The sequence below is a fragment of the Gossypium hirsutum genome, chromosome A12 (assembly GCF_007990345.1).
Source record: "Gossypium hirsutum isolate 1008001.06 chromosome A12, Gossypium_hirsutum_v2.1, whole genome shotgun sequence".
In the NCBI taxonomy this organism is placed as follows: Eukaryota; Viridiplantae; Streptophyta; class Magnoliopsida; order Malvales; family Malvaceae; genus Gossypium; species Gossypium hirsutum.
The window spans coordinates 5,802,406-5,946,584 of NC_053435.1; the positions used below are offsets into that span (position 1 = coordinate 5,802,406).

Sequence of the window (144,179 nt, forward strand, 5' to 3'; positions counted from 1 at the left end):
ATGAGAATTGAATGTTTAAATGTGTTGTAAGTCCGGTAATGCTCTATAACCCTATTTCGGTGTTGAATATGGGTAACGAGTGTTACATTTATTGGTATCAGAGCTATGGTTTAGTCGATTCTAAGACTAACGTAGCGTATGTAAGAGTCTAGCTATACATGCCATAGATAAACTGTGATAGTGTGATGACTCCTAAAAATTTAAATTGTGTTTTCATATAGTAAATGGATCTCAATCGAGCTATAGCTAATAAGGTTGAAAGTAATGTGCCAGCTCCCGTGAAAGGGACAATGCCTTCTGAATCTAGACCCGTATTGGGTAGCCAAAGTGGAGAGGCTAAGGAAGCCTTCTTCCAAATGATGAACGTGTGGTTCACATAATATATCCGAACGAACCCAGCTGCTTAACAACCTCCACCCCCTCCTGATCCCCAACCTATTCCTGTAGCTCCTCAAGAAGTCGAGCTTTAAGATTGGATAAGCCTCCAGTTGATAAGATCCGTAAACACGGAGGTGAAAAATTTAGAGCTAATGTTGATGATGATCCTGATAGAGCATAGTTTTGGCTTGAAAATACGATTCGAGTGTTTGATGAGCTATCTTACACACCAGCTGAATGTTTAAAATGTGTTATATCACTTCTGAGGGACACTGTATACCAGTGGTGGAATACTCTAGTATCTTTGTACCTAGAGAACAGGTTACCTGGGAATTCTTTCAGACTGAGTTTAGAAAGAAATATATAAGCCAACGGTTTCTATATCAAAAGCACAAAGAGTTTCTAGAATTGAAACAAGGTCGTATGACTATAACCAAGTACGAGATAGAATTTTTACGATTGAGTAAATATGCTCAGGAGTATGTTTCTACCGAAGAGATTATGTGCAAGCAGTTTGTTGACAGGTTGAATGAAGATATTAAACTTCTGGTCAGGATTTTAGATATGAAAGAATTTGTTGTGTTAGTTGATCTGGCTTGTAAAAGTCAAAGATTTTAGCCGAGAAAAGAGGAAAGCTGATTCAGAGACTACATATTCAAGAAAAAGACCGATGAATAAACCTTATCATTCTTCATCAAAGAAATCCCGAGATTCGTATCGTCAACCAAATGCATCAGTGGGATATTAGAATAGAGATCATGGAAATCAATATGTGAGTTCTAAAGCTCAAGCAACTTTCGTCTCGAGCGTTGGCAGTATAAGAAACAACAAACCCGAGTGTCAACAATGTGGGAGACGTCATTTTGGAGAGTGTTGGAATAAGAGTGTTAAAGCTTGTTTCAAATGTGGCTCGCCAGATCACTTTATTCGAGATTGCTTAGAGTTATCTGAGAAAGATAAATTTCAAAATGTAAGACCGAGTAATACGAATGCGAGAGGAGACCACCGAGAAATATGCGGAATGTGTCCAATGGTAGAGGTGTAACTAGGGATTTAGTTGTGAGATCTGAAGCTAGAGCACCAACCAGAGCTTACGCTATTCGCGCTCGCGAAGAAGCATCGTCACCAGATGTTATCACCGGTACATTTTCTCTTTATGACACTAATGTGATTGCTTTAATTGTTCCTGGATCGACACATTTATATGTTTGTTAAAATTTAGTGTCTAGTCAGAAATTGCCTATTGAGTTTACAAAATTTGTAATTAAAGTATCGAACCCCTTAGGCAAGTATGTTATAGTTGACAAAGTATGCAAGAACTGTCCTTTAATGAATCGAGGTTATTGTTTTCTGGTTGACTTGATGCTTTGCCATTTGATGAGATCGATGTGATTCTAGTATTGATTGGTTGACTCTACATGATGCCGCTGTGAACTATAGATGAAAGATTATAGAATTGAAATGTCAGAATAATGAAATTCTTCGAATTGAATCTAATGAATCGGGTGGATTACCAGTTGTGATATCGACTATGTTAGCTCAGAGATATGTGAAAAAAGGTTGTGAAGCTTATCTCGCTTACGTTTTAGATACCAAAGTGTCTGAAAAGAAGATTGAATTGGTTCCTGTAGTCTATGAATATTCGGATGTATTTCTAGAGGAATTGTCTGGGTTGCCACCGGTTAGAGAGGTTGAGTTTGCTATTGAGTTGGTACCAAGAACATCTCTTATATCTATAGCTCCATACAAAATGGCTCCGACAGAATTGAAAGAGTTGAAAACTCAGTTGCAAGAGTTAACAGATAGAGGTTTTGCTCGACTGAGTTTTTCGCCTTGGGGTGCGTCTGTGTTGTTTGTAAAGAAGAAAGACAGGTAAATGAGAATGTGTATTAACTATTGTCAGCTCAACAAGGTCACGATAAAGAATAAGTATCCATTACCGAGAATAGATGATTTTTTTGATCAATTGAAGGATGCAACAGTATTTTCAAAGATTGATTTGAGATCTGGCTATTATCAATAACGAGTTAAAAACTCAGATGTGCCGAAAACAACATTTAGAATGAGGTACAAACATTATGAATTCCTTGTTATGCCTTTTAGATTGGCTAATACTCCTGCCATTTTTACGGATTTGATGAATCAAATATTTAAACCGTATTTAGATAGATTTGTTGTTGTGTTCATTGACGACATTCTGATATATTCCCGATATGAGTCTGAGCATGCTGAGCACTTGAGGATTGTGTTGTAAACATTGAGAGATAAGTAACTGTATGCTAAATTCAGTAAGTGTGAGTTTTGGTCCGGGAAGTCAGATTTTGGGGACATATTGTTTCGGCGGATGGCATTCGAGTTGATCCAAGCAAGATTTCTGCAGTTATTGACTGGAAACCTCCTAGAAATGTATCCGAGGTTAGAAGCTTTCTGGGATTGGCTAGTTACTATCGACGTTTTGTAAAAGGGTTTTCAATTATTGCTACACTGATGACCAGACTGCTACAGAAAGATGTGAAGTTTGAGTGGTCTGAGAAATGCCAACAAATTTTCAAGCAATTGAAAGCATTGCTAACCGAAGCACCAGTTTTAGTTCAACCTGAGTCGGGTAAAGAATTTGTGGTTTATAGCAACGCATCATTGAACGGTTTATGTTGCGTGTTGATGCAAGAGGGAAAAGTGATATCTTATACTTCCAGACAGTTGAAGCCACATGAAAAGAACTATCCGATGCACGATTTAGAATTGGCCGCTATAGTTTTTGCATTGAAAATTTGGCGACATGATTTGTACGGTGAAAAATGTCACATATTTATTGAACACAAGAGTTTGAAGTACATAATGACTCAGAAAAATTTAAATTTGCAACAACAGAGATGGCTCGAGTTATTGAAAGATTACGAGTCAGTGATTGATTATCACCCGGGGAAAGCGAATGTAATCGCGGATGCTTTGAGTAGAAAATCATTGTTTATCTTGAGAGCAATGAATACACAGTTGACATATCTGATGATGGTTCAATATTAGTTGAATTAAAGGCTAAACCGATTTCTCTTCAACAAATCTATGAAGCTCAAAAGTGTAATGCTGAGTTACAAGCTAAAAGAGTGCAATGCGAGTCGAATAGTGATTCAGAGTACCAAATTGGATCCGATGATTGTTTGATGTTCCGAGGTCAAATCTGTGTACCGAAAAATCTAGAGTTGATTCAGAAAATTTTGCAAGAGGTACATAGTAGTAGTTTGTCTGTTCACCTAGGGAGTACCAAAATGTACAATGATTTGAAGAATTTGTATTGGTGGTTGGGTATGAAACGAGACATTTTTGAGTTTGTATCGAAGTGTTTGATTTGTTAGCAAGTGCAAGCCGAGCATCAAGTACCTTTAGGTTTGCTTCAACCTGTGATGATACCGAAGTGGAAATGGGATAAAGTGACTATGGATTTCGTATCGGGATTACCCCTGTCTTCGAAGAAGAAAGATGCAATTTGGGTTATCATTGATCAACTGACGAAATCTGCATATTTCATTCCTGTACGTACTATCTATTCACTGAAGACTAACTGAGTTGCACATTGCTAAAATTATTAGATTGCACAGGGTACCAGTTTCAATTATTTCGGATAGAGATTCAAGGTTTATGTCGCGATTTTGGAAGAAATTACAAGAAGCTTTGGGTACAAATTTGAATTTTAGTACCGGTTTTCATCCGTAAACTGACGGACAGTCTGAACGAGTAATTCAGGTTCTTAAAGATATGCTCTGATATTGTGTTTTAGAGTTCAAAGGCAACTAGGAGAAATAATTGCCGCTGGTTGAATATGCAAATAATAACAGCTTTTAATCGAGCATAAAGATGGCACCGTGTTAAATCATAATTTATACATATTTTTATCCCATGCTTAGCCCATTTATGAATGGTTTCTCCTCAGATTTGGTGAATTCGATGCTCCTAATCCTTTAATTTCATGTTTTATACTTAGGAAAGCATAGGAGAGTAAAAAGAGCAAGAAACGGGCCGAAAATGGAGAAAATTGACCCACGTGGGAAATCAACACGACTTGGACTTCCTCACACGGGCGTGTCACACGGTCGTGTCCATTTGGCAGGATTGAAGCACGTCTTACACGGGTAGACTACACACCCATGCCTATTCAATAGCCTTGACCACGGGCTAAAACAATCGCACACGGGCGTGTCCCTACCGAGCCCACGTATAGTCCTATTCGAAAAAGGCCAATTTTTAGGGCTCTTAGGCATCCAAAAGCCTATAAAAACACCTGAGGAGGCACTTAAGAGAGGGACGCAAAGTAAGAAGAAAAGAATTTCTCAAGGAAAGCCGATTGATACATCTCAGAAGCGGGATTCATCATCAAGACTGAAGATCTCCCTTCAAGTTCCTTCAGGATTTTTGGATTTTCTAATGTTTTGTTATCTTTATGCTTTTGAGATGTTTTCTTTCATAAGTATGAACTAAACCCCCTAAGTACCTAAGGGGAATGAAACCTAAGACAGATCTTGTTATTATTACCTGAATTGTATGATAAATATTTGATTTGTTCTTAATTCTTGTTTTAATATTCTAGGATATTGATTAAAGTTAACGCTCTTATTTAGAGGAGGAATAGACCCTGTCTAAGAGTAAATTTGTCATAATTAAGCGGAGTTGATTGCACGCCTAGAGATAGGGTGATAAGATTTTGTCGGATTAGGGTGAAACCTAATAAAGGAATCCATAGATCGAGTTAATGCAATTCTAGGGTGATAATTAGAAAGAGATTTCAATTATTCAACCTAGGGCTAGAGGTTATTAGTCTCAAGAGAGATAATAATATAACTTAGGGATTTTTACAAATCAAGTCAAATGAATAAATCGTCTAATTCAGAGTCAAATAACAAGTGAAGTCTAGGTGGATTTTTCTTTAGGTATTGTCTTAATCAATCGAATTTTCCCAAAAGTATTTTCCCAAATTTTCTTTCTGTGCATTCTTAGTTTAATAATTAGTTTAGATAACCAGACCTCTTAATTTTTAGGCTAGATAATAAAAACGAAGTAAATACTAGTACTCGTAGTTCCTTTGGATTCGACAATCCAGTCTTGCTGAACTATACTACTGTTCGATAGGTACACTTGCCTTAATCGTGATAATAAGTTAGTCTCAAGAACAATTCTTTCATAAATCTTTAAAACCTGTCACGAATATCACGCATCAAGTTTTTGGCACCGTTGCCGGGGAACTAGGATATTAGGAACACTCAATTTTTATTACTTTAGCCATTTTACTTTTATTGCAATTTAAATTTTTATTTTCTTTTCTAATTCTTCATTTAATTTCTTCTGACAGGTTTTTCTAGTTTATGACCAGAAGAAACCCATCAGGATCGTTACTGTTTGATAGTGAGCTCGATCGCACAGTTTGAAGAAACCAAAGAGAAATAAGGTGAAGCTTACGATACATAGAGGAGGAGCAAGAGGACGATACTTCAACCACAACCGAGGAGATGGCTGAAAACCACGAAAATTTTCTACCTCCTGCGATTGCTGTTAATCAGAATCCTACTCAGCGCACTATGTATGATTATGCTAAACCTTCTTTAACAGGAACTAAATCGAGCATAGTTAGACCTACTGTAGCTGCAAATACTTTTGAACTGAAACCTAACACAATTCAAATGATACAACAATTTTTTCAGTTTGATGATTTGCAGGACGAGGATCCCAACGCTCACTTGGCAAATTTCTTAGAGTTTTGCGACACTTTTAAAACCAATGACATTTCTGATGACGCAATTCGCCTTCGGTTGTTTCCCTTTTCATTGAGGAACAAGGCTAAATAGTGGTTGAACTAGTTGCCACGAGGATCAATCACTACTTGGGAACAAATGACCGAAAAGTTTTTATTAAAATATTTTCTGCCGGCTAAAATGGCTAAATTACGTAATGATATCTCTTCTTTTGTGCAGATCGATTTAAAAACACTCTACGATGCATGGGAAAGAGACAAGGACCTCTTGAGAAGATGCCCTCACCATGGGTTACCACTCTGGCTACAAGTTCAAACCTTTCATAATGGCCTAAATCCTTCGACTCTACAAATGGTTGACGCAGCTGCTGGTTGAACCATCAATAATAAGACACCTGAAGATGCCTATGAATTTATAGAGGAGATGCCACTGAATAACCATCAGTGGCAAGTCATAAGGACAAAGCCAACGAAAACAGCCATCGTTTATAACGTCGATTCGGTCACCATGCTCTCTAATCAGGTAAAACTCTTGAATAAGAAAATTGATGGTTTTCTTAGTTCTTCACAGGTTCACCTAGTAATGCAGTGTGAAGCAAGTAAAGGTGGATCAAGCAGTTCAGAATAGCCACCTTATGGCCACAACATGGAGAACGAGCAGTTAAATTACATGGGTAACAATCCTCGATCTCAAAACAATCCTTATAGCAATACTTACAATGCAGATTGGAGGAACCACCCAAATTTTTCAGGGGGAGGCCAAGAAATCAAAAACCACCACCCCTTCCAGGCTTTCAGCAACCACCGTACCAGCAGGAGAAAAAGTCAAACCTTGAGGAGATGCTAACCAAATTCATCTTGGTGTCAAAAACTCATTTTCAGAATACCGAGACGGCACTTAAAAATCAACAAGCATCAATCCAGGGGCTCGAAACTTAGATTGGACAGCTCGCCAAGTTGATTTTCGAACCACCACAAGGTAGCCTACAAAGCAACACTGAATCTAACCCAATGGAGCAACTCAATGCAATTGTCATTCAAGATGAAGAAAGGTTAGTTGCAAAACCAAGGCTAGAAACGGTGGTAAGCAAAAGTAAGAATGAGGTAGGCCAAAATGACCCAAAGCTGGTGAGTACAGAATATAAACCTCGTGTGCCATACCCCAATGCGACAAGGAAAGACTGATCAGAAGAAAAATTTGGTAAATTCCTTAAACTTTTAAAGAAACTATATATTAACTTGCCATTTATTGAAGCCCTTTCGCAGATGCCAAACGCAGTCAAGTTTTTAAAGGAGCTTTTAACAAATAAACGAAAGTTGGATGAGGCGTCGCATGTGCAGTTGAATGCAGTTTGCTCAGCCATATTACAGAATAAGCTACCCAACAAATTGAAGGATCCAGGGAGTTTTACGATTCATTGTTTAATTGGTAGTTTACATGTTCATAATGCTTTGGCTGACTTAAGGGTAAGCATTAATGTTATGCCTTATAAAAAGTTTAAATAGCTAAGTCTTGGGAAACCCAAACAAACTAGGATGAGCATTCAATTGGCTGATAAAACCATTAGATTTCCTAGGAGTATCATTGAAGATTTTCTTTGTAACGTCCCCTTACCCGAGACCGTCACCGGAGTCGAGCACGAGGCATTACTAAACTTATTTGAGCACTTAAACAAATTCAGACAATTTATATCATACTTTCTAGACAAGCTGTCCAACTGCATCACGGTCGCTAAAAAAATCATATCTCGAGTTAAAAAACTCAAAATCCAAATCCGTAAATTTTTCCCGAATCTAGACTCATATATCTACTTACTAATTTTTTTTTAGAATTTTTGGTTAGGCCAATTAGTACAGTTTATTAGTTAAAGTCTCCCCTGCATTAGGGTTTGGCTACTCTGACCCCTGTGCACTAAGAATCCAATTTCTCCCTGTACAGAATTCAAATAACCATGCTGTTTATTTCTATTAAAAATAGACTCAATAATAAATCCATAAATATACAGTATGACTTCTAATTATTTTTTTTATAATTTTTAATTATTTTTACAATTCAGAATAGGGAGCTCAAAATCACTCTAACCTTATCTCATAAAAATTCAAATATCTTCTGATATGAAAGTCTTTTGCTTACACCGTTTCTTCTATGTGAAACTAGATTCAATAAGCTTTAATTTAATATATTATTCAACCTCTAATTATATTTTCCTAATTTATGGTGAATTTTCAAAGTCAAACTACTGCTACTAACCAAAAACTGTTTTAGTACAAAATATTGTTAACTAGTTTATAACATCTTTACTTCAATTCATTTAAACTCTATACATGCCATATAAATCTTTAAACATAAAACAAAAACTACCGGAATTGATCTGGATAGTGTGCTTTGTTGTGTTGATCCGATCTACCAACTTCTCTTCAATTCAATCTACATAAAAATATCAAACACACACAAGTAAGCTTATTGAAGCTTAGTAAGTTCATAGGTTTAAAAGTAATGCTTATCAAACATAATATTTCCAAACAATATCAAAACATTTACTAAAGTTTCCTGCCATTCACAACCACTGTTATAATACTTCACATAGTTGAGCTCAACATTAACAACTACTCAATATCTTTCATTTAGTTCACTTCTCTTGTATTTCTTATTATCATATTAGGAAACGGCTTACGAAATTGAGTACGTCATTGTTCAGTTCCACGATTCATAAACTTAGTATGGTTTTCCTCATTGAAATACCATACCTACATTTTACAACTCGGTATGGGAAATGCCATACCTACATTTTTTAACTCAGTATGAATTTGATAATACCATACCTACATTTCACAACTCAGTGTGGATGATAACATACCTACATTTCACACTTTTCCATGGAACAACCATGGTCTTATCATCAATTCATCACATGTCACGATACGAACGTACTCAATTCCTGCGTTTTTCCTAATTTGCATTTTCCACATTTATTCTTTCATTAACAAAATTTTCACAATCCCACAACAAATTCATATATAATAACACATTATATCATTCAATCATTCACAAATAAACATCAAGATTCAACCATATGAACTTACTCGGCTAATTTGTAGAAGATATTGAAATTTAGGGACTATTCCACAACTTTTTCTTTTCCTCGTTCTCCTTTGGATTCTTGATCTATAATATAAAATATTTCCACTCATTAGCATTTATTTGATTTCTATTTCTCTTCACAATTTATGCTCTTCAACTTTCAAAATTTTACTTTTACCCCAAAATTTTCAGTTTTTACAATTTAGACCCTGCTCAATTCACCCATCAATTGAACCAATTTTTCTCAATTAACACTTTATTTTATCATTATAAACTATTTCAAAACCTTTGACATTTTGAATTTCAACACTAACCTTCAATTCACAACTTTTTCACAATTAGGTCCTAAATACCATTTTCTATCAAAATCACTTAATAAAACCACCTTAGTATGAAATTAGAACTTAAATTTCATAATAATTCATCATAAACTTCCCTTACCCATCTAGGGTAACTTCCAATTTCACCCATAAAATCAAAAACTAAGGAATTCTATAAGTGGACCTAATTGTAAAAGTCATAAAAACATAAAAATTATCAAGAAAAAGCAAGAATTAAACACACATGATGTAAAAATATGAAAAAAAAGCTTTCTCCAGACCTTCTAATGCATTTTGGCTAAGCAAATATGAAGAGATCTCTAGATTTTCCAATTTTATCCTTATTTTATATGTTAAAATTGTAAAATTTCCAATTTTGCCCTTATTTTTCTACTGATTTTCTTGCCCTTGCCATCCATCCTATTTACTTTTAGGCTTAATTTCCCTTTAAATCCTATTTATTTTAACACTTGAGCTATTTAATCCTTCTAGTAAATTTTGCATTTGTTACAATTTAGTCCTTTTTATTTAATTGGCTACCCAAACGTTAAAATTTCTCAACCAAACTTTAATACTAGCTAAGTGACACTTCATAAATATTTATAAAAATATTTATAGCTCAATTTTCAAATTTGAGGTCTCGATACCTCATTTTTGACCCGTTTGACCTAATAAATTCTTTTAATTCACCAAATTCACCAATTCACAAATTTTTCTAAATTCTTACTTGAATCATAAATATTTAATTACTATCTTGTTAAATCTTACTTGTCGGATTTAGTGATCTCAAATCACCATTTCTGACACCACTGAAAATTAGGCCGTTACATTCTTGTTAAGATCGATAAATTTATATAGCCAGTAGACTTTGTTGTTCTAGACATGGAAGAGGATAGTAACGCACCTTTAATTTTAGGACGACCCTTTTTAGCGACTGCTAGAACCATTATTGATGTTGGTACAGGTGAACTCACACTTCGTGTGGGAGACGAAACAATCAGCCTTCAAGCTCGTAATTTGAGTAACACATCAAAAATTGAAGGTGGTTGTATAAATCATTCTACTAGTATTGATGCAGGAAATAGTTATGAAGAACGCATATGAGTCGTGTTCAAACAACAACAAAGGACCTATCTATGAAGAACGACAGCTACAAATTGAGGAGCTGGATGAATGGCGGACACAGAAATCGAGAACACCCAATAAACCGAAACTGAGCCAGGACAAACTCAATACATCACCAAATCAACTTAAGGTTGGAGACAAAGTGCTACTAGATGCAGTAGATCCTCGCATTGCCACTCCTGAACCTAATGAAGAAATTCCTCTTACGGTACTCAGTATTTTCCCATATGGTACAGTCAAGGTAATTTATCCCAAATTCGGCACATTTAAGGTAAACAATACCCATCTTAAACCTTATGTTGATAAAGTTGATAGTAGGGATGAGGAGTATAAACTCCTCGCACCACCTTGACCATGCAGAAGAAAGGTAAGTCAAGCTTAGACTATAAATAAGCGCTTCTCGGGAGGCGACCCGAACACTAACAGTGTTAATTTCTTTAAATTTTAGTTTTTAACATCTAACATACTAACCGAATCATGGAACGCAGGCTTGCTAAAGACCACACGGAAGTGTCATAGGCTGTACACATACCACGGGATGAAACACGACCGTGCACTGCGGCCGTGTGAAAACAGGGCAAAAAATTTTTCCCCAACACGGGATACGATAAGTTGCCACGGTCATGTGACATGGCCATGGGTGAAACTGCCAAAATACCACGAGCGTACGACACGCCCGTGTTTTAAAACCGTGGGCAAACCTGTCAATTTAGCACTGGCGTTCGACACGCCCGTGCCCAACCTCGTGGTCGAAACTGTCACAATAACACGAGCGTGTGCCTACATACACGGGCGTGAGAGAAGCGATCGAAGATTGACACGACCGTGCAACATGGCCGTGTACACCAATGGGCCCAATTTCGAAAACCACGAAACGCACGGGCTGAAACAAAGGCACACGGGCGTGCCCCACGGCCATGTGCCCCAATTTCTCTATAAACACCTATTATCTATTTTAGCTTTATCTTTATATTTTGAAATTACTTTTTATTTCCTGTTAATACTATTTTATCTTGACTTTTTACAATTTTTATTTTTGGCTATTTCATTACGAGTAAATATGCTTCATTATATTTCCTAAAAGAGTTCCTGATTTTATTACAGTTATAAAAGAGCTCCAAAGCTCATCATCAAATAGGAACTAAAAACTCCAACGGCTCAGGACTTATGGACTAATGAACCTCTACCACCACCGAAGTATCCTCCTCCACTCTCATCATTGCCTTGGCCGATTATTCTCTATAACTCCAATTCAAGGAGTCCATTCATCGTTCAAGAAGTTTCACTTCTCTCCCTATCTTATGATTATAAATCTATCTTTGTCAATATATCTTTCTTTGTACATTGAGGGAAATGTATATCTTAAGTGTGGGGGGTCTTTGATATCATCATGAGAAATCCCTGAATTTTGTCTTATTCTCACGTGAATAACTCATATCACTATTAGAATGAATTTTAATTTATTTATGATTTTTATTGATATGTCTTGAATTAAAAGATAGGCATTTATGCATTGATTGTTTAAACTTTAAGACATTAGGGAATCAAGCATGATAAGTTGAATTTTGAAGAATTAAAAACTTTTAGGTTGTTTCCCTAAGTTTAGGTATTATCTTGAGTTGAAATTCACAAGTTTGAACATCAAAAACATAATTTTTGTGAGATCTTGAGCCTTTAGAGCATATTTTATTCCTTTCATGCTCACTTTCATTATGAGTGAGTTAGTTTTGAGTTGTTATTCTAGAACTTGCTTGATTATGCATGTCAAGACCACACTATTTGATTTGATATGTCAAAATGATAAAGGCACTTAGGTTTAACCCACTCACTCTATAAAAGCCTACCTCCATAATTAACCCTTAGTGAACTTCTTTTGAGCCTAACAAGCCATTAATTGATTTACCCTCAATATTAACCCATAACCCATTATTGTTGAAATTCCCTAATTTGATCCCTATTTTTGTTTAGATTTGATTTGAACAAATTGCTTAGTTATGTTTTGTGCTTCTAAATATTTGACTTGTTCTTAAAAAAAACAATACTTATATACATATTAGTAGTAATTCGTCATTTTTGAGCTTGAGTGTTAATTCCATATTCTAAGAAGAAGCTCACTTGTATTCAACTGATGACTAGTTATTTTTCTAGCTAGGTAATTTTTCAATTCAATCTCGATTCTAACATCTTCTTTCAGCTTATAACCATACCCCTTAACCAAAGCCACATTACAACCCATTAAAAAGACCTTTTTGATTGATGTATCAACTTAATATATAGTGGTGGAGATTTGATTTTCAAGCAAGCCTATGGTAATAACTTTTCATATTGACTAATGAGTGCTTTTATTGATATCCTTAAACACCTTGAGTGATTTGAGTGAATCTTTAGTGAGGATGTTAAACTCTGTGATATTTTGATCAAAGGTAATCACTTAGATGGGGGGAGACACCTATGTTTTCGTGATAAAATGCTCAACTTGGAATGTTTGAAACTTTGATGTACTTTTAGTTGAATTTTCAATGTATTAGTACTTATGGAATATTTTGAGATATTATTGATAGGGATTATAAATTGAGAAGAATTTATTTTGATTATGAGTTGAGGATTTTTGCTTGAGGACAAGCAAATGCTTAAGTGTGGGGGTATTTAATAAATCGTAATTTATACATATTTTTATGCCATGCTTAGCCCATTTATGAATGGTTTCTCCTTAGATTTGGTGAATTCCATGCTCCTAATCCTTTAATTTCATATTTTATACCTAAAAGAGTAAAAAGAGTGAGAAACGGGTCGAAAACAAAGAAAATGGACCCACGTGGGAAATCAACACGGCCTGGACTTCCTCACACGGGCGTGTCACACGGTCGTTTCCATTTGGCAGGATTGAAGCACGTCTTACACGGGTAGACTACACGCCCATGCCTATTCAACAGCCTTGACCACGGGGTGAAATAATCGCACACGGGCGTGTCTCTGCCAAGCCCACGTATAGTCTTATTCGAAAAAGGCCAATTTTTAGGGCTCTTAGGCATCCAAAAGCCTATAAAAACACCTGATGAGGCACTTAAGAGGGGGACGCAGAGTAGGAAGAAAATAATTACTCAAGGAAAGCCGATTGATCCATCTCAGAAGCCAGATTCATCATCAAGACTGAAGATCTCCCTTCAAGTTCCTTCAGGAGTTTTGGGTTTTCTTATGTTTTGTTATCTTTATGCTTTTGAGATGTTTTCTTTCATAAGTATGAACTAAACCCCCTAAATACCTAAGGTGAATGAAACTTAAGACGGATCTTGTTATTATTATCTGAATTGTATGATAAATATTTGATTTGTTCTTAATTATGTGTTCTTAATTCTTGTTTCAATATTCCTGGATATTGATTCAAGTTAACGCTCTTATTCAGAGGAGGAGTAGACCCTATCTAAGAGTAAATTTGTTATAATTAAGCGGAGTTGATTGCACGCCTAGAGATATGGTGATAAGATTTTGCGTGATTAAGGTGAAACCTAATAAGGGAATCCATAGATCAAGTTAATGCAATTCTAGGGTGTTAATTAGAAAGAGATTTCAATTATTCAACCTAGGGTTAGACGTTATTAGTCTCGAAAGAGATAATAATATAACTTAGGGATTTGTATAGATCAAGTCAAATGAATAAATCGTCTGATTCAGAGTCAAATAACAAGTGAAGTCTAGGTGGATTTTTCCTTAGGTATTGTCTTAATCAATTGAATTTTCCCAAAAGTATTTTCCCAAATTTTCTTTCTATGCATTCTTAGTTTAGTAATTAGTTTAGATAACCAAACCTCTTAATTTTTAGGCTAGATAATAAAAAGGAAGTAAATACTAGTACTTGTAGTTCCTTTCTGTTTGACAATCCAGTTTTGCTGAACTATACTACTGTTCGATAGGTACACTTGCCTTAATCGTGATAATAAGTTAGTCTCAAGAACAATTCTTTCATAAATCTTTAAAACCTGACACGAATATCACGCATCACACCGTATAAAGCTCTGTATGGTCGCAAATGCTGAACTCCAATGCATTGGACTGAGCATTGTGAGAAACAGATTTACGAGGTTGATTTGTTTAGAGAAACCGAAAAGAAAGTGAAAGTAATTCACGACTGTTTGAAAGTAGCTTCAGATCATCAAAAATCGTACGCGGATTTGAAACAAAAAGATATTAAATTTCAAATCAGTGATAAAGTGTTTCTGAAAGTATCTCTGTGGAAGAAAATCATTAGATTTGGTTGCAAAAGTAAATTGAGTCTGTGGTTTATCGAGCCGTATACGATTATTGAATGAATAGAGCTAGTGGCTTATCAACTAGCGTTACCTATTTAGGTAGAAAAGATCTACAATGTGTTTCCTGTGTCGATGTTGTGTCGATATAGATCAGATCCATCACATGTAATTTCTCCGTCCGAGATTGAAATTCAACATGATATGACGTACAAAGAAGAATTCTAGCACGTGAGGTTAAACAGTTGAGAAATTAAAGCATAGCTCTTGTGAAAGTACTTTGGCAACGACACATTGTCGAAGAGGCTACGTGGGAGCCTGAAGAAGCTATGAGAGAATAGTACCCTAACCTATTCACCGGTAATATTTTCGAAGATGAAAATCCCTAACAGGGGAAAGTTGTAACTGCCCGTTTTTGGTCAAATCTGTAATGCCCCAAATTTCTGTAGTTTCGGCTTTTGTAAGTGTTGGGCCTGGAAGTGTCTGAATTAGTGTTTCGAGTTATTTTTGGTTTTTTTTTAATTATTGAAGAAATTCTGACTTGAGGTCAGTGGGCTTATAATGAATTATGGGTAAAAACTTAACAGAATGGGCCTGCTGGTCTAGTGGTTAAGTGGCAAGGGAATACACTTAGAGTCAGGGGTTCGATTCCCTGCAGTGGCGATGGGATTATTTTTGCTTCAAGTTGCAACTAAGAGTTGGGTTTTATTAAAATTCTGAGTTATGGGCTTTAGGGAAGAATTAGGGTTTCTTTATTTTCTTCTTGTTGACAAAATAGCTTCTCTGCCATTTTTTCCTCTTCCAAACCCTTGCTGCCAAAATTCTTTTCTTTTCTTTCTTTTTCCTTCTTCTCTATTTTTCTTCTCTTTTGATTTTTTGTTCTCTTCTGTTTAGCTATGACATTTGCTAGTGGTTCTGACGTTTCGGTAAGTAATGTTTAAACTAAGTTACGAGATTTCGATTGGAGATTATTTAAAAGGATTTTGGTTGTTGTTTAGGAATTAATCAAGGTTTGGTAGATCAGTAATCGAATTTTTAGCAATGAGGAAACACTATTTTTCATCGAAGGTAAGTAGATCTCGCGTTTCGAGATTTGTCTATTCTTATTTAAGTCGATTTAAGTAACTGATTTGGGCTCAGTATTGTCAATCTTAGGCCTGAGAGTGCTCGTGGTTGGATTAGCAGCAAAAACGAATCAGGTGTGTACTCCGATCGCGTAGAAAATGAGTTTCGGCAAAAGCCAAAAAGTGGTCTGTTGACGCCACATGGGCGTGTGGTCTGCCCGTGTGGTAGCCTGCATCGTGAGACACGGACATGTCACTGATGAGTTAGGCCGTGCGTGCGCTACACGGGCGGGACAGACACAAGCGTGTGACGCTGGCGAGGCCATGTACGAGGCATGGGCATGATCAATTGGGCCGTGTAGGCCGCACGGGCGTGTGGGTCACACGGGTGAACCACACAGACATGTGAGACTTTGGGCCAGGCCGTCTGATCTACACGGACAAAGCCAAGTTAGGCCGTGTGGGCCACATAGGCATGTAGGCCCACACGAGCAAAGCACACGGGTGTGTGAGCCCAATTTGTTTAAAATGTTTTGTAAGGTTGCACGGGTCGCCTAAGTCGACTGTGACCTAACTGTAGGGGTGGTAAGCGTTACTTAAACCCCATACTCTGATTAATTACTGAATTGTATGCAAAAGCATGTTATTACAAGCATGTGTATCTGTCTGATTCCGTATATTTGTTCTGCTATGATTTTGATAAGAGCTGATATCTGCATATAAGCATGTCATGATATGTATGTTGCATTGCATTGGGTTGGGATTGTTGTGAATAGAAGGAAGTCTGAGAGACGACTAGCCTGTTATCTGGAAGCTACGCTGCATATATCTATTATGTACTATTTTACGGTACCTTTTGGTGTGTACGGTTGGATGGGTTGATTTTATCTCCATACTTGGTGTGTAGGGTTGGGTGGGTCGACTCTATCCCCACATGGTGTGTTGGGTTGGTCGGAGATGGTGTGCAGGGTTGGTAGGTATGTTTTCTGATATCTGATTTGTTATGCATGCGATACCTGTATGGCTAAGGCTGAACTATCTGTATTTTGTTATCTATTTGTGTGCATGTTGTTCGTGGGGATGTACACACTGAGTTTGCGAAAACTCACCCCTTTATTTATTTTTCTGTCAGGTAATCCTCAGCAGTAGATGGATCGGTGTGATGGAGGGCTCGATGGTGACCAGTGTTGGACATTTATAGATTTTTGAGTAACATTCTATTTTATCTGCTTTATTCTAACTATTTATTTTTGGGATTAAAATGTCTTTGAACTTGAACTATTTTTAAGTTTATTTTGGGATTTTAAACTATTAAGCTATTGATTAATGATGTTTTAGCTTCCGCGATAATGAAATGAGTTCACCTAATAAACGAATTGGAGATTTCACGACTTATGTTACGATAATGAACTGAACGATTCTTAACTTGATAATATTTTCTAAAAATACTCTCATGTGACACCGTCAGATTTGGCTATAACGTCTAGGCCAGATTTGGGGTGTTACATTTAGTAGTATCAGAACCAGGTTTACAAAAACCCAGCTGTGGGTTTGGGAAGTAAAAAGAATGGGATTTAGAAAGTAAGTGGTAAAGTAATTTGAAATTTTTTGGTAAATAAGTGGTTCACCGAGTCTCCGACACCGATCTTGCAAGTTCCTTGAAACTCTAATATGTACTATTTGAAAGCATGCTTATACTGAAATTTATCTTTATCTTTTTGAAATACTATGTATGTATTGTGAGACCTCTATAGGTAGTACTTTACTGAAATGATAAACCGTAATTTATACATATTTTTACCTCATGTTTAACGCATTTTATGGATGATTTATCATTAGAATTGGTAAATTAGATGCTCCTAATGCTTTAATTTCATGTTTTATACTTAGGAGAGCATAGGAGAGAGAAAGGAACGAGAAACGAGCCAAAAACGTAGAAAATGGGCCAAAGTACAAAATCAACATGGCCTGGACCTCCTCACATGGGCAGACCACACGACCGTGTCAATTTTGCAGGCTCGAGCACGGCCTGAAGTAATCACACACGGGCGTGTCCCTGCCGAGCCCAAGTTAAGTCCAATTCGGAAAAAGCTAATTTTGAGGGCTCTTAGGCATTCTAAAGCCTATAAATACACCCTATAGGAGGAAGAAAATGGGACACACAAGGAGGGAGTAAGAAATTACTCCGAGGAAGCCGATTAATCCATCTCAGAAGCCTGATTTATCATCAAGACTAAAGATCTCTCCTCAATTTCCCCTTCAAGAGTTTTGGGTTTTCTTTATGTTTTGTATTCTTTATTATTCTGAGATGTTTTATTATTTAGTTATGAACTAAAAGCCCTAAATACCTAAGGGGAATGAAACCTAAGACGAATCTTGTTATTATTTTCTGAATTGTATGATAAATATTTAACTTGTTCTTAATTATGTGTTCTTAATTCTTGTTTTGATATCCCAGGATACTGATTCAAGATAAGCTCCTATTCAGAGGAGGAATAGACTATGTCTAAGAGTACATTTGTCATAATTAAGAAGAGTTGTTTGCGCACCTAGACATAGGGTGACAAGATTTTGCCGGATTAGGGTGAAACCTAATAAGGGGATCCATAGATCGAGTTAATGCAACCTTAGGGTGTTAATTAGAGAAAGGTCTCAATTATTCAATCTAGGGATTAGACGTTACTAGTCTTGAATAGGGATAATAACATAACTTAGGGATCTCTACGGAACAAGTTAAATGAATAAATCGTCCGATTCAGAGCCAGAATAACAAGTACAGTCTAGGTGGATTTCTTCTTAGGTATTGTCTTAATTCAATTGATTTTCCCAAAAGCAATTCCCCAATTCTATTCTCTGTGAGTTCTTAGTTTAGATAATTAGTTACTTAAAACAAAACCTCTTTATTCTTAGGCTAGATAATAAAAAGACAGTCATTACTAGTACTTTTAGTTCCTTTGGGTTTGACAATCCGGTCTTACTAAAACTATACTACTGTTCGATAGGTACACTTGCCTACATCGTGATAATAGTTAGTTTCAAGAATGATTAATTATAAATATTTAAAACCTATCACGAAATCACGCGATAAAGTTTTTGGCGCCATTACCGAGGAACTAAGATATTAGGAACGCTCAATTTTTATTACTTTAGCCATTTATTTTTCTTGCAATTTAATTTAAATTAATTTATTATTATTTATTAATTTACTTTTTTCTTTCCCTTGGCAAGTTTTTATAGTTTATGTCTAGAAGAAACCCATCAGGACCACTACTTTTTGACGAAGAAATCGATCGCACAGTTCGCAGACATCAAAGAGAAATAAGGCGAAGCTTAAGATACACAGTGAATAAGCAAGAGGACGATACTCAACCCCCAACTGAAGAGATGGTTGGAAACCAAGACAATCAGCTACCTCCTACAATTGTGGTTAATCAAAATCCTGCTCCACGCACTATGTATGATTATGCTAAACCTTCTTTAATAGGAACTGAATTGAGCATAGTTAGACCTGCTGTAGCTGCAAATAATTTTGAACTAAAACCTAACACTATTCAAATGATACAGCAATTAGTTCAGTTTGATGGTTTGCAGTATGAGGATCCCAACGGTCACTTAGCAAACTTTTTGGAACTATGCGATACATTTAAAATTAATAGTGCTTCTGATGATGCCATTCATCTTCGGTTATTCCCTTTTTCATTGAGGAACAAAGCAAAACAGTGGTTGAACTCGTTACCACGAGGGTCAATTACTACTTAGGAACAAATGACCAAAAATTTTTTTCTAAAATATTTTTTGCCAGCTAAAACGGCTAAATTACATAATGATATCTTTTCGTTTGTGCAGATGGACTAAGAAACTCTTTACGATGCATGGGAGAGATACAAGGACTTACTGAGAAGGTGCCCTCACCATGGGTTACCGCTTTGGCTTCAGGTTCAAACATTCCATAATGGCCTGAATCCTTCGACTCGACAAATGGTTGACGCAGCTGCTGGCCAAACCATCAATAATAAAACACCTAAAGAAGCTTATGAGTTTATAGAGGAGATGTCACTGAATAACTATCAGTGGTAAGTCATGAGGACAAAGCCAACAAAAACAACAGGAATTTATAACGCCGATTCGTTTACTATGATGTCAAACCAGGAAGAACTTCTAAATAAAAAGATTGATGGTTTACTTGGTTCTACTCAGGTACATCCAATAATGAGATGCGAGACGAATGGAGGAGGAGCATGCACAGAGTATCAGCCCTTCAACCCTAGAATCGAGGAGGAACAAGTTCAAGATATGGGTAACAATAACTCTAGATCCCAAAATAACCCATATAGTAACACTTATAATGCAGGTTGGAGGAACCATCCCAATTTCTTGTGGGGCGGTCAAGGAAATCAAAGACCACAACATCCTCCGGGTTTTCAACAACCACCCTATCAATAGGAAAAGAAATCGAACCTTGAAGAGATGCTATCTAAATTTATCTCGGTGTTAGAAACCCATTTCCAGAACACCGAGATAGCATTTAAAAATGAACAAACGTCGATCCAATGGCTCGAAACTCATATAGGCCAACCGTCCAAACTAATCTCTGAATGACCACAAGGTAAATTACCAAGTAATACTAAACCCAACCCAAGGGAACAGCTCAACGCGATTAATGTTCAAGATGAAGAAGGATTCGTTGAGCCTAAACCAGAACCGAAGCAAGAAACTGTGGTGAGCAGAGATCAAGATGAGGTAGGTCATAATAAAAACAAATCAGTGAATGTCGAATATAAATCTCGTGTGTCATACCCCAACGCAACAAGGAAAGACCGCTCAGATGAACAATTTGGTAAATTCCTTAAACTCTTAAAAAAATTACACATTAACTTACCGTTTATTGAAGCTCTATCGCAGATGCCAAACGCAATGAAATTTTTAAATGAGCTTTTAGCAAATAAGCGGAAGTTGGACAAGGCGTCATATATGGAGCTAAACGCAGTGTCCTTAGCTATTCTGTAAAATAAGCTACCGAACAAATTAAAAGATCCAGGGAGTTCTACGATTCCTTGCTTAATTGGTAGTTTAGATGCTAATAATGCATTAGCTGATTTAAGGGCTAGTATCAACGTCATGCCTTACAAAATGTTTAAGCAACTAGGTCTCGGGAAACCTAAACAGACTAGGATGAGCATTCAATTAGCAGATAAAACTATAAGATTCCCTAGGGGTATTATTGAAGATATGCTAGTTAAAATCGATAAATTTATATTCCCTGTTGACTTCATTGTTCTAGACATAGAGGAGGATAGCAACACTCCTTTAATTCTAGGAAGGCCCTTTTTAGCAACTGCTAAAACAATTATTGATGTTGGCATAGGTGAACTCACACTCCGTGTGGGAGACGAAACAATCACCCTTCAAGCTTGCAATTCCGGCAACACATTGAAAATTGAAGGTGATCGTCTAAACCATTCTACTAAAATTGACAATATAGTGCAACCTTTTTTGCAGGAAATGAGTCTGAAGGAAGTACATGAGCCATTCTCAAGCAATAGTAGAGGACCTATTCATGAAGATTGAAGGCTACAAATCGAGAAGCTAGATGAATGGTAGACGCATAAATCGAGAACACCCGACAAATCGAATCTACGACGGAACGAGCTCAATACCTTTCCAAATAAACTTAAGGTTGGAGATAGAGTTTTCTTAGACGCCGCAGATCCCTACATTGTCGTTACCATACCGAATGAAGAAATCCCTATTACGGAACTCAACATTTTCCAATTCGGTACGATTGAGGTGAGTCATCCCAAGTTCGGCACTTTTAAGGTAAACAACACCCATTTAAAACCTTATTTTGATGTGATTAATAGCAGGAATGAAGAGTATAAACTCCTCAAACCACCATGATCATTCAACGGAGAGGTAAGTCGAGCTTAGACTATAAATAAGTGCTTCTCAGGAAGCAACCCGAGCACTAACTGTATTAACTTTTTTAAAATTTAGTCTTCAACACCTAACTTACTAACAGAGCTCTTGAATATAGGTTTTCCACAGAGACACGGCCAAGCACATGGGCGTGCTTAGGGCCATGTGAAAACAGGACAAAGATTTCCCCAAACACGGGCTATAATAAAACGCCACAACCGTGCGACATGGCCGTGGTTGAGCCTGCCAAAACAACACGGGCATGCGACATGCCCGTGCGGAAGAACCGTAGGCGAACCTGTTAAAACAGCACGGGTGTGCAACACGCCCGTGTCTAGCACCCGTGGTCGAACCTATTAGATTGACATGGGCGTAGGTCTTCATACACGAGCGTGGGAGAAACGAACAACACCAGACACGGCCATGCGACACGGCCGTGTGCACCCACAGACCCAAGGAACACAGGCGTATACTAAATGTCAGACGTGCCCAAATTCAAAATTCGTGAATCACACGGGCTGGAATTGGGGAACACGGGCGTGTTACCTGGCCGTGTGCCCCAAAATCTATAAATACCCTGCACTATTCATTATCTTCCACACTCAAAAACCCTAACCCTAGCTGCTGCAATTCCACACGGCCTCCCCGCCACGGCTGTGCGCCTCCCTCAACTCCATTTTGACGCTCAATCCTCCCTTCCTAGTGTTTGTTTACTTCTTTCTTGTCTATTTTAATAATTTCTAAGGCTTTTTATCATAATAATATGCAAGTTTTTATGTTATTTTCATACTTTTAAATGTCATAATCTAAAATAATTTTCAGTTTTTTTCATGTTCAAGTTTTTTTTATTTCATTACAAGATTTCTTTACTCCCCATCTTCAGACCATAATGACGAACTACGATGATCCCAGCACGGTCCAATTTCACCTAGGCGAGTTAGTCCGCCAGCTCAGCGTCCCAGAATTCGGTACGGCGATTGGTTTATATATGGAGGAATTCAAGGAGGAGAATACTTACATGCTCTCAACCGCCACATCCATAGTTCTCCTTTACGGTGCTAGGACGCACCACTACCAGGTGGGGCCACCTACAATCCTAGCCGCTCCAAGGCATCGGCTCTCCCTCCATCTCTGAGGTACCTACACGCCATTTTGGCTCATACGATTACAGGACGACGATAGAGCACTGGCGTCATCAACACTCATGATGCCTAATTTTGATGGTGTATATCGCACGGGCACGTCATCGACCTTGCCTATTTCATCGCCCTGGCGATTCAGCACCAGACGGAGCAGCATAGGAAGGGGGTCATCTCTATTGGCCCCTGTATTACTCGGTTGGCTCGACACTTCGAGCTCCTCAGCACCGCAGCCCAGGAATCATCCTTATCCCTCATTGGTCAGATATCTCCACAAGACATCTTGAGCATGCTTAGCATGAGGATGATCAAAAAGCACCGAGAAACCTATCATGAGGATGATCGAAAAGCGCCGAGAAACCTACCCTACTCAATATCGTCTCGCCCAATCTACTGAGGAGGAGGCCTACGAGGACATTCCTGATGACGTCCCTCCACAGCACAAGGACCCACAGACTCAGCCACCACTAGCCTCTCGTCCAGTTCATACGACGGCTTCATATGCTGACATCTCTGAGCGCCTCACTCGATTCGAGCAGCAGTGTTTTCAACGATTTGACAACATTGATGCTACTCTACAGCAGATTAGTTAGCACATCCACATCTTATCGCCAGTCCCACCTCGAGAACCATCCAACGATGAAGATGTTTAAAAACATTTATTTATTATTTTATGTTTTTAATTTTTATTAAAACTACTTTTTATTTTTATTAGATTTTAGAATTTTATTTTTAATTATCAATTTCAGTTATTTCTTTATCAGTAATTATTCTTCCTAATATCCCCTAAAAAATTCCTGATTTTATTACAGTTATATAGAGCTCTTAAGCTCATCATCGCATAGGAACTAAAAACTCTACCGGTAAAGGTTCTCCACGACTGCCATGTCCTAATCGACCACAACCATAGCTACCATTAGATATAATATTCTTTTGATGTAGGACTTATGAACTAATGAACCTCTACCACCGTCGGAGTATCCTCATCCACTCTCGTACCGATTACTCTCCAAAACTCTAGTTCGAGGAATTCATCATACAAGAAGTTTTACCTCTCTCCTTATCTTATTTTTATATTCTAATATCTATCTTTGTACATTGGAGGCAATGTACATCTTAAGTGTGGGGGTATTTATTTCATTATCAGAAAAATCCCTGAATGACTGCCTTGTTCTCTTGGAAAGCTCTCATATCATATTTAGGATAAATTTTGATTGATTTATGACGTTGATTGATATATCTTGAATTAAAACATAGGCATTTATGCATTGATTGTTTAAACCTCAAGACATTAGAGAATCAAGCATGATAAGTTGATTTTTAAGAATTTAAAATTTTAGGTTGTTTTCCCCAAAGTTTAGGTATTACTTTGAGTTGGAATTCACAAGTTTTAAACATCAAAAAGCCATAATTTTTGTGAGATTTTTGAGCCTTTTGAGCATCTATTAATTCTTTCATGCTCACTTTTATTATTGCTTTGAGTGCGTTAGTAATTGAAACTGTTATTCTAGAACTTGCTTGATTATGCATGTTAAGACCACACTTTTTGATTTGATATGTCAAAATGAGAATGGCACTTAGGATTAACCCGTTCATGCCATGAAAAGCCTACCTCCATGATTAACCCTTAGTAAGCTCTATTGAGCTAACAAGCTATTTCTTGTATTACCCTTAATATTAACACTTAACCCATTATTGTTGAAATCCCCTAAATTAATTTGATCCCCATTTTTGTCGAGATTGGAATTGAAATAGTTGCTTAGCTATGTTTTATTCTACTTTGTAGTTTAAATTGTTCTTAAAAAAATGTATACATCTTAGTAGTAGTAATCTTCTGAGCCAAAGAAGTTAAATTTCATATTCTGAGAAAAGCTCTGTTGTACGCAATTGATGACTAGTTATTTTTCTAATTAAGCAATTTTTCAATTCAATCTCGATTCTAACCTTTTCTTTCAGCTTGTGACCGCACCCCCTAACCAAGTCGCTTTATAACCATCTAAAAACCTTTTGATTGATGTTTTATCTCAACTTATAAGTGGTGGAGATTTGATTTTCATGAAAGGCTATGGTAATGACTTTTCATTATTGACTATTGAGTGCTTCATTTATTGTCCTTAAACACCTTGAGTGATTTGAGTGAATCTTTAATGAGGATGTGAAACTCTATGATATTCTGAATCAAAGGTAATTACTTAGATGAGGAGAGACACCTATGTTTTCAGGATAAAATGCTCGACTTGGAATGTTTGAAACTTTGATGTTCTTTTAGTTGAATTCTCAATGTATGATTACTTGTGGATTATTTCGAGATATTATCGATAGAAATTATAAGTTGAGAAGGATTTATTTTGATTATGAGTTGAGGATTTTGCTTGAGGACAGGCAAATGCTTAAGTGTGGGGGTATTTGATAAACCATAATTTATACATATTTTTACCCCATGTTTAACGCATTTTATGGATGATTTCCCATTAGAATTAGTGAATTCGATGCTCCTAATGCTTTAATTTTATGCTTCATACTTAGGAAAGCGAAAGAAACGAGAAAAGGGCCAAAAACGGAGAAAATGGGCCAAAGTACGAAATCAACACGGCCTCGACCTCCTCACACAAGCAGACCACACGACCGTGTCAATTTGGCAGGCTCAAGCATGGCCTGAAGTAATCGCACACGGGCGTGTCCCTGCCGAGCCCAAGTTGAGTCCAATTCAGAAAAAGGCTAATTTTGAGGGCTCTTAGGCATTCTAAAGCCTATAAATACACCTTAGAGGAGGAAGAAAAGGGGACACATAGGGAGGGAGTAAGAAATTACTCCGAGGAAGCCGATTGATCCATCTCAGAAGCCGAATTCATCATCAAGACTGAGATCTCTCCTTAATTTCCCCTTCAAGAGTTTTGGGTTTTCTTTATGTTCTATATTCTTTATTATTCTGAGATGTTTTCTTATTTAGTTATGAACTAAAAGCCCTAAATACCTAAGGGGAATGAAACCTAAGACGAATCTTGTTATTATTTTTTGAATTGTATGATAAATATTTAACTTGTTCTTAATTATGTGTTCTTAATTCTTGTTTTGATATCCCAGGATACTGATTCAAGATAAGCTCTTATTCAGAGGAGGAATAGACCCTGTCTAAGAGTACATTTGTCATAATTAAGCAGAATTGTTTGCACGCCTAGACATAGGGTGACAAGATTTTGCCGGATTAGGGTGAAACCTAATAAGAGGATCCAATGCAACCCTAGGGTGTTAATTAGAGAAAGGTCTCAATTACTCAATCTAAGGATTAGACATTATTAGTCTGGAATAGGGACAATAACTTAACTTAGGGATCTCTACGGAACAAGTTAAATGAATAAATCATCCGATTCGAAGCCAGAATAACGAGTACAGTTTAGGTGGATTTTTCCTTAGGTATTGTCTTAATTCAATCGATTTTCTCAAAAGTAATTCCTCAATTCTATTCTCTGTAAGTTCTTAGTTTAGATAATTAGTTAGTTAAAACAAAATCTCTTTATTCTTAGGCTAGATAATAAAAAGACAGTCATTACTAGTACTTTTAGTTCTTTTGGGTTCGACAATCCGGTCTTGCTAAAACTATACTATTGTTCGATAGGTACACTTGCCTACATCGCGATAATAGTTAGTTTCAAGAATGATTAATTATAAATATTTAAAACCTATCACGAAATCACGCGATCATGAAACACTTTAAGTAGTGTAAATTGGAAACCATAGTGAGCCTATTACTCTCGATAACTGATTCTGAAACTCTGATACTGTTCTGCATGAAATATCTGCTAATAATTATCGGAACTGTAAATTGATGTGCATAAAATTTCCAAATACAGATTAATTCGATAGCTGGGATGAGCACGTGTGGTACTCGTGGACGAGGTACTAGGGGCCGAGGTAGAGGCTATAGAAGGATTTGAGTTGAGTCTTTTGCATCTAATACGATCTCTAATTTGGACACTAACGTGATGCCGGTGTCAACTGTTACTGAAACTAGTGCTGAGTCTCAAGATCGTGCAACTGGGGATGACGCACTATCCTAGGCCATGCTGCGAATTTTGGAGAGGGTCGCTGGGGATAATGTTAGATCTGGAGGCCATAGGTCGGTTGCGGAACGATTCCAGTCGAATGGGGTTGATATATTTAGGGATATCATTGGAGTTGCTCCGAGTGTGGTCGAGTATTGGATGGAGGCCACAGAGTGCATAATGGATGATTTGGATTTTACTGATGATCAGAAGCTCAATGAGGTTGTGTCTTTGCTTCGCGATGAGGCATACAGTGGTGGTTGACCGTTAAGGAGGGTACTCAGCTTGATAGGTTGACTTGGGATTTATTTAAGACCACCTATTAGAGTAAGTATGTGGGAGCTAGTTATATTGACGCTAGGGGGCGTGCGTTCCTGAATCTCACTTAGGGGGACCGTTCGGTGGCAGAGTACGAGGCTGAGTCGTTATGCGAGGGGCATGGTGGCAAATGAGTATGAGCGCTGTGTTTAATTTGAGGATGGTCTTCGTGATAGTCTGTGAGTTCTGATAGCTCCTCAGAGGAAATAGGATTTTTCAATGTTGGTCGAGAAGGCCAAGATAGCCGAGGAGGTGAAACGTTCTGAGCACCAAAACCGTGAGAAAGGGAAAGTTAAGAGGGATTTTGAGTCTATTGGTTCTGGGATAAGGCTTAAGAAAAATGCCAAGGCTGAAGGGCCAATTAGAGTTGGGCCTACTGTTGCACCTGCTGGGGTGGCGATCTGTCAGCTATGTAATAGACGTTATCCAGGTGAGTGTTGGAGATCTACTAACACTTGTTGAGGTGTGGATCGACTGAGCATCGAGTTAAAGATTGTCCACTAAGGGGTAATCAGGTGCAAGCTCCGATTGTTGAGACTGCGCAGCCGCCGAGAGGAGTACAGCAGCCACCTAGGGGCTGAGGACAGGCTAGGGGTGATAACAGTATGGGTCGAGGTCAGAGAGCACTTGATAGAGGTGCTGGGCCAACTGAGGCGAGGCAGCCTGCACTTGTCTATGTTGCACGTCGTCGTGGGGATGGAGATGCTCCAGACATCATCACGGGTACGTTTTTTTATTCTTAATGTAGCTTATGTTACACTGATAGACATATACTCTACACATTCTTATATTGTATGTTCTGTGTTTGAAACTTTAGGAATTCCGTCTGAGAGTACTTCTAGTGAGATTTCTGTGGTGAGTCCACTGGGGCAGACCATTAGGGTTATAAGCTGTTCTGGACATTTCGTTGGAAGTCCAAGGGACAATATTTTTGGCTCATCTGATGGAACTTTCATTTGGGAAGTTCAACTTAATTCTTAGTATGGACTGGTTGGTGAAGCATCGTATAAGTCTTGATTGTGCTGAAAAGAAGGTGGTTCTAAGGACCGAGGAGGATAATGAGGTAGTCGTGATTGGAGAATGACGGAATTATCTGGGCAATGTGATATCTACGTTGGTAGTAGAGAAGCTGGTGAGGAAAGGATGTGAGGCATACTTGGCCTACATAAGTGTTTCTGATTCTGTGGACTATTCGGTTAAGGACATTCGTACTGTGAGGGGCTTTCAGATGTTTTTCCAGAGGAATTACCAGGATTACCTCCGAGCCGTGAGGTAGAATTTGGGATTGAGTTGATTCTTGGTACGGCTCTGGTGTCTATCGCCCCTTATCGAATGGCACCGAAAGAGCTGGCAAAACTAAAGGCTTAAGTTTAAGAGCTGTTATATCATTGGTTTATTCGTCCTAATGTGTTTCCATGGGGAGCACCGGTTTTGTTCGTAAAAAGAAAGACAGTACGATGAGAATGTGCATTGACTATTGTCAGTTGAATAAGTTAACAATTAAGAATAAATACCCACTTCCGAGGATAGACGATTCATTCGATCAGTTCAGAGGGGCTTCTGTGTTCTCTAAAATCGATCTAAGATTAAGATATCATCAGTAGAGTAAAAGAGGCTGATGTGCATAAGACGGCATTTAAGACTCGGTATAGACATAACAAGTTCTTAATTATGCCTTTTGGGTTGACTAATGCACCAGCGGTGTTCATAGATCTGATGAATCGAGTGTTTCAACCCTGCTTAGATCAGTTTGTGGTAGTGTTCATCGGCGACATCTTAGTATATTCTAGGACGGAGGATGAGCATGATAGGCATCTGCGGGTGGTTCTGAAGATTCTTCAGGAGAAACAGGTATATGCGAAGTTTAGTAAGTGTGAATTCTAGCTTAGAGAAGTGACATTTCTGGGATATGTAGTTTCTGCAGAGGGGATTAGAGTGGATCCTCGTAAGGTTGAGGCTGTATTGGATTGGAAACAGCCGAAAAGTGTGTCAGAGGTTCGCAGTTTTCTAGGTCTAGCATGTTATTACTGATGCTTCGTAGAAGGATTCTTGTTGATTGCAGTGCCATTGACTAAGTTACTGCGTAAGGGAGTTCCCTTTGTTTGGAAGGACACTCAGCAGAAGAGCTTTGAGAAGCTCAAGATAGTCTTGACTCAGGCTCCAATTCTGATACAACCTAAGTCTGGCAAGGATTTTGTGGTTTACACTGATGCGTCACATGTAGATTTGGGTTGCACCTTGATGCAGAATGGTAAAGTGGTCGCGTATGCATCTCCTCAGCTCAAGACTCATGAGGCAAATTATCCGACACATGATTTGGAGTTGGCGGTAGTTGTCTTTGCATTGAAGATTTGGAGGCACTATCTATACGGTGAGAAGTGTACCATCTACACTGATCACAAGAGTCTCAAGTATCTCCTCACTCAGAAGGACTTAAATCTTAGGCAGCACTGGTGGGTTAAGCTGCTGAAGGACTACGACTGCAGTATTGAGTATCACCCTGTAAAGGCTAATGTGGTGGCCGATGCATTAAGCCGTAGGGCTGTGGCTGATTTGAGAGCGTTGTTCTCTCGACTGAGTCTTTATGACAATGGGAGTCTTCTGGCTGAGTTGCAGGTTAAACTAACGTAGTTGGATCAGATTAAAGATAAACAGTTGGGGGATAAGTCTCTTAAGTTGCCATTCCGTCAGGTTGAGGCTGGGACAACCACTAATTTTAGGATTGACAGTGATGGGGTGTTGCATTTTTGAGATAGGATCTGTATACCTAATGATGAGGATTTGAGGTGGTCGATTTTGAGGGAGGCGCATAGTAGCCCTTACGCTATGCATCTTGGGGGCAACACAATGTATAGGGATCTTCGAGAGTTGTACTGATGGCCAGGGTTAAAAAGTGAGGTGACAGACTTTGTTGCTCGTTGTTTGACTTGCCAGCAGGTTAAGGCTGAGCATCAGTTACCTTCGGGTTTGCTTCGGTCAATAAGGATAACAATATGAAAATGGGAGCGAGTAACGATGGATTTCGTTAGTGGTTTGCCTCTAACACCCACTAAAAAGAATTTTATGTAGGTCGTCATGGATTGATTGACCAAGTCTGCACATTTCATTCCTGTTAGGACGAACTTTTCCTTGCAAAAGCTGGCTAAGCTCTACATTTCTGAGATAGTGAGGTTGTATGAGGTTCCTGTTTCGATCATCTCCGATAGGGATCCTCGTTTTATGTCTCAGTTTTGCAGAAACTTTATGAAGCTTTGGGTTTTCGTCTGGATTTCAGTACTGCTTTTCATCCTCAGACAGATGGCCAGTCAGAGAGGGTGATTCAGATATTAGAGAATATGTTGAGGAGTTGTGTCATGGATTTCTGTGGTAGTTGGGAGGAGTACTTGCCATTGGCAGAGTTCGCTTACAATAACAGCTATCAATATAGTATTCAGATGGCACTGTACGAGGCACTTTATGGTTGTAATTGTCGCACTCCTTTGTGCTGGATTGAGTTAGGTGAGCGACGTATTCTGGGTCCAAAGTTAGTATCAGAGACTGAGGATAAGGTCCACGTGATTCGTGATTGACTAAAAGCAACTTCTGATAGACAGAAGTCCTATGTGGATTTGAAAAGGAAGGGCATCGAGTATTTTGTAGGAGACATGGTTTTCCTTAAGGTCTCGCCATAGAAGAAGGTTCTGAGGTTCGGTCGCAAGGGCAAGTTGAGTCCTAGATTTATTGGGCCGTACTGGATTCTGAAGCGAGTGGGACCAGTCAAATATTAGTTAGAGCTTCCTCCAGAGTTGGATCACATACATGACGTATTTCACGTGTCGATGTTGAGACGCTATCGCTCTGATCCTACTCACATTGTGTCTGTGAATGAGATTGATGTTAGACCGAATCTGACATTTGAGGAGGAGCCAGTTCAAATTTTAGATCGTGACGTTAAGATTCTGCGTAAGAAATTTATTCCCTTGGTAAAGGTGTTGTGACAGAATCATAGCACTGAGGAGGCTACTTGGGAGCCAGAGGATTCGATGCGTCAACATTATCCTCACCTTTTCTGATCAGGTAAAATTTGAGGACGAATTTTCTTTAAGGGGGTAGAGTTGTAACGTCCCAAATTTCTGTAGTTTCGGCTTTTGTAAGTGTTGGGCTTAGAAGTGTCTGAATCTATGTTTCGAGTTATTTTTGGTTTTTTTTTAATTATTGAAGAAAGTCTGACTTGATGTCAATGGGCATATAATGAATTATGGGTAAAAACTTAACAGAATGGGCCTACTGGTCTAGTGGTTAAGTGGCAAGGGAATATGCTTAGAGTTAGGAGTTCGATTCCCTACAGTGGCGATGGGATTATTTTTGTTGCAAGTTGTAACTAAGAGTTGGGTTTTATTAAAATTCTGAGTTGTGAGCTTTAGAGAAGAATTAAGGTTTCCTTATTTTCTTCTTGTTAACAAAACAGTTTTTCTGCCGTTTCTTCCTCTTCCAAACCCTTGCTGCTGAAATTCTTTTCTTTTCTTTCTTTTTTCTTCTTCTTTGATTTTCTTCTCCTTCGATTTTTCGTTTTCTTCCATTTAGCTGTGACATTTGCTAGTGGTTCTGACGATTCAGTAAGTAACGTTTAAACTAAGTTACGATATTTCGGTTGGAGATTATTTAAAAGGATTTTGGTTATTGTTTAGGGATTAATCAAGGTTCGGTAAATCAGTAATTGAATTCTTAGCAGCGAGGAAACATCATTTTTCGTCGACGGTAAGTAGATCTCGCATTCCAGGATTTGTCCATTCTTATGTAAGTCAATTTTAGTGACTAATTTAGGCTCGGTATTGTCAATCTTAGGCCTGAGAGTGCTCATGGTTGGATTAGCAGCGAAAACAAATCAGGTGTGTAATCCGATCGAGTAGAAAATGATTTTCAGTGAAAACTGAAAAGTGGCCTATCGATGCTACACGGGCGTGTGGTCTGCCTGTGTGAGAGCTAGTATCGTGAGACACGGGCATGTCATTGACGAGCCAGGCCGTGCGCGTGCCACACGGGCGCGACAGACACGGGCATGTGAAGCTAGCGAGGCCGTGTGCGAGGCATGGGCTCTATTAATTGGGCTGTGTAGGCTGCACGGGCATGTGGGTCACACGGGTGAACCACACGGGTGTGTGGGACTTTAGGCTAGGCTGTATGATCTATACGAGCAAAGCCAAGTTGGGCTGTGTGGGCCACACAGGCTTGTGGGCCTATACTGGCAGGGCACACGGGCGTGTGAGCCTAATTTTTTTGAAATATTCTATAAGGTTGTACGGGTCGCCTAAGTCGACTGTGACCTGACTGTAGGGGCGGTAAGCATTACTTAAACCCCATACTCTGATTGATTACTGAATTGTATGCAAAAGCATGTTATTATAAGCATGTGTATCTATCTAATTCCTTATATTCGTTCTTCCATGATTTTGATAAGATCTGATATTTTCATATAAGCATGTCATGATATGCATGTTGCATTGCATTGGGTTGGGTTGGGATTATTGTGAAGAGAATGAAGTCTTAGAGACGATTAGCCTGTTATCTGGCAGCTACGCTGCATATATCTATTATGTACTGTTCTACGGTACCTTTTGGTGTGCAGGGTTAGATGGGTTGATTATATCCCCATACTTGGTGTGTAGGGTTGGGTGGGTCGATTCTATCCCCACATGGTGTGTTGGGTTGGTCAAAGATGGTATGCAGGGTTGGTGGGCATGTTTTCTGATATCTGATTTGTTATGCATACGATACCTGTATGGCTAAGGCCGAACTATCTGTATTCTGCTATCTATTTGTGTGCATGCTATTCGTGGGGATGTACACACTGAGTTTGCAAAAACTCACCCCTTTGTTTATTTCTTTGTCAGGTAATCCTCAGTAGTAGATGGATCGGTGCGACGGAGGGCTTGATGGTGACCACTGTTGGTCATTTATGGATTTTTGAGTAGCATTCTATTTTATCTGCTTTATTCTAAATATTTATTTTTTGGATTAAAATGTCTTTGAACTTGAACTATTTTTAACTTTATTTCAGGATTTTAAACTATTAAGTTTTTGATTAATGATGTTTTAGCTTCCGTGATAATGAAATGTGTTCACCTAATAAATGGATTGGAGATTTCATGACTTAAGTAACGATAATGAACTGAACGATTTTTGACTTGCTAAGATATTCTGAAAACACTCTCATATAACGCCGCCAGATTCAGCCATAACGTCTAGACCGGGTTTGAGGTGTTACAAAATCAAACAGTAGTTTTGAAACCGCAAATTCGAGATCAAAAAATTATTTTAATATTATTTTAAGTGTTTACAGCATGATAGCATGTATGTGTGAAAGTTTCATCAGTTAATTTTATCGTTTGAATGCTTAATTCGGTAAAAATGACTAAATCGAGTAAAATGCAAAAGTGTTGTTCTATTAGTTAAAAGTGTTTAGTAGCTATAGAACCCTAAAGATAAGTCCTTATGTTGTAATTAGACTATGATTAGTGTGAGTGGACAGTAATGGACATATTATCATGTTATTTGATGGTTTTTAATTAAGGTTAAACTTGTAATTTGGATAATAAAGGTTAAATAAACAAAAAAATTGTAAATTATGCTCATCTTCTTCCTTTAGCCAAATTTGGAAAAAGAAAAAGCCATACTTAGGGCTTTCGTTCGGCCAAGCTTTCATTGTCTATTAAGGTACAGTTATTATCCCGTTTTTAATGATTTCTATGTTCTTGTGATCGTTGCAACTGGTACTAGCTAGCCCAAGGACTATTTTACAAAACTATTAAAGATTTTGAATGATTCCATTGATGAATACATGTGTATTTTAAAGTTTCTTGATTGATTATAAATGCTTGTTGATAGATATACAAGTTATGTTAAATGATTTTTAGTGAAAATATAGGGATTAAATTTACAAATGTTGAAACTTTGTGGATGAAATGTGAAATAAATGAAAAACATGGGCTGCTAAAGGTATAATGGTAATTCGGCTAAGCATGGGCGTTTTGAAATTTGTACGAATTTATGATTTAATGTAATAAGGACTAAATTGTAAAAATATGAAAGTTTAGGGGTTAATGTGTAAAGTAGCTCAAATGTGTATTTTGGATTGAATTGAATAAATAGATAATTAAATGAGTTGAATTTGATATTATATAGATCAAGAAAAATCAAATTTGGAATTGGATCGGGGAAAAGATAAAAGTATTCAACTAATCGACTTGATTCTTTGAATTGGATCGGGGAAAAGATAAAAGTATTCGACTAATCGACTTGATTCATTGTTTCCACTTTCGAGGTAAGTTCATATGTGATAAATTTCAATATAAATGTATTTTATATGCTTTGATATTGCATAAATTGCGAATATGAGACTATGGATATGAACGATAGTGATTCAACGATGATTCGACATTCGAAATCCCTGTTGAACCTTAGGAATAGTTTAGGATGCTAGTGACATGTTATTAGGGGATACGTTGAGTTGGCTTTGGGCCATGATATAGCACTTCGGGTGCGAGTTACACCGATTTGGCTTCGGGCCATGCATATTGACTGATTTGGCTTCGGGCCATGATATCAGTACTTCGGAGATAATTTACCTTGATTTGGGTACGGGCCATGGTATAGGTACTTATCGTGTGAGACCCGAGAGTATCTGACTTCTATTCTGAATGGTTCAACAGGTAAATAAAAGACGACAATATGTATGAGATTGATCCGAGATAGTACAGGTATGTGCATAAACTATTTTAGCGTTGAATCGAAGAAATGATGATGAAAGTATATATATATTTTGTGAATGAGTATTTGAAAGGTTTGTTAGCTAATGTAAGCTACAAATTGGTGTATTTAAATTATTGAATTATGTTTATGTGATTGCATTAATTTTATTTCATACGAGTTTACTAAGCTATAAAGCTTACTTTGTGTATTTCTTTGTGTTTTATAGTTTTCAAAGCTAACTCGAATTCGGGAATCGTTGGAGATCGCTTCACACTATCCACCTATCATTTTGGTACTTATGAACTTTGGTATTTATGTATATGGCATGTATAGGTATTTTGAGTCATTTTGAATATGGGTTGATAATGATTTTGGTTATAACTTGTTAATGAATTTGGTCATATGAATTGGCATTGTAAATGTATATGTTTCGGTTTGTATATATATAGTCATGTGAGTTGGCTTAGGATGATGAATTTGATAATGCATATAAATGTGCAAATGGTTTTTGTTCTGAGTTGGTAATTGACCTATGTTGTGTGATTGAGGTTGGATTCATGATGCTTATTGATATTAGGTAATTTAAATGTCAATAGGTGATGATTTGTGAATTGGTATGTTTGTGGAATTGAGCATATTAATGCATATTTGTAAATGGTCATTTTAATGTTTTGAGAAGACAAGGATTGGCATGAACTTAGATGGGAATATGTGGTATTTATTTTTTGTATTGGTTGGTGTTGGAAATTGGTATAAATCATGCTTGATTGGAATTGAAATATATGCCTATTGATGCTACATTGTGTGCTATTTGAGAGGTGTAGGTATGCCTAAATTTGGGTGTTAAATTGGCTTGATAAATAGCGTATTTTTGTCCACACGGGCGTGTGTTTCAGCCGTGTGTGACACACGACCGTGTATCCCCTGGTGTTGATTTTGAAATTAAGTCAGTATGCTCTACACAGCCTCATACACGGGCGTGTTACTTGGTCGTGTGGTATAAGTCAGTATACCTTACAGGTTTAGCACTGCCTCGCACAGGGTCTGACACACGGACGTGTATGGTCATTTTTAGGTCACACAGGCTAGCCACACGGGCATGTGTGTTGGCCATGTAACCCAAGTCAGAGAGTTACCCAGGGTTGGACACGGACTAGGACACGTCCATGTGCTCCCATTTCAAATGTCCACGCGGCCTGTGACACGGGCGTGTCTGGTGGCCATGTGAGACACACGGCCTGGCCACACGGGCGTGTGTCACCTGTTTTAAGAAATATTTTCTAAGTTTCGTGAAAGTTTCTTAAGCTATCTATTTAGTCCTAAACCACTCCCAAAGTATGTTTAAGGCCTCAAAAGCTCGTTATAGGGACATTATGCTTAAGTTTGATTAATGTTTGCATGAAATGTGTATTTATATGATAATTGAATGTTTAAATGTGTTGTAAGTCCGGTAATACTTCGTAACCCTATTCCGGTGTTGAATATGGGTGAGGAACAACTCTCCAAATAGATAAGGGAGGTGAGTTTAGGTCAACTGAATTCAACACCTTTCGTGAAGCAAATGGAACAAACAAAGAGTTCACAACACCTTATATATCTGAGCAAAATGACGTAGCAAAACGCAAGAACTGCACTGTTGTTGAAATCTGCAGAAGCATGGTGAAACAGTTGTCGCAACAGTAGAATATGCAAATGAAATTATGCACCACTTGGTCTTCTAGTCTATAGAGACTAGATCTCTTCAAAAATGGTAAGTAAAGTGACTATATGGTAAAGTTCTCATTTCTACCGTAAAAGTTAAAGACCTAAATTGCGAAATCCATAAACCAAAAAATATATATAAAACTTAGTCTAAAGTTAAATTTAAATTTGCTAAATACATAAAATTCTAATTAAAACATAAAAAATAAATAAATATAAAGGGCCTAAATTTTATCAAATTTAAGTAAGATCTAAACACCTAAGCAACTCAAATCAGAAAAAGAACTTAACTTTTAGATGTAAATTTATACACAACTAATTATCACAACATACCAATTTCATCAATATTCCATATAGAACTTGTACATTCAACCATCCTGGATGACCCAACAATGATGACTTTTACTGTTTGCATATTCTACCATCCCGAGTGGCCTAACAATGATCGCTTTGAATATTTGCATATTCTATCATCTTGAGCGGCCTAACAATGATGGTTTTGAATTATTATATCGTGTTAAAGTAGCAACACCAACATTGTTTATGTTGCTTATGTTTGGTCTATTGGTCTGATTAATTGTTTTCTGTTAATTTTTTAATTGAGTCTTTAGTCAATGTTTATATAACATCCCTAACCCATTTCCATCGCCAGATTAGAGTTTTGGAGTATGACAGTACAATTCGAAACATTTAAATGCAAATAGAAACGATTATACAAATTATCATATTGTATTCAATAAGTCATATAAATTAAGGTAGAAATACATTTATGTACCTTAAATGGAGCCTATGGGACCCTAAAAATAATTTGAAAACAATCAGGGGGTCATTTTGAAACAAAACAGAAAAATATAAAAAATTTGAAAACATTTTAAAGCAGAGGTTACACGACTGTGTGACAGAGCCCAGACCGTGTAACTAAGTGTGCCCCTGTAGTTCAGGGTCACATGGCCATGTCACCAAGCCGTGTAACTCTCTGTGCCTATGTGGACCAACCTGCACTAAAAACTAATAAGGTACACGACCGTGTGAGTAGGCCATGTGACGGCCCGAGTCCTAGGTTGTGTGTACCTTAAAAAGTCTACAAAATAAAGCACATTTTCATCCACAACTTAGGTACCAAGCCAAATCAAAACCAACCAATTTCAAACCTTAAAAACACAATCAAACACACTCCAAAACATAAGAAATTGAACTTTTCTATAAGATCTAACCAATATGCCAACAAAAGGCCCACAATCACAAATCAACCATGATCCCATCCAACATTACAATTTCAATCATTTAACATATTTTAAACATACCAAATGACCATATCAAAAACATATTAATCAACCATTATCTTCCTACTTTCAAAAGGCGTGCTCAATTACTAAATACTCCATATTTACACTTTATTTACAAGCCATCAACAAAAGGCATAAAACACAAATGAACTTAGCATAAATTCAAAACAACCAATTTACCAAGACAACACTTAAGCCCTATTACATGTCATTTATAACCTTGTACCAAAGTAACCAAAAATACCAAAATGATGATTGGATTGTTTGATTTTTCTTTGATGAAATTCTAACCGATCAAGCTTTCTGACGATCTACAAATAAAGAAAACAATGGACGTAAGCAAATCAATGCTTAGTAAGATCGTATAATGGAAACTAAATTTACCAAATTTGAATCATTTTGTAGATTTCTTGTATAATCTCATTAACAAACTTATGAATTCATTCATTTCCTATACACACAAAAAATCTCACGAATTAGTGAATTCACATATATACATAGAACTTGAGCCTACTATAGCAAAAACATTTAGATAACATGTTTACCAATCAATTCATCCAACTCATATTCAAATGGTAAATCACATTCCATTTTTTTAAACCATGTTTAATTTCTCCTTTTAGTGATTGATTCCATGTAGCTAATGCATATATTCTTTGAATTTTACTCAAATAACAACTTAAAACATATCATATGATATAATGTTCATAAATAACAAGTGCAATTCAATTACCTCATCAATCTATGATATGTGATACATTCCATTCAGAGCTTGATACTATATAACTATTTCATAATTATTCCTTACGTAAGTCAATTTACACATATAGTTATTTCAATGTTGCCTTTATTCCAACATGATTCTACAATTTCCAAGTCATTAAACATTTAAACATACATATATTTAGAATTTGTAATATGTTTACTACAGTAAAACAATTCTATATCAAATAACCTTTATTTTTCTGATGGATCTTTGTAAAATTATTCAAAACATAAGTCCAGAAATGGATAATACTCATAAGAGCTAATCAGATACAGAATAAATGTGTCAAGTTACTCTTCTAGACTAAACCAATGACAACACAGATAAACTAGCTTGGCCAGAGCTAGGTAAATGTATTAAATGAAAACAGATAGCTAATTTAGGCTAAATATGAGTCTCATTTTAATCCAAGTCTGCAACACATGCAAGTACTCGGTCCAGATCAGAAATTCAGAAAGAAATCTCACGTATAAAACTTTTACTCGATACATCGAAATCGTTCTAGAGATTTATTTTATTCCACATAGATTAATTTCATTTCAACGAAAATATATATGTATCAATAACCACAATTAATATTGAATTATAGTCAAGGGTATCAACTAATATTATAAAATATAGCAATTCTCGAATTCATTACTAAATTCAAAACCAATTTATTGAAAACATTTGCAAGCAAAAACATTTAGAGAATTTCAGTTGGCCTTGCAACAGAAAAACCATATAGTGTATTGTTTATAAAACCGTGGTTTATTATCTTTAGTAATCTTAAGTCAAGCGTCATTTTAAAATATTAAGGCTTTTGCGAAATAAATACTAGAATAATCCTAACAACTAAACAAAACATAAAATGTCCAAAAATAAACAAAACCCAAGAATGTCCATAATGTTCCTATTAAACAAAAATAATAATAAAGTCTATAACACTTGAATAAAAACCTTGAAAACCCAAGCTCCCGAGTCACCATCCAAACCTAACTCGGAGGGTCACCTAAAAAAAATCAAGCAAAAATGTGAGCTTTAAGCCTAGTGTGTGACTAAGCCCACAATGATAGTACAAGTATATATAAACAACAAAATGTTTCATAGCATATTATAATTCAATAGAAGTATATTTAGTCATACCATATCGTATCATATCATGTCACGTGATATAGTAGCAAAGCATAGCATAACATATCATATCATATTAAGTCCTACCTCCATCTGTTACACACCATCTCCTTCCAACCAATCACACCAGTATGTGGCGGCGTGCCATTCATATAGTTGCAACTGAGCTACCATACATAAATTTGCGATCTAACCACCATAATTACAGTATAAACTGCCATATAACACTTCTCTATCATTCTATATCCTACCCCAAAACATAAACAAATCATAATCTTATATCATACTTATATGTATCATAAATCATACAGCATGCATACTTACATATTTTCATACCAATCATAACATATCACATGATTAAATGGTAAATTTCCTACTTAACATACCTCCTAAACTTAACTATATACTTTTACGTTATATAACTTAGGATTTTCTAGCGCCATACGATGCCTATGGACCAAAATTTTGAGTCCCTCAAACAGCCCCCAATTAGGCCCTAAAATTGGGCAAAAAGGCCCATCTACTACACAGTTTGCGAAGTTTCACACGGTCGTGTGCCACACATAGCCTAGCCACACAGTCAGTAGAGTTTCACACGGCTATGTGCCGCACACGGCCTACCACACGGCTGTGTGACACTAGCAGTTTAAAAAAATAACCTATGTTTCACTTTTTTCCAATTTTTATCGAGTTTTAAGGTCATTTTCACACACCTGATTGTTGAGCTGATTAACCACGCATTTGGAAACACGAAACCTACACTCATTCATCAAATCATACTAATTAATCACAAGAAAATCCATCCAAGAACACATCCATAAATAGATGTTTTTCAGTCCCTAAAAATACAATTCGCTTATTTACTTCTTGAAATAGCGTCCAAAACTGAGCCTACTCTATTGGGGGTCTTGGTTTACAACCTTTCGCCTAACAAGAGCCACAAATACACTAATCACATTTCTAAACACGATTTATAACCAAGCAACCAATACCTTATCAAAAATAAACTAAGAATAGGATGACCAAAAAAAAATCGAATAGAACTTACCCTTCGAAAGAATTTCTATACAAAAGATATAATCACATGACACACAATAAGGTTTAATGAATAACAGCCAAGAATCCTCAAAGAAAAACCCAAAGAAAAGAGGAACAAAGAAGAAAGAAAACAAAACAAAATAGAACCAATAAGGAAACAAAACTGAACGTAGGAACAAGGGGGGTTCGAGACAGTTATTTTAGGAAACAAAATAGGGATATTTGGAAATTAAATCAAAAATAAAAATAAAGAAATAAGATAATATTTTTAGCTAACAACGTAACAAAAACATTCATTATGTTCCCATCGAGATTCAAACTCAAGACCTAATGCAAACATCCAAGACACTTAACTACTATACCAAATCAAATTATTTGACAACCATGCACACTTAAAAATCCAAAAATTTGGGGCGTTACACTCGAAACTAGTTCCAAGTGGAGTAGCCTAGCTATCATAACGTGCTAGTAAAATAACCTAGCAAGCTAGGCACGAAAACCTACAAATGTGGTGTCGCAACTAACCAATTCGAGCTAGTTTGGTTAACCACCTATTGCCTAAAGTTTGAAGACTAAACTTAAGATGAATCTAAGGAAAAAAAAGACTTAAATACTACTCCCCGATCCCATTACCAAAATCTAGGTTCAAGAGTACGATTACGTGTATGGAATGTTTGAGAACCCCTACAACGTCTATTCAAAGATAATCCTATAAAGTTTGGTGTTTAGGATTTCAAAATCAAAATTCTAAGCACGAATTCAAATATACCACCTACCTTCAAAAACTAAAAGAGAGCTAAAAGTAAAATCCAATAATTAATATAGGATATTAAAAAAAATCAATTCTAAAATTTATACCAAAAATTAAAAATCAATAAATTTAACTTAAAACTATAAAATTAAATTTAACTTAAAATCATAAGACTTCACAGGTAACACTAAAAAATTTACAATTTTAAAAATCTAATATTTAAAATCTAAAACAACAACAAAATTAAATATATGATATCTCAAATCAAGTTTCTAAGTCAAAGTCAAAGTCTAATTTAATCTATTAAAACCTAAGATTTTCTAAAGCGAAATGAATCTAACTTAACTTAAAAAATCGTGGATGTGAAAATGTGACAAAATGATTAAATTGCAAATTTTGAAAAGTTGGGGGGTTAAAATGTAAATTTGATCAAAAAGGTAAGTTTTAGCTATTATTGATTTTTTTTACATGAGAATAATTTGGAATGTATGTTGATGCGATGAAAATCACTTTTGTATCTAATTGGAAAATATTTGAAAGTACATGGATTAGATTGTAAATTTCACCACTCACAGACCTATATTAAAAGTTAATTATGAATTAAGGGATGTGCGTTTGATAAATGTCCATTTGTTATGAAGAAAGTGAAATAATAGGTGAATACAGGTAAAATGGTAATTTTAATATACAAGGGCATTTTAATCATTTCTTAAGTATTTTATAGTGAAAATAATCTTTTTAATGAAATATTTGATATATGAAACAAATATAAACCATTGAATGTGATTACATTGAGGTAATTAAATGTTGGCCGCTTGGGAGTAGGGGTGTTCAATAAGTTAACCGACCCGAACTACTATTAATCGAATTAACTGACTCTTTTAAACCCTTAATTGTTAACCGAACTGAAATTTTTTCAAAAAAAATTAGCCGAACTGAACTTTTTCGGTTAATTCAATTAGTTAACCGAAATTTATATATATATTTTTTATTTTTAGTTAAAACAAGTATAAAACATATAAAAAAATTAACCGACTTAACTGACCGATTAATTTATATTTCCAAAAAATTAATTGAACTGACTGAATACTTATATATTATAATATTATTTATTAAATTCGGTTAATTTGGTTAACCGACCAATTTCGAACCGAATTAACCATTAACCGAACTTTCAAAAATTTATTAACCAACCTCGACCGAATTCGGTCGATTAACCGAATTAATTCGGTTTTACCCGAAATTTGCTCACCCCACTTAGGGAGACTTTACTTAAACTTTTGACTAAGGGCCAGTTCTTTATTGCTTTTCAAAAGCACTTCTGGCTTCAAAAGCACTTCTGGAAGAAAAGCTGTGCAGAACAAGCTGCTTTTGGCTGAAATTTTTAGCTTTTCAGAAGTGCTTTTCAAAAGCACTTCTGAAAAGAAGAAGCTAAAATTTTTAGCTTTTCCTCTCCCAAAAGCACTTTTAGTGATTAATTACTTTTTCACCCCTCCAATAATATAGTACTTTCCGTTTTTTTTCTTGATACTTAATTACAAATATGTTAAAATCATTAATTAAAAATAAAAAAATATTTTTAAAAATACTAATTACAAATATTTAATAATTATATTTAAATATTTAAAATATAGTTTATATATTCTAATTAAATTTTATAAATAATTAATATTTATTGCTCAAAATATTTAAAATTTATATTTTATATATTAAAACATTAACAAGAAGTTATAATAAATTTTTTATATTCTTACTAAAATATAATAATATTAACTAATTTAAATATTATTTAAATGCATATTTGTTACTTGATAATAACATGTCTAAAATGGACATTTTATTTCTCAAAAATACTTTTTGACAGCAATGCTAAACACTCAAATTTTAAACCAAACTTTTTAAAAGCACTTCTCAAAAGCACTTTTCAAAAGCAATGAAGAACTGACTCTAAACTTGTTTTTTTTACGTGTTTTGAAATTAGAAAAAAAAAGGAAGAAACTCATCTTTGTTGAAGCACCAATAAGGCACATGATGCAATAAAAAAATAATTCCATTTATCACAACTTTGAATCCATATATAAAGAACGAATTCAGGTTGAAAATGTTAAGAAAATATGCCAAATCAATCTAAGTAAGTAACTTCGATTCAGGTATAAAGCCTCTATCAAAATGCCAAATCGTAGCTGCATCAAATCATCCTAGCCACTGCATGATCCATTCGAAAAAAAAACTCCAAATTTTTAAGAGAATTTTGGAAATACTCTTTGCTGCTAGGCAAAGATAAATTTCAGGTAACTCCAAATAATGGGACAAGACCTACCTTTTATCCAAAATAAAATCTCTCATAAAGGGATTAGGAATTTTCCAAAAAAAAAAAAAGAAACATGATATTCTTTCCCATAATTCCCTAAAATGTTTCTTTAACTAAAAATTAAATCATTATTTAATAATTTCGGTAAATGTATTCTCAATTAAAATTTATATGAAATCTAATTTATATTTATTTAAATTTAATTTTCTATGTGCATGTGTCACGGGCTGTGCAAAGGAGCTCGCAATTAAGGGTCATTTGGCCCAATAATACTGACCCATTACTTTGAAAGATTGAAGGCCCATCTACTTAATCTGGTGAATATGTAAACACTTCAGTAATTTTATTTTACCAGGATGAAGATCTTGTAATATTAGGAAATCTTGTAAATCCCTAAAGTAGGTCGTTGGATCATGGGGAGCTCAACTATAAATAGAGCTCTTCTCTTTCCTTTGTAATCACTTCAATTCATTCTTGAGTAATACAATACATTTTGAAAACATCTACTTAAACACTTAGTGTGCTTAACTTCCTTGTGGTTTTTCTGTTCGATTAGTGCTCCTTTGTTTTCGGTGTTTGCTTTTATTTTATTTCGGTGTCTTAAAGAATTTTTGTTATAAACAACGAGTGACATCTAAAAATACATCATTCACTTTAATTAACAACATTTCTATTGTCCATTATTTTCCCTTAATTATTGGACATGAAAAATCCCCCATAAGTATTAGAAAAATGTGAAATAAGCTAAGCCTTTAATCACAAATCAATTCAAGCTAAGGTATTTAGACGTTTTATAGAATGCAAATTAAAAATTGTAATTACTCAAAATTGAACTAAATTCTATTTTTATTTACTTTTAATTAATTTTAATTTTTATGATAAAAATAAATATTTGTATTTAAAATGGAGCAAATAATGTAAAAGTTTTTGAAAAATTATTTTTATTTCGAAATATTTATGAAAAAGGCTTTAAAATATTATCAAATAATATTCAAATGCTATAAAATAAAACTTATTTTGTCAAAATAAATTTAAAATTTTAAAACAAAAAATTAATATAAAACAATTAAAAACCAAATCAAATTATCATATATGATTTAAAATTTTAAAAAAATACCGAACGAATCAAACCGGCATTATCCCTAAAATAGATTAAGGAACCTTTACAAAGGCAAGACCATCACGCAACTGATACCCTTTCATTTCCCATTGAACCACATAGGCCCATCAATCATCATTCTTCTCAGTTTATCTTTGGGTTGCTTTTCTTCCGAATCCAAAGACAATCTTACCAAGGCTGGCCCATAATTAAACATTTTCAAGGTTCAATCAATTCGATGTAGAACATGTGTGCCTTTTTTTTTTTTTTCATTTAAAGCTTGAACACAGTAAAAGAAATGGTCATCCAAAACTTCAATGTGAGCCGAGGGGCCCCAACCAAGTACCGAGATATAGCAGTAGCTGATTAAAGCTTATTTACAACATCAGAGTCTAAATTAAGCTTGGCTTGGCAAAGTAACTTAGGGTATTAGAAATTCAGGATGTTTGCATATGGTGTCAGATTCTGAAACCAAGGGCTATTTAGCTGAGTCCAGAATTGATCCTGGGTCCAGTCATTTATAATTTTGGGCAATTGAAGCTCTGCCAATTTTTCATTGCCTACAGGAAAATGCAGAGATGGTGGAGAAACTTTGTTCTCCTTTGCTATTCTATCTTTTTTCTCTTCCACCAGTTCTTTTTCTTCTTCAATTTCTTTCTTGAAGAATTCTCTGGTTTCAGAAATTGATGGCACCAAATCTTCTTTTGGGTTGCAAAAGGAGATGGTCTGTAAGGATGACAATGGAGATGAAGTTGTTGTGTTCGTTGCCTTCAACTCTTCCTCCAATGCTGCTCTTTGCTCCAGTACTTTCAAGGAGGTAGCTTTCCTGTATATCTTGCACAAAACTATGTCCTGTATTCAATCATAGAAGAATAAGACCCAAGACCTTCCATTTAAGTCTGCTAATGTAATTTAAGCAATCCTGTTTCAATGCAAATTAACTTTTTTTTAAAAAAAAAAAGCTACCTTAGGCAAGGAGCAACCATCTGGGAGGCGATACTCGTTCATGACCCAATCAGTCTTGTTTCCTCGTGGAGCTCTCCCTTTATAGAAAACAAGAGTCTTTTTCAGGCCAGTTATCCGCTTTGGATCTGATAAGCTCACAATTTTCCGGTCAGAACCAGTGGCTTTCCAGTACCCATTTTCAGTCGTCCGGTTTGGTCTCCCTCCATTGCCATGCTTCCTATCTCTAGGCACAAAGAAATACCATTCCCTCTCCCCAATCTTCGACAATCCTATAAAAAAAAACATCCGAATCAGACATATATATTAAACAATCATATTTTCCTATGTGGTTAAACAAACAAATGAACACTTATGTACCAGGCAAATCAGAGGGATCATGGTGATAAATGTTGAGAAATCCAATTACATCATCACGCAACTTGTTACCGTAAATCATGTTTTTGAGGTAAAAACCAAGGAGTTCTTCCTCTGTTGGATGGAATCGAAAGCCCGGAAGTTCCATCTCTAGGGTGGTATCATCAGAATTGGATTGGCAGTTCATTGAGGTATAAGTATTTTTACAGGGTTTCAGTTTGGCTTAATATTGAAAATGAAATTAAAAGAAAAAGAATGTGATTTTGCATGCAAAAGACACCGGCTTGGGTGGATATTTATAAGGATGCTAGATGAAATTGCTGATTTATAAATGTTTTGGACAAGTGAAAAATCTGTTTAAAATGTTGTGATGAAAAAGCTTCAAAATTAAGACCAAGTCATCACCAAAGAAAATCATGAAAGAACCTAAAAGTATCTGTACAAAATGGAAACTGAAGTCTTTAACAAATGGTGGAACCCACACGCTTATACACAATAAAGTCGCAATTGATTAATCTTTGCTAGATTTGTGTGAGGTAGACGATGACTGATTTCTCAGGTCTTCCTTGACCTCCTTTTTCTTTTTTCGCCTTTTATTTTTGTGTATGTGGACTTTTGCTTGGAAATTCCAAGCCATAATAGTAAGGTTTTTGCAAGGAAATTTCTACCAAAAACTTCGATCTTTGAAATAATATGAGATAAGTAGATTCTAGTTCAGTGAGAAAGCTAGAAATTTTCGAAATTGAATTATAAAATTTTTAAAAGGTAAAATGTTTTACTATAAATTAATTTATTATTTTTAAAAAGGCTAAATTAAATATTTTTATTTTAAGAGAATTAAAGTACAATTTATATAGATTAACTTATATTTTTATTATTTTTAAAAAGACTAAATTAAATATTTTCATTTTTAAGGGAACCAAAGTTACTATTAGCTCGCCTCTAGTTGTTCTTTCTGTAACGTCCCAAATTTCTTATTTTTGCTTCTATAAGATTTTAATATAATTGTGTATTTGTTTCAGTAGTTAGGTTTTTTAGGTGTGTATGAGAGGTCTTGGGTTCAAGTCTCACCTTTGCTAAATTTTGGTTATTTTTTGATACAAGCCTTACTTTTGTTCAGTGGGCTTATATTTAATTATCTGTAAAATTATATTAGAATGAGTCTATTGATTCAAGTGGTAAGAAGGTTTGTATGTTGGAGGTCTTGTGTTTGAATCTTAGCATGGACGTGGGTATTATATTTTGCTTGGCCTTGGGTCAGGGTTTCAGTGGTGTGGGTTTCTAAGGAAGTTGAGATTTGGTAGTCATCTTTTTGTTAATTTTATTCTTTATTTTCTTTCCCCCAAAAACTTCTGATGTTTTTCTTCTTCTAAATCAAAAAAAAAATCTCCAAATTTCTTTCTTTTATCTTCTTTACTCTCTGACGAAAATTATTAAACTCTTTTCTTCTGTTCTCCGTCTCTGCCTCTAATCCTTGCTTTTGTACGCCTTGAACCATTGATTTCGGTTTAATCGGTAAGTTAGCTTGCGGTGGCATTCTTTAATTGTTGATTTCTAAAGGTTGAATCTTTGTGATATCTTATGCGTAGGAGAAGTGGGTGAAACAACAGATTCTATTCAACGGTCGAATTGATGTGAGTAAATGCGTGTGTTGGTGGTAAGTGTATGCACATCTTTAGGTTTATTTTTGAAGGGTTGTGAGTTGTTGGCTAAATTTGTTGTGGGTATTCTGTTTTTAGGTCTCGGAGTGCTCAGGAGTGTTGTTGCATCGAGATGATATCAGGTGTGTACCCGAAACACAGAAAACAAAGCTTCGGCAAAAGCCAAAAAAAAGAAACTGTCGACGCCACACGGGCTTGTGGTTGCCCCGTGTGGTAGGCCATGTGCGAATACACAGCCGTGTGGTCAACGAAGGCATGGTCGTGTGCAGCACACGGTCGTGTAGTGGCTCGAGTGTGGCCGTGTGGGCCACACGGGCAACACCAATTTGGGCGCGTGGGCCACTTGGGCGAGTGGGCCCACACGGGTAAACACACGAGCGTACGGATTCTGGGCCAGGCCGTTTGGGCGACACGGGCAAGGCCAATCTGGGTGTGTGGGCCATACGGGCGTCTAGGCTCGTTATACTGAAATTTTTCGTAGGGTAGCACAGGTCGTCCTAATCGACTGTGGGCTTACTGTAGGGTCTGTAAAGGCTTGCTAAACCCTAAAACTATGTGGTCTGTTAGACTGAAACACTATTCTGAGTATGATTATGTCATGCATATCTGTTATTTTTTTATGTAAGCGTGTTAAATTTTGTACGTATGCTCTGTAATTGTTTTGATGTGGGATTTGTATATGAAAAGGAAGTATTCTGATCGGCGTTAAACGCTTATATTCTGGAAACTTGACTACATATTATATTTGATATGTGTTTTAATGACACAATGTGGTGTGTAGGGATGAGTAGGTGTTTTTAACCCCACATAGTGTGATAGGATGAATGAGAAGGTATGTAGAGGATGAGGGTAGGATTATGCATATCTGTATCTGATTCTACTACTTTATCTGAAAAGGACATGATGTCCGTATCTGTATCTGTACTAGTTCTATATATGATGATTGTATGCTTGCATGCTTAATTTTATTGGGTTACACACTAAGTTTACGTAAACTCAAATCTGCTTGTTTGTTTGTCAAGTAATCCACAGTTTTAGGCAGATCGGTGCAGCGGGACTCAGCGGTGACCACTTTTTTCGTAAAATTGATTAAAGTTGGTTTTTATTTATATTTTTGGTAATCATTTGAGAGTTGGTAAATTTTGGGACTCTCTAGACTGTTTGATTTTTAACTGGTCATTTCTGATTTAATTGCTTTGGTAAAACGTTTTATTGGAAACAACGGTTTTATGCAAAGAATATTTTTCTAAAAATATAACTGCGTTTTCAAACACGAATGATTAAAGCTTCCGCTGTAATAAGTAATTGACAAATAAACTGTTAAAATAATGTTTTCTGTATTAAACACAAAGGAATGTGGGTTTTATAATCAACTCAACCCGTTTTCAAAATCTTTCCATGTGACATCTTCGGATTCAGTCATTTAGTCTAGGCCGGGTTTGGGGTGTTACACTTTTAGTCTTCTAATCTTTTACAATTAAAATTGAGTTGAATTAATTATTCTTGCTACTTGTTTCTTTCTAAATATTAAGAATATAAAAGTATTTTATGTAGGAGAATGTTTATATACAATTATTACAATTCTAAAGAATAAAATACAATAATAGAGATTGAAGAGAAAATTAAGTCACATTTTTTAAATGAGAAGATACACTTTCATAATAATCCATACAATAAATCTAGTCATTGAACACTTTGGTAACATGCACACATTAGAAAATAGAAGTTTCACCAAAATATGGCTTTTTTACCAAAATATTATAAAATAAAATAAAAAATTCGAAAATGGTATCCCACCCTGATTAATTACGGGAATAGACTATTTGGGGGTGGAAGGTGGTGCAGGGGCCACACCACCTATTTTTTCTGACAGTGGTAGAAATCAATTGACCAAAAAAAAATTATATTGATGGAGAGTAGCTAGTTGGCGACACCAAAATAACCCGTATAACCCAACACAACCTAAGAACTGGTGGTGCCTACCTGACAGGCGACACCAAAACCTAAAGGTAAACAAATCATTTCTAATCAGAAACTTGACGACTGCTTAGTTTTAGAGATTAAACAAAGCATCTGCCATCACCATTTGCAGCTGTTTTCAACCATGAAGCTGATATTGGAACCTACACCATCAAAGTTGTCAATGACCCCAGAACATTGAACAAGACTCTATTCATCAGGTCTTCCAAAAACACCTATTCATTTAACGAGCTCATTGCTCTGTAGGAGAAGTTGATTGGCAAAACCCTTGAGAAAACATATGTTACTGAGGACCAATTTCTCAAATAGATCCAAGGTTGATAAAATCTCCTGCTCTTATTTAGGCTTTGGTGCCGCTTGTTAAGTAGACACTTTTAGGGCCGCCTGTCAAGTAGGCACCACCAGTTCGGGTTGTATTGGTTTATACGGGTTATTTTGGTGCTGCCTACTAGCTTCCTTCCATCAATATAATATTATTATTTTGTTGGTTAACTGATTTTTGTCATTATAAAAAAAAATGGGTGGTGTCGCCTTTGCACCACCCTCCACCCCCCAAATAATCCATTCCCGTAATTAATCGAGGTGGGATATCATTTTTGAATATTTGTTTTATTTTATAATATTTGGGTAAAAAAGCCCCTAAAATGTTGATGGTTGAGCCTATAAACAGTGATCATGTACAAGTTCATACGATATACAAGTAAAAAGGAAGATTAAAATATCATTTTGGCCAATATTCTCTTATCTTTGTTGTTATTATTTTAATTTTATAATTTATTATCAGCACTATCTTATTTAAAAAAAAATAGGTCAAATAGTCTACATGGATAATTTTCTTGTTGAAGCAACAACTCGATATACAATTTTTTTACTTGTGCTTGAAAGATCAATATTTTTAATACTTTCAAAAAAAATTTAATAAAAAAATTAAATAAAATATTGTCAAATGCTTAAAAATTATGCTAATTGTTTTCGTGTTTAAATATAGATTTTTGTTTATATATGTTTACTTATGATTAGAGGTGTCTATGGACTGAGCTGGGTCCAATCAAAATCTTAGACCCGGACTTGACTCGAAAAATGGGCGTAATATTTTGCCCAAGCTCAACCCGAATAAAATGCTAAATCAAGGCTCAGCCCGGCCCGCCTGTATTAATTTTTTTATATTATTTATTATACAATTTTTTAAAAAAAATATAATACATCAAAAATATTAAAAATATTAAAATAAATTTTTCCCAACAAATTAAAAATAAATTAAAATATACATATGTATACTTAAATAACACTAAGATTGATACAATTTAACAAACAAATGTCTCTATAATAGTAACAAAATTAACACTAAAACAAGAGTTATACAATATCCAAATAATGACAACATAATAGTAAAATGATAGCAAAATAGTGAAAAAAAATAACAAGAAAATAGTTAAAAAAAGAGTAAAAAAAACAAAGAAAAGCAACAGTTTTTTTTTTACATATTCGGGTCGGGCCAAAAAGCCTTACTCGAGGCCCGGCCCATTTTTAAACGAGTCTTATTTTTTTACTCATACTCATTTTTCGAGCCTATATTTTTACTTAACTACTCCCACTTTTCGGGCAGGCCTTCAAGTCGAGCCACTAGGACAAGTCTACTTATGATCTAAGATTTTGATAAGATTGATGTGTTAACAATTGTATATCCATATTTAAATATATAAACCAAATGATGTATTTGTAATATATTTCATAACGTGAATAATGTAACGATAAACAATCTTGTAAGTCACCTAATTCTAGTTTGTTTGTTTTTTTTGTCATTCAATTATAAAAAGTTATAAAATGATTATCTAATTATTTAATTTTGTTTTTTTATCACTAGCTGGCTGACATAAAAATAGAAATACTAAAAAATCCAAGATAATTAGGTGACCAAAAATATAAAATTAAACAATTGATTAATCATTTTATAAATTTTCTTAATTATGTGAGAAAAAAATAATAAGCTTACCCAAATTCTAAAATAACAATCTAGTTAATTCTATTCGAACCTAAATCTAAATTCTACGGTTAAAAATGAAATAAATCCACCTTTAAACTAAAATCTAATTAAATCTAAATAAAGGAAAAATCTGAAATTCTAAAAGTGGGATCTAATTTAACCTAAAAACCTAAAATCTAAAATCTAAAAAATAAGTAAATCTAAGGAATATTTAAAATTTATATCAAACATAAATTAAATCTAAGGATATTAAAATCTAAAATAAAAAAATTTAAATCAAATATGAAGAAAACTAAAATCTAAATAAGAATTCCACTAATAACAGATTACTAAAATTCTAAGAATATTTCCAAAAAAGATAATTTTAAAATAAATATTAATAATCAAAATAAAGAGGAATTAAATTCTATTTAATTACCAAAAATTTGTTTCTTTTAAAATAAATATTTTAAAATTTAAAACTTGATGTGAACGCACGCTGATGTGGACGCACTCGGACAGGGGAGAAGTCAGGGGGCTGGCATGGGCCTCGGCCCACCTAAAATGTAAAATTATTTTTTAGGCCCTTAAGCTTTTTTAAAAATTTTAAATTAGTAAAAGTAAAATTGCACTTCGTCCCCCTAAAATTATAAAAATTTGATTTAATCCTTTACAAATAATAAAGATAAAAACTATAATAAATTAATATTTCATCCGCCCCCCCAAAATGTTTTTCTGGCTTTGCCCCTACGCTCGGACTAAATTTTAAAAAAATGTCATTTTATTAAAATATTACAAAAATAGATTATTTTAAAAAAAAAATACGAAAATAAGTCTTTATAAAGATCCAAAGTAGCAAACTATTTTTTTTTATTTTAAGGTGCTATCAATTAATATGGAACTAATATTTATAAAATAAATCTTTATATAGACTTAAAGTCTAATTTCCCTTGTTTTCATTCTTAAAAAAATAAATATTTAAAAAATTACTAATACTTGAGTGATCATTTTGTAAATTTTTATAATTCGATAGCCAAAAAATTATAGTTAAGTGACTACTACTGTAATTTAATCTAGATATAAAAATATGAAAAAAATTATTAAATTTTATGTATATTATATATTTCTATAAAAAAAACTTATTTAACATAATTATATACTATGTTTAAAGAGATTATCTATCTAGTCAAAATACATCTAAAATAAATTTATCAGTATTCATTAGGTGATGAAAATTAAATTAAAATTAGGATTAAAAAATTAATGAGTATAATTAAATATTAAAAAATATATATTTAAAAAAGGAAATATCAATTTTTTAAAATTACAAAAAAATTTATTTGAGTACCAAAGTACTCACCATTTATTTATTAATCAAACATTCACAACATAAAATAAAATAATTAATTAATTAATTAAAAGTATAGCTTTTAAATTGAAATAATAGAAAATTATTTTAAAAATTAGAATTGCATGTATATTAACTTAAAACATTTAAAATTGAATAGAAGATTACTGTATTTACAAGTTATATATATGCAATTTGTTCTTCTTCTTTTTTAATGGTCCTTTTGTATATGTTAACAATTCTAAAATGTAACAAGATTAAAGATCTCAAAAGATAATTTTATGATATAAGAAAATGTTAACAAAATATAAAAAAAATTGTTTTGTAAAAAAATATAAAATATAGTGTAGCCTTTAATCTTTATGTTGTTAGTTAAAAGAGGAATGAATCCCACATTGCCTAGGAACAAACTGCAAACGTATTCATGAATCTATATATATACACATATCTCACATCCCATATTACTTAAGAAAACAAAGAAAATGAGACTTTGGGTTTATATAAGTATCTGTTTTGTAAGTTTTACTTCCACATTAATTGGTGGCACCAAAAAATAAAAATTGGTGTCGTCACTTTGGGTCTTTATAAAAGCTTATTCTCATAAATTTTCTAAAAAATAGTCTATTTTTGTAATATTTTAAAAAATGACATTTTTTGACAATTTAGTCTAAACACGAGCAAAAGCGCGTCCACGTCAACTAGCTTTTGCTGACATGGGGCAAAATGCATCTTCGTCAGTGCACTTTTCTATGTTTTCCCCTGAAAACATGTTCATGGCAGTACGCTTTAGTGTTTTCAGTCCATTCTAGTAATTATTTTTGGAGCAGCCCATTTCCATAAATAATTTAGGAAATGAACCTTTTTTGGTACTATGCCCAAAAGAAAGGAAAAAAAAAAGACCCATGCCCCAAATTTGTTCTATTTCTTTATTCTAATACCTACTTTTTTTTCTTTTTCTTCTCCTTTTTTCCAAGTAGAAACAACCCCACAACATCTAGATTCAAATTATCTCTGAAATCAATGCATCCTCAAAAAATTGATCTCCCTATCGTAGACAAACTTTCTTGCTTTGGTTGCATCAAAATCATATTCTCTTTCACTAAATGAATCTTCAATTCAAGTATATATTCACAATTAATCAAAATGGTATTTCAAGTAAAGGTTAAAGCTATAAGACTTCGTAATAAGAATTGCTTATAAATATATTCAATGCGAAAGGTTAAACAGGTATGTACTCCAAGTTATATGTGAGCTTGATTTGAGCTAAATCATAAGGTAGTCATGTGATGCATACGTGAGCAATCTATGAGACTATTCCTATGTTTATGTGACATCGGATCAGTGTGAGAGGTTATGTGAAATTATACAATATATCTATGTCACATGAGCTCACTTTTATGTGAAAGTTTATATGCCTATTGTATATGATGAGATGTGCATATTCGGTAAAAGGGATGGTATGCCTGAAGGAAGAGTGAAATAAAAATACGAACAACTATGTTATAATTTGATTGTTATCTGTTGACACTGCTTAAAACTTACTAAGCATTGTAATGCTTACTCCGTTTACTTTGTTTCCTCTGTTTTATAGATCTCATTTCGAAGCTACAGGCTCGGGGATCGTCAGCAACTAGTCACACTATCACTATCCACTGTCTGGTACTGCTATGTTTTAGATTATCTTATGGCATGTATAGAATAGACTAGTAGTGGGAGGATATTTTGGTTAATGTATATAAGCCATGCGAATATGGCATCTTTTGAATGTGTACTTATAGAAGTTTAAATTGTATCCCTGACTGTCTTTAGTATTTACCCAAAGGAATGCTCCTTATTTCAAAAAAAAAAATTTACTGTTCTGATAGGAGTTTCAAGTCCGGTAATGCCCCTTTAATTATTCCGGCGACGGATACGGGATTGGGGTGTTACAATTACTATCTAATCTTTTTTTCACATCTAAGCTTACAGTCTATCAATTTAACACCAATTTCTTCAAGAAATCATCAATGGAAGCTTTTGAAAACTTTAATAGTATTTAAATTGGCACATGGGCTAGCCAAATCAAGCTCCCATGACTTAAAAAACATAAAGAAGATGACTTAAAATCACATACCAATCAAAGGTCAACTGTCTTGAGCTTCAACACGGTTTTTCTTTAGGTTTTGCTAAGTACTTCAATGGAAGAAGAATGAAAATATGACAAAAATCCACTTATTCATCTATCTATACATAGGTTTAACTTTAATAAATTTATTAATCTTTAATTAATCTAATCAATCTTTAATTCACTTATCTTAATCTCAATTAACCAAATTTGGTGGATGATAACACCGTCCTCCACTAATTGATATGGCAAAATGGTTTAATTATCATTTTAAACCCTTAGTTGATTAAAAATCTATAGTGATAAGACTTTTATAATTTAATCCTTGTACCTTAATTAACTATCAATTCAAAAAAATTATTAGACCAAACTTTAATATACTTCTATTCTAGCCTCGTAAATATTTATTTTATATTTACAAACTTGGTTTATGAGAATGGGATTCCGAAACTACCTTTTTTGGCATTACTAAAAATCAAATTGTTACACAAACAATTTTTCAAAATAGAAATAATTTTGAACAGCGGTTGTTTTGAACATAATTGTTCTTGAGACAGAGTTATTCTAAAAAGAGTTGCTTTCAACAGGAATTAACAGTTACATGAATGACAACTTTTCTAATCTAAAGTCATGCTTTAAATATAGCTATTCTCAAATAATGATTATTCTAAATAACAATTATATTAAACTTGCGGACAAATTATTAAGGGACACTAATTCTAAAGTAAAGTGTAATTTAGTTTACCCATTACTATAACATAACATTATTTATTCATGAAAAGAGATTAAATATGAATAATCAAAAAGACAAAACAAGCACCTCGTTACTCGGCTTGGCTGAATGGGCTAGTACTAAAATAGCCATAATAACGTGACACTCTGCAACTCCCGTAAGGGCAGAGACTTCCTCGGTTCTTAAACTACTTCAAAACACATGTTGCATTTTGAGAGTCGAGATCCTAGGTTCTAGTGTTTTATTTTACTCATTAAGCTGCTGCTTTTTTTTTCTTTTTTTTTATGAAAACTCGTTACGCATTTCAACTCAAGTAAGATGTTACTACAGTACAGGAAGGAGGCTAATATTAAAGATTTGGAGGTGATTATTCTAAGACTCACTTCTGACCTTAAACACCGACCACATCGGAAACCAAGCGGCATCTCTTGATTAGTGCGGACCGTCCACACCGACCACCTCGATTAAAGCTTCCTTCGACAGCCGATAATTGTAACCCATGTTACCTCAAATTTAAGCGTGGGTTTCCTTTGGTTTTCAGTACTTTCGCCTATAAATATCACTTCATCTTTGTCAACGTAAAACAACCAAGTTTTAGTGTTAACATTCAGCGACTGAAGTGTTCATTCCAAGCACGTATATTACTGGTTTCACTCTACGTACTAACTGAATCCAACGACATGGAAGGTCATCAAGGTGAGGGAGATCACAACAAGGCAGCGACGGAGACAACGGATCGTGGTATGTTCGATTTCATGAAAAAGAAAGATGAGAAGCAAGACAATGAGAAGAAGGAAGAGAAGCCAACTCTCATGGGAAAACTCCATCGTTCAAATAGCAGCTCCAGCTCAGTAAGCTTCTCTAGGCAGAGTCAATTAGTTCATATATTCAACTCACTGAACATTTCAATTTTTTGCCAAGTAGAAGCTTAATTTATTATCCAGATTATAATGGCATTTCGTTTTCTTTTTCTTGTTTGTTGCAGTCTAGTGATGAAGAAGAGATAGGAGAAGATGGTGAGAAAAAGAAGAAGAAGAAGAAGAAAGGATTGAAGGAAAAAATCAAAGAAAAGATTGGTGGTGACAAAGAAGCAACAGAGCATAAAGAGGCATCGATCCCACCCGAGAATGCAGAGGAAAAGAAAGGGATTCTAGATAAGATAAAAGAAAAACTCCCTGGTCAGCATAAGAAAGCCGAAGACGATGGTGGCTATGATGGGCATCCTACCGAAGGTGAGCCAAAGGAGAAAGGATTCTTGGAGAAGATCAAGGAAAAGATTCCAGGGTGCCATGGAAACAAGCCTGAAGAAGATCATAAGGCTACCAAAAATTGAAGACTTAGACAAATAAGCTGTATCATGGATATATGCAATAGTGCTTGCATGTTTGAATGTGTTTATGAGCTACCTGCAATTGTTTCTTATGCTTTGGGAGTGTTTATTTTGCTGCATTATCAGTCATTTGATGTTTCCTTAAGTTGTAGCGTTTACTGCTGTCATTGTACTTCTCTTGGAAGACAGACACGTCATGTTTTTCTTGCATGAATTGAATAAAATACGGATTAGGGAAGTTGACCAATTATCAGATTTAGTTAAGATAATTTTATTTCTTTAATAAAAATAAAATAAAAGGGGTTTAAATTTAAAACAAAGCAAAAGGAGATTATAAAATAAAAGATAAGAGAAAATCAATAACAGAAAACTCTAGTTAAAAGTAAAATTTTTATTTTATTCATAAATTTGATCATCGACGCAAAGATAACTTTAATGTCTTTAATAAATTAGTTCTAGTTACTAACTCAAAGTTAGGCAACCAATTTCTTCTTACTTATTCGTTAACCAAGAGGCAACTCTTTTGAAATTATTTCCCTAACTCATAAATAACTTTATACTTCGACGCCCAAGATTTAACTTACCAACAGTATTAAGAACGAGATAGACCTAATTCTCCTCAATGGGGTTCATTTAAGTTAGATTACATCTATACCACATAAACATAAACTAAAATATACACCAGTAATGCAGCTTGTCACTAGTATTAGAATGAATTAAATAATTACAGGTTTAATTATTCTAATTGACAAGGAAACCATTATAAGCTATCAAATATCGGGTGAACATTCAATAAATCTAAGCAGTTGCAATTGAAATAGAAGATTGGAAACACGAAAATATATACACTTTTTCATGCTTTTTTTTATCTTAAATTCATATAGTTTCAGTAAAATTCTTGTCAAAATATATAGTAAGTATAAAATAATTAAATTGCACTCAAATTATGAACATGTTGAATTTTAATATTTTATATCAAATTTTGATTAATTTTGATTATTTTCGATAGATTTGCACAAAGGGCGAAAAATGACTCGACAAACACTGCTAGAAGCGCAAAACCGAGAAGTAATTTTGAAGCAGCGATTTAATTTTTTAGCCTAAGATGGTCCAAATAATATCTATTAATTCATAATTTAATTAATTTTAATTTTAATCTAATTTAATTTGGGTTAAATATTATTATTAATTAATTATGAAAAGGAGCTCAATTGAGTTGAACCGAGAAAATCGATCCAACCGAGCACTGGGCAACCCAAAACCGTCCCACATGCTAACCCAATCAACTTGTTTGTCTGATTATTTGGCATGTAAAATGGCCCTTGAAGACTCCTTCAATTTGCATTCAAACCCCTCCACTATTCATGCCTTTCAAGATTTGCCCTTACCTAAAAATAACATGTTTGAAATCTTCAAACATGCCACATGTGTGGCTGGCCATGGGGGGAGTCTTGGGCTGCTGATTTTGACTATTTTTAGCAGTCTTCTCAACCTATAAATACCCCCATTGGCTGCTCACTTCAAACACATCTCAAACTTTCTCATCTCTTCACTTCTCTCTCACTTTTCTCTCTTCATTGTTCTTCATTGTTCTTCCCTATTCCCTTGCCGATTTCACCTCTTGAAAAAGAATCAATCAACCACCATTTGGAGTAGCATTCAAGTATTCATAGAAGCCTCAGTTCAACAAGAACAAGTGGAGAATGAGGAGTGGAGCAAACTAGTCAAGCCACAGAGAAAACAGCGAACTTGATTCTTGTTCCCTATCCTTTTAATTTTGTTGTTGTTATGATGAGCATGTCTATGAATACTTGTGATGTTGATATGTTTAATTTAATTAATATAACTTAAATTTAATTCGTGTTAGGTTGATTGCATTTCGTCTACTTAATTTATTAAAATTGTGTTTGTGTTGTTATAGGCCTCGGTAAGATGTTTGATTAAGTAAAACCATGACTAAGTTATTCTTGCATTACAATTGTAAGGTAACTAATGAATTAATTATTTAAACGGATTGAAATTGTAATTAACTGACACGATACTTAATCAGTGCACGTTTAATCATCTAAGGTAACTGAGGGTTAAATTAACAACGGTATCTAACGATACATTAGTCTTGCATAACTTGCAAGATTATTGTGATTAAACTATTTCAAGGTAGAAATACATTGTTACCTCGCGTAATCTTTTATGTGCTTATGAGATTGAATTAATTTTTGAATTGGCATAGAGATAAGTACAAGATATTATTTTAATTTCATAAGTATGTATGTGCGTTAACACATTTGATTATTAAAATTTGTTTAATGGTTGAATTGACATAGAGATATAGTCAAGAGATAAATGGATTTTGGTAGGTAAGTATGTTCATAAGTTAGCAAATTACCGAGTTGCCGTGAATTTATTCGAAACAACATAAACATGAGTTTAATAATTCTAAGTTAAGAAATGTAAATAATCTAGCACAATTATGTCATCTTGATTAAAATCATCTTTTGAAATCGTGCATTAGAACTTTTATTTTATTTTTATTTATTTTACTTAGTTAAAATCCTATTTTATAATCACTTTCTCAAATCAAAATATTTTTCTTCACCAAAGTGTTTTTAAAATTTCATTCATAAATAATTCTTTTCACAGTCCATGTGGGTACGATAACTCGACACTTACTTGTCACTTTATTACTTGTTGAGATTGTATACACTTGCACATTTCCATCATTCCAAAGATGCACAAATACCAAAGAACAAAAAAAAATTAAAGCGCAAATTAAGTCTCATGAATTTATTAAATCAAACTTCAGTTAACCTTTTACTAGAAAAGCGGGTTTAAAAACCCATAAAATAAAATAAAAATCTAAATAAAACTAACAGCGGCTATGTCTAAGTCTCCCAAGTCTTAACTTAATAATGCCTATTTGTAGGGAAAAAATAATAATGTCGAAAATAGAAAAGTGTCCTTAATCATATAAACCAAAATTTTTCAAGGTTTCTTGACAACCTTCACGTCAAACTTTCAAGTCATTTTTGGACATCTTCTTGATGTTTTTGGGCTTCATGAAATAACTTTAACTAGATATTTCAATTTTCTTCGAATCAGTATATTATAATCTTAAAACGGATATCTACAGCTCAAGTTATAATTAAAATATTGAAATTGTTCATTTATCAATATCATGGGTTTAACTCAGGCGAGAAAATATTTAAAAATATTTAAAAAAAAACAACAAATTTTATTATGATAGTATTCATGTCTTTTTAATAATATTATATACTTATTTAAATTAAATAATTTAACTATAATTTTAAAAAAAATCAAAATAGGTGAGTAGTTGGAGATTTAATTTTTTGGGTGAACTTTGGTGTTAATTTTATATTATTTAATGTGAAATAATTTAATTAAGATTTATCCAATAAATATGATAAATATAAAGTAGGTATAAAACATATATATATATATATATATATATATTTAAAAAAGCCAATTAACTTTTTGAAAGTGAGAAATAGAAAGCCTTGGAAAAACAACATACCAACCGGTTTCCAGAAGACCATTCCCAATACGAAAGAAAATTATGGCTATATTTGGCCTAAGATTTCGTTTTCCTTTTTTAGAAAAGGGAAAACATTAAAGAAATGGTTGAAATTTAAAAAAATGAAAAATAAAAATATTTAAAATTTAGAAAACAATTCACTAAAATTATTTTGTAAAAGTGAAAATAACAAACGCATGGATTTTTAACTTCAGATCAATTGATCCTCGTTTAAACTCATATAAACGTAAACATATTCTCTCTTTTTTCAACAATTTTTTTAATATTAAATTCGATATAATCTATATAATGCGACTTTTTTTTTATTTTACTTCCGTTAGAGAAAAAAATAATTATTAAACATGTTTTCATTATTAAAAGTAATTTTTTTATTTTAATTTACTGAACTTATTTTTCAGTTTTTAAAAGATAAAAAATTTATTTTATAAAAATACAAATGGAAATAACAGCTATTTTCATAAATCAAACCAATCCTAAATGAGTTAACTCAATTAAGAAAATATTTTATTTTTTGAAGTAAAAACAAAAAAAAAAACAAATTTCATCATCTATACTTTTAATAAAATCATTGATTAAATTGGTGTCACGAGTTAACCGGGTATCAACTCGATTAAGAAATGGCTACTATTATCATTTTGATGTCCTTTTTTGTTTTTCATACTTTTTAACTAAAATAACTAAATATAACATATTTAGGAATTGAACTCATGTTCAATAGATTTATAAACAAATTCTTTATCATTACATCAATAATAATCCATCAGTAAGCTTTAAAAAAATTAACTTGTAATATAAAATGTTTTCTCTCACTATGCTAATTAGATTAATAAAACTTTAAATTTACTACTCAACTAAAACTTCATTTTAGTACATTTTATACATTTTCAGTTTAATATGGATAATTTTTTTCTCCATCAGTTGTATATATATTAATAAACAATTTAACATGCATGTGATGAAATCACCATGGTAAACAAACATAATGCATGTAGTATTCTTAATCTAATATATTTATGTGTATAAATTCATTTTACTCACAATTTAATCTGATTTTTTTCATTTTAATATCATGCATATTCCATGAGTTACTATGATTAATTAGTTTTAAATCATACTGTCGAAACCTTTTTGAAAATCGACTTTTTATTTTAAAAAACGAATATGAAGCTGCCACCAATATTTTTTAATTAGGTGTGATCAGATCACCCCTAGGTTTTGCCATTTTAATAAATATTAGATTTATTAAAATTATTTTTGGTCTAAAAAAATCCAGGAAATGGGTTCGAGAATCAATTACGTATAGGGAAGGATTAACACCCTCATAACGCCCAAAATTGGTACCTAATTGATTAGGCCCACCATGACCTAGATATGAAGGCAAAGCCTTCTGTACTCGAAAAAAAAATCAAAAAAAGAAACTTTTGGCCCTTTCTCCTTGTTGACGCGCACTTTTCACGCCCCGTTTCGTCGAAGCCCAGGCCAAACCCTAATGGGTTATGGGGTTTTCGGTCTCGGAGAAGACCTTCGACGACGGAGGGAAGCAAAGCGGCACATGTAAAAGAAAACAAACTTTATTTTTAATTATTATGCTTTTCAAAATAAAATAAAAAATGAATCACCTTTGTTTTTTCTTTTAACGTTTTTTCTTCGTATTCGATTTTTTTGTTGTGTCAAAAAATACAGGCCATTGTTATGGCTTTTATAACCGAATATATTATAAAATATTTTCTTCTCTTTTTTTTTGCTTTTTTCTGCCATTTTTTCTTTCTGTTCTCTACCTTCTTCTTTGCAAGTATTCGTGACAAGGTCAACAGTGTTGGGGAGATGCGCCTTGCCATTCGGTGAAAGGAAGGGGAGAGACCTCGGACGGTGTGTCTACTGACGTGGCGAAGGAGTGGCGCCGAGACTCTTAGGTGAATTTAAGGTTTCTATTAGTTTAGGATAATTTGGCTATTGGGCTTTGGGTTATTAGGTATTAGGGTTAGTAGATAGATTTGGCTGCCGAACTCTTTTTTATTTGGGCCAATTTTTTTTGTAAATGGACTTGGATTTTTTATTTTTGGTTTTATGTTGAGCTGGATGAATTTGGGCAATTACACATACGTTTCATTATTTATTATACATTATTTTTAAACAAGCATATGTGTTTTAAATTCATAATTTCTATACGCAGAGTTTATGTATTTTAATAATATTATGTATAATTACAAAAAAAAACTGAAAATAGATGAGTGGTTGGGAGATTTAATTTTTTTGGGTGCGAACTTTGGTATTAATTTTATATAAAAAAATTTCACTGATAGATTTCAAATAATTTAATTAAGCAATAAATACAAAGTAGGTGTAAAACATATATATATATAGTAAAATATTTTTTTTTGAATATAACTGGCTGGTATTATTATTGCACGGCTCAAGGCAAAAGAAACGTCTGAAAAACTACAAACAGTAACATGAAAAGATAGGCAACAGAAGAAAAGGAAACAGCTGTCTAAGCAGTAATAAATGAACTCCTAGAAACTACCAGTCTAAAAAAAACAGCAAGAAAACGTCTTGAGCCAAACCTCTTCATCTTTAAAATATCAGCCAAGCCTCTCTCTAAGTTGAAAATCGGAACCGAGTAAAGGAGAGAGCAAAAGCTTTGAACACAACGTTGGAGATTCATCGAACCTTCTCCAATTTCAAAGCCACCGAGAGGAACCCTAGAGACTCTGGAACCAAGACAATCTGTCTGCCGTTACCATCTTCTTCACCAATTCAGGCACACCATTACCCTATCCACCGCAAACCTGTCTTCTCCGGCCTTCCAATGCAAGAGTATGGGCTGCTCGGTTAACGATTCTGGGCACAAACAGGTAAGATACCTCATCAAAACTCAACCCCATTTTGCAAATATGTTGAGTAATCTACCTAAGAACCGATTTGTCTTCCCCTCCCTTCTTAATGCTCTTGATAACTGACAGAGAGTCACCTTCTACTAGCAGACACCGAAAGCCCATCTCAGTCGCATAGATTAGTGCTCTTTCACAAGCCCGCGCTTCTGCTACAAATGCGTCAACGACATCTTCAAACAGATAAGTTTCTGCTCCTAAAATTGGTCCTGTAGAATCTCTGGCTAATACTACTGTTGTAGCGATTTTGGCTTCTTTTTGGAAAGACGCATCAAAGTTTAGCTTGATAACTCCCTCATCTGGGGGTCTCCACAGATCTTTCGTCATCACTTTAAGAGGAGAATGGAGACTCTCTTAAGTTAGACTGATCTCTTGTTCATAACCTCGAATGAACCCTAAGAATTCTTGCATAGAGAACTTGACCCTTCATGGATTAATTTGTTTCTGCGATACCAAAGCCCCCAAATGGAAATAGAAATAACTCGTTTCTGATGCTCATCTGCTGCAGAAAACGTTTTAACAAAACGCCTCTTACTACACCACGAAGCTTCCAGCGGTGGGATCTTTATTTGTAAAGAAGCCCAAACACGCTGTAAAATATCACAGGACCATACCAAATGATTTGAATCCTCCAGATCTGTCTTACACAAAGGGTAAGCAACATCCACACTCAACTTCCGTCGCGCCAGATTACCAAAATGAGGCAACAAATCATTAATCAGCCTCCAGTTATGGATTTTGATTTTTAATGGGATATTTAGTGACCATAAGGCTTTGTAAAAATCTTTGTAAGCATCATTCATAGGGGAAACTTGGGTGTTGTATTGTAAATTAGCTATAGTGAGAACTCTATATCCACTCTTTACAATGTATTCCCCCGAACCTTCGTGCTTCCAAACTATCACATCCTCCGAACTACCTCCAGAAATCGGAATAGCAAAGATTCGAGCTGCTGTTTCCTCATCAACTATTTTTTCCACCAGCACCCTATTCCAGGTATTAGATTCAGATTCAATCAGTTGATTAACTGTCGTCCAATTAGGCCTGATCTGCTGGATTTAAACTCTGTTATTATCTCTTCCAGGCAGCTAAGGGTCATTCTAGATATTGACGCAAGCACCACTTCCAATCCGCCACACAATCCCTTCCGCTATCAACTCCCTAGCGCTGCAGACCCTTCTCCAGGTAAAAGAAGGGTAAGAACCAATTTTCGCAGATAATATATCCAAAAACAGAAAATAACGAGCTTTTAAAACTCTAGCTAAGAGACAATGAGGTTGAAATAAAATACGCCAAACCTGTTTTGCCAATAAGGCCTTATTAAACAAGAACAAGTTTTTAAAACCTAACCCACCAGCGCATTTCGGATAGCATAATTTATCCCAACTACTCCAATGAATCCCCTTTGACTTCTTATTATTTGACCACCAGAATCTATTCATAATTCCTTCTAGTGTACAACATAACGTTTTTGGAAAAAAAAAAGCATTGCATAGCATAAAGTGGAGTTACCTGCAAAACTAATTTGATGAAAACCTCCTTTCCCCCAATTGACAAAAATCGCAAACTCCACCCTTCAACTCTTTTCTTGAACCTATCAGCAAAATGAGCAAAAGCCTATTTTTTCGTCGACCCACCATCATAGGGAGTCCAAGATACTTTTTAGGATTGATTCACCCTCTGTCTCGAGACCATTTCATATTCCCGAATGATATCTTGGACCACTTTAGCCCCCTCATACGAAGCATCACCGAAAAGGATACAATCATCTGCAAAGAACAGATGATTAATAGCCAGTCTTTCCCTTCCAATAGTTGTGCCCATCATCCAACCTTTTTTTTTTTTGCATCCTGATAGAGAACCCTTTAGCACAGATGAGAAATAGATAGGGCCTAAGAGATATCCTTGTCTTAATCCTATTGAAGGAAAAAACCATTCTATCAATTCCATTAAGAGAAAAAGGATAGGAAACCAAGCATACACTTCTCATGATGAGGACAATCCAATCCTCATGGAAACCCAAGTGCTTCATCATACCTGTAAGAAAATCCCACTCATCCCGGTCATACTCTTTACTCATATCGAGTTTAAGCATAAAATTCCCTCTTTTGCCGCTCTTTTTCAAGGACCTCATAAGCAATGTCTTCCTGGAGTAAAATCCCTTTGAGCTTCATTGATACAACTACCCAAAATTGAACTCATATGAATAATTAGAACTTTTGCAATAATTTTGTAAACAACGTTACAAAGGCTTGTGGGTCTAAATTGTGACGTTTTTTGGTTTATCGACCTTGGGAATCAAAATGATGCGTGTTTTATTAATATCCCCTATTTCAGATTGATTATTGAGAATGGATAAACAATAATTAGAAATCTCCGGTCCAACAATAAGCCAGAACCTTTGGAAAAAATTAGCGGGAAAACCATCAATACCAGGTGCTTTCAGAGGCACCATCAACTTAATTGCGTAATCAATATCCTCCTCCGTAAACTGTCTAAGCAACCTATCATTCATACTATCAGTAACTTTTTTTCTCTACTAGCTCAATAAGTGCTCATCTAGTCCCACATTGGAAGCTGAAAATAGTTTTACAAAATAACACGAAGCAATCTTTATGGTCCCCTCTGGCGATGTAATTTTTTCTCCTCGCCTATGAAATAGTTGTTGAACAGCAATCTTATGAAAGTAGCTTGTGTTGCGATCACCATTCTTGAGCCAGTTAACTCGGACACGTTGCTCCTAGAATAACTCTTCTTTATCTGCATCTAGATTAAGCTGTAATTGGATCTCCGTGATTTCAGCTAACATCTCATCCGAAGGATCCTGATTATAGAGGCAATAGAGCCTGTCTTCTAACTCCCTCTATTTCTTTTCATCTTCGGCTTTACTCAAATTTTGCATATGACGACTTACTCTCTAATCTGCACGGTATGCTACTAGTAGTATTTTCCCACCAATTTTTAACCATCTCCTCAAAGGGGCTTTCAAGGCACCATTTAGCCTTAAATCGAAACGTCGTAGCATTATGATGTCGATCGATCATTTCGTCGCACTCTCGTGGTATCAAGAAGAATGGGACAATGGTCGGAAAATGAATTTCAAGATTTGTTCGAAATATTTAATAACTTGATTTGTAATGACTCAAATGTTGAACTTGGTATCCTGGGAAAAGATCCACCCAATCAAACGTAGCCACTCCACGATCCAGCCGCTCTCTATTATTTGTAGAAGCGAACCTTCCTCTTTCCCAAATGAACCACCGGCCTATAAATCCTAAATCATTGAGGCTGTAGTCCTTTAACACCATACGAAGTTCCATCATCTGACGTGCTGATCTAAGACAACCTCCTTTTTTCTCAAAAGAGTTTGCAATTTCCTTGAAGTCCCTGAGTACAACCCAAGGGATAGAATGGTCAGAGCTTAGCTTCCTTAGAAGATTCCAAAAATCTCGTCTATATCTTTCATCCGGATTTCGAACCGCCATACGCCACCTCCTTCATTGTCATGAACCTCAACGTCAATATCAATCCCATTTTCAAAATCGCATTTCAACCTGATCAATTCCATTTTTTTAGCTTAATTTTGTCTCCATACGAAAAAAAATTTGGGGATTAATGGCTCTCAACTTATTCCTGAGCCTTTTTATAGTTCGTGGTCTCCCCAAACCATGAACATTCCAGCTAAGTATTTTCATTGTGCTCGGCTACTCTGACCACTAGAGCTAGCTGATAAATCCAAAGAGTCATTTCCAGCAATAGAACCCTGTCGAAACCATTTTTAAATTTAGTTTCAGAAAATGGGATAGACTTTAAGAAAAACGAAAACGGGAGTCGTCACCAATCTTTTTAGGTGTGATTGGATCACATTATAAAATATTTTGTTTTAAAACATTAATTTTGGTTTATGAAAGTAGAGAAAACGGGTTTTGGAGTTGGTTACGTACGAGAAAGGGTTAGCACTCTCGTAGCGCTCAAAAATTGGTACCTAATTGTTTATCAAGTGTCTTTAATGTCGAAAATTTGGAAGTTTTAATATGCAAACCTCTTTTAATTAGAATGTCTCAATTTTAAAAATTAAGGCTCACTTATTTCAAACGAGTTAAGTTAGGACGCAACATTTTAAAACCTTAGAAATTAAGCTAGTCTTTCGAAAATTTTTATCTTGAAATAACAAAACGCATTATCCAGTAAGTTAGGACACAATGTTTTGAAATCTCGAAATAATTGTTTAAGTTTTGAAAACTCAAAATCACTTAGAAGGGTGCTTGACTATTCGAATTCAACGAGAAAAGTCGCAACCCAATGAGTTAGGGCACTACTTTTCTCGAAGTTTTCAAACATCAAGTCTTGCTTTTTATTTTTTTAAAAAAAAAATCTTAGAATATTATTTTAAATGACATTTTAGGATGACATATTAATGCATCATGAAGAATAGATGTACAAAATATTCTAACATTACCGTACAAACATAAATAATATCATTAAGGCAAAATTAAATAACATTAACATACGTTTAATAAAAAAAATTATACTAGAGTAAATATAAGATAATAAACAAATAAAAACATGAGTAAACTAAAAGAAAAATGTAATACATGCAAAAATTATACAACGATATATATCATAAAATAGCATATAAAAGAAATAATTAAACATAGCATATAAAAAAATGAAACTATGCACAAATAAAATAAATGACATACACTAAAAAAAATGAATAAATAGAACATTTACAAATTATAAAAATATAATGCAATAGTTCAAAATACATGAAATGATAATATAATATATATACATGCATAGAAAATATATATTTGAAAATAATCTAAATAAAAAGGTTAAATATTATAATATATAAAATAAATAATCAAATGTATAAAAGATAGGAATAAATATGCATATTTGAAAAAATGAAGAAATTAAAGTAAAAAAAAGGTTGAAAAACTAAGATAGACGAAGAATAAAATAAAAACAAACCACAAAGAGTAAGAACGCAAGAGAGAAAGAAATTTGAGTGAATGCTCTCAAGAATTCTTATTGCTTCCCAAAACTCAAGTGTGTTTACAATGAAGAGAGAAGTCTTTATTTATAGTTAAACTTCCTCAAATCCAACGGTACAGGTCAATTATATCAACGGTTAAGATTAAAAGGTATCTACAAATTAAATCTCTAAGATTACAAAATCATATCTTCTAAGATTGCATATCATATCTAAGATTGTAATCATATTTAAGATTGCATATCATTGAAGATTATATTTCCATATGAGTCAAGCTTGTAGATGGACCATAAATCTTTTCAAGTAATGGGCCATTTCGGTCGGGCCGAATTATATTTGTAATTCTAGATTGAACTTGGACTTCGTTTTTTTTTAGGTTTATTATTTATGGACTTATTTCTGGGCTCGGGAAAAATTGAGTGTCTACAAACCCAAAATAACAAGTGGGCCTATCACTACTCGCTGTCTCTTCTTTCCTTCCAACATTGCAATAGGGTCATTTTCCTCCTCTGAGATCAAATCCATAGGCTCATACTCCAACTCATCATTATGGATACCACCTTTGCTCCAATTACGCCCTTGACTTTGCACAATAGGGGATTGTTGTTGATTAGATCCCAATTGATTTAAATTGATATTTGACATTTGATTCCCCATATTTCCACCTAATTTCCGCCCTGTATCATTCCCCTCATTTAATAAGAAATTTTGATTGAAACTTTGCAACTTTGCAAATACCAAGTTTCGACGCTTTGGTACAGCTCGCAATGTTAAGTCCTAGCCAAAAATTATTTTTGAAAATTTAATTTTTAATCGATGTGGACAGTAACTTTCTCCATGACCCAATCTTCTACAAATAAAACAAAATAGACTAAGCTTTTCATACTTAAATTTGGCATAAACAGTCATAGTTTTCCCAATCTGGAGCTTCTTCTTACGTTTCAATGGGGCAGATACATCCAAGAAAACACGAATATGCATGTATTGTTTGAGACCCAAAGACAGTATTGAAGTGTCGTATTGAAGGAATTTACCACAAAAATTACCAAACTGTTTAGCCATCGTTTTGGTCATGATCCCTGATGGTAATTCATGAACTTGTATCCAAAACTCGGTAAAGTTTAGCGCTAATGTTGCTGGATTTTCTCCCATTGGAAGTCTTTGAAGTATAAGTAGATGGTTATTAAAGAACCACCGTGTTCCAGCAAGTACTCTATGGATGTTAACCTCGTGAAAAAATTGAAAGAGATACTTTTTGTCTCCGAGATCTGTAATGCAAATCCCCCCAATAGGGTGCCAGAGATCAGCCATAGTGTTCCGCAGTGAAGAGAAATGTACAACACTGTCTGTTAGGCAGCGTCCCACTAAACAGAATTGAAAAGATTTTTCCACCACCACACCTTCCTCGTGAAAAGCTTCTTCCTCTTCATCTAAAAGACTCAGATTTGTCAACTCCTCTTCCATGAAGGATTCAGCAGACCCCACCAGATAGCAAATGAAAAAGAAGATGACGAATTTAGAAAGTTTAAAGAAAACTATAAAAGAAAACAGGAGTGAAGAAAATCGTGCCAAACGGCAGACAGAGAATCGTGCCAAAAGGCAGACTTGTAAAATTTATTTCTTATATTAGTAAAATATTTAAAACCCAACTTTCATAAGTGGAAGCGAGAGCTACAAAGCGTTGGATTTGTGCGCCCAACTATATTTGTTTTTTCATTTTGATATTTTTTTTGCTTAATTTCATATTAAAGTACACTTTTTTATGTTGTAAGGAATATTAAAAAATTTATTTGACAACTTTGATCAATAAAACAATATTACGTAACGTATTTTGATTAATGAAAAAACATCACGAGACATTCTCTTATAGAATATACAAGTTTTTTTATTATTAAACCTTAAATTTTATAAAAAAAATGGAAATAAATATATATAAAAGATTCTAAAAATATAAGCTAAAAAGTACATAAATTATAAAAATTATACAAATGGATGTATTTTTTTAAATTTACATGGAATTAAAATAATTTTTAAATAAAATTAAATCAAATAAAAAACTAAATATTTTTGTAAATTCCTTTTTTTTACTTAAAAATATATATATTAAATTAAATTAATAAAAATAAAATAATTCCATTCTTTTCCCATGTTCTCTCTCTCTCCTCCTCTGTCTTCTTCCCCACTCTTTCTTCTTCTTCTTCATCTTTTTACCCAATAAAAAAAAATCATTGATATTTTCCATTACCACAGTCATATCCATATCAAAACTATTATCACAATACACCAAAAAATAAAAAAGTAAATACATCAAAGGGCACAAATCCAAGTTTTAGCCAATGCAACTCAAATTGTTTTAGGTATTGTTCAAGTCATCTAAACAGGGAAAGAGAAGTTTATGAAGAATACCCAATTTTGGAGTTGAAGTTTTGAAAATGACTTGTAGATCTAGAAAAACATGTTCTTTAATTTTTTGGAAAAATGAACACTGAACAAAAAAAAGAGAACGGAAAAAAAAATAAAAAAGAATGATGAAATTTGCACTCAAATGGCCATCGGTGAGTGGTGGTTGGCGGTGGAGCATGGCAATCAATGGTGGCTACGAACATTAAGATTTGAAATTTTTTTTGCTAAATTTGAAACTATAAAGAACATATGAATTTATGTCAAAGATTCAAGTTTAACGTTACAGTAAGGCAAAAAACTTACTAAAAATTGTCTGCTCTCTGTAGCACATTTTTTTTGCTTTCATAACACGATTTTGTCTTTGTGTTTTTGTGATTTTTAAATCATAGTGCTTGCTTTTATCACTTTTGCCTTGGATTTTCTCTCGTTTGGAAGTTTTTTTAGTGTGTTTGTTATTCTTTGACTATGGAGAAAGAGATGGCGGGGCTGAATGTAGAAGCTGGGGAAGATGAGGCATTACTATTGCCAATAGATCTGGGGATACAAAAATCGGTGTTTGACCACTGCTTAGTTGGTTATTTTTTAACAGCCAGTGTTGTTTATTTTCCAACAATAAGAAATAGCGTGGAAAATTTGTGGCACACTTTTAAGGGGAGTTTAGATATCAGACCTAGGAGGTAGGCATTTTTTGTTCAAATTCTTTCATGAAATGGATATCAATCGGGTGATCAAAGGAGCTCCCTAGACTTTTAACAATCATTTATTGATCATCCATCGTTTAGAAAAGAATAAAGATTCAGTGCAAGTCCCATTGGTGTTTTTGGCTTTCTAGGTTCAAGTTCATGATTTACTGCCAGGTTTTTTTCGGAAACAATGGCAAAGCAATTGGGAAATTTTATCGGGTGTTTTATAGACTATAACACGAATCAGGTGAATTAGGGGGTCAAAAGCTTTCTAAGGATCAGATTCAATCTGGATGTGAGAAAACCTTTGAAGAGAAGAAAAAAGATAATGATTTCTTTTTTCAAATTTGCCCATATTAATTTTAGATATAAGAAGCTTACTTTGTTTTGCTTTTTATGTGGCTACTTAAGCCATAATGACAAATTTTGTCCAGTTAGATTGAACAAAAGAAGAGATAATTTGGAGTTGGGATAGAATTTTAACCTTAAAGCTCAATCAATTAGGGCCATAACCATGAACAATGTCTAGCTTCATGAGGAAGGGGATGATGAAAATAAGAAAATAAATCATTTCATGCATGGTTTAGGGAGGAATTCAAGGAAATAAATTAGGATAGGATTTATGGACAAATATTCACCCAATCTTGGGATTTAATTTGGAAGGATTCTCAAATCAATAAACGTTAAATATGGTGGAGCATTCTAAAGAATTGAGCTGGGTGGAAATGGAGCAAGACTTGGAGGATAATTTGATTGAGAGTGATGATGGAAAGAAGAAGCCCAAAATGGTTTTTTTGGACTTTAATGTTTCTGACTATCATGATTCGTTAGGGGTTATGGAAGACTAGTCAAATGCTTATTCTTATCTTGTATTGACGGCTACCAAGAGGCAAGTCGACCGGGCACTATAAAAATATTACGTTGGAATATCTGCGAATTGAGGAGTACGCAGGCTAAACGAAGGCTTCGATAGATGTTAAAGACCTATAATCTTCTTAATGGAGACTAAATTAGATGGTGTACAAATGGAAAAAGCCCAAATGAGATGTGGTTTTGCAAATAGGATTGATGTTTTAGTGAATGATACGAAAGGTAGTCTTAACTTAACATGGAATGGGAATGATCTTGTACAATTGAGAAGTTTTTCAAAAAAAAAAAAACCACACTGATGTGAATATTCAGATGGATGAATGTGGAAGTAAATGGAGGCTAATGGGTTTTATAAATTTCCAGATGTTCATCATAGGGAGGAGGGTTGGGATTTATTGCGTCTTTAGGAAGATCAAGAATTTCCTTGGATTGTCTATGGGATTTCAATGAAATTTTATACTCTTTTGAAAAGAGAGGAAGAAGGTCGTGGTATGAATAATAGATGGAAAATTTTTAAAGGATGTTAGACGACTATCAATTGATGGATGCGGGTTTTTTGGGATCACATTTCACTTGGGAAAGAGGAAATTTACCGAAAATGAATATCCGTGAAAAGTTAGATAAATAGTGGAAAATACTGATTGGATGTACCTGTTCTATGAATATTCTATTAGAAATTTACCGCATTCTTTTTTTGATCATTGTCCTTTTCTAATACAGTTGGATCTAGAAAATAGGAGAAGGGAAAAAAAGAAATTTTGGTTTGAAGTTTGGTGGGTATTGGAGGAAACATATGAAGAGGAAATTCGTCAGATTAGGGAAGACGTTTTGAATTCAATGCTGGACAAATTAGAAGCCTTTAAGTCCAATTTATTGATATGAGAAAAGGGAATAAAAGAAAAATAGACTAAAGTGCCTAGGTGATTGAATAAGAGATTTGAAAATTCTATCCGAGTTAAAAAAAAAAAGGAATAATTAAATCTTGGCAGAAATAATCAACACAAAGATACACCTCAATCTAGAGATGGAGAAGGATGAAATGTACAGGGAACAAAGGGCTTAAACAAATTGACTACGTTTAGGAGATAAAAATACAAAAAAAATTCACAATTTTGTATCCTGACGTAAACGTTTGAACTGGATACGAGGATTGCAAAATGTGGATAGGAATGTAGCCACGAGTGAAGATGAAGTGGAAGAAATTGCTAAGAATTATTTTATTAGTCTATTTGCGTCAAAAGGAATAGGGAATTTGGAGCATGTATTGTCGAGAGTGGATAGATGTACAACAAATAATATGAACCAATTACTGTTAACAAATTGTATAGCTGAAAAGGTGTTTGTTGCGGTGAGTAAGATGGTGTAACACCTCAAAACTTGGCCTAGAAGTTTAGACCGAATCCTGGAAGTTACATTGGCCACCAAAAGTGGCAGAAACAAAAACTTTAATTCAAACCAAGAAAAACTTTTTTGTTCATTATGTTTGAAACAATATTAAGCCGGCGGCAAACATTCGAAAAAAAAATCCATGATTTCTAAATTTCAGTCCAAATAACACCTTACGAAAGTCCAACATAAAAACTTGTACCACAGTTTATATAATCATTTTACAAATCGACTTAAAATTATCTGAATAAAACTTATGAGATTCTACTTAAACCAAATCAAACCGCATCTTTCTGAGACCTTCGATATGCCAAGTTCAGCTCCAAAACACAGAAAGTACCTGAAAGGAAAGACGCTACAGAGATAAGCTATGCGAGCTTAGTGTGTGTTCGAAACATAAACAAATTGCAAAAGACGGGGTGACAATAAATACTTCAGACAAGCATATGTATAAAAATATCACTTACGAAAGCCTCAGTTGGTATGTCAAATACAATATCAAACCACAGAAATGAATTTCCAATTATATGCAATAATCAGATCCTATTGCATGGCATTAACTATATTGTCAATAACCAGAAGTTTACACAAACAGACAAAATATTTTGACAAATAGACGTGTATTTAGATGCGAACGGATGCACAAGTCAAAATCCCATCCCACCAACCAAACACCACTTCGTCCATCCAAGCACAACGCATAGAACCGTAATAGGTTCATCCACCCTACACACCACAACGTGGAACTATGCCACCTGAGTAACTGTATACAGCTAAGCTGATATACATATAGGATAGTGCGGTAGACCACTATTCAAAAGTATCGCAGTTAAAACTGCTAAGTCTGTCTTCCTTCTCTTCATAATCAGATCCTAAAGTTTTCATGCATACAACTATGCACACATTACACAGACAACATACAGAAACGGACATTAACATTTCTAGTTTGAACAGATTCAGATTTGATTATACTTGTATTCCAATATTTAGTTACGACAACAATAATAAAATCATACTTATTCATCACATAAAGGAGCAATAAAATTAAAGCCCATAAACGCATATATATACATGAACCAAACTAACTTGAGTCCCAAACACACTTACCGAGGCTTGAATGAGGGTCGGATTACATAAAAACATAAAACAGACAGTTTATGACGCAAAACAAAAATTCTACAAAATAGGGCCACATGGCCGTGTGCCTTGGCTGTATGGAAGTGCCTAGGCATTATGGAGGTCTACACGCTTATGTGAAGGCCACACATGTCCGTGTGGAGGAGACACACGCCTGTTTTGGTACACATGCTCGTGTGGCCAGGCCATCTGGTACAATTTTTTTCCAAAAACCCTAATTCCCAATTTCGCTTGGCTGTGTGAGCCACCCATGTAGGGCACACGCCCGTGTGGGGTACACGCATGTGTGGCCACCCGTGTGGACACGAAACCACACCAAAATAGCCTAAAAGTCATGCTTTTGACGCCAAAATAATTCTCATCCTTTGGAAATCTAGAAATGTACTGAAATATATAGAATTTCATGCAATTCGGAAACAATATGATACTTCAATTAACCAATTTCATAAACACACAAGACATTATAAAATTTCACTGCAATTCGATACAAAAGTTAAACCGTTTCAGAACACACACCTTAGAATCGATATCAAGCAGCAAAGATCAATCGATTCTCCCTCACCAACAGTTCGGAAACCACAATTTTACACATAAACTTAAACTATAAGAACTCCCATTAACAAATAATAGAAACATGAGCAATTCTATCATAAACCCTCATAAGCAAAACTTACTCGCTTCACCTCCGATAAAACAAAACAGACAAGGATGATCAGTCTTGACAGACAACAATAACGTGTGTAAAATGAAAGAAATAAGAAATCAAAAGAACTAAAATTTGGGGAAAAATCGACAAATATTAGAGGGAACAAAAAGGAAAAATATGAAAAAGGAAATAGGAAAAGAACGTCAAACTAACAAAAAACTCCTCTTTCAAATTTTAAAAGTAATTTTTTAAAAATTAAAAGGCAAAACCAAAATAAATTAATTCCTCAAAACACACATGAGAACTCGAACCCAGAACCCAGAGGTGAACTAACACACACCCAACCACCAGACTAGCAGACCCATTCTGACATTAAAACGTGAAAACCCACTCAAGTGCTTGACCTATTCAATGACCCTAATCAAAACCTCAAAACTTCTAACCCTAAATTTCGGGGTATTATAAATAGGGCCTACAAAAACTGTAACACCCTTAATGGTAGTACTCTAGAATGACATATTTTTATGTGCTAATTGCATGTTTATTTTGTGTATGACCCTACTAATTTCAGCTATTTATGGTCTTTTATCTTTCAGGGACTAAAATGGAGGCAAAAAGTGCAAATTTGAAGATAAAATGGGCCAACATGCGACATAGGAAAAAAGGTGGTGCCAAAAATACAAGAATGAAAGACATAAGGGCAAAAGTGTAAAAAAAAAAGATTTTATAGCACAAGACTCTATTTAATGTTTAATTATATTAGGATAATTATTAATGATTATTATTTAGATTTAATTTTAGGATTTATTTTCATTTATCTTTAATTATCTTAAATTATCTTTATTTATATGTATTTATCTTTTAGAATTTAAGTAGGATTAGACTAGATTTCCTAGTACCATAAATAGGGGATGGAGTGACTCAAATTTTACATCATCTTTCCTGTAAACACTCTCTCCCCATAAAGTTTAGCTCTTTTGTTCTTTTCATATTTTCTTTCAATAAAAATTTCATTCTCATTATATTTATTTGTTTTTCCCCAAAAGTCATGAGCCGCTAAATTTATCTAGCCGAAGGTTGTCAAAATTCCCCAAAAAGGGTTTATAAGGCTTAGAATTTGTACTTAGCCTTCTCGATGAATATTCATTACTTCTCCGCATTACGGGGCTGACGCTTCCGTCCATGTCCCTTAAAAGGTGTTCTTCTCAAAGTGTGTAAAGGTGGCTGCTTTGTATGTTTTATAAAGGTTGCACAGTCGGTTCGTTAGCTTACTGTGTCAGAAGTTGGCGAGCCCAAGAGACAAAATGGCGTGGATTCGCCATTGAGAAGTGATGATCTAGCATAAGATGATCCTACAGAAGCGATTGCTGGCTAGAGTTAGGTTCTCTTAAATTGTAAGTCTAAATTCTTGGAGTTGGAGGTCGTAGGCATCCTCTTCCACTATAACTGGCTTATTCTGTTTGAGAAGGATTACCTAAAAGCCAAGTACTGAACCCAAGGCGGATCGAGGCAACCGGAGGCTGGAATCTCTTCATAAGAATACCTTTTCCTCAACTTTTTTTTATTTCTATTGTTTTTAATTTTCGAAATTCCAATCAAAACTTTTAATTCTATTTTATTTTATTTTTTCCAGATCAAAACTTTTAATTTTTTTCCAGGTACATAGGTTTTCTTGGGCATGATTCTGACCAGGATTTCGAGGAACACGCAACTGTACAAATCCGGTCCTTGAGGATTTGACCCTACTTCCCTTATACTATTATTTTTATTATATTTTTTAGGAATAGGATATTTTTGGTGCTCTCAACGACCGCATCAAATTTTGGCACCGTTGCCTGAGATCGGTAATGTACTAATCTTGTTCTTTGTTTCTTATGACCAGATCTGCTCCAGGTACTCTTGCGTTTGATTCAAAGATAGAGAAGATTGCGAGAGCCAATCGCAAGGAAACAAAGTTACATAAAAAGTAGTCAGGAGTGGTTAGGACTCAGAATAACCCACCACCAAAAATCAGAATCGACGACGAAGTAGAGTCTAGGGTTAAGAAAAACCCTACTCAAACATTTGAAGGTGAAAAAGTAGAAGTTGATTCCCTAGAAGAAGTGCTTAACGCTAGGGTTAACAAAAACCCAAATCTAGCATATCAACAAATGGCTCAAACAATTCGTTAACGAAAACCCAAATCTAGCATATCAACAAATGGCTCAAACAATTCGGCAACTGGTCGAAGCTCCAGCGGAACAACAGCCATTATGCATCGCGTATCCTACAATGGATACTAATTTTGTACTAAAGTCGCGTTTAATCCAACCTCTGTCTGCCAAATTTTCATGTGTTGTAAAATGAAAATCCCTACAAACATCTAAAAGAGTTTCATATGGTTTGTCTTAGTATGAAACCTCAGGGGATAACTGAGGATCAAATTAAGTTGCGTTCTTTCCCTTTTTCCCTAGCAGATTCAGCTAGGGAATGGCTGTTTTATTTACCTCCTCGTTCTATTACAAGTTGGGCTGATCTTTCTCATTTATTTCTCAACAGGTTTTTTCCAGCGTCATGAGTAGCTAAGTTAAGAAGGAGGATAGTTGGAATAAGGCAAAAAGAAGCAGAGTCTCTTTAAGACTATTGGGAACGATTTAAGAAGTTGTGTGCGAGCTTTTCGCAACACGGTATAACAGAACAATCTCTTCTCCAATATTTTTATGAAGGCTTGAAACTCATAGAGATGAACATAGTAGATGCCGCTAGTGGAGGAGTATTGGTCAACATGACTCCCTAAAAACAAGAGAATTGATCTCTACGATGTCCGCAAATAATCGGCAGTTCTGAGCCAATCCTAAACCCACCAGAAGGGTTCACCAGCTAAGTAATTCAATCTTAGAAGATAAAGTTGATAGACTTACTAATATTGTGAATTCTTTTGTTGCAGAAAAAATAAAACAAGCCCGAGTATGCAGAATATGTGCTACACTTGAACATACAACTGATGCATATTCCAGTTTGTATGATGATACTATGCCTCATTTAGATGCTCTGGGAAATTTCCCTAGACCACCACAAAGGCAATAAGACTCTTATGCTAATACCTACAACCCAGGATGGAGGGACCACCCTAACTTGAGTTATGGGGCTAATCCACGAAATAACCAGCAATACCAAAATTGGGTTCCATAATAGCCACAGATTCAGGTAACTCTCTGGAAACTTTGGTCAATAAATTAACAGCTAATATGCTTGATTTTCAACAAAAAACTGAGGATTTATAAGAGAACTGACCACATCAATTGAGAAAATGAGTTATTAAGGGAAGCTGCAATCACAAACAGAACCGAACCCGAGACAAAATGCGAATGCAGTGATGCTGCGAAGTGGAAAGGTACTGGAACCAATTTTTGGCAGGAATCTTGGCCAAGAAGTTGCCCAGAAAAATCCCGAAAATGATGAATAGGCCGGAGCGAAACCCCCATTACCAAAAATTCAACCTCCATTTCTAGGATGATTAAATCAATGTCGAAAGGGCAAAAAAGATAAAAAGATCATCGAAACATTCAGAAATGTTGAGATCAATATGCTGCTGTTGGATAAGCCCTTTAACATGCACACATAAAATCTACTTGGAGGAAAACACTAAACCAAGATGAAAGGGGAAAAAACAGTTGAACCCGAATATGATGGAGGTAGTAAAAAAGGAGATAATTAGGCTGCTGGATGCTGACATAATCTACCCCATTTCTGACAGCAGATGGGTAAGTCCGGTACAAGTGGTGCCCAAGAAAACGGGCGTGACAGTAAAGAAAAATGCTGAAGGTGACTTGGTACCAACTCGAGTGCAAAATAGGTGGCATGTCTGCATTGATTACAGGAAGTTGAACTCTTACACTAGAAAAGATCATTTCCCCATTCCTTTTATAAAACAAATACTTGAGAGATTAGCTAGTAAAACTCACTTTTGTTGTCTTAATGGATACTCAGGTTTCTGCCAAATCCCAGTTGCACCAGAAGACCACGAAAAGACCACTTTTACGTGCCTATTCGGTACATTTGCGTACAAAAGGATGCCATTTGGACTTTGCAACGCACCGACCACCTTTCAGAGATGCATGATGAGTATATTTCCTGAATATGTGGAAAAAATTATCGAAGTTTTTGTGGATGATTTTACTGTGTATAGGAATTGTTTTGACGAATGCCTTAAAAACCTCACGATAATTTTAAGTAGGTACATAGAATTTAATCTTGTCTAGAATTATGAAAAGTGTCATTTTATGGTAGACAAATGTTTGATTCTAGGTCATATAGTTTTAGCTAAGGGAATTGAGGTCGATAAGGCCAAAACTGACATTATAAATTCTTTGACATATCCCTCTATTATGAGAGAGATACGTTCTTTCCTTGGCCATGTAGGATTTTACAGAAGATTTATAAAGAACTTCTCCAAAGTAGCTGAACCACTATGCTAGTTATTGTAGAAAGATAAGAAATTTGAATTCGACCAGAAATGCAAAGAGGCTTTTGATACACTCAAGCAGAAGTTGGTGTCCGCTCTTATAGTACAAGCACAAGATTGGAACTACCCCTTTGAAATTATGTGTAATGCAAGCGAACACAGTGTGAGGGCCGTGTTAGGGAAAAAGATAGACAAAGAACCTCATGTCATTTTTTATGCCTCGAAAACCCTAGATGCTGTTGGAAACACAAAAATTTATTTACTTTTTCATACCCAATTCTACTTAAATTCATGCAAATTCGATTAAATTCTTGTCAAAAAATAATTAAATATTATAAAATAATTAAATTATGTTAAAAATATGAAAATTATGAATTTTAATTAATTTTATAGTTAATTTTGATTAAATTTGGTTATTTTTGACAGAATTACACAATTGGAGAAAAAGGGCCCTGTGAACACTGCGAGAAGAACAAAACCGAGAGCAATTTGTAGTATCGAGGCCAATTAATTTCCAGCCCAAGACGGTCCAAAAATGTGTATTAATTAATAATTAAATTAATTGTAATTTATTTCCTATTTAATTTAGGTTGAATGAATTAATTTTAATTAATTATGAAGAAAGGGCCTAGTGAACCGCACTTGTTGAACTGAATGAAGTGAGCCGAACCAGCCACTAATTGGGCTGACCAGAACCGTCCATTGGCTGATCCAAATCAGAAATTTAGATGATAAAATATGCTTGCAAAAAGGCCCTTGAAAAACCTCAAAATTACGTTCAAACCCCACCTTTATTAGGCTTTGTAGATTTGCCCCAGCCTATTTTTAGCAAGGTTGAAAGCTTCAACCTTGCCATGTGTGTGGCCGGCCATGGGAGGGCTCTCTTGGCTGCTGAATTTGCTATTTTTAGCAGCCCTCTTCAGCTATAAAAGCCACCCTATGCTGCCCATTTCAAAGCATCCCTCATTCTACAACATTCTCTCATCCTCTCTTCACTTTTCTCAAGTTTCCTCTCTATTTTTCCATCCCATTTTCCCTTCCTCTTGTGCCGATTTCCTCTCTTGAGAAAGAGGTGTTCTTTAGCCATCTTGGGCAGCAATCAATGATTCATAGAAGCCTTACTCAGCGAAGACAACGGAGACTAAGAACGGAGCAACAGTCGAGCCGCAGAGAAACACTGGATTTGCTTTCTGTTCCCTTTCTTTTTAATTTCTATTGTTTTTATGATGAACATATCTATGAAAAATATTGTTGTTGAAATGGTTATTTTAATCAATTTAGCTTGAATTTAATTCGTGTTGGGTTGATAATGTTTTGCCTACTTGAATTATTAAATTAGTGTTTATGCTGTTATAGGCCTCAGTGAAATGCTTGATTAAGTAAAATCATGCTTAGGTTATCTGGCATTATAATTGTTTAGATAACTAAAGAATTAGTTGTTTAAACGGATTGAAATTACAATTAATGGACTCAGTACTTAATCAGTGCATGTTTAATTCTTCTAAGGTAACTGAAAATTAAATCAGCATTGTATTTGGCGATACATATGCCTTGCATAACTTGCAAGATTGTTGTGATTAAATTGTTTCAAGGTATGGCTACTTTGTTACTTCACATGATCTTTTACATGTTTATTAAGTTGAATTAATCGGTTGAATCGACATAGGAATATGCGAGAGATAATTTAATTCAATCTGTTTACTTTATTAAATCTGTTTAGTCGGTTGAATTGGCACAGGGATATGTTCAAGAGATAAATGGAATTCTTTTAATCAGTAAATATGTTCATAAGTTAGCAAATTACTGGGTTGCCGTGAATTTATTCATAACAGCATAAGCACGAATTTAATATTTCTAAGTTAAACAGGTATAATTAATCCAATACAATTATATCATCTTGATTAAATCTTAATTGAAATCGTGCACTAGAACTCTTTTATTTTATTTAAATTGTTTGCTTTGTTTTAAAATCTTAGTTTATAAATCACTCTTTTCAAACCAAAATCATTTTTACCTCACCAAAGTGTTTTAATTAATTTCATAAATATTGCTTTTTACAGTCCCTATGGGTACGATAACTCGACATTTACTTGTCACTTTATTACTTATTACGATTGTGTACACTTGCACCTTTCCACCATTCCAACTTTTTGGCGCTGTTGCCAGGGACTGTTTTTAAAAAAAAACATTATTTGTGAATTTATTTTTACATTTTGGTTCTTTTATTTTCTTGTTCAATTTTACTTACTTAATTAATTCGACTTACTCCCAGTGGACCCTGAAATAGAATGAACCTTTCGCCAACGAAGAAGACAAGTGAACCTGAGAAGGACCGAAGAGATGAATTTCGAGAATATCAATCAAGGAAACGGAGCAAACCTTGCTCAAAATCCTATCCTTATTGCCGATGATAGGGATAGAGCTTTACGACAATATGTCGTGCCAGTTTTTAATGACCTTAATCCAAGTATTAGAAGACCTGAGATCGAGGCACAACAATTCGAGCTGAAGCCAATTATGTTCCAGATGCTTCAGACAGTGGGCCAGTTCAGTGGAATGCCTACTGAAGATCCTCATCTTTATTTAAGACCGTTTATGGAGGTGAGCGACTCTTTCAAGCTTGCCGGAGTACCTGAAGATGTATTACGATTAAAACTGTTCCCGTACTCGCTGAGGGACAGAGTTCGAGCATGGTGAAACTCACTACCACCGAACTTGATTTCTACATGGCAAGAGTTAGCAGAGAGATTTCTTGTGAAGTATTTCCCTCCTAGCAAGATTGTTAAGCTGAGAAATGAGATTACTGCTTTCCAAAAAATAGATGATGAGTCCTTGTATGAGGCATGGGAAAGATTCAAAGATTTATTACGAAAGTGCCCTCATCACAGAATTCCGCATTGCATCCAACTTGAGACATTTTACAATGGTCTCAACGCTCACACAAGGATGGTAGTAGATGCTTCTGCTAACGATGCTATCTTATCTAAGTCATACAATGAGGCTTATGAAATCATCGAGAGAATCGTCAGTAACAATTATCAATGGCCAACCAATCAAGCAATGTTAGGAAGACGAGTTGCTGGAATCCATGAAGTGGATACTCTCACTTCACTTGCATCCCAGGTATCTTCAATATCTTCAATGTTAAATAATCTTACCACTAATGGGTCTAACAGTTTTACAGCTCAACCACCTAACCAATATGAGAATACAGCCTGTGTCTATTGTGGGGAAGGACATGTGTTTGAAGAATGTCTATCAAACCCAGAATCCATGTACTACATAGGTAATCAAAACCAGAACCGAGGAAGGCAAGGGCTACAATCCAACTTTTACAACCCATCGTGGCGAAATCACCCCAATCTTTCCTGGAGTAACCAAGGGGCTGGAGGCAGTAACAACTATACCCAACCTAGACCAACCCAGCTGCCTAATATTTTACAGCAAGTTCAGAAACTAGCTCAGGCTGAATCGTCCAATAGCTTAGAGAATTTATTGAAAGCATACATGGCGAAGAATGACGCCACTCTAAGGAATTTGGAGAATCAAGTGGGCCAGCTTGCTACTGAACTTAGGAACCGTCCACAAGGTATTTTACCTAGTGATACGGAAAATTCGAGAAATCCAGGGAAGTAGCATTGTAAAGCACTAACATTGAGGAGTGAAAAAACGATAGAGCCCAACATCATTGAAGCTGAAAAGGAGCATGCTGAAGCTCAAGATTCGGAAGAAGTTCAACCAAGTGTTGAAGTTCCTGTTCCACTAGAACCAGAACCTGCAATACCTGAAAAGATAACTTCAGAACCAGTCAATTCTGATCAGCCAACCATTCCATTAGTAGCAAAATTGCCGCCAAAGACAAATCAACCAGTACCAACTCCAGTATATAAACCTCCACCACCTTACTCTCAAAGACTCCAGAAGCAAAAATAGGAGGTCCAATTCAAGAAGTTCCTTGACGTACTCAAGCAACTTCATATCAACATCCCGTTGATTGAAGCACTTGAACAAATGCCAAATTACGAAAAATTCATGAAAGATATCCTGTCCAATAAGCGAAGACTTAGAGAATTTGAGACGGCAGCTTTGACGAAGGAATGCAGTGCATATCTTCAAGACAAATTACCCCCTAAGCTGAACGATCCTGGGTGTTTTACCATTCCATGCAACATTGGAGCATTTTATTGTGGTAAGGCACTATGTGACTTAGGCGCAAGTATCAACTTGATGCATGTATCGATATTTAAGAAGTAGGGGATAGGTGAAGTTCGACCTACTATGGTTACACTTCAGCTAGCAGGTCGATCCTTAGCACATCCAGAAGGAAAAATCGAGAATATATTCGTACGTGTAGATAAGTTTATCTTTCTTGCTGATTTTGTAATTTTAGACTTTGAAGCAGACAAATAAGTACCAATTATCCTGGGGAGACCATTCTTAGCAACCGGAAGGACACTTATTGATGTGCAAAAGGGCGAACTTACTATGCGCGTTCAGGACGATCAAGTAACATTTAACGTTTTCAAGTCAATGCAATTTCCTGACGGAATAGATGATTGTTCTGCAGTATCCAACTCAGAGGATTTAATAGTGGAGAAGGAACTCAACTCTATTGAGGATCCTCTGGAAAGAATTTTGACATCAGACCCTCCAAGTAATGAAAAGGTGGATGGAAACTTAGCTTTACTAGAAGCTAATCAAAAAGGATTTAATCCACAATCCCGTTTCGAATCTTTAGATTTAGAGGAAAGAGATTACACACAGCCGAAAGCGTCAATTGAGGGGCCACCTAAACTAGAACTCAATGTATTACCTTCTCATTTAAAATATGTTTATTTAGGTGACGCTTCTACTCTACCTGTGATTGTTTCAGCATAGTTAACTATTGAGCAATAAGAGAAACTTATCTTAGTTCTGAAACAATTTAAGATGGCTATCGGATGGACAATAGTTGATATTCGCGGTATTAGTCCATTTGTATGCATGCACAAGGTCATCCTGGAAGATGGTGAAAAAGGGATGATTGATGGACAACGAAGGCTAAACCCCATCATGAAGGACGTAGTGAAAAAAGAGATTATCAAGTGGTTAGATGCGGGTATCATTTACCCCATTTCAGACAGTTCATGGGTAAGTCCGGTTCAGTGCGTACCAAAGAAAAGAGGTATCACGGTCATAGAGAATGAGAATAACGAGTTGATATCGACTAGAACAGTTATGGGATAGAGAATCTGCATCGATTACCAGAAGCTGAACAAGGCAACGAGAAATGATCATTTCCCTTTGCTGTTCTTAGACCAGATGCTGGATAGACTCGCAGGGCGAGATTACTACTATTTTCTCGATGGATACTCAGGGTACAACCAGATTACGATAGCACCAGAAGATCAACAAAAGACCATATTCACCTGCCCGTATGGTACATTTGCATTTAGACGCATGCCATTTGGTTTATGTAATGCACCTGCTACATTTCAAATATGTATGATGTCTATTTTCACTGACATGGTTGAGAAATTTATGGAAGTTTTCATGGACGACTTTTCAGTGTTTGGAGATACGGACAATGATTGCTTAGCCAATCTGGCTAAGGTACTTAGGCGATGCGAAGAGACAAACCTAGTCTTTAACTGGGAAAAGTGCCATTTTATGGTACGAGAAGGTATCGTTCTGGGGCATTGGATAACAAGACATGGGATTGAGGTAGACAGAGCAAAATTAGATGTTATTGAGAAACTCCCACCTCCAACATCTGTAAAGGGTGTTAGGAGCTTTTTGGGCCACGCCGAGTTCTATCGAAGATTTATCAAGGACTTCTCCAAAGGTGCTAAACCTTTATGCAAATTATTGGAGAAGGACACGATATTCAAATTTAATGAAGAATGCTTAAAAGCTTTCAATGACTTGAAGAATCGATTAGTCACGACACCCATAATTGTCACACCAGACTGGGACTTACCATTCGAATTGATGTGTGACGCAAGTGACTTCGTAATAGGAGCTGCCATGGGCCAGCAAAGGAACAAAGTTTTTCATCCCATATACTATGCAAGCTGAACTCTGACAGGAGCTCAGTTAAACTATACGGTAATAGAAAAATAGTTACTTGCTATCGTATTTGCTTTCGACAAGTTTCGATCTTATCTTGTAGGTACCAAGGTAACTGTCTTTACAGACCACTCAGAAATTAAATATTTACTTGCCAAGAAAGACGCTAAGCCGAGGTTGATCCGATGGGTACTACTACTTCAAGAGTTCGATTTGGAAATTCAAGATCAAAAGGGAGTAGAAAACCAAGTAGTAGATCACTTGTCCAGATTGGAGCCGCAAGAAGGGGATTCTCCATTTGTACCGATTCAAGAAACATTTCCAGATGAACATATACTGAAGGTAAGTCATGTCCATAATACCCCTTGGTTTGCTGATATTGCTAACTTTTTAGCTTGTGGTTTAATGCCATATGATAAGACATATCAACAAAGGAGAAAGTTTCTTCACGATGTGAAGTACTATTTCTGGGAGGAACCATATCTGTTTAAAAAGTGTGCAGATCAGATGATTAGGAGATACGTGGCAGAATAAGAAATACCGAAGATTCTATACCACTGTCACTCAGCCCCAAGTGAGGGTCATTTCGGAGGAACTCGTACTGCAGCCAAAGTATTGCAAGCCGGATTCTTTTGGCCAACACTATTCAATGATGCATATGCATATGTAAAGAGTTGTGACCGATGTCAAAGAGTTGGAAATGTCACCAGTAGAAATGAGATGCCTCGAACAAACATCATTGAGGTCGAATTATTCGATGTTTGGGGTATTAATTTTCTTGGGCCCTTTCCTTCGTTTTTTGGTCACAAGTATATACTGGCCGCAGTAGATTATATGTCTAAGTGGGTCGAGGTAGAGGCATATCCGACAAACGATGCTAGGGTTGTGATGAAGTTTTTGCAGAAACACTTGTTCTCGAGGTTTGGAACCCCGAGAGCCATCATTAGTGATGAAGGGTCCCACTTTGTGAACAAGTGGTTAAAATGGTTACTAGACAAGCACGGGGTGAAACACAAGGTTGCAACGGCTTACCATCCGCAGACGAATGGACAAGCTGAACTAGCAAATAAAGAAATCAAGGGCATATTGGAGAAGGTAGTTTGCCCGAACCGACAAGACTGGTCCAAAAGACTAGATGACGTTTTATGGGCCTACAGGATAACGTACAAGACACCTTTAGGGATGTCACCCTATAGGCTAGTTTTAGTTAAAGCATGTCATCTACCTTTGGAGTTAGAGCACAAAGCTTACTGGACTCTTCGACGACTCAACTTAGATCCTAAGCTCGCAAAAGAAAGACGGATGTTCCAACTCAACGAGTTAGAAGAATTTCGAATGTTCTCATATGAAAATGCCAAATTACTCTAAGAGAGACTCAAGAAATGGCATGACAAACACATCCGGGTTCGAGAATTTGAAGCAGGTTAGCAAGTATTGTTGTTCAACTCGAGATTGAAGTTCTTTCCAGGTAAGCTAAAATCACGTTGGTCCGGTCCATTTACAATTCACAGAGTCTATCCATACGGAGTTGTTGAACTCCAAGGTAAGAAAGGTAATTTTCAAGTTAATGCTCAGCGTTTGAAACACTATTGGGGGAATAAAACCAAACGGGATAATGTCTCGTTCATTTTGTCAGATATTTAATAATTTTCGTATTTTGTTTAATAAATAATTTAGGGTCTATTTTTCTGGTTTAGTATGTTTAAATAAATTCTGTCTAGAAGGTTGGAACTTAAGCGGGACCATTTGTGACCCCTCCAATCTTTCCTGGGAATTTATTTTAACATAATTTTCCAAGAAATTTTTCTCTAATCAATAAAATAAATTTTTGTTTTTCAAATAAAAGGGTCAATTTGATCCAATTTTTAATTTGCAACTCAATTTTTAATTTTCATTAAGTCTAGGGACTTAAATTGAATTATTTTTAAATTTTGATTGCTCTTTTCGTAAATAATAAAAACTAGATGCTTCTTTTTGTAAATATTTTTTAAAGGGCTTCTAGAATAAATGTTTTTAGTAAAAAAAATGATGATAATTATTAATATATAATTATACCCATTATAATATATATTAATTATTATCAATTTTGGGATTTTGTTTGATAAGTTTTGATAATAAGATGATAATCTTTAATATATAATTATATCTATTTATATATTAATCTTTATCAATTTAGCATGAAATTAGGATTTTATCTTTGTTTTAATAAATTAAATAGCAATTAATAGTTTAATATATGCATATATCTATTTATTAATTGTTGTTATCTTTATATAGGATTAGAATTTAGAATTTTTATTAATTAATTTGTTTTAAGAATTCTACTCTAATTCCTATTTCTCCCCTATAAATACTATCCATCTTCCCATTCACCTAACAATTAAAACCCAAAGCACCAAAATACCCAAGAGCCGAAACCCCAAGCAACAGCAGCTCCAAACAGTCGGCCAGCACACGCCCAGCTCCATTGCACGCACGTCCCGGGTACAACGCGCGCATTGCCTCGAGTGGCCCCAGCCTCAGCTCGCACCAGGCCTTCACCCCGCGCGCGGTACCTGCCCTCCGCACCATCTTGCGTGCGCCTGAGTCCCACCTGTTGCAGAACGCTCGTGTTGCTACCAGCCCTACTGCGCACCGCTGCTCCCACATGCACCATGCCCGCACGCCCTAGTTGCTTGTGCAGCATTCCTTCCCATCCATCCTAAGCCACAAACCTCCAACCCTTCTTTTAAATTCCCATCTTTTTCTTCATTATTATTATTAATTCCTAAAGTTTTTATATTTTTACAAAAAAATGTGGTAAGACCTAGTTTTTCTTAATTTTAATTTTAATTAATTAATTTTTTAAATCATTGAATTACTAATAATTTTTATTTATTCAGAAACTAATTTTTCCATCTTAAGATCAGGTTAAACATGCCTCGCAAGAGAACTCGTGCTTCCGCTCAAATTGATGAAACACAAAACAAATTCTACTATGAAGAAGCCAAAGTGAGATACGAAAGTATCTTCAAAAACCAACAGATGCATCCAGAAAAAGGCTTCACTTTAAAGGAGAGCAACTACCGAGACTTTATGGCTCGTATTCGTCAAGTTGCTGAAACCCTAAATTGGGAGTTGTTTTGTGAAAAGAGACCAAGTGTGGATGAGGAACTAGTTCGTGAGTTTTATGCAAATTTAACTTCAGGCGAGATGATAGAAGTTCCAGTTCACGGAATCAAGGTACCGATAAATTCAAATGCTATTAATGAATTCTTTGAATTACTAGATCTCGAAAACGATGAATATTCCATATTGATGAGCAATATCAAGACTGAAAATCTGTGAGAAATTCTCGAGGAGCTTACAGTTGAAGGTTCTAGTTGGACTATGTCGAAACAAGAAACCCACACGTGTCGAAGAGAATACTTAACACCTATTGCAAAGGTATGGTTTTATTTCATTTGTTTCAGCCTTCTGCTTAGCTCACATGGGACTACAATTTCATTAGAGCAAATGGTCTTACTATACTTAATCTTAACGGGTAAGACCATTGATGTGGGAAAGATCATCTTGAAAGAAATTCAAAACTGTGCCACTAGACGTTCTGGCCCTACTTACTTCCCCTTTACAATAACTATTCTGTGCTTGAAAGCAAAAATTCTTGCTAATGTCAAGAAGACAGGGTACACCCAAGGCACAATTACAGATTGGGACCTCTACCGAGTAGCCGGAGACTCAGTTCTACAATAACGAGTTGAAGAAAGTGAAGAGCCTGAGGAACCTGATGAAGAAGAAGATCCTACGATGCAATCATTTGAAGTCCCTGATAAGGTGGACCCAGTAGAGTTAAAAGATGAATCGGATGCTAGAACTTCAATGTTTCGAGCTAAATCGTCGAGCCCAGACCTTCGAGATGAGCTATCAAAACTGATGGACTTAATGCAACATTTGCAATGGCAGTAACAAGCCTACTGGAGATACTCAAAAATAAGGGATGACTTGATGAGAAGTGATTTTAAGAAAATATACAATGACCCATTTATTTTTGTGCCTGAATTTCCAGATTTCATATTCGAGCCATGGACTCCACTCTCGAAAAAGGAGCGAAGCGATTCATGCAAATGCAATAGTGATGGAGCAAAAGATGAGTCAAATACGGAAGGGTCTGCAAATAAATAAAGGGAGGATCTTGACTTTATTTTATCTCTGTTCTTAGGTCATTTTAGGATTAAGTTTAATTAGGAATTTATTTCTATTTTTTGCATAATAAAACAAGAGAGGAAAATCACTAATAAAATGTGAGCAAGTCACAAAATTTAAAGTGTGGCAATAGATATATACATGTCTAGGATTGGATTTAGAAAGAGCTTGGTACTTAAGCAGTCAAATTGACTCACCTCCTCTTTTCTAAAATCCTACCTGGTGTATAGTATCTATTCACTTTAAACAATGAGGACATTGTTCATTTTAAGTTGGGGGGACCGAGAAATTGAATTATTTCCATTCAGGATAAAATTTTTCTTTTAATTATGATTAAGAGATATTTTGTTCAGAAATTTGAATTCTATTAAGTATGCTCAATTTGAGTATGAATAAAGTTCTATTATTTCAATAAATTATTATGTTAGCTTAATAATGACATGAATGTGTTTTTAATAAAGCATGCAAATTCGTACCATAAAATTTTTAGTTCTTTAGGAAAGTTAGGTATGCATGAAAGTTTAAGTCTTTAGAATTGACTTAGTTTCTTGAGGCAAAATCCTAGGGAGCATGAAACGTTGGAAATGATTTAGGCAACTATTGTTTGGACCGTTTGAGCCTTTCAAGCCCACCATGGTATATTTTATCCATTGAAACCCAACTTTGAGACTATATGGCCTGTTTTTATTCCGACCCTTATAATAATTAGCCATTACTTTTCGTTTAATAATCTTAAAATTGTCCCAAACACTAGTCTCGGTAATATTCTAGATGTTGTTCGAAAATAAGTTTGGGGGAATTGACAAGAAGTATCAATTGCTCGAGAATTGCAGTACACAAAATAAGTGCTCGTGTTAATTGAAAAAAAAAGCACATATATTTGAAAAAGAGCATATGAAAGTCAAGTTGGTGTATCGAAGGTAAAAACTCTGAAGGTTCAATTGACGCTGAGTCTAGGTTTTTTTTTTAAAACCAAAATTTATCCATCTTTCACTTACCCCTAGCCTAGCCACGTTACAACCCTGATAAATACCTATTGATTCAAAGTCCTCATGCTACCTTCATTAGTGGAGAGAAATTGCTACGATCAACATATGAAGACATAAGTTAAGCTTAATGATTGCAGCTTAGTCTCTAATAAAGGAATAAAAATCAAATTGGTAAGGATTAACATGTCTTTATTACAAAAGCATTTAGTCTAAATTTTTCTATAATAATAAGTGGTTGAATTTAAGTTGAACAATATGCATACTTAAGTAGCATAACTAATAGATTTCTTGTCTTTGAGCATAAGTATTTTAAGTTCATAATTTTGAGAAAAATGTTGTTCTGAAGGAATTTTTCAAAGGTGTTTCTGAGAGATTCTTTTCAAAATTTGTGCATTACTCGGGACGAGCAATGAATTAAGTTTGGGGTGTGGAAACACAAAAATTTATATACTTTTTCATACCCAATTCTACTTAAATTCATACAAATTCGGTTAAATTCTTGTCAAACAAATAATTAAATATTATAAAATAATTAAATTGTGTTAAAAATATGAAAATTATGAATTGTAATTAATTTTATAGTTAATTTTGATTAAATTTGGTTATTTTTGACAGAATTACACAATTAATTTCCAGCACAAGACGGTCCAGAAATGTGTATTAATTCATAATTAAATTAATTTTAATTTATTTCCTATTTAATTTAGGTTAAATGAATTAATTTTAATTAATTATGAAGAAAGGGCCTAGTGAACCGCAATGGTTGAACCAAATGAAGTGAGCCGAACCAGCCACTAATTGGGCTGAACAGAACCGTCCATTGGCTGACCCAAATCAACAAATTAGATGATAAAATATTCTTGCAAAAAGGCCCTTGAAAAACCTCTAAATTACGTTCAAACCCCACATTTATTTTAGACTTTGTAGATTTGCCCCAGCCTATTTTTAGCAAGGTTGAAAGCTTCAACCTTGCCATGTGTGTGGCCGGCCATGGGAGGGATCTCTTGGCTGATGAATTTGCTATTTTTAGAAGCCCTCTTCATCTATAAAAACCACCCTATGCTGCCCATTTCAAAGCATCCCTCAACATCCCTCATTCTACAACATTCTCTCATCCTCTCTTCACTTCTCTCAAGTTTCCTCTCTATTTTTCCATCCCCTTTTCCCTTCCTCTTGTGCCAATTTCCTCTATTGAGAAAGAGGTGTTCTTCAGTCATCTTGGGTAGCAATCAAGGATTCATAGAAGCCTTGCTCGGCAAAGACAACGGAGACTAAGAACAGAGCAACTGTCGAGCCGCAAAGAAACACTGGATTTGCTTTCTATTCCCTTTCTTTTTAATTTCTATTGTTTTTATGATGAACATATCTATGAAAAATATTGTTGTTGAAATTGTTATTTTAATCAAATTAGCTTGAATTTAATTCGTGTTGGGTTGATTATGTTTTACCTACTTGAATTATTAAATTAGTGTTTATGCTGTTATAGGCCTCAGTGAAATGCTTGATTAAGTAAAATCATGCTTAGGTTATCTGGCATTATAATTGTTTAGATAACTAAAGAATTAATTGTTTAAACGGATTGAAATTGCAATTAATGGGCTCAGTACTTAATCAGTGCATGTTTAATTCTTTTAAGGTAACTGAAAATTAAATCAGCATTGTATTTGGCGATACATATGCCTTGCATAACTTGCAAGATTGTTGTGATTAAATTGTTTCAAGGTATGGCTACTTTGTTACTTCACATGATCTTTTACATGTTTATTAAGTTGAATTAATCAATTGAATCGACATAGGAATATGCGAGAGATAATTTAATTCAATAAGTATGTATGTGTGATAGCATGTTTACTTTATTAAATCTGTTTAGTCGGTTGAATTGGCATAGGGATATGTTCAAGAAATAAATGGAATTCTTTTAATTAGTAAATATGTTCATAAGTTAGCAGATTACTGGGTTACCATGAATTTATTCATAACAGCATAAGCACGAATTTAATATTTCTAAGTTAAACAGGTATAATTAATCCAACACAATTATATCATCTTGATTAAATCTTAATTAAAATCGTGCACTAGAACTCTTTTATTTTATTTAAATTGTTTGCTTAGTTTTAAAATCTTAGTTTATAAATCACTCTTTTCAAACCAAAATCATTTTTACCTCACCAAAGTGTTTTAATTAATTTCATAAATATTTCTTTTTACAGTCCCTGTGGGTACGATAACTCAACATTTACTTGTCACTTTATTACTTGTTACGATTGTGTACACTTGCACATTTCCACCGTCCCAGCTGTACAAAGCAACTACACCACCACAGAAAAAGAACTCTTAGTTGTTGTATTTGCTTTGGATAAATTTCGGTCATATTTATTGGGATCTAAGGTGATTATTTTTTCTGATCATGCAGCTCTCAGGTACTTGATCGCGAGGAAGGAAGTAAAGCTAAGGCTCGTTAGATGGATTCTGCTGCTCTAAGAATTTTACATAGAGATTCGGGACAAAAAGGGATATGAAAACTTGGTAGCCGACCACTTGAGTAGTTTAAAAATACCTGATGATGACACTCCTATAAAGGATGATTTCCTTGATGAGAGCTTATTTTCGACCGAGGCTCATTGCCAATGGTATGCGGATATAGTAAATCTATTAAACACAAGTTCGTTGCCTACTGAGTTAGCACATTCTATGAATGACAAGCTTAGACGGAAAGCTCGATATTACATTTGGGATGACACATACTTTTGGAAACACTGTTGAGATCAGATGATAAAGTGGTGTGATCCAGAAACCGAGGTAACCTCTATCCTTACTTTTTGTTATACAGAAGCTTGTGGAGGTCACTTTGGCCCTAGACGGACTACTCATAGGGTATTGGAGTGTGGGCTATATTGGCCCACCATTTTTCGGGACTAGACATACAGGTAAAATGGGGTTTTTAAAACGAACTATTTTTTCTAAGTTTGGCACACCTCGAGCTCTGATCAGTGATCATGGCACCCACTTTTCCAACAAAGTCATGGAGGCACTATTGTCAAAATACAGAGTTCACAATCGTATAGCGACAGCCTACCATCCCCAAACGAATGGCTTAGCAGAGGTTTCGAATAAGGAGATCAAGTCTATTTTGGAGAAAACAGTTCGACCCAACCGAAATGATTGGAGTCTTTAGCTTAATGACGCACTTTGGGCCTATCAGACGGTGTATAATGGACCAATTGGCAGGACCCTATATCGACTTATTTTTGGCAAAGCTTGCCATCTTCCAGTAGAATTGGAACATAAAGATTATCGAGCTGTTTGACAATGTAACATGCAGTTTGAACTCGTAGGGATGGCAAGGAAATTAGACATCTAAGAATTGGAAGAAATTCGTAATGATGCCTATGAGAATGCTCACATTTATAAAGACAATACATTTTTTTAGTAGGACAAAAAGTCTTTCTTTATAACTCCGTATTAAAGCTATTCCCAGGTAAACTTCGATCTCAATGGCAAGGACCTTTTATTGTGACTGAAGTATTTACACATTGTGTGGTTGAAATAAAAAGTGAAGAATCAGGAAAGCGGTTCATAGTCAATGGCCAACGGTTGAAGCTATTTTAAGAGAATTTTCAACCCCACGCGGTTGAAAAGATTCATCTCGAACCACCATAGCACCATTCACAATGTCGACCTAACGACGTTAAATAAGCGCTTGTTGGGAGGCAACCCAATTTTTATTTATTTTTCTTAATTTTAATTTTAATATTTTATTTTATTTTACTTTATTATTTATTATTTTATTTTTGGATGTTAATAAAATTCTCTTATTCTATCTAGGTACACCGAAGCAAAAATAGGGAGAAAAAGAAAGAGAGAAACAACAAAAAATACAACCAAACAGCCTTTATTCCATCCCTATTCCAGCTCGGAATAGAGCATTCCTGCCCTAGACTGTCCAAAACCTGCAGCCAAACACTGCCTTTGGCCAAATAAAACCCTAAAACCTAACAATTTCAACCCATTTTTTTTTCAAAAATTTCCATCAGCAACCAAAACCCTTCCCCACCCCTCCAACCGCCGATTTGCCGCAACCTATGGTGAGAACTCGCAGCCGCACTGTCGCTGAACCATCCTTCACCATAAACTCACGCCAGCGCTGCTTTTCCACTCCCCAAGCTGTCGATTTGACCGATGGGGCGTCTTTTTCTTCTTCTTCATTGTGCGCCTCCTCTCACTCGTCGCCGCACAACTCGCCCTCCTCGACGTAGTCTCCACCGCTACGAATGCCAACCACGCCGGCTTCTCCTTCCTCTTCTCCGTTTTGTGCGATGCCAGTGCCTTCCCCCTCTCTATATTTTTCCTCACGCACTACCACCCTCAACCCCTCTTCTTTACCTTCCACCACCGTCGCCCCCACCTATTGCTTCACACGTATTAACGCCACAACTGGACGCTGCTCATGCACCATCGAGACGTCCGTCTAATCGTCGTCCACCACGCCGGTCGACCCAACCAGCAAAGGCACTCACGAACTCTTCCTCCAACACTACTGCCGATGGTCCAAACCAGCCTACACATGCCAACTCTTCCGCCAATCTCGACGACCATTGCCAAATACCTCCACGTGGTCGAACCTACCGATCTCGAGCAAATGTTTTACCACCCGAGTGTCATTTACACGGTAACTTAGCATTTAATACTACTACCACCCGAAACAGGTATGATCGTTTACGCCATAAACAGCTCGTGCCTTGCAAATGTTTACCATTACCTGTTTTAAATGCTTTACATCTTGCAACTGCTCTTACTAATTATTTTCGCAATATTAGTTGGGTTAAAAATTTTGATATTGCTCACTGTGCCTATTATGAATTGGTTTTGGAATTTTATTCCATATTTCATTTTCAATGACACGGTCAAATCTCATTAGATACACCTGGTGTTATTAAATTTCAGTTATTGGGTACCATGCATAGTTTATCCCTCACTGATTTTAATATTGTATTATCTTTTGTGACTGAGGACTATACTATGTCCATTAATTATAAAAATAGCCTATGTACTTTTCCTACAGATTTTAAGGCTGTCGAGGCCTTTGCTTTGTTAACTAATAATGCTGAATCCATGTATAGCCCAAAAACATCAAAGGATTTATGGTTTCGTAGCCCTGCCTTATGTTACATACACCGTTATTTGGCTTATAATTTTTGAAGCCGTCGAGATACTCCGGCTACCATCTCAAAGACAGAATTATTCTTATTATGGTGTATGTATACTGGTCGTCCGGTAAATTTGGGCTATTGGTATGTGCTTCAATTCGAGCATGTTATAAATGCAAAGCGTCCTCTAATTTTAGGCTCCATTATTCCATAACTGTTATTTTCTCTTCATGGTTTTAATACTCTTATTTCAGATTTGCATGTTGCTTGTCAGGCTGATCCTTTGGATGCTCGATGCCTCAACTCAACGGGACTACTTCTTGGCACTTCATCTTTCTTCCGTTTTGTCCCTCCAGGCGTTCACTCCACACTGGCTGAACGAGTCTTTCGACAGCAAAATCAGAACAAAGTACCCACTTAAGCCCAGCCTTCGATGACCTTTGAGCAACGCTTAGAGCGCATCGAGGCTCAACTCGACACTTTTGGCTAGCAACTAGCTGAACTCATTGCCATTATGCGCAAACGATAGAAATTACACGGGGAGTTCTGCTAAATTTTCTTCCATCTATTTATTTATTTATTCCATATCGAGGACTATGTGTTTTAAGTAGGGGGAGGTATTCCTCGTTATTTCTATCGTTTTAAATGTTGTTTTTGTCGTTTCTGTTTCTTTGGTCGTTGCTGCCCATACAATTTTTTTTAAGAATATTCTACCTCTTTTCATGCCCAAAAATTTGACCACGACTTGCCCACTCTTTGACCCACATGCATGCTTTTTGTCTACAAAGTTAGTTATGATTTTGCCTAATTGATTCCATCTCCACTGTTTTATTTATATTATGTTAAATAATTATGATTAATAGAGTTAACCCCATTTTGCTTTTAGTAAATTTGATTAAGTCTAAATACAAAGAGGACACTTAATACAATTGCATGCTTAAAATACGTTCATGACTATTAAGGTGATTACTGAAACTTATTTTTTTGACACTTGATTGTTTTTCTTAAGTCCTCCAAAGTTAAAATTTCGTTTAATAATAATGTTTCCGTGATTATGAATGCAGCTTAAGTTGTGACTAGCTGAGTAACCGGGGTAGGGTGCTTGGGTTGTCATCCTAAGGTTGTGTGATGTGTTAGGTAAAATTTCGCTAACCGGAATTAATTTTTAAGAATATGTTGGGCTGAGTAACTGGGGTAAGGTGCTTGGCTGTCATCTCTCCTCGCGTCAAAAAGTTCGATATGTTCTTAAAGAAAAATAAAAATTAGGAGTATGTTGGGCTGAGTAACCGGGGTGGGGTGCTTGGCTGTTATCTCTTCGCGTCAAAAGGTTCGATATATTCCTAAGAAAAAATAAATAATAATAATTAAATAATAATAAATAAAATAAAATAAAAAGATAAAATTTAGGGACTAAAGGTAGAAACAAATAAGGTGTCTTGATAGGTTTGGTAAACTACCTAATTTTCATGAAATAATTCAAGTCGATCTTAATTTTTGTGTGTGTTAATTGAAATGTTTTTTCAATTTTGCTTAAAGCAAGTTAAGGGTTATCTTTATTTTTCATATGCATTTTGACTAATTTTTATAAAACTTTGGAGTAGTATTCCTTTTATGGCAAGATCTAAATTTTATAGTGGATAGGAACCATACTTGAGGGCAAGCATGGGCTAAGTAGGAGGAATTTGATAATACTCTAAAACGATATATCTTTATGTGCTAATTGCATGTTTATTTTGAGTATGACCCTACTAATTTAAGCTATTTATGGTCTTTTATCTTTCAGGGACTAAAATGGAGGCAAAAAGAAAATTTAAAGGCAAAAAGTGCAGATTTGGAGATAAAATGGGCCAATATGCGAATAGGGAAAAAGGTGGTGCCAAAAATGCAAGAATGGAAGATATAAGGGAAAAAGTGCAAAAGAAGAGATTTTATAGCACAAGACTCTATTTAATGTTTAATTATATTAGGATAATTATTTAGATTTAATTTTAGGATTTGTTTTCATTTATCTTTAGTTATCTGTATTTATCTTTTAGAATTTAAGTAGGACTAGACTAGATTTCCTAGTACTATAAATAGGGGATAGAGTGACTCAAATTTTACATCATCTTTCCTGTAAACATTCTCTCCCCATAAAGTTGAGCTCTTTTGTTCTTTTCATATTTTCTTTCAATAAAAATTATATTCCCATTATATTTATTTGTTTTTTTTTCAAAATTCATGAGCCACTAAATTTATCTAGCCAAAGGTTATCAAAATTCCCCAAAAAGAGTTCATGAGGCTTAGAATCCGTACTTAGCCTTCTCTACGAATAGTTATTGCTTCTTCGCATTACGGGGCTGACATATCGGTCCATATCCCTTAAAAGATGATCTTTTCAACGTGTGCAAAGGCAACAACTTTGTATGTTTTGGGAAGGTTGCACAGTTCATTTATTAACTTACTGTGTCAAAGGTTAGTGAGCCCAAGAGACAAAATGGGGTGAGATTTGCCATTGAGAATTGATGATCTAGTATAAGATGATCCTACAGAAGCGATTGTTGGCTAGAGTCAGGTTCCCCTAAATTGTAAGTCTAAATTCTTGGAGTTGGTGGTCGTAGACGTCCTCTTCCACTATAACTGGATTATTCTGTTTGAAATGGATTACCTAAAAGCCAAGGACTGAACTCAAGGTGAATCGAGGCAATCGGAGCCTGAAATCTCTCCATAAGAACACATTTTCCTCAACTTTTTTTATTTCTATTATTTTTAATTTTTGAAATTCCAATAAAAAATTTTAATTCTGTTTTATTTTATTTTTTCCAGATCAAAACTTTTAATTTTTTTTTCCAAATACGTAGGATTTCTTGGGCACGATTCTGACCAGGATTTCGAGGAACAAGCAACTGTACAAATTCGATCCCTGAGGATTTGACCTTACTTTCCTTATACTAGTATTTTTATCATATTTTTTTCGGATAAGATATTATTGGTGCTCTCAACGACCGCATTGTCTAACCCATATTCGTCGTCAGAAAGGGTTATAGAGCATTACTAGGATTTATAGATCAAAGACAGATATTTCATGTCACTTAGCATTCACACCATAAATCAATCATATTGTACTTTATATGAGCCCTTGAGGCTCAAAATATGTATTAGTAATAAGTCGGGACTAAACTGGGTACTTAGACAATTTTTCGCGAAACTTCAAAAATTTCTTAAGTGCAGGGGACACATGCCTGTATGGTCAAGCCATGTGGCTCACAAGACCAAGTGACACGCCCATGTTGAAATAGGGCACACGGCAGTGTCTTAGCTCGTTTTAGTACCCATGTAACTCTCTGGCTTGGGTCACACGGCCAAGCCACACGCCGATGTGTCAGGCCGTGTGATCAACTCTTAGCATTCTCTTTTAAAATTTTGAATATGCAAGGGACACACGACCAAACCACAAACCTATATGCTAGGTTGTGTGTTACACATGGCTGAGACACACGCCCGTGTTTCTACCCGTGTCGATGAAAATAAGCCATTTTCAAGGCCACATTTCTCACTTAATTTGTCTTCCACCTACATTAACACTTAAACACATTCACCAACCAACTCAAGACATTCAAATCAAGCCAAAATCATGCCTTAAACATAACATATTACCACACACAACCAATGTGCTCTTAGGCACCTCAAATGAAAATTTATTACCATGTCAACTTAGTGTTCATATTTACCTAAATAACCAAATGCATATATGTATAATCAATATTAATACTTTTAACATGATAAATACACTTATATATACATCAAAACATATCAAAATAAGCCATTCAAATGGCTATTATCAATCAAATATTTACATGCCAACATTTTGGCTAATTAACCTATACATGCCATTATAACCAAAATGAGTTTACCATTTATACCGAAATGAGCCGATGGATAGTGTGATGATGCTCCTACCAACCTCCAACCTTTACGAGCTTCCTAGTACTATAGAACAGGGAAAATAAAACAGAGTAAGCATATAATGCTTAGTAAGTCTGTATAATAGAAATTAATTTACCATTCATTTACATTTAAAGGAAGCATGAAAAATTCATCCAAAGAAATTTGGCAATTTTCCTAAACACATATAATCTTAAGAAACATTTTAGTCATGTAATTCATGTGAATATCAAAAAACAAGGATGAGCTCATCATGTAACAAATTTTCATTTACATGTTTTTCCACATCATATATTCATATAACATCTACATTTTCATAATATTTTATCTCAAATTCAGATTATCACATGTCGGAAACTTTGCCCGTTAAATTTATTAGAAATGTCGATGGATACACAGGTAGTACACTTGAAGCGTACAAACTGTAACCCGTCAATTCATATTTGAGAGAGCTCCTTAAAGCACATAATCGGGAAGCCCTCTCTCAAGCCATATAACAGAAAACCCATTTGAGTTGTATAACAGGAAGCTTAGCTGGGCTATATAACGAGAAGCTCATAAGAGCCATAATCGGGAAGCTCATGGGAGCCAATAACCGGTAGCTCCAAAGAGCCATTAATCGGGAAGCTCCAAATAGCCATGTATCGAGAAGTTCAAGCGAGCCATATCAGGAAGGTCCTGAGATTTATTAATTAGGAAGCTCACAAAAAGCCTTTAATTGGAAAACTCACGAAAAGCCATATAACGATATGCTCATAAGAGTTGTGTGTCTACAACACATACAGAATCACAACCAATCGGGATGCTCTGAAGAGCTATTAACGGAGAGCTTGCAAGAACCATATAACGAGAAGGTTGAGACGACTAATAACGGGATGCTCTTTCAAGCTGTGGAATGTCTACAACATATGCAGGACCACAACTAATTTGGGAATCTTGTATCCATTGAATTTCATTTATTCAAATAGGACTTAACATTTATCAAACTTTGTCAGATATGTAATCAATTTCATATACATGGCAATTACACAATTCATATATATTATACAAAATTCAATTTCAAACATATAAATGTACACAATTTAATTACACGAACTTACCACGACAAGTGTTCGTGAATTGTAATCTACTAATCTGATATTTTTTTCTTTTCCTCAATCCAATTCCGTATTTGGTCTATCCGGATCTAATTGAGCAAAATAACTAGCTTGAACTCAACACTAAAAAACTAGGGTTTCCATGTTTTTGTTTTAGGAAAAATGATAATATGATGATATTTTATGTTATTTTATTATTTATCATCTTTTCATCTTTTTCTTTCCAATTTAGTCATTTTCTTTATTTTATTTTCCATGGATGATTAAGCATACTTATCTACTAACTCCTTTTAATAGTCTATTTGTCATATAAAGACCACCAATTTTGAATTCCATAGCTATTTGATACTTATAGCTACTAGAACTCAACTTTTGCATTTTATGCAATTTGGTCCTTTATCAAAGTAGACATGTAATCGGTAAAATTTTCTTAACGAAATTTTTATACGACATTTCTATCATAATGCAGATCATGCAATAATATTAAAATATTTTTTCTTATGGACTCAGATTTGTGGTCTCAAAACCACTGTTCTATTTCATTAAAAATAGGCTATTACAAAAATGGCTAGAGTTAATGGCTTTCCAACAATTTTTTTCTAAAAATTCTGGCATATTATTTGAGTGGATGTGAGCCATTTTAGCTTGGATATATTGAATAGAGGTATGTCGATGGACTCTCTTAATGTTACCAACATAATTATTTTACCAGAAACTATTTAGCCTTTGAATTTGGCAAATTTTAGATTAATAAGTCTTTGCATGGTGTATACAAAATTACTTTTAAAACGATTGCAAATGAATTTCAACAAGTTTTAAATTGCTGCATTTATGAGGCTCAAAACACTTTTGTTCCATGCCAATTGATCACAGATAATATTTTGCTCGCTTATGAAATTCTTAATTCGTTTAAGCAAAAAAGAACGAAAGGAAAATGTTCAATAGCGCTTAAGCTAGATATGAGTAAAGCTTATAATCATGTTGAATGGTCATTTTTATTACGTATGCTGTTACAAATGGACTTTGCAATTTCTTGGGTGGAGCTTATTATGAGATGTATCAACTCTGTCTCATATCCTGTAGTGATTAATGGGAAAGTGGGACAGAGATTCCAACCAATAAGAGGATTAAAGAAAGGGGACCCTTTAAGTCCCTATTTATTTCTAATATATAGTGAAAACCTTTCTACTCTTATGCGATTTGCTAGGCAAGAGGGTTTATTGAAAGGTGCTAGAATTTGTCGAAGGAGTCCAAAAATATCTCATTTATTGTTCGCAGACGATTGTATTCTATTTGATGAAGCTTCAAAAAAGGGGCAGATGTTTTAAAAGCAATTCTAAAAGAATATGATGAGGTGTCCGGACAATGTGTGGATTATGAAATATCAACAGTGTTTTACAGTTTGAATATGTTTAATCAGGTTAAGGGGTTGGTGGCGTAGGTTTCGAATGTGTGTAATTCTAAAAATCTGAAAAGATATTTGGTTCTTCCTAACATGGTTGGACAAAAGAAGAAAATAACTTTTCAAATACTGAAAGATCGAATGAAAATTAAGATTAATAATTGGAGCACAAAGTTTTTGTCACAAGGAGGAAAAGAGATTTTTATAAAATTTGTGCTACAAGCGAACCCAACGTACACGATGTCATGTTTCTTACTACCAAAAACACTTTGCAATGAATTAGAGAGTATTATTATGAATTTTTTGTGCAAAAAAGGCATGGGAAGAGGGGCATCAATTGGAGTGAGTGGAGGAATTTATGCGAACTTAAGGAGAATAAGGGTATCGGATTTTGTTGTTTAGCAAAATTTAATTTATCATTACTTGTAAAACAAAGTTGGAGGTTAATTATTTATCTGAATTCTTTGCTTACTTGCACGTTAAAAGCTAAACATTATCCAACGACAAACTTTTTAAAAGCAAGTTTGGGGAATATACCTTCATTTACTTAGAAGAGTGTTTGGGCAACCAAAGGCTTCCTTCAAGGTGGGCTGTGCTGGTGTGTAGGTACCGAAAATTCAAGTTAAAGGAGATGCACGGGTGTTGGGATTTGAGGATTACAGATTAAAAAATAGTGATATTATTTCAAATAATATGATGGTGGCAACTTTAATAAATGATTCTTCAAGAAAATAGAAAGAGGGACTATTAAGGATACCTTCTCTAAGTCGGATGCCAACAAAACTCTTAATATCCCTATATCAAAAGTTCTACATGAGGATTTCTAGGTCTAGAAAGACGAGGCTTCAGGGGACTTTTTAGTTCGTAGTGTTTACAAGCTTTTGATGCAATAATTAAATATGGCTAATCAATTTTACAACAAGACATATTTCAGGGAATTTTACAAGAAACTATGAGGAGTCAATCTGTAACAGCCCAGTTTTAGCTAAATTGGAACAATGATTTTGGAACCACAAATACAAGGTTGTAAAATTATTTTAAAATTATTTTTGGTATTTATAGCATGTGAATATATATGTTTGAAAATTTCGTGAGTTAATTTTCTCATTTAATAACTTAATTTGAGAAAAAAGACTAAATCGCGTAAAATATAAAAGTAGCATGTTGTAAGTTAAAAGTGCTTAATTGCTATGGTTCATTAAACCATAGGTCCTTATGATGTTATTATGCCATTGATAAGGTTAATGGATATTAATGGCGTTATAGTTGATGAATAAATAGTTTATTAAATAAAGGTAAAATGGTTAATATTACATAAAACAAAAGCTAAAATCATTTTATTTCCTTCATCTTCCAACCGAATATCAAAGGAAAAGAAAGGGTTTTGAAGCTTTTAAATTTTCAACACTTGCATAGCTTGATTAAGCTATGATTTTTTAATCGATTTTTTTTATGATTTTTACGTTTTTGTGATTGTTGCTTTAAGTACTAACTAGCCCATGTCTCAATTTTTGAAAGTGTTGATGATTTTGTGAAATGCCATTGATAAGTGCTTGAGCTCTTGAATGTTTGATGATGGAAAATGAGTATTTGTTGATAGGTTATCTTGTTTTGTAAAGTGATTTTTAGTGAAATTGCATAAAAAAGGATTAAATTGAGAAAATGTAAAATGTTGTGGTTAAAAGTGTGAAATAAATAAAAATATGGGCTGTTATGAAGCTATAGGGAATTCGGCTAAGCATGGACCATATTAAATTTTGTGAATTTTGTATATTTATGAAATAGGGACAAAATTATAATACTATGAAACTTTAGGGGATAAAGTGTAAAAATACCCAAATATGTGTTTGTGGATTAAATTGAATGTGTTGATGAATAAAAGAGTTAATTTTGAATGTATATAGATTAAGAACGAAAGAAATCGTATTTAGATCGGGGAAAATCGAAGGTTATCGAATAGTTGATTCCGTCCGTTTATTCTGAACACGAGGTAAGTTCATATGCAAATAAATGTCTTTGAATTGAATTATATATGTTTTATTATCATTGAATTGCTACGAATGTCAAAAGATCAAATACGAGCAAGTATCGACGAAGTTACGACATCCAAAAGTCTCGTACGAACCTTAGGAATAGTATAGAATACAAATGTCATGACATTAAGTTATCGAGATGTGATTACATGTAAGACCATGTCTGGGACATTGACATTGTATTGTAATATGTGTAAAACCATGTCTAAAACATTGAATCATTATTCGATTTCGTGTAAGACACTGTCTAAGACAGAGGCGTCAACAGGGGTGTTACTCAATTTCCCCTCAAAGTTAAATATTACAGTATGGAGCTGCTTCATGAATTTTATTCCTATGCTAAGTAATTCACAATATAGAAGATTAACAACAAATGCCCTCTGTACTATTTGCGCGGATGAGGTGGAGTCCAAAGAACATATCTTCCGGGAATGTTTAGTGACAACAATTTTGGCAAGAATTAAATTGTAAGTGGCCAAACTTAATTGAAAATATGGATTTTTTTAGTTGGGTTACCTGATTGTTTGAGAATAATTCCTAGAATCAGTGCTGTATTTTTGTTTGTAGTTTATGGGCGATATGGACAACAAGAAATAGATGGGTACATGAAAGCAAAAAGATAACGATGTTAGAAACTGCAGATTTCGTAAGAAATTACTTGAGCGAATTGGATGGGCTAAAAATTGTTTTACCTGTCAAGTCGAGAGTGGAAGAGAGGTAGAAACCACCGGAGAGCCCCTTTGTGAAAATTAACTTTGATGATGCATTTAAAAAGGATGAGCACAGGTTTTGTTCTGGGATTGTTGGAAGGGACTCGTAAAGGAAGGTATTGGGGTCTAGAGTTGTTCAAAATGTGTGGGTTCCTTCAGTTTTTGCTGCAGGGACTATTGCATGTGCTCAAGGGCTTCAAATGTGGTTGGATCTAGGGGTCATGGCAGTAGAGGTCGAGAGTGATGCTTTATCAGTAATAAGAAAAAACTACAAAAGGATGAGGATGATAAATTGGAGATCAGTGCTATCATTAGAGACTATCTTTGGCTAAGTAAAGCTTTTTAGATGTGCAAGTTCTTACATGGCAAAAGGGCAGAGAATGAAGCTGCCAATCTACTAGCGACAAAGGGCTAAGAAATGGAGAACAAAAGGATGAAAAATGGAGGAGTACTTGGTTACGCCGTGGAGATGGTGGAAAGAGGTCGTCTGAGGAATGGGTAAATCTGCTAATAGGTGTTGTTCTATTTTTTGTCTTGCTGAAACTTGGGGAAGAGGAAAGAGTTTCAAAAAGAGGAAGGATTGTAGGATTTAAAAGCTGTGAGAATTTGTGAGATATTTTAACTAGTGTTATCTCAGGAGTCGTGTTTATCTTTAATGTTGCTGATGGCAACAAGTTTCTAGAACAAACTCCTATCTTTTGTTGGGTTTGGGCCGATCTTTAGGATTGGCCACTTTGTATTTTGGATTTTTTGATTTGAGCTTTGTTTTATTTTCAATAATAAAATCCAGCTAATTTTCAAAAAAACAAAAAAGAAAAGAAAAGAAGTTATAGTAGGACAAGGAAAAGTTGTAGAAATTTAATGGCATTTGTCGAAACCATTTTTTTTATTTGAAAGAAAAATGGGAATCGACTTTTTAAAACGAAAATGTAGAGTCGTCATCAATCTCTTGATTTAGGTGTGATTGGGCCACCTACTAAAACGTTTTGTTCAATTAAAGACAATTTTGGTTCACGTAAAATCAAAAATGAGTTCGGGAGTTGGTTACGTATGAGGGAGGGTGAGCACCCTCATTACGCTCAAAAATTGGTACCAAATTGATTCGATGCAATCCTTATATCAAAGTTTTTTTTAAAAAAAGATTTTTCAAAGTATGATTCTTTTTAAAATGTTTGAATAGTTCAAATTAGCGGTCAAAATTCTCCCGTTTCAAAGATATGCAGCATCATATCCAGCACGATTGGACACGATCCTTTATACCTTCAAAAATACGATTGATTCTTGACCCTCAAAAATTCGTATGTTAAAATTATAAAAGGATATCTAGATATTTAGTTCACCAAAAAATTATACCCAGCACGGTAGGGCACGATTTCCCGAATTCCCCAAATATTGAATATTGCCTTATTTCAAAATTTTTGAATAGTAAGGAAAATTGGAAATTAGCTCAAAACACATTTATTTGCCTTAAAATAGATGGAATACCTAATGTATTATAATAAAACATTTGTATAGAAAATGGTTAATGAACATGAAATAATATGCACACATATAGTACAATAAACCTCAATTAATAAATCCAACAATTATGTACAATTATTCTAAGTACAATGTGACCAAATTTTTTTTAAGCATGGATGGTGAACAATCAATACAAAAATAATATACAACAATAATTAACATGGCACAATATAAAACGATCCATAAAAATTGTACAAAATAAAATAGAATTAGAAGTCAATATAGTATAAGACATTTTCAAAATAATGATGAATTAATGAATACATAATATATATAGTATATAAGTTGACAAATTTGCACAAAGACTAGGGATATGGGATTATTGAAATAGATATTATAAAATAGAAGTTGGAACCAAATTATATGCAAAATATTTTAAACACAAATTCATTCAAAAATTGACAATGTACATGATAACTTAAATAATATATAAAATATGAGAGACTACTAAAAATACATGATGAGGTATAGTACACATAATAGATTTAAAAAAACATATATAGAAATAGATATAGTAAAAAAATAGCATGAAATTAATAATGCATATAAAATTTAGTTAGACTATCTTATATACATACCATTATACATAAAACATTTAAACGAGATACTATATAAATATTAGAATAACCTAATATAAAGAAGCAATAATTTTATAAATACAAAAATGAAGTTCTTGAATAACTTTACATATATATAAAAACATTAGATGAATCTTAAAAAAAAACTCTATTAAAATAATATATGTACAAATATACACAAAAATATTTAAATATGACGTTATACAAAATGTGTAAATAATATAATAAAAAGAATTTCAAAATAACTACACAAAAAAAAACAAAGCAAAATTATTTAAATAGATTAACATTTATAAGAATATTAAATGAATTTTAAAATGGCAAATTGCACAAATAGAAAACTCAACTAAAATATTATATATGTACATGTATATAAAAATGTTTAAATAAAATACCATTCATAATTTTAACATAATATAATATGAAGATTTTAAAATAACAATTTTTTTAAAACAAAGTAAAATTATTAATGTTATTTCAACAAAATAAAAAAATAATAAAAAAACGAATTATCTAAAATAAAAATGCATGGTGTTGATAGAAAACTAAATTAAAATGACTTTAAAGTAATAGGGATAATTTATAAATAAAACAAACTACTAATATTAAAATAAAGACCCCTGCACAACACGCGTGAATTCACAGGGACCAAATCTGATAATGTCCCCAATCCCAAAACACTGCTTTGAGATGCAGGCTAAAATGCAAAAGCACTCAAATTTTGGGAAAAATTTAAAAGAAAACAAAACAAATCAGACGCAAATGGGAGCGGATCATAATGCGGCGCAAAGGGGAAGGACCTGTTGCACAAATAACCCATTTTGAGCGCAATAGCGCGGATCCGGGTCCTTGAACGGGTTGACGTGCCGGTTACTTCCCCTGAAACGGCGTCATTTCGTTGTATGCCCAAAATTAAAAGAAAATTGAATGGCAATTAGCCATTTGTTACAAGCCGAATACCCAATTATTAAGGTTTCGACGCAGCAGCTTTCCTCTGTTAAGGCCATTTAATCACCAGTTCACCAGTAAAATTGGTGAGTGATGTAGAAGCATCCTTTATTTCCATCAAAGTCGACACTCAAAGACTGTTTTCATTGGAGAATCCGCATCTTTAACCCCGATTTCGACGGAGAAGACAAGGGATCTCATCAATGCATCCACGAAGGTAAATTTCTCGTTTCTCTTTTTTTCTTTTTGAAAAAAATACTACAAAAACAAGGTATATGCAAAAAAGAGAAAAAAATATTGAAGACGGAAGGAAAAAAAATTTAAATCACCTTCTGATTTTTGCTGATTCTTTGTATTGGATTTGCGTAATGTGTGTAAAAAATCAAGGTACAAATAATGGCTTTTTATAGCCAGATTTACAGAATAAATGAAAAATAAAAATTATATTTTCCTTCTGTCATTTAGCTGTGTATTTTGTTAACTGCTTCTTCTCGTGTATTCTATTGCAGGTGTGGAGAAACGGCCGTACGGAGAAAGCCGCTCGTGAAAGCCTTGCGTGGGAAAACCCCTGTGAAAGCTTGATTGCAGTACTAGCGTGTTCTAGAAACTTTTAGATTTCTGGTATTTTCAAACTATTGGGCCTTTTGGGCCGTTTGTGAATTGGGCTAAGGGACTTTGGGATTTTGGGTGTAGGTTTATTAGGTTTAATATTTGGGCCTTTATTTTTGGATTAAATAAGTTGTAAATAATCTTTTTGGACCAGTGGACTTTTACTATTTTTGGTTTTTTTTTATTCTTTTGTTTGTTTTATTTTAGTTTTGGTTTTTTTATGGGCCCAGACAAATTGGGCCTATTACAGCATTGTGGCAACAAGAACATTAGGAGAACTAGAGAAGAAAGATAAGAAGAATTGAAAAAAGAGAGGTGAACAATAGAGAGAAAAAATAGAAAAGGAAAATAAAATATTTAAAAGGGGGAATTAAAGAAAATAATTGTTTAGAAATTATATGTATATTTACTTATATATATATTTTATTTTTAAATTTTAAATATTTATTCCAATTTTATAATGTTTTTAAAGTTTTATATATTTGATAAGATAATTTCATGTAACATTTTTTTATTGACCAAACATGCCACATGGTGGTTTTACATTGGCCAAAGTTATCAAACAGTTTTTTTAGAGTACATTACAAAATGGATTAAAAACATAAGAAATGCATGGGTTTTTCACATTAATAATACATAAAATATAATTATGAAAATGGGGTGGAAAGCATATTATTTACGAGAACGGATCATTTTGAATAGTAAAAGGAGTTGTTGCTAATATGTCAGGTGACACTGCCTAAAAAAATAGGCTTAATATAAAATTTGGTACTTAAGCTTGACACTTTTCCTAGTTTGGTACCTAAACTCTTGGATCAAATTAAATTTAAAAAAAAACTTAGGTATTGAATTAGGAAAAAAAATGTCAAATTCAAGTACCAAATTGGGACAAAAAATTTTAGGTACCAAATTAAGAAAATATGTCAAGTTCAGATACCGAATTAGGCTAAAAAAATTAGGTACCAAATTAAGAAAAAAAAAGTCAAGTTTAAATATTAAATGGTATATTAAGCCTAAAAATAATATTTTAATAAAAATAAATAAAAAATAATAATATTTGAATTTAAAAGGGGTGTCGCGAACTGGGGACGGCGCCCTTTTTCAGTTACTTTTTACTTTTATTTTATATTTTTTAAAACAATTCTTATATTTTATTAGTTTTATATTTATATTTTATAGTTTTTATAACTTTATTTTATTTAATGAAAAATGGCTAAGTTTTTAGTTTCATTAATTCTAAATTTTTTTAATATTTTATAATTATAATTTTTGAATATTTAGAATAATGAACACATTGATAATTTATTTTTATAAAATTGACATAAAATACATTAGGGTAAATTATCTAAATAGTCACTTAAGTTTTTTAGCGAATTAGAGTTTTTGGTCACCGAAGTTTCTTTTTGTTAATTTCTTCACTCTGTTTAGGTAAATTTTCAATTCTAGTCACTCCACTATTAAAATATATTTGGTCACCAAATAGAAAGTCAATGTAACCTTCTTTTTATTAGTATAATAATAAATTTAGCTCTTAATATTTTTCACATTCTATCAAGTTGATTCTATTTAAAAAAAAATTTTATACACTTTCCCTCAACGTTTACACATTATCAACTTGATCATTACTCTAAATATCCAAAAAAAATATATAAAATATTAAAAAAGTAAAAATAAAACAACTCAACTATTTTTTTATAAATATTAAAATTTTTGATGACCAAAATAGGAACTTACTAAAAAACTTGAGTGACTATTTTGATAGTTTACCTTAATATTTTTATGTCAATTTTACCAAAATATTATCAATTTAATCACTATTCTAAATATTAAAAAATTTATAATTATAAAATATTAAAAATTTATAAAATTATGAAATTAAAAAAACTTAACTATTTTTTTATTAAATTAAATTAAATTATAAAAACTATAAAATATAAATATAAAACTAATAATATATAAAATAAAAAAAAGTAAATAGTAGTTGAAAATGGGGTGCCACTCCCTTGGTTGGCACACCCTCTTAAATTCAAATATATATTTTTTATTTTTCATTATTATTTATTATTTTTATAGGTGATGTGGCTAGGAACATCACCTATTACTATTCTAGTAAATAATTTAGTTTTCATCTCATTTTCATAATTATTTTTTCGTATTATTAATGTAAAAAAAAAACTCGAAATGCATGCTTTGGGCTAAAAACATTTTAGATACCAAATAAATAAAAAAAAGGAATATTTTAAGGTGAAGTCATAAATTAAACCAAAATAAAAACAGCTAAACTCCATAACCTTTTCCCCACTCCTTCAGTCTATTTCAAGAAAGCGGGCCAAAGCTCAAAACCTTGGTTTAACAAGTTGTATACTACTTATTGTCATCATTATTTATGCAATGTATTACATTTGTTTTTCGAAGAAGCAAGTTATAACATTTTGTTATTCCTAAAAGTTTGAATGGAATAATATAAAATCACATGTCTAGTAGAAATCATATGTTTAAAATATAAAAATGTGTTTAAAATGTCATATAATAAATAATAAATTGTATAGTTTAAAACAAATTATTAATAATAACAAATGAAATGGGTACGATATTAAAATGAAAAATAAAATTGTGAGTAAAATGAAATTTAAATATAAATTCATCATATTAAGAATGCTAAATAAATAAAACTTTTTTATCATGTGACACAAATACAGACAATAGAAATGGAAATAAGAAGAAAATTATTATTACTCAATCAAAATAATATAAGAAAATAGAAATCTAAAGTGCTACAACTCGAATAAGAGAAAGACATTTAAACAAAAATATCTCCAAAAATATCTCAACTAATTTTATTTAGAGTAGCTAACGTACTCCTATTTTATTTGCACAAATAAATGACCAAACTGTTGACTGACTCCTAATAGAAATAAATATCTTGACCAATTTAAGTAGCAGTAAGTTGCACTAAATTTCGACAGCCCCCTTTAGTGCAAACTTGTTGTCAATAACACCAAGAGCTTCATGAAAGCCTTCAAACGTTGCTTTTGCAAGTGCCTTAGTAAATATGTCTGCAACTTGTTTATTGGTTCGTACTTTTTGCAGCTCAATATCTTGAGATAACACTCTGCAACTTGTTCATCGGTTCGTACTTTTTGCAACTCAATATCTTGAGATAACACATTTTCTTGAACAAAATGGTAATGAATTTCAATGTCTTTCAAACGAGCATGAAACATTGGATTCCCAGCAAGCTTTATAGCACTCTCATTATCATAATAAATCTAAATTGGATGATTGAGAGTAGTCACCATTTCTTGAATAAGTCTCCTTAGCCACAAACATTCTTGAGTAGCCATCATAGCTGTTACATTTTCTACTTCACAACTTAGGAGAGCCACAATAGTACTACACCACGAAATCGCAGCAAAACCTATTGTAAAATAAAAACTTGTTGTAGAACACCTGTAATTCACATCACCAGCCCAATCTACATCTACAAAGCCACTCAAAGAAAATGGCTTAGATTATGCATACATTAATCCATAACTTAGAGTACCCTTGATGTAATAAAGAATCCTCTTTGTTGCAATTAAATGAATCTCACATGGTTGATCCATAAATTGAGAAATAACTCCCACGAGAAATGCAATATTAGGCATTGTGATAGTTAAATAAAATAAACTATGAACAAGTTGACGGAAAAGTGTTGCATTTTCCATAGGAGTAGTTTTTTTCTTTTAAATCATCCATGCGAAACCTTTGCAATAAATTTATGGCATATCTTTTTTGAGAGACAAAATAACCATCACATTTTTAATTTCCAGACCAAGAAAACAACCAGCTTCACCCAAACTTTTCATTTCAAAACAAACCATCAAAGCATCTTGAAGATTGTTAATTTTAGCACTATCATCACTCGTAATAACCATATCATCCATATAAAGTAAAAGCAATGTGCACATAGTGGGTGTTTTCTTAATAAAAAAACTCGGATCAGCACCTGAAGATTTAAAACCATAAAAATCGAGATATTGAGCAATCTTATCGAACCAAGCATAATGAGCTTGCTTGAAACCATATAACGCTTTTTCAAGTCGGCAAACATAATCAGGATACTCTTTAGATATAAATCCTTGTGGTTGTTCCATAAAAATATTAGGATCCAACTCTCCATAAAGGAAAGCATTTTTCACATCTAGTTGCCATAATTTCCAGCCTTTACTAGCAACTAAAGAAATGATTACTTGAACCGTTGTCATCATTGCAACATGAGTAAAAGTCTAGCCATAATCTCAGTCGTATTGTTGAGAGAACCCACGAGCAATAAGACTAGCTTTGTATCTGTCAATCATACCATCAGCCTTTTTCTTCAACCTATAAACTAACGGGTTGTTCTTGTTGAATGCTGAAATCTCTTCTACCATTTCATTTCCTATTTTGGAACTCCTTTAGCTTCATTGTACAGTTTGGGCGCATTTTCACATGACTCCTCCATGAAAAAACAAGATAAAACAAAAAAAAAAAGATTTATCTCAATTATATAATCAAATAAATGGCTCGACAACATTTTCTGTCTCGAAAGATTTTTGCTTGTGATAGTCTCACTACTTTTGATGGCCTCTATATTTTCCTTAGATTGAATACATCCCTCAATTGAAGAAATATTTCTTCCTAATAAAAATCATCAGGAAAAAGTGCAAGACTTGCTGTACCTTTGCTGCCATTTGCATAATCTTTGTGACATGACACTTCATTGAACACCACATCACGAGAAATAATAACATTTTTTGTTTCTGAATCCAGACATCTCTAACCCTTCCTATGAGTATCATAGCCAACAAAAATGCATTTCTTAGCCTTTGGGTCAAGATTAGTTCGATTTTGTTTCAATACATGAACATAATAAATAGACCCAAAAATACAAAAATAACTTAAATTGGGTTTACGATGATATAGCAGCTCAAAAGGTGATGGTTCTATCCCTGGCCATGGAGGCAGCCGATTTACGACATAATAAGCAGTTTGAAAAGATGTTGCCCATAGTTCTCTTAGAAGAATATTCGCGTGTAGCCAAGACAAACAAATTGATCTAAGATGAGTTAATTTACGCTCAACAACCCTTTTTTGTTGTGGGGTTTCTGGACAAGTCATTTAATGCTGAACTCCATGCTCTCTACAATAATCCATTATCTGTGGGTTCTACATCATTTCTTTAGTTGCTAGTAAAGGCTGCGTACGGAGAATGATAGACATCCTTGAGAAGAACATCTTCGTCATTCAAATCTCCTTTCGTCACAGGATGTAGTGAAATTATCAGCTATCACAATGACTTTCTTATGATGCAGATGAATATCCGATAAAAAGGAATCCTTCCTTGTAGCATGATGAAAACAACCAGAGTCAACAATTCATTCCTTGTTGTAGTTAAGAACATCTGCAAACACATCATCTTGGTGCACAGCAGAAGTCACATTAGTTGGTTGGTCAAGAACCTCAATGGATAAACATTGCTTCAAGTTGGTTGTTGGAACTCATTGTTGTCATGTATAACATTTTCTTCAATTTCTTGCATTTTGACTTGGCAATTTGCCTTAATATGGCCCAATTTCCCGTATCGATCACACACTACTGTCACCCGACAATCCCGTTTGAGATTTTCAAGTTTTCTGTACCTATAACAAGCTTTGGAAGATCTCTTAGACTGTTCCTCACTTCTGGACTAGTTTCTATCACTCGGTGAAGACTTCGAGTATAAATTCTTTCTCCTTTGATCTTTGACAAACAACACATCTTCTGATTTGGGAGAAAGCTTGTTATTGCTTGTCATTTGCTTTGTTAAAGCTTATTGATTAGAAAGAAGATTTTCTAATTCAATAATTGAAGGTTGATTCGCCTACCCTTGAATTAAAGAAACAAAGGGCATAAGGTCTTTTTGCATTCCACGAATATGATAGCGACGCAAACGTGCATCACTCACTGGCTCCTTCATATCCAATTCTGAAATTTCAGAACTCAAGTTCTTCACATTTAAGAACTATTCTTCAATGGACAAATTACCTTGAGTTACTACAACTAGTTCATTCTTAAGAAATTGTAACTAAGATGTATTTTTCTTAGTAAACAACTTTTGAAGAGTCTCCCACACTTTCTTTGCTGAGTTTAAATCATAAAAATAGTCAATGTATTCCTTGTTGATCGACGTCCGCAAAGCAAAAAAAGCTTTCCCATACTTGATCTTTCATTTTTGTCGTAATATGACATTCTGCGGAGTATTTGCTAGGATCGATGTTTCATCACCTTCAATAAGATCCCACAAGTCCTACCCCTGTAGAAAAGCTTTCATACATAACTTCCAGTAATTATAATTATTACCAACAAGCTTTTCTACAACAATTCTCAAAGAAGCACTTCCACTATTCATGTTGGTTGAGTAATAATATCAAACACTTGGTAATAACCTAGCTCTAATACCAATTGACACAAATACAGACAATAGAAATGGAAATAAGAAGAAAATTATTATTACTCAATCAAGATAATACAAGAAAACAGAAATCTGAAGTGCTGCAACTTGACTAAGAGTAAGACATGTATAAACAAAAATACCTCCTAAAATATCTCAACTAATTTGATTTAGAATAGTTAATGTACTCCTATTTTATTTGCAAAAATAAAGGACCAAAACTGTTAACTGAATCTAATAGAAATAAATATCTTGACCAATTCAAGTAGTAGTAAGTTGCACTAAATTTCGACATCATGGTGTTGTCATCAATTATAAGTTGGTCTTGAGTTAATTTCTGACACCTACTCAATCAACAACATTATTAATACTAAAAATTTTACCTCACACATATGTGTGTGGAAACCATATATTTAGAACATAGAAGTGTGTTTAAAAATATAATAAATAATGAAATGTATGGTTTACAACTAATTAATAATAATAAATGAAATATGTACGATATTAAAATGAAAAAAAAGAGATTAAATTGTGAGTAAAATGAATTTAAACACATAAATACATCATATTAAGTATACTAAATGAATAAAATTGTTTATTATGGTATTGTCATCAATTTTAGGTTGGTGTTGAGTTAATTTGTGACACCAAATCAATCAACAAAATTATTAACACTAGAAATTCTATCACATACATATGCATATGGAAACTATGTATTTAGAACACAGAGGGTGTGTTTAAATAACATACAATAAATAATGAAACATAAGTTTGAAACTAATTTATAATAACACATGCAATATGTACAATATTAAAATAAAAAAAATTAGATTAAATTGTGAGTAAAATAAAATTTCAACATGTAAATACATCATATTTAGAATAGTAAGCACATTAAAATTATTTATCATAGTATTGTCATTAATTTTGAGTTTATATCGAGTTAACTTGTAACACCAACTCAATTAATAACATTCTCAATATATATAATTGAAGAAGAAATAATGTGTGAATAATAGAATTAAAATGTATAAAAACTTTTAAAACAATGCTTTGGTTGAATGGCAAAGCTAAAGTTTTATCAACCTAAATATCATGGGTTCAAATTCCACAAAATGCAAATTATTTATTGGTTTTTTTAAATAGAAAGACTTTGACTTACAAATTTACCCTATAAATATGAAATTTTTCTACCCTAGAAAAATAACCCATAACACATTTAGGTATTAACTTTTACATGCTTTCAGAAAATTTTGTGTTTATGTTTTGAGGGTTCTTATTTTGGGTTTTGGGGTTTAGTTTTATCTCCATCTTTTGTACTCTTCGTTTTTGTCGTTTTAGTGAAATTATCTTTACCCATGGTTTTTTATCCTCTTTGGAAGGGTTTTTCCTCGTAAAATATTTGTGTTCGATCTTTTCAATTTCTTAGTTATTTTACTTGTTCGTTGCTTAACCGGGTTTATCCCCAACATACCCTAAAATAATATAACTTCTTTTAAATACGGAAGGATATATTCGTAATTTTTCTAACCAAGTTGGAGCTTGTTTGACTCGTGACACCATCTCAATCAAGGGTTTAAATAATAGTTTAGATATATACAATTGATGAAGATAATAAAGGGTGCAAATAAAATTAAAATGTATAAAAAATATCAAAATAAAACTTTGATTGAATGTTAAATTTAAAGTTTTCTAATGCAATTGTCATGGATTTAAACTTCATTTTATGCATATTTTTTTATTGTTTTTAATAAAAAAGACTAAATTACCCTCTAATAATATAACTTGTTTTAAATACAAGAGGACATTTTAGTAATTTACTTAATAAAGTTGGTGCTTAGTTAACTTGTGACATAAACTCAATCAGGGGTTCAAATAATAGTGAGTATAGATAGATATACAATTGATAGGGGTAAAGTGTGCATAATAAAATTAAAATATATAAACAATATAAAAATAAATATTAACTGAGTGGTAAATTTAAGGTTTTTTTAATGCAGTTAGCATGGATTCAAATCACATCTTATGCACATATCTTTTATAAATATTAAAATACCCTCAAATAATATAACTTATTTTAAATGCGAAAAGATACTTTAGTAATTTTGCTAACCTAATTGATGCTAGGTTGATTTGTCACACCAACTCAGTTATGGGATTAAATAATAGTATATATAAAATGTGCAAAAAATATTAAAATAAAGCTTTGGTTGAGCAATAAATTTAAGGTTTTTCTAATGCAATTGGTATGAATTCATATCTCATCAAATGTATATTTTATTATTATTATTTTAAATTAAAAGATTAAAATAGCCTCAAATAATATAATTTATTTTAAATATGAAATGATATTTTAGTAATTTCTCTAACCAAGTTGGTGTCGGGTTGACTCGTGACACCAACTCACCCAGGCATTTAAATAATAATATAGATATATAGATTTGATGATGTAATAAAGTGTGAATAGTAAAATTAAAATGTTTACAAAGTTATCAAAATAAAATTGTGGTTGAATGGTAACTTTAATATTTTCTAATACAATTGGCATGGATTTAAATATCATCATACGCATATTTTTATTTTTTGTAAAAATAAAAAGATTAAATTACTGTTTAATAATATAACTTATTTTAAATACGAGAAGATATTTTAATAATCTACCTAATCAAATTAGTGCTTGGTTGACTCATAATATCAATTCAGTCAAGGGTTTAAATAATAATATAAATAAAAATACAATTGATGAAGGTCATAAAACTGTGTATAATAAAATTATAATGTATAATAATATCAAAATAAAGTTTTAATTGAGTGGTAAATTTAAGATTTTTCTAATGTAATTGGCATGAATTCAAATCCTATCGTATTTTTTTATTGTTTTTCAATAAAATAACTTATTTTAAATATGAAAGGATATTTTAGTAATTTTTCTAATCGAGTTGGTGCCTGGTTGGCTCATGACACAAACAACTCGGTCAGGAGTTTAAATAATAGTATATATAAAATATGTAATAAAATATTAAAGTAAAGTTTTGGTTAAGTGATAAATTATTAAGGCTTTCCTAGTGCAATTGATGACATGAATTCAAATATCATATGTATATTTTTATTCTTTTTAAATAAAAAGCTAAAGTACCCTTGAATAACTTAATTTATTTTAAATATAAAAGGACATTTTAGAAATTTTCCTAACCAAGTTGGTGCTCCGTTGACTCGTGACACCAACTCGGTCAGGGGTTTAAATAATAGTATAGATATATAAATTTGATGGAGGTAATAAGGTGTGCGTGATAGAATTAAAATATATTAAAATATATTAAAATTAAACTTTAGTTGAATGATAAATTAAGGGTTTTTTTAATGTAATTAGCATAGATTCAAAATTACATCATATGCATATTTTTTAAATAAACAGATTAAAATATCCTCTAATAATATAACTTATTTTGAATATGAAGGATATTTTAGTAATTTTCTTAACTAAGTTGATGCCAAATTGACTTATGACACCAATTCAATCAGAGATTTAAATAATATATATTTGATGTCAATATATATATATATTAGTAGTGGTTTTGTATACATTAGGCTTTCCTATGATATTCAATTTTCTTATTAAAATTATATTGTAAGTTATTGAATAATTTTTTTATTATACTAATAACCACAATTTTATTTTAAATGTAGAATCGTAAATATTGCCCTTCAATGTTTATATTTTTTTGTCAATTTGAATTTTATTTTATTTAGTTAAATTTGACGATTAATCTTTCAAAAAGAGTCAAATCACTTTTCTTTAAGGGATAAATCTCAAAATTATACATAAGCTTTGATTCAATATGCAATTTGATACATGAATTTTGATTTGCTGCAATTATACGCATAAAACTTTGATTGTGGTTCAAATGTATACATCAAACTTAATTTCGATTCAATCATACACATTTAAAGAAATAAATATATCAATTTACTTTTATATTAGATAAATATAATTATACGTGTATGTAATATATAAACATAAAATGATGTTATATCAATAATTGTGTTAATAATTTGTGAGATTTGGATCAACTCAAAAGCTTATGTATAAAATTGCACAGTATTAAAGTTCATGTATAAAATTACATATTAGACCAAAATTCATGTATGTTTTTGAGATTTATCCCTTCTTTAATAGAAATATTGACTAAAATATTAATTTATTAATGATGTTGGCGTGACAACTTGCGTGATAGTCCACATGTACTTTGTGCTGACATGATATTATTTGTCTTATATGTCACGTCAACAAATAATGTAAAAATTATAAGAACTTTCAAAAAATTTTAAAAATTCAAAAAAAGTAATAAATAAATAGCATAAAGTACACGTGGCTTGCCATATTTAAAAATTTAACATTTTAGACTATATTTCTGTTAAATTATATTATAGATATAGTTTTTTGTTTTTTTTAATAATTATAGAGATTCGATGATATACTTGCTAAACTGTTGGATAAAAATTGCTTAAAACCATTCAGTTACATAAAATTTTACATTAATTTTAGGGAAGGAAATAGGGCAGGATGGGGCGGATTTTTGTTCGTTTTGATCCCTACATGAAGCTTGATTAATCCACCCTGACCCTGCCTCGATCTCGGTTCTTAAGAAAAAAATCTGGTCCAAACCTAAAATTTAATAGTAGACCCAATTCAGCCCTAACCCAACCGAACCTGAATTTAATTTAATTATTTTATTTTTTTTATTTTTAAGCAAATAAAATTAAATTTTTTGATATAAACTTAGAACTTAATAAATATTATTTATATATTTATTTATTGAAAGTAAAAACTTAATATATGTATATATAATAAGGGCATTTTTATAAATATCTCAAGGCGAGGCAGAGTGGATTTACCTTAAACCCAACCCGACACAACTACTTTTCTAATTAGACCCACCCCGAACTTGGTTTTCTAAAAAAAATAAAATATGGCCCCAACGAATTGGGTCGAGTCGAAACTCGTCAGATTTGGGTTTTTTTTGGTCATCCCTAATTATTTTTCTAGTTATTTGTTATTTTATTTATATTTATAGTAATTTATCATAATAATTATTAAATATTTAAATAAAATTTAACTTGATGATAATTAGTTTGCAATTTGAACATTTATTACAATTTTTTAAAAATAATTAAATTTTAATATTTTTTACCATTTTTTATAATTCTTAATTATTTTTAAATAATTTTTTATAATTATTTGAAAAATTACATCATTTGTCTCGGTTCACCTTAAATGTGATTTTTTAAATCCTTATAATAAATTTATTTATTTTTGGAAATTTTTTTATTTTTAAAAAATTTGTTGATGTGATAAAATAATATGTCAATATGAGGGACACTACCTACTTGCCAGGTAAAAATAGACAAAATTTTTAGTATAGAATATGAAAATTTTATTAATAAATTGCTTGAAACAGAAGTGATAATTTGAATGCAATGATTACTAAAAGCGTGTGAAGATGGATAGAAAGCCTGAGATTTAGATTTGTTTAAGCAAATGTCTCCACTAATCATTTTTAAATGACAAAACGATGAAACCATGTTCCACATTCCAATCATATATTTTCCTATTCCAATCTTAAACTCATTATTTTAATCAAATACAGCAAATTCATTTTGGTAATGTTGAGCGAAATACTCGACTTTACATATAAAAAATTGAATATTATTGGGAAGGTATGTATGAATATTTTGACTACTCATTTAGTCAACGAAACCACAAATATGAAGCTCACTGTCATCATTCTGTCAAAAAACTCATATTTCATTACATTCACCGCGTTACAGTCATATCATCCTTCCAAACTTATATTGCGTTACCAGCCGTCGGATCTTCCTTAAGGTGGAAATGGCGTGTATGTCTATTGCACAAATCGCGTCCCACAGCTCAATCATATCTATCAATTCAAGCCCCTCACGCTACACTCTTTCCTCGTGATTTCCTGCTTTCGTTTCCATACACAAGTATCCTACGTGTCCATTCCTTATTGGACAGCTCACTCCTACTCTACTGGACACTTTGCACCACTATAAAAACATGAATGAACAAATTCTCCAACACAACTACAAATCATCCCATCCCATTCCATTCATTTCTTCTTCTGTGTTTCTTTGGGTTAATTCTTTTATTCATTATTTGCTGTTCGCCACCTTGGAACTTGTAACCTTCTTGTTGTGCAATTAAATCTTATTCACAGTCAGAGACATCACATAATGATGTGTAAAGGATGGAGCTTTTGGCAAGGATATGTTGTCCTGTTTGCTCTTGCTGTTGTTGTTAAGGCTGAGAGTCCTTACAGGTTCTTCGACTGGAATGTTACTTACGGTGATATTTTCCCACTTGGGGTTCGCCAGCAGGTTTGTTATGCTGCAGCTATAAGTTATTCATCCATTAGTTTCCTTGTTTCAATATGCTGAAAGGGACGTTTTTTCAGGGAATTCTCATTAATGGACAATTTCCAGGGCCTGATATCTATTCTGTTACCAATGACAATCTCATTATTAACGTCCAGAACAACCTGGATGAACCTTTTCTTCTATCATGGTATGTAATTTACCAAATGAACATCATTCATATGTTGGAAACATTCTTTGTTTGTATCTGAGTTTGGGTTTTAATTATATGAAACAGGAATGGGTTGCAACAAAGGAGAAACTCGTACGAGGATGGAGTGTATGGAACTACATGCCCCATTCCACCAGGCAAGAATTTCACTTACATTTTACAAGTGAAAGATCAAATCGGTAGCTTTTTCTATTTCCCTTCTCTTGCTTTCCACAAAGCGGCTGGCGGCTTTGGAGGCATCAGGGTCCTCAGTAGGCCCAGAATCCCAGTCCCTTTCACTGACCCTGCTGGCGATTTCACCCTTCTTATTGGCGACTGGTTCAAAAATGACCACAGGGTAATTACAACATAAACTTACCATCTCATGAAAACAACTTTCATTGTTTTCATATATATTGTTCTAAATCAAAGTAATTTTATTGCAGCAATTGAAAGCTATGCTAGATGGTGGTCATAAGCTTCCCTTCCCTGATGGTATTCTAATCAATGGTCATGGGCCTAATGGTGCTTCTTTCACAGTTGAACAAGGTGGTGCACTTTTCCCTGCACATTTGAAAAGTTTCGATTTGCTTTTTTGCATTGAAAAGATGATGAACAACAATTTGTGTTTTATATTCTTGACAGGCAAAACTTACAGGTTTAGGATATCAAATGTTGGGCTTCAAAATTCATTGAATTTCCGCATTCAGGGTCACAAAATGAAGCTGGTGGAAGTAGAGGGGACCCACACTGTTCAGACCATCTATGAATCACTTGATGTCCACGTGGGTCAGTCCTATTCTGTGCTTGTTACTATGGATCAAGCTGCCCAGGATTTCTACATCGTGGCCTCAACTCGTTTCACTGACAACATCCTTTCCACCACTGCCACCCTTCATTACAGTAACTCCAACAAGGCAGTGTCTGGCCCTATTCCTGCTGGACCAACCGACCAAATCGATTGGTCTCTTAACCAGGCTCGATCCATCAGGTAAAAACTTCATTTCATACATATTTGAACCCCCCTCCCCCCTCTTTTTTTGATGATCTTAATCTTATAGTTTTCCGTTTCGGTGCATTTCAGGACCAACCTGACCGCAAGTGGACCAAGGCCGAATCCGCAGGGTTCATACCACTATGGTCTCATTAACATTACTAGAACAATCAAGCTAGTGAGCTCAGCTGCTCAAGTCAATGGGAAGCAAAGATACGCTGTTAACAGTGTGTCTTTTGTTCCAACTGATACCCCTTTGAAGCTAGCCGATTACTTCAAGATTGGAGGTGTTTTTCGAGTTGGAAGCATCCCAGATAACCCAACCCGTCAAAACATGTACCTTGACACATCGGTTATGGGTGCTGATTATCGAGCTTTTGTGGAAATTGTGTTTGAGAACCATGAAAACATTGTCCAGACATGGCATATTGATGGATATGCCTTTTGGGTTGTTGGGTAAGAACTTGAATACTAGTCAAAATCCTATGTTTCTCTTATGCAAATCCCATGTTTTTTTTTTCACTCAACTTAACGTTATTTGTCAATGGCAGCATGAATGGAGGAGTGTGGACTCCAGACAGTCGTGAAGAATACAATTTAAGAGATGCGGTTTCACGATCCACCACACAGGTTAGAAACTTGATAGATTATTACGTTTTTACTCAACCATTTCCATCACATTTCAGGAAACTAAAAGAATTGGTGTTTGTTTGCAGGTATATCCTAAATCATGGACTGCTATTTACATGGCTCTTGATAATGTTGGAATGTGGAATGTGAGAAGTGAGTTTTGGGCAAGGCAATATCTTGGGCAGCAATTTTACTTGAGAGTTTATACACCTGTGAACTCACTCAGGGATGAATATCTCATTCCAAAGAATGCTTTGCTTTGTGGCAGAGCCCAAGGAAGAAGCACAAGGCCTCTTTGAAACATTTCCAGTAGCCGAAATTGTTGAGAATCAACCATTAGTCAATTATAAAATATGCCTCAATTCTTTTCATTTTTTGTTTCACCAGAATCTGTATTTGGTTTTGTATCTAAAGAAATGAAAATAATTGTATTAAATTAGAACATTCTTTTTGCTGAGGAAATAATACAAGGCTCAATTTCTGTGATAAATAAGCAGTGTATTTGCAGACACTATTGAGAAACATCAAATGTTAGCATAAACAACTCTGCATCAAAATATAGAGACAAATGAAATTTATGCTTATTTTTTTCATAAGAAAAGCCAAATAGCTCAATGATGAGAAAGATGGATTGAAGAAAAGGTCAATCCGGCCATGGAATCTTACATTCCACCCAATGGCACAATACAAGGAGTAAGTACAAGAAAAACCCGTCCTACATTGCATTTTAACTCTTTTACTAAAAAAAATAGATAAATTAGACCCAACGGTCCATGTCCTCCGAAGTTTAATTTTTTTTCATTTTAGTTTTTTATAAATATACTATGGCTCTTCCAAAAATGTAAGTAAGCCCTTCTAATATTTTTATAGTATTTTAAAAAATATTAAAAAAGTTATTCTTGATAAAAACAAAGGGAAAATCTTCTTCAAGAAGTTAAATCACTCATGATGACTTTTGAATGATATTTTTTGTTAAATAATAATTTAATATTTATTTAATATTTTACTCAAAATAATAATATTTTATAAGTAATATAATAATATATAGAAATATATATATATATATAAAGAAAAGAAAAGATGAACAGACTTTTATCATTTTTCTTCCTCATATTGGTGCTTAGCAAGAAAAGAAGAAAAAAAATTTAGCTTGGCCCCCTAATATTAACATCCTGACTTTCTCATTGATTAGACTCTCTATGAGTTAAATGTTTGAGCAAAATTTTGTTTATAATTTTTATGATATTTTTAATCATTTTTAAATTTTAAAAGGGTTCAATTTTTTTTTAGTTTGTTATTAATGTCTTTTTGATCCTTTAGCCTTAGTTTAAAAATTTTCTAATTTACTTCTAATTAAAAAGTAAATATTAAATTGAATAAATGTATAAAGTTTGAGGGCTATGCCTTACATGCAATTTTAACGGTAATACTATTTTGCTCAGTCATCTAATATAGAGAGACTAATTTACCCAGGACAATGCAATCCAAGATATAGTATGAAGAGTTTATGGTACTTTTACCCACAATACAATAATATAAATATATAATGTCCTAGTTTTGACTACCTTGACGGTATTTCTTATGACTAGTTTGCATATAACGTGGTAAAATGAAGGTTATATTACCAAAATATAGAGAAAACGGTCCTCGATTTCCCATGGAAAAAAGGTTTGTGTTTGTAGTATTCTCATTGGTCATAGGTGTTGTTCAATCAGTAAATGCAGAGGTGCCAGCCATCTTCGTGCTAGGAGACTCCACATCTGATGTTGGAATCAACAATTATTTGCCTCAAAGTACCATAAAAGCTAACTTCCCACACCATGGGATCGATTTCCCTTTTGCCATACCAACTGGCAGGTTCAGCAATGGCTTCAATACTGCTGATTTTCTTGGTTAGTATACCATTTACTACTACTCAGTCCTTCCCTGTTATAGATATGCTTTAACATGTGATCATTCATCATTACATTAACTCCGCTTTGTCTTGTCTGATGGTTTCATTGTCAGCTAAACTATTTGGTTTCAAGAAAAGCCCACCACCATTTTTTTCTCAAAACGTAAAATTTTCGATTAAGATACGTAAGTTCAGAGGTATAAACTTCTCATCCGCAGGATGTGGCCTTCTTGGCTCGACCGGACAAACAACAGTAAGTCCTCTTAATTTCTGCAAAGCATGAACTAACATTGGTTGCTCAATATTTCTTGTCAATTAACATTTCCTATATTGATTCCATAGCCTCTGCAAAAGAATGTTATCACAATGGAGGAACAGTTGTTCCAATTCTCTACAGTTCACAATGATCTCTTGACTTTCAAAGGTCCATTAGAAACCGAGAAGTTTCTCTCCAAGTCTCTGTTCTTCATCAGCATTGGTAGCAATGACATTATGAATAATTACTATTCAAGCAACCCGATACCAAAAGAATACTTCATACCCAAATTAGGACTCGTATATGAGAAACATTTGAGGGTGAGAGTTCATTCTTTCTTCTTGTTTGAATTATCATCACCATCACTTAAGAGATCCTAAGGTATAATCACAAAAATGTATCTTACCTGGATTCTTCATTTCCCCAAACTTAACCACGTCTAACACATATATGAGTATGATATGTGAAAAGCATCGAAAATTTGAGTATATGCAGGAAACGTACCTGAAGTCCGAGTAACATAGCTTAAAATGAACAACTATGTCATGCTTAACAAGAAATAATATTTGTCCATGCAGAACCTAATTAGTCTCGGGGCAAGGAAGTTTGGCATAGTAAGTGTTCCAGCACTTGGGTGTTGCCCATCTCAAAGGATTTATCAAGCTAACGGTGAATGTTTGGAGGAGTTGAACAACCAAGCAAGGGCTTTCTTTTCAACAATGGAGCTCCTTTTGGGCAACCTCCGTTTAGAATTCAAGGACATAAAGTATTCTCTTGGAAATATGGTTGATATGACACTGAATGTCATCGATAACGCTCTAGCATTCAGTAAGCTTTTCTCAGTCGAATGATACTATTAATAGACGGTGTAAACATGATCTAATGATCTTCATTTTAACTTTCATTTGTTTTCCCAGATTTTAAATTTGTGAAAACCGCATGTTGTGGAAGCGGCACATTGAATGCACAAGGCTCTTGTTCTCCCATATCTGATCTTTGCTCAAATCGCAATGAATACTTGTTCTGGGATTCGTTCCACCCGACACAAACTGCTTCAAAGTTGGCAGCTTTTACACTCTACGGTGGTGAACCAAGATTCGTATCCCCTATCAATTTTTCCCAGCTGCCAGATGCTTAACACATAGAGTGCCTTAAAAATTAATGAACCATATAAAAATTTATCTGCTTGTAGCAGAACAGTAAGAGATTGGTTTGCTTGCATTTTGCCAAAACAAGAATCTAGTATCTAGAAAATAGGCAGGTTGCCAATGTAATCTTATAACCAGGATTTCCAACTGGAATTTATGGATATAAAGAAACAGATTCTAAGGAATAAAAGATGTTACAGCACAAAGCTGGAAGCCAGAATAGATAGCAAAATAGAATAGGTTTTACATTGCTGCATATATGATGTCATAGACATGGGCGAGAAAGCTGTAGAAAATTAGCTCATTCTGGCCTATAATTGATATATATTTACAGGCCGCATAGGTTAGAAGAGATCAAATTTGGTTGGATGGTCATCTATTTTGCATGAGCAGATCCAGTTTAGTTCGGAAAAAGATAGGAAATTTTTATGACTTATCTAGGTATTGTCCAATGCCATGGTTCCAACACTTGATAACCCGTATCGTCTCAACATATCTGTTTCACCTATGGAACCAAGTCCATTTAGGAGTTGATCTTTCTCCCTTTGCATCTCTAGCCAGTACTCTGAGTCCTCAAATAACCTTAGTATCTGTCCAAACAAAGCAAATAACATGATCCTCATTGATCGGTACAGCTCTATATTAATTGATTATGGTAGAATTCAAAGATGATAGACGATGACCGAAGTGATTGAAAAGCAAAATTTATCTAAAAATAAAAAAAGAAATTTCACCATCTTCATTGTTGGCCTTTGGGAAGATGAATGCATGAGGCAGAGGCGTGCTATAAACATCATTACTTCCATCTCTTCCTTCTTGTAATTTTGGTTCAAGAAAGGATCAACTAGATGCTCACATAGGCCAAACCGTAGTAAAGATCTTGCCTGAAAGATAGTTACACCGTAAAACTTAAAGCTTTTAGACATAAAAACTTGATTTATGGTATAACATGTCAATATATTACCCAAAGCACCTAGCTTTCATGGTTTCTCTGGTTGCTTTGAATAGCGTCTTTCCCTGTAATAAGTTCCAGTAGCACAACCCCATAGGAATAAACATCTATCTTTTCATCAATCTTTCCACACACCATGTATTCTGGTGCCAAGTATCCAAATGTCCTAACAATGTCAATTGGCTTTGTGTTTGCCGAGACTTGATAAGATTGATTATGCACTACAGCTGCTCCAAAACCCGAGAGCTACAAAAGATATCCGGCATAAGTTGCGAGTAGGGAAAGTTATTTCGCTTTATAAAATGCATCTTGAAACAGATGCATATATCTCAGCATACACTTCAGATTTAAGGTTCTATTGTTGGCTGTATTAAGAGTAGAAGCCGAATTGAAAGAGAAACTGTCTATTAAGCATCAAAGACATTTGAACATGGGTGTATACTTACTTGCGGTTGCCAATTATCAGAGAGAAGAATGTTAGATGGATTCACATTTCTATGAATGATGGGAGGGTCACAAGAATGGTGAAGGTAGTCCAGGGCCTTGGCTACACCAATTGCAATAGTCATCCTCTCAGCCCACTTGAGTTGTTTTAAACATTGTTTCAAGCTTCCATTTAGAAGATTATAAACAATTGCATGCAATTCTTTGCTATCACAGTACCCAATTATCTCAACTATGTTCTCATGATTTATGCTGGATAATGTCTCTACTTCTCGAAGAAGATCCTTTGCAGACCAACGTGTGGTTTTGAGTACTTTCACAGCTGCAGCATGACCGTCCTCGAGATTAGCTTGATACACCATAGCATTTCCTCCCTTCCCAATCACCATGGTGGGGCTGAAATTATCCGTGGCAACACTGAGCTCTTCCAGTCTAAACCGTCTGCAGGACCACACTGCTTCTTGGGATGCCACTCTGCAAAACCTCCTCGTCACATTCACATTTTTCTTCAGATTCTGCTGGCCTCCACCACTGGTTTGCCATGTGGATGACGATGATGCAGAAGAAGATGGCATAGTGAATGACTTTTTAAACTGATGTTCAGGAACTTTCTTCTTGAGAATGTAATGTCCTTCGCTATCAATTCGACACGTTGACGGTGATGCTGAAGACAATGGTACCGTCAACGACTTTTGTAACTGACGGGAGCTTGTCGATTGATCAACCACAGAGTTTGCCTGGGAAGATGATAAACAAGGTTGAAAAGGTACACCTGCAGAACCTTGCTGGGAAGTTCCCTGCTGTCGGATTACAATTCTCCCAGCACCGTCCATCACCAAAAGGGTGCATGTGGGAGGCAAACTTTTAAGACAAGTGCTTACAGCCAAATCCTTTGGCCTACAGAAAACAAAAACCATGGAAATATCAGATAGAAACACATGGAAATTCATTAAACATTAAACAGTCTTCTCATTACCCTGAAATGTTGCATCCAATTGCAAGGATTGTAGCATAATGTTCTCGAACTTGATGAGATAACACCGAGATGTAGGAGTTTCCAGTACAGATTTTAACAAGAAAATCAACCTGCATCGGCAAATAGATAAATAAAAGTCCAGTTCCGTAATGTGATTATCTTAAATCATACTTTTACCTGTTTGGATTTACAGAGATCTTCATGGATGTGGAAAGTGTTGGGATCGAAAGCATCATTCATTTGTTGGACATGTACGGCTAAAACATTGTCACCCGGCTTGACAAGCAGGCAGAGTAACTGGAGCAGCATTTCTCGGCTGCAGTTATCAGATTTTAGACCAACTATTATGGTTTTGTTCTTCACTGTCTTGCCACTCAGATAAGACATAATTCTGCAATTGATCTTTGCATTTCCACCCATGATTCAGATTATATCTAACAAGCTTCAGCCACCATTCCATTTCATAACGAGGTCCTTTATTTTTATTTTTTTCAGATTTTAGGGTTTTGGAATTTGATGTTTGATTGGGGAGGACAAGGACAGAGCTTTAAATCAATTAGTGGGCAGTGGTATGTGTACACATTCTCCCAATTGGCAAAGCAGTTACTTCAGTTTGGTGAAGTGGTTACAACAAGATATCAAGTGCCCACGCTTAAGCTCCTAACTAGCCTCAATTCAACTCAAAAAAAGAACAACCCTCCAATTAATATTTTACAACTTCAATATCCCTAAATCCAAAGGCTTAATGTGTACTTCAGGGGACTAAAGTATACAAATTCTTAAAAATCATTAAAAATTGTAAATAATATATATATCCTCACTTGTCTAAATGCAAAGACGGTTCATGCTTTTTTCTATCAGAGGCAGCACTTTTTATAGTTTCCCTGCTTTCTAATGGCTCATAGCTCAAAGCCTCAAACATCTATTGCATTGTTCCATGAAAGGGCTTGAAATCTGAAAGCCCATTTGAGGGTTCTCTCTACGGAATTTGAGAAAAGAGGAGCTAAATAGTTTATCTCTTGAGTTGAACCACCCCTGGATGTGTGGAGTTTCTAGACTCATTGTCATCGAAAACCATAAACCCAGAAATAAAAAAACACAAATGAACAAATAAAAAGCAAGCTATATAGCTAATCTCACTCAAAACACCATTTGAAGAAGGGGTGTACTTAAAAGACTAAATTATTAATAAGTTTATAGCAACTTAACTTCAACAAGTTATTTACAAAAGTTAGTTTAACCAATGTTAGATGTGGGAACCAGCAAATTTGTAACATCATCACTCCGTTAGTAAATTTATAATTTAATCATTTTTAACTTAATTATGGGTAGAATTATTTATCCAAGCTCAAAATCTCGTCCAAAAAGTGAGAGAAATTTAAACAAATTTATAAGCTTGAAAATTAAATTTAGATAAAAGATAAAGCCTATTTTCTAGATAAACTATGCCTCATATAAAAAATTTTAGCTCGACCCAAATCTTCTATTTTATTGTTATTTTGCTATCATTCTATTATTATATTGCTAATATTTATTTTTTATTGTTTGGATAGATATTGCATAAATCTTATTTTATGGTTAATTTTACTATTATTTTAGAGACATTAGCTTATTAAGTTGTAATCATTTTATATTATTTAAGAAAAAAATATTTTTTTAATTTATTAGGAAATATTTATTTTAATGTTTTTAATGTAGTTGATTTATTATATTTTTAAATTTATTATTATATAAAAATAATCTAAAAAATTGTCAGATGAGGCTTCACAGGACTAGGAGGTGATCTTTGGAGCGGTCTGTTGGCACCTTTGGAAACAGAGAAATGGGATGCTGTTTGACTTACTACAAAGACCATGATGGGGTTCTGAGCCGAAGGAAGGAGTGATGGGATGTGGGACTAATAGCTTGAATTCTATTACTAGGAGGGGAGAACGTAGGGTGGAGAAATGGGAAAGGCCAGCAGATGGATGGTACAAGGTGAACTCGAATGGAGCCCTCAGAACTGGCGATAGGATAGCAGCTAGTGGCGGGGTTATTCGAGATTCTCATGGACAATAGTTGCGGGGTTATTCCAGGAGTATCGAGATATGTTCGGTGATGGAAATAAGGTGATGGAAATAAAAGCTTGGGATGTCTAAAATGGCTTGGTGCAGGCTTGGCAAATGGGCGGTCGACGAGTGGTGTTGGAAATTGATAGTGCAACTGCTGTCCAGATGCTCCTAGGATGCGAGGCAGCGAATCAGGGAAGTGGAGTTTTGCGCGCTGCCAAGGGAATGCTCAAAAGGGACTGGATAGTTAAAGTGCAACATGTACAGAGAGAGGGAACACAGTAGCTGATGGTTAGCTGCAATTTGTAAGGGTTGGCTACTGTTTAAAAACTTACGATAATCCTCCTCATGAGATTTTGAGGCTGCTATTATTGGATAATTGTCATTGGTTAGATAGCCTAATGTAATTCCTTTGTTCCTGCTTCTTCTCAACCAAAAAAACAAAAATTAATCAAAGAGATGTACTACTAGATTATCTTGTAATTAAACACTTCTTATTTCATTAATAAAGTTCATCAACCCTTCTTTTCACAATATACTTTTTATTTAATTAATTGGATTAAAGCAAAAAAATCTAAGATTTTTATTTGGTTGAGGATATAAAATGACTTAGGGTGAGTTTGGATGGGCGGTGCGTTTACCTGCGGTTAGTGTAAAAACAGCGGTGGCGGTGAGATTAGATACTGTAGTGATACTGTAGCGTGAGACAAAAAGTAAACTAAACGCACCACACCGCACTCAATCGCCCATCCAAACCCACCCTTAATATCACATTTTATTTAATGAAACATAGGAGTGATCAAATTATAAATTTATTAATAATTGAGTGATTAAATTATAAATTATTAATTATTGAGGGATCAAATTATAAATTTATTAACCCATCTAACGTTGATTACGCTTATGACTTCAATTAATTTAATAATCAATTTGTAACTTTCAAATAATTCAATAACCAATATATAATTTTTTGAAGTTGAGTGACTAGAATATAAACTTATTAATAATTTAATAAGTTTAAGTATAATTTACTTATTATTAAAGGAAAAAAAAGTTTTTACAAGCAACTCAAGAACCTCCTCTGTGTTTTTATTTTAAGATTGATATATATGGAGGTACTAAATCTAACTATTTATCCCCCTACTTGATATTTAAACATTTCTTTTTTCAATTTTACTGGTACCTAATTTTAGCCAACTTAATGCATTTTTTAGATATCTAACTATTACTGTTAAAATACATTGACATATACTAAAAATCAATAGCATGATAACATATGACAACATAAAATTTTGACAAGTGGCAAAAAATTTAAAATTTATAAAAAAAAAAAAATTATATGTCAAAATATGAGACTATCAAATGTCATTATACTAATGACTCACATCATTATATTTTAATTGTATTAGTTAGGTACCAAAAAAATATTGTTTTATTATTTCTAAATTTAGGTACTAGGCCTAAAAAATAGTTTTTAGCCATATAATTTTGACAGGATCTTACAGGATCTTAATCAATGTCAAAGTCACCAAACATGGTTTTCAAAGATATCCTAAATAGGTACAGGTTTCTAAGTCAGAAAAACAAGAGTTTGTTGCATCATACGCAAATCATACATAATTTTGAGGTGAATTCGTCCTAAGACCACTGAAAATCCAACTCTTCATGTAAACATACTATATTCGAGTCTCACACCCATGTCCAAGTATCAATAGTACTTAAAACGTAGCGAGTCTTCTTGGTTAGCTCATCCTTGAAAGTTAAAACAGGAACTTAATCACATAGTTAAAAAACTGCCAATCAACTAACAGACTTTGCCTGGTATGATCATTAAAATAAAGCAGTTAAAGCACACTTTGAGCTAATGCCGGTTGCCCAATTACTAGTAACTTGACCCTACTGGATCTAAGGCATTATGGTCTTTGATCGAGAGAAATCAAATGGTATTTTCAGTAAAGCATCTTCAATAAGCTCGTGCCAGAAAGCTCCACAATGTTCAGCATTTAACCACAAGAATACACTCCCAAGATCTGAATAGATGCATCAAGATCTAATTGTTGCACAGCAAGATAAATAACATTTCACAAACTTGCAGCATCAAAATTTCTTATTCAATCCAGATTCCGATCCTAGAGTTAAGATAACTGAGGCTAGTTCAGCAGCAAGTCTAAGTAATTTTTAATCACATGCATATAATGTAAAAACTTTATTATAATAAAAAATTAATCAGTAATTTGCACAAACCAAGTTAAACTAACTAAACACATAGATAGGATCTTGAACAGTAATAATAGAGAGCCAGATTATTCTACAAATAATTTTTTATTTAGTTTTCAGCACTTAGCAGACACTGCACATAAAGTTAATCAGACAAGCCCTCCCCCAACACACACACAAGTTTATAAACAGCAAAAGGTATCTCTGCAGACAATTTGTTCCAAAGAAAACTCGCCTGAGGAAAATTTTGCATCGATCACTCGGACATCTGCAAGTGAAAAATAAAAATGATTTTAACCACTAGGAACATTAGCAATGTTCATTGGTAGTGATCTAAACCTAACCAAACCAACCCATCAGATCATTTCCAGTTATCAGAGGGCTAAGACAATAGGCTATAAACTTGCCTGGTTTAGAGGATTGTCTGGAGATTTCTTCCATAGTTTCCATATCAGATCCTTGTATTGGGTGTGAGTAAGACCCGGCTTCTCTTCCTTGAGCCTGGGAAGTTCAGCTTCTTCAAATGCCTACATTCATTCATCAATGAATTTATTGCTATGCAGTCAGATTAGAGCATCAAAACATACTATCCTATAAACAATAATCTAATTGGGAGAGTAGTTGAAAATCCAGAAAAGCAACAATGCGGCGTGTACTGAACCTTAAAGGAAGCCTTAAGCCGCCTTTCAGGATGGCGATCGGTGGGGAGGTTATCGGCCACTGCCATCTGCGCAATCGCCTCCTCCACACTCCTTGCTTCAATCAGCGAATCATCCCTATTCGTATTCGTCACTAATACCATCCTCTCATACTCTTCTTCCGCCGCCGTCCGACTCTGCTTCTTCTTGGCCTCCTCCGCTTTCTTCGCCATCTCCGCTTGCTCCCCCTCCTTCCTTTCCTGTAGTTGCGCTTCCGTCACCTTAGGGACGGGAATTGCCACACGGTTCGCCTTCTTATCTGGTTTCTTCATCGCTTTATCTATCTCTTTCTCCTCCATCTCCGCTTGACGACGCGCCTCCGCACGGCGAGCAGCGGCTTCAGCTCGTTTCTCTGCGTCTTCCTCGCGTTTCTTGGCCGCCCTGGATTTGGGACCCTCGGCTTCGCGCCAGTAATTCTCTTCTTTCTCCCGTGCTTCACGCTCTTTCCGATCGGATTCGGCGGCGCTCTTGCGCGCACGCGCCGCCTCGGCTTTGCTGTTTACACCCATCTTCTTCGGCATCTTGTAGTAAATTTCGGCGTCACTTAGGTTTTTAGTTTCTTTTTGAGAAATTAATTGAAAAAAAAAAGGTGAAAATATTGGAGAGGATTGCTGATCACCGCGGTTAGATTTTGGGTCTCAAATATAAGAACCTTTGATGAGTGCCAAGCGGTTGCAGTTCGAAACCAACTTCTGAATTTTACTATTATTTTTTAGGCTGAAAAACTAAAAAAATTACAAAAAATTCTAAACACAAATATATATATTTTTTAAATTACAAAAATAATAAATTTAAAAGTATAAAAATAACAAAAAAGTACTAAATTTTAAAAATAAAAAATATTTTTAAAATTTTATAAATCATTAGAGCTTGAGCCTGAAATTAGGTCTTTCTTTTAAGTGATAAATTTAGATAAATTATTTTTTTTCAAATTATTTAAATAATAAAAAAATAATATTATTTCAATTTAAATGATAATTTAAATAATGTTATGAAATCTTATTAGGTGTATGTTCATCAAGATTAAGATAAGTTTCGATGAGTTTTAAATTCTAATAGTCATTAGAAGTATATTTATACTTTATTTATATTTCTTATATCTATAAATAGAAACTTTTAGAGAAGCTTTGTATATAATTCCATTGATCAATAAAATACATTTTTTTCCTCTCTCATTTTCTTTATTCATTATTTCTATCTATTTATTTATAACCAATAATATTTTTATTACATCAAGACAAATTATTTGTTTTTGACTAATATCTTAATTTACAAATAAATTTTTTTAAATGGTGTGGATATCTAAATATTAATATACACATATATTACCTTAAAATATTAAAATATAAATATTTTTTTGAATCTTTATGATCATAATTTCAAATCAAATGCCACAAATGTCCATATATGTCATCATTCTCCTAAAGTCCATCACTATTGTCGAGTGGTTGATCATTCTAAAGAACTCTAGCATAGAACAAAAAGAGCACGTACATTGTAATAGATGAAGAAAGCTTACTCTAAATATTAAATAGGGGTCCAAGTCCAATAAATGTCAGTACAAATCTTCGGTAAGGAAAATCTCGAACACACAAACGGAACTTGAATAGAAGAATAAATAGGACAAGGCTCCAAGGCGTGTATCAAACCATTATCTTTAAGGTTATATTCGCCACCACCTTTCTTTAGTATGCAAACGAGTTTCAAGCAAATTAACCTCGAGGATACAATAAAATCAATGACTATTTGCGTTTTGCACTAACGAGAATAGCCCACTACACACTGAGCAATGTATGATAAGAAACTTAATTTCTATAAAGGATTTCTGCAGTAATACTTTATAAAATAATCTAATAATCTTAGTGTAACAGCCCCATTTAGACCCTATTTGGAACGGTGGTTTCGAGACCACTAATCTGAGTCAGAAAAATATTTTAAAATTATTTTCTGTGCTTATTATGTGTGAATTTGTATCTGTAAAATTTTCGTATTTTAATTTTGCCGTTTGAGTGTCGATTTAATAAAAAGCGCTGAATCGCGTAAAATAAAAATTTGATGGCTAATTGTAAAAGAGGCCGAATTGATGATGTCTTTATTGCATGAGGTATTTATGTTGCAATTAAACCATATAAATTAGTGATTGACGGTTTTAGACATAATATATAATGATTTCATATTTTATAACAAAGGTTAGTTGCGTAATATATTAAATAATATATATAATATAATAAAAATAATTAAAACATCCATGCATTTGTTCATTCTTTTGGCCGAATGTTGTAAGAAATAAAAGAAATAAAGAGTTTAAGGGTTCGGCCATTTGATAGCTTAATCAAGGTATGTAACTAGCTCGGTTTTTGATAATTTTTATGTTTTTGAGATCGTTGCAGTGTAATGTATAAAGCCCATGCTTGAATTTCTAATTTTGATGAATAGTTTGAGTTATGCCATTGATGAATATTTGAGTTTTGTGATGTTAGTTGATGAATTATGAAAGATATGTTTTGGATTAATATGTTTTGTATTGAAATTTTTGATGATTTTGAGTAATTAGGACTAAATTGAAAAAATGATAATTTTAGGGACTAAAATGTGAAATAAATGAAATGTATGGACTTGTATGAACATAAGGAAGATTCGGCCTAAAGCATGGTGTACTCAAATTTTTGCATGTTTTGTGTTTTGTGCAATTTGGACTAAATTGTAAAAAGTGTAAAATGTCAGAGGTAAAATGGTAATTTGCCCATTTATGTGTTTTTGGAATAAATTGAATAGACTTATGTTTGAATGAGTTTAATTTGAATATGTTCAGATCAAGAACTAAAGAAATTGGATTTGGATTGGGGGAAAAACAAAGTTGTCGAATAGTCGTTCTGTTCCGATTACTGTTGTCCGAGGTAAGTTTATAGGCAAGTAGATGTTGTAAATTTCAATATATGTATATTATAAATGCTAAATTGAATTGTTAATATTGTTTTGAGAATGTGCCGAAATGATAAATGTTTGGGAGCAATGGTTACGAGTTTGATTTGATCGAGTTACGACATCCGAAAGCCCCGTATGAGCCTTAGGAATAGATAGGATATATATGTCATGACATAGGATTTCGATATGTGATGTTCGAGTAAGACCATGGCATCGATATATGTGTGCGAGTAAGACCACGTTTAATAAGTTGGCAACGATATGTGATTCCGATATATGTGTATGAGTAAGACCACGTTTAATACGTTGGCATCTATATGTGATTCCGATATATGTGTGCGAGTAAGACCTTGTCTGGGATAGCAGCATCGATATGTGATTACATGTAAGACCACGTCTGGGACGTTGGCATTGTACGATATGTGTGATTATCCGGGTATCCTATTTAATTCTGAATGGTTCAACATGCAATGATAAGTTGTGATCGAATGTGTAAATCGAGCTAAAGTGATTAGGTATGAGATAGTTGATTACCTGTTTGAAAATAAGGTAAGTTGGTTATTTAATATTTGATGCAAATTATATATGATGCAAATGAAAATATATGTATATATGAAAAATATATTCGGCCAAAGGTTATGTATAAGGGAAATCATATTTGTAATTTATGTGCAAACGTATATGAATGGTTATTTTCGGTTTTATAATTATAAAATGTGAATACTTATGAGATGATTAATGAGTATATGCATATAAGTTTATATATATATTTGGTTATATAATAATATTATGATTTTGGAATTGAATGATATTTTGATAATAGATATTTGTATATTCAGCCAACATAAAGTTTATATATAAAAGTATATGTTGTATGTGAATTTATGATGGTTTATTTTAGTTTAGTTAAATTGAATTATAAATGTGACTGAATGTCTTATTTGCTTATGACTTACTAAGCTATGATAGCTTACTCTGTGTGTATGTTTGCTTCTGTCTTATAGATTTTGGAGACTAGTTACGGGCTCGGGGATCATGAGAGAAGCTTATCACACTATCAACTGTTTTTGGTACTTTATAAGTTGAATTTCGAACCTATGGCATGTATAGGCTAGATTATATTTGGATATGATGATTTTGATATGTGTATATATAAGCCATGCGAAAATAGCTTGTTTTTTTGTTAAGTTTGATTTCAAGGTTTGTTTGAATTATAGTTATGTTTGATTGTGGTTTTGGTGATTTGGCTATGGTTGATACATAGATAAATATATGCGAATTTTATCGTTATGTTTTGTTATGTGTTATTATGTGATGGAGTATTAAAGTACATTCGGTTATTGCATATAGATGAAATTATAGTTGGATATATAGTTGAGTAATATGCCTAATAATTGGTTTTAGATTGATCATGTCCAAAGGTAATATGAATTTTAATGATATAAGATATGCATGAGATATGCATGATATCATGGTTGGATGTATTCAGCTATTAAGATTGAAAATGGATTATTATGTGAAATGTGATACATGTCTTGATAAGCTATGAGATGACTTTTCTATATTGTGAATTTGGTTATTTGGTGTGGTCCATTATTGACAAAAAATTTGATATAAATTTTTTCTTGTAAAATTTGCTTGAAATTGGTAAATGATGTGCATGTATATTCGGCTAATGTTAGATAAATTAAATACGTATGCATATAACATGTTTGTTTGTGGTTTGATTTTTAAAGGTCAAGATAATTAGTTTAATGTTTGATTCTTGTTATATGTATAAAGTGTTAACGACAAATTATAGAAGTAATATAGTTACTTTGATTCGGTACTCATTAGTAAATAAATAATATGTATGAGGTATGTTTTGTTAGCCAAATGGATAGTCATTAAGTGACAAGTTAATATTTGTATTTGGATATGCAAATGGTAAATTTTTAACTTAAGATTGAATGGTGGAATTGGTATGACTTTAATGGTTAATTTTGATAGCCAAATAGGTGAGCAAATGAATTGATTATGTATTTTTAATTTTGTCATGATGTTAGCATATAAATTTTGGTATGTTTTGATTTGATAATTATGCTTAGAAATAGTTCGTAGATTGTTTGAAAATATGATGGTTAAACATGCTATTTATCTTGTATATTAAGTGATATTATCATGTTTAAATTCGGTCTTGACACTTAATAGCATTAGACAAGAGTATATTATGTTATATGTATAAATACAAACTTGAAATGTGTTTGTTGTGAAATGTAAATTATGATTGACATATTGATTTGGTTATATGAAATGTTATATGCGTGTATAGTAATAGAGAAAAATGAAAGTTGACATTGAATAAAGCATATGTATTTAGCATGTATTAATATTCAGTTATTGTGTTCGAAATTGATCATATGAATAGTATTTCATGTTATAAGATAACAAAATGGTTATATGTGAGTTTAATAAATTGTTTTGTACTTTGTGTATTAATGATTCAAGAATTGATAAATTGAAGCTATAAAGGTATACCTTCGAATATGATTTGAGTGATTGTGTGAATGTATGAAAGTTGTACCTTTTTCGGTAATGCCTCGTAGCCTCATTCCGGTGACGGTTACCGGTTAGGGGTGTTACAATTAGAAAATGAAAGAAGGAAAGAGAATATTAGAATTTGTTGGTATATTTCCAAATGAAATCTCATTCCTATTTATAGGAATTTTCATGTCTCTTTATAGAGATATCTTTCATCAATAGGTGTCTTTCTGAATAATAATATCTTTAAAATAAACACATAATTATTCATTTAATTATAACTATTCAAATAATATTATTTAAATAGTTATAATTCTTTTTCAAAAAATCAAATAATATAATTTTTTGATTAATTACACCCATTTATTTATATTTATTGGAACACTATAAATATTTGAAAATGTTCCAACAATCTCCCCCCATTTTCAAAATATTTTCGATTTTGATATTTTTGGAAATTAATTTGCATAAATGAAGGTATCTTATGATTGAACCTTCACTTAGTGAAAAAATGTTAAAGTTAATCGAAATTGCATGGTAGACTAAGCTTTGAACCAACTATTTCATTTGATTAACCGAACACATCTCACACAATGATTTCAATATCGGTCAATACATAGTATCTAGGGACACTATTATGGCCATGTGTTTGTGTCCTCTTTTCATGAGTACTGTCAGAGCCAAGCCCTTGAGCTCCTAGAAGCGGCCACACTTCCACTTGTAGCGACGTAAAAATTTAGCTTGGTCGCTAATTGTGGCAATTTAGTGAAAACTTGAAAATTGAAGTTTGATTTTAAAATAAAGAGGAGTCGCCACCGATCCTTTTTCCTAGGTGTGATCGGACACCTAATAAATCCTATTCTTTTGAAAGAAAATTCATTTTTTAATTGAAAAGAAGACCGAGTTTAGGTCTACGTTAAAAGCCAGAGGAAAAATAAGGTTCGGGAGTCAGTTATGCCCGAGGAAGGTATTAGCACCCTCGCGACGCTCAAAATTGGTATCTTGTTAAACATGTGTCGTCTTAATTTTCAAAAATATGAATTCAATTTGACATTTAACTGTGATTCAATTGAAAAGACGAGAATTTTAAATTTTGATTCGTTAGAAGGGTGTTCCGTTTTTAACACGAGTCGATATGATTCACCCAACATAGCGATGAAATCAATGACTTAGTGTTAAACCGATACGTTGCCTCATGTATTAAAATTAATTAGAAAACAAGAATAAGATTTTCGAAATAATGCAAAGCAAATTGATATGAAATAAAAATAAATAAAAGACAGAGCTAGAAATATATTGAAGCAAATATAAGTGTGACAATAATATTAAAAACAATAAAGATATATGCGATATTAAACGTAATACTAGAATTAAACATGAAATGGAAACAATGAATGTATATACATAATAATGATATTAAGAGTATGTACGTAATATATATATGTATGAATAGTAATAGTGTTAGAAATATACTATATATAGTGTTTGAAGTATATACCTAAGATAGTAAAAATATAACTAGTAATGTTAAAATATATACATAATATATACATATATATAAAAAATAAATATTGAAAAATGTATGTACATGACATATATGAAAAATATATACATAATAATATTAAAATAAAATAATAAGTGATAATAGTGAAAATAATAGGTATAATAATAAATATAATGATATACGAAAATAATACTATATATAAAATATGTATACAAGAATAATAAAATATATGTACTAATATTAATAATAAATATAGTAGGAATAAAATAAATGTAATAATAATATATACACAATATGGTATTAAAAATATACATTTACATATAATAGTGTTTAAGAATATATACATAAGATGATATGGAAATATGTACATGGAATAGTATATAAAAAATATAACTAATAATATTGAAAATATATACATAATATATATAAAACATATACGATATATACATATACATTAGAAATGATAATAATATAAAAGGAACTTATTAATACGCTACATAGATACAATACGTATATGGATATAAATAATAAGGATATTAGAAATACTTAATATATAATATTTGAAATATATACATAATATAAAAATATATATATATAATGTAGTTTTATAATATATACATAATATATTCATATTAAAAATAATAATAATATTGAAAAAAACAACTATTGATAATACTTCACAAATATATATATACTAAAACTATACATAATAATATATATATGTATTTATTAGTAAGTCGTGATGTATAAAAAGCTAAATACTATATAGAAATGCATAAAAAATAGTGATAATGATAAAACATGGAAGTTAATATAATATATATATTTAAAATATTGAAGATAATAATTTATTACTATATAACAAGCATATATATATATATGGGTATTAATCAAAATTAATACTAAGACTAATAATAGTAATAACATTAATTACATATACAATAAGAATAATAATACTAAATAATTAACTTAAACAGTAAAATAACTAAAAAAAATTAAATTGAAGTAAAAGCAAAATATTTGGGGTGAATTAAAAAAAAACAAAGAGAAAATGACCAAATTGCAACATGCGCATAATATAGAGGTACTCAGAGCGCAATATTCCCCATCTTAAAATGCAGCGCTTGGCCAAGGACTAAATTGAAAAGCGCGACAAATTCTAGGGCCGAATTAAAAGCAAAAATAACCTGATTGTAAATGCATGAAAAAACGGAAAGGCTAAATGCGCAAATAACCTTTCTGTTTAAAAAACACGTGGATCCTAATTGGAGTGGGTCGGGTCAATCCGACCCAGGGCCAAAACGGCGCCGTTTTCTTTTAAATGGGGGGGACCAAAACGCACCGTTTTGGTCCCTATAAAAGACAAAAAATTTTAAAAATAATTTGAAATGGGGAAAAGAGAAAAAAAAAGGGAGAGAAAAGGGAGAGGGGGAGGGAAGAGATTTCCGGCCATGGGCCGGTCACCGGTCCGATCGCCAGACCGTCGCCGGCGCCGGCGCCGGCCATCGCACACGGTGGCCGGAAAGGTAAATTTTTTTTATTTTTTATTCTTTTTGAATATATACGTATATTTGTATATGTTTATGAGTAGGAAAAGAAAAGAAAAGAAAAAAAAAGAAAGAAAGAAAATCTATTCAAAAATAAAAAAAGCAATCACCTTCGTTTTTATTTTGATTTTTGTTTTCTGATTCTCTAATTTTGGTGGTGCTCGAAACACTATTTTTGTATTATTTTTTTGTATTTTTTGAACTGCCGAATCAGAACCCAAAAAAGAAATTAGATTTGGCCTTTTATAGCCTTTTTACAAGCTATTTTCTATTATTTTCTGTCTTTTCGTTTTTAATGGTTGCAGGTGCGAGTTGCTGGTGGAGGTGACCTTGGGCGGTGCTGCAGAGCTGGTGGCGCTAGGGGATGGTGCTGGTGGCTGGTGCATAGAAGGTCTCAGAGGCAAGTGGCTGCTGAAGTGTTCGGGTTAGGGCTGATTAGGGTTGGGGTGTAATTTGGGCTTGGGTAGGTTTAGTTAGGTTAAATCTGTTGGGTTTGGGTAGCTTGGGTTGTTGGGTCAAACTGGGTTATTGGGTTAATTTAGATGGGTAATTGGGCTATGGGTATTTAACGGGTTGCTTGTTGGGGTT

At 33.9% G+C, this 144,179-nt stretch overlaps 7 protein-coding genes, 4 long non-coding RNA genes and 3 other non-coding genes across 15 annotated transcripts; 6 read left to right on the top strand and 8 right to left on the bottom strand.

Moving 5' to 3' along the window:
* Window positions 1-6,305: 6,305 nt before the first annotated feature.
* LOC121211536 (small nucleolar RNA R71) lies at window positions 6,306-6,412 on the bottom strand. Its single transcript, XR_005906760.1, has one exon. It is a non-coding gene; the product is annotated as a small nucleolar RNA R71 (small nucleolar RNA).
* A 13,355-nt stretch (window positions 6,413-19,767) lies between these two features.
* LOC121211970 (small nucleolar RNA R71) lies at window positions 19,768-19,873 on the bottom strand. Its single transcript, XR_005907184.1, has one exon. It is a non-coding gene; the product is annotated as a small nucleolar RNA R71 (small nucleolar RNA).
* Window positions 19,874-38,148: 18,275 nt separating this feature from the next.
* On the bottom strand, window positions 38,149-41,100 carry LOC121211330 (uncharacterized). Its single transcript, XR_005906642.1, has 4 exons — window positions 41,012-41,100; window positions 40,677-40,719; window positions 39,790-39,841; window positions 38,149-38,395 (listed from the first exon to the last, which is right to left on the bottom strand). It is a non-coding gene; the product is annotated as an uncharacterized lncRNA (long non-coding RNA).
* A 4,442-nt stretch (window positions 41,101-45,542) lies between these two features.
* On the bottom strand, window positions 45,543-46,681 carry LOC107932254 (NAC transcription factor 29-like). Its single transcript, NM_001327347.1, is given in 3 exon segments — window positions 45,543-46,014; window positions 46,129-46,397; window positions 46,486-46,681. Coding segments are annotated over 3 exon segments (876 nt in total). The 5' UTR covers window positions 46,670-46,681; the 3' UTR covers window positions 45,543-45,591.
* Window positions 46,682-56,773: 10,092 nt separating this feature from the next.
* On the top strand, window positions 56,774-57,839 carry LOC107932271 (phosphoprotein ECPP44). The gene is made up of 2 exons (XM_016864243.2): window positions 56,774-57,122; window positions 57,257-57,839. The coding sequence occupies exons 1-2, from the start codon at window positions 56,952-56,954 to the stop codon at window positions 57,602-57,604; spliced, it is 519 nt and encodes a 172-aa protein (XP_016719732.1). The 5' UTR covers window positions 56,774-56,951; the 3' UTR covers window positions 57,605-57,839.
* Window positions 57,840-63,645: 5,806 nt separating this feature from the next.
* On the top strand, window positions 63,646-66,367 carry LOC107932282 (uncharacterized). Its single transcript, XR_001693355.2, has 3 exons — window positions 63,646-64,009; window positions 64,118-65,041; window positions 65,130-66,367. It is a non-coding gene; the product is annotated as an uncharacterized lncRNA (long non-coding RNA).
* A 17,030-nt stretch (window positions 66,368-83,397) lies between these two features.
* LOC121211681 (small nucleolar RNA R71) lies at window positions 83,398-83,504 on the bottom strand. Its single transcript, XR_005906900.1, has one exon. It is a non-coding gene; the product is annotated as a small nucleolar RNA R71 (small nucleolar RNA).
* Window positions 83,505-105,641: 22,137 nt separating this feature from the next.
* Window positions 105,642-108,378, bottom strand: LOC107932288 (uncharacterized). Its single transcript, XR_001693360.2, has 2 exons — window positions 106,128-108,378; window positions 105,642-105,984 (listed from the first exon to the last, which is right to left on the bottom strand). It is a non-coding gene; the product is annotated as an uncharacterized lncRNA (long non-coding RNA).
* A 768-nt stretch (window positions 108,379-109,146) lies between these two features.
* Window positions 109,147-109,985, top strand: LOC107939530 (uncharacterized). Its single transcript, XR_001695141.2, has 2 exons — window positions 109,147-109,409; window positions 109,702-109,985. It is a non-coding gene; the product is annotated as an uncharacterized lncRNA (long non-coding RNA).
* Window positions 109,986-122,138: 12,153 nt separating this feature from the next.
* Window positions 122,139-124,952, top strand: LOC107932294 (L-ascorbate oxidase homolog). Its single transcript, XM_041084279.1, has 8 exons — window positions 122,139-122,651; window positions 122,729-122,838; window positions 122,926-123,196; window positions 123,285-123,387; window positions 123,484-123,829; window positions 123,923-124,288; window positions 124,384-124,462; window positions 124,549-124,952. The coding sequence occupies exons 1-8, from the start codon at window positions 122,508-122,510 to the stop codon at window positions 124,759-124,761; spliced, it is 1,632 nt and encodes a 543-aa protein (XP_040940213.1). The 5' UTR covers window positions 122,139-122,507; the 3' UTR covers window positions 124,762-124,952.
* A 1,167-nt stretch (window positions 124,953-126,119) lies between these two features.
* Window positions 126,120-126,992, top strand: LOC107921325 (GDSL esterase/lipase At5g55050-like). The gene is made up of 3 exons (XM_016851202.2): window positions 126,120-126,354; window positions 126,470-126,609; window positions 126,699-126,992. Exons 1-3 carry the CDS (start codon window positions 126,120-126,122, stop codon window positions 126,990-126,992), a joined length of 669 nt encoding a protein of 222 aa, XP_016706691.2.
* LOC107921332 (GDSL esterase/lipase At4g28780-like) lies at window positions 126,704-127,752 on the top strand. The gene is made up of 2 exons (XM_016851209.2): window positions 126,704-127,440; window positions 127,530-127,752. Exons 1-2 carry the CDS (start codon window positions 127,185-127,187, stop codon window positions 127,748-127,750), a joined length of 477 nt encoding a protein of 158 aa, XP_016706698.1. The 5' UTR covers window positions 126,704-127,184; the 3' UTR covers window positions 127,751-127,752.
* A 103-nt stretch (window positions 127,753-127,855) lies between these two features.
* LOC107921341 (receptor-like cytosolic serine/threonine-protein kinase RBK1) lies at window positions 127,856-130,949 on the bottom strand. 2 transcript variants are annotated; one of them, XM_041084281.1, is made up of 6 exons: window positions 130,310-130,949; window positions 130,133-130,242; window positions 129,159-130,053; window positions 128,734-128,958; window positions 128,495-128,644; window positions 127,856-128,350 (listed from the first exon to the last, which is right to left on the bottom strand). In XM_041084281.1, exons 1-4 carry the CDS (start codon window positions 130,550-130,552, stop codon window positions 128,734-128,736), a joined length of 1,473 nt encoding a protein of 490 aa, XP_040940215.1. In that variant the 5' UTR covers window positions 130,553-130,949; the 3' UTR covers window positions 127,856-128,350; window positions 128,495-128,644. The 2 variants fall into 2 exon arrangements, with proteins under 2 accessions (XP_040940215.1, XP_040940214.1); XM_041084280.1 differs by having other exon boundaries at window positions 128,725-128,958; window positions 130,310-130,940.
* A 3,424-nt stretch (window positions 130,950-134,373) lies between these two features.
* On the bottom strand, window positions 134,374-135,823 carry LOC107932304 (coiled-coil domain-containing protein 124). The gene is made up of 3 exons (XM_016864279.2): window positions 135,059-135,823; window positions 134,805-134,924; window positions 134,374-134,665 (listed from the first exon to the last, which is right to left on the bottom strand). Exons 1-3 carry the CDS (start codon window positions 135,614-135,616, stop codon window positions 134,654-134,656), a joined length of 690 nt encoding a protein of 229 aa, XP_016719768.1. The 5' UTR covers window positions 135,617-135,823; the 3' UTR covers window positions 134,374-134,653.
* Between the last annotated feature and the right edge of the window lie 8,356 nt (window positions 135,824-144,179).

Excerpts from the sequence above, each read along its gene's own strand:
- LOC107921341 (XM_041084281.1), bottom strand. The coding sequence starts at position 130,552 with ATGGGTGGAAATGCAAAGATCAATTGCAGAATTATGTCTTATCTGAGT. Across the intron at positions 130,243-130,309 it reads ATCTCTGTAAATCCAAACAG|GTTGATTTTCTTGTTAAAAT; the intron begins GTAAAAGTATGA and ends TTGCCGATGCAG. Across the intron at positions 128,959-129,158 it reads CTGATAATTGGCAACCGCAA|CTCTCGGGTTTTGGAGCAGC; the intron begins GTAAGTATACAC and ends TATCTTTTGTAG.
- LOC107921325 (XM_016851202.2), top strand. The coding sequence starts at position 126,120 with ATGGAAAAAAGGTTTGTGTTTGTAGTATTCTCATTGGTCATAGGTGTT. Across the intron at positions 126,355-126,469 it reads CAATACTGCTGATTTTCTTG|CTAAACTATTTGGTTTCAAG; the intron begins GTTAGTATACCA and ends TTTCATTGTCAG. Across the intron at positions 126,610-126,698 it reads GCTCGACCGGACAAACAACA|CCTCTGCAAAAGAATGTTAT; the intron begins GTAAGTCCTCTT and ends TTGATTCCATAG.
- LOC107932271 (XM_016864243.2), top strand. The coding sequence starts at position 56,952 with ATGGAAGGTCATCAAGGTGAGGGAGATCACAACAAGGCAGCGACGGAG. Across the intron at positions 57,123-57,256 it reads CAAATAGCAGCTCCAGCTCA|TCTAGTGATGAAGAAGAGAT; the intron begins GTAAGCTTCTCT and ends TGTTTGTTGCAG.
- LOC107932294 (XM_041084279.1), top strand. The coding sequence starts at position 122,508 with ATGATGTGTAAAGGATGGAGCTTTTGGCAAGGATATGTTGTCCTGTTT. Across the intron at positions 123,830-123,922 it reads AACCAGGCTCGATCCATCAG|GACCAACCTGACCGCAAGTG; the intron begins GTAAAAACTTCA and ends GGTGCATTTCAG. Across the intron at positions 124,463-124,548 it reads TTTCACGATCCACCACACAG|GTATATCCTAAATCATGGAC; the intron begins GTTAGAAACTTG and ends GTTTGTTTGCAG.
- LOC107921332 (XM_016851209.2), top strand. The coding sequence starts at position 127,185 with ATGCAGAACCTAATTAGTCTCGGGGCAAGGAAGTTTGGCATAGTAAGT. Across the intron at positions 127,441-127,529 it reads CGATAACGCTCTAGCATTCA|ATTTTAAATTTGTGAAAACC; the intron begins GTAAGCTTTTCT and ends TTGTTTTCCCAG.
- LOC107932304 (XM_016864279.2), bottom strand. The coding sequence starts at position 135,616 with ATGCCGAAGAAGATGGGTGTAAACAGCAAAGCCGAGGCGGCGCGTGCG. Across the intron at positions 134,925-135,058 it reads GGCTTAAGGCTTCCTTTAAG|GCATTTGAAGAAGCTGAACT; the intron begins GTTCAGTACACG and ends GAATGAATGTAG.